This window comes from Lathyrus oleraceus, chromosome 5 (genome assembly GCF_024323335.1).
Source record: "Lathyrus oleraceus cultivar Zhongwan6 chromosome 5, CAAS_Psat_ZW6_1.0, whole genome shotgun sequence".
Taxonomy (NCBI): domain Eukaryota; kingdom Viridiplantae; phylum Streptophyta; class Magnoliopsida; order Fabales; family Fabaceae; genus Lathyrus; species Lathyrus oleraceus.
In genome coordinates this window covers 581,656,557-581,762,292 of record NC_066583.1, presented here as the reverse complement: position 1 = coordinate 581,762,292, position 105,736 = coordinate 581,656,557, and the positions used below count along the sequence as shown (strand labels likewise).

Here is a 105,736-nt window from a genome sequence, read left to right as displayed (position 1 = left end):
TGATATGCCTTTTGGGTCAAAATTTAGCACTATGTTAAGCAATCATAATTGGACTTATGTAGAAGTCACAACTATCTGAGGCCAGGCAATATAAATTTTAGTGTTAATGCATGTTAGAGATATGGTATAATGAACCACACTCCTAAAACATACCACACTTAAAAAGAAAATGGCAAAAGGGTGGACCTAATCTCATCCATACTTGTATTGGTTTATGAACCAATTAGCCTTAGGATATAGCGATATCATTGGTCAATGGAATGGATGGGATAAAATGGGATTGAAGATGAAGAGGGAGGGGAAATGAGACAAACACAAATTGGTCATGGGAGGAATTTCATCAAATTAAAATCATTCATTCGTTTTGGGAGACGAAATGTACATTTCATCAATCCCCTAAATCCAATGATTTTAATCAAACAAAGTCAAATCAACCTTGACAAAGGCCCAAACATGATAGTCAAACTTCAAAAGTCAATAAAAATAGCTCAACACAATTTATTCAGAATTAAACAATTAAAAATCAATTAAAAATGCATTAAATTAAATTATGTTTGATCAAAAACCTAAAACCTCTTCAAAACACAAAATAAATGGCCAAGAGATTAATCATAGGTCAAACAAGGTCAAAGGACCTTGGAGAAAAAAATTCACTATTTTTGAAAAGTCAGAAGTATTTTTAAACAATTAAAAATATGCACAAAAACAATTAAATCATGAAAAATATTAATATTGATCCAAAAAATAATTTTAATTCAGAAAATGAAAGAGAAAAATATTTGATTTTTTTTTGTGAAAGTCCCATATTTTTTGGATCAATAATGAAATTAATATGAATTAATGAAAATAAAGCAATTAAAATGAAAAATCAGAAATTCAAAAATACGTGGACCATCTGATCTCCCTGATTAATTGAGGTGGCAAATCAAATGGTCCAAAACGCGCGTTTCATGTGGTCTTCAGTCAAATGTTCCACACACGTGGTAATCACAATGGACACATGAGATTAGATCCTGGGACTCAGATCAGATGGCTCTGGACAAGCCAACACACCACCGGAGCCCTAGCTCCGGCCATCTTCTCCGGTGAGGGTCACCGGACTCGTCCAACCAAAACTCAAAGAAAAATGGAAAATAAGTACACTATTTTGAAGGAAAAATGCTCAGGAGCTCGAATTTGGACTCAATTTTGTCCAATTCCAAGTATATAAAAAGATATAGGGATTTGAATTTTGAGGATCATGAACTGAGTTGCTTCGATTTAACCTCAAAGCAACTCAATCTTGTTTCCTACATTGGTAGGACTTCAGACAACCAAAAATTAACAAGAATAATGGAGAATTGAATGAGAATCGAAGAGATGAAAATTCTAAAAATTCACCTTCAATGGAGCTTCAGATTGGCACAATCTTGCTTTCAATTATGCTTGGCCTTGCTTCAGATGCTTGATGGAATGGAAATGGATCAAGGAAAGGGATGGACTCTTGGAGTTTCAATCTCAAAATAGTTGGAGATTTGAAACTCGATTTTCAAAGAAAATCTTCAAGTTTATCCTTTAATGGTGAGGGTTAGAGGTTGTTGAATCAAAGCTTGGGCATGAGGTCCTTATTTCAGAGCAAGAGAGGTCTTATTTATAGGCCATGATATTGATAATTGCACACTTCCATTTTTGGTAAAAGTTTGAAAATCTCTCTTGCATGCTTGCATGGGCATGTGATAGGCCCATCAAGTGATGCACTTAGGTCCAAAATTGAGTGTAAGCCATGCTGAAATCATGTTGTCAAGCCATGCATTCGTGTATGAACAGTGGAACTTGAAATTATCCAAATGGTCCTTCAACTTTAACCCATGCTTAAGTGCCTCATACTTTGTCCAAATGAGATGATTTTGGATTTTTTTGGAAAGGTTAGATCAAGAGTAACAACTTTCATGTTGAATATTTTTTCATTTGAAGCTTGGATCATGATGAATTTTGAGGTGGAAATTTGGAAAATCAAACATATCAAAAACATTTCTAAGTACCAAGCCATATGTTCACTTCTTCCACCTTGCATAACTTTTTCTATGGACTTAAAATGAGAAACGTTCCTTCATAAAAGTTGTAGCCATTCCAAATGCCTTCAATTTGGTCACAAATTTGACCTTATTTGGATTTAGCATGAAGGAGTTATGCATTTTAGAAGTTGAGGAAAATCACTTGTTCAATGGTATTGGCCCAAAATGACCTATAATGTTTCCTCTGCAAACATGCATTTTCAAGTTGAATTTGAACTTCCTCCAAACATCAAAGTTGAAGTAGACATCTTGAATTAGATCATGAAACTTGAATGGCTTTCATCTAATAAACATTGAGTAAGTTATGGTCTTGGGAAGTTGACCTCCAAACTAGGGTTTAGACAAAATGACCTATAATCTTTCACCATAGAAAATGAATTTCCAAGCATAAATAGCTCTTGACCTCAACATGAAAGTTGTTTGGAATGTACTTTAAAGTAACCTTTATCTTGGAATCATTTTCATATGACAAAAATGGTAGGAGAAATGGTCTAGGGAACCCCAGTTTTAACTAGTTGACTTTCTCTGATCAACCACCATGAACCATCTTGCTAGCTTGATATTATCTTGACTTTGGGACTCATAGAGGATAATATATGCATAATATGATGAAATTTGAAATATCCCTTGAAATATTTGATCAATTGTTGAAGAAACTTGCTAAAGAAGTCACACAAGATACCCAGATGAATTAGGGTTTCCAAGACAAACCAACTCCCAACTCTTGATGATTTCTTGATCAAAATAACATGTGAAGATCATGGGAATCCATATATGATGCTTAGAGCCAATGTGGACCAATTCTTGATTGAGATCCTTGCATTGAGGGTCTTGAACCCTAGATATGAGCTTGATAGAGCATAGGTGAACACACACACTACCTACAAAAGCAACAAACTATACATTGACATATTTTTGGTATTTTGGTTAGTAGAATGATAAAAACAATGTATGATACAATCAAATTGTGCTTGGTGATCTCTCCCAATGCAAACCCAGTGAATGAGGGGTAAGGAAGATGCCAAGGTGTGATCCCAATGTCAATGCATATGATGAGATGACATGAGGGATCTTAGGGTCAAAATTGGGGTCTTACATCATCCTGATCTATCACTCCTCATCGGTCAAAATTGAGAGAGACGACCCCTAATTCCAAGCCGATAATTACTTCCGAGCAAAAAATCGGAAGGATCCTCGTTCCCGCATTACGAAAGACGATCTAGCAATAATCCTAAGAAAACATGAGAGGCAATGACTTACCAATGAATACAAGAGGATCCTGTTAGCGCCGATGATGAGGATATAGGAATCCCAACAAAACCTTCATCTTCTCATTATGGTGTTCTTCTGAGCTCTTGCCTTCCCCGACGACTCTCGGTGCGACGAAAAGGTTAGTGATGACCGAAACAGAAATCAGGTTACCGACTTAAAATTTTCGCTCCTCTTTGCGATAATCTTCTTCTTCTTGCTCAAGTTCGTGTGTTGAATTTGTCGATGTTTTCTTTGGTGAATTTGTTAACGAATGTGCGGTTGTTGCTATCTCTTCGTACGTGTTGCTTTGAGCTACCACAGTAATTCGGGATTTGTGTTTCCTTTTCCGTGGGAAGGATGAACGAACCAATAAAATTTTTGAAATCTCCAAATTGAAAATGGAAGAACGTCGAAGCTGCTAGAGATGAGTCTACAGGATGTTTGGTTTGGGCGGGTGAGATTGACTCAGTTTGCAGATTGATGGGGGAGTTATGGAAGACTGAAGAAGTGGTTTGTTATCGGTGGTGGTTATGGAGGAGGAGAAGAAGTTTGTTACGGTTGGGGAGAAGGTGGTGGAAGATTCGGTTAGAGGAGTTTTTTTTCGGTGAAAAGAAAAAATGGAAGAGAGCCAGAAAAAGCCATCGTAATCTCCTATTTATACTCCTTGAAGAAATGAATTTTGAGGTGAGTTTCTATTATGGGTTTTGGTCTTTCTGTTTCCGTTTCTATTGCCGCTTCACAGCTTGCTGCATTTTGAATGTCATTTAGCTGGTTAAAGCTCGTACACCCGCGTTTTGTTCTGTAGTTGGCATGTCATTTGCAGTTCATGCGGTTACCGTCGTTTATTCACCTACGTTTTCATCTTCCCATGCGTCGCTTTGGTGTAGTTGGTGTTGATGGCTAATGCAGCTTGCTGCACCTACGTTTTTGCTGAGTTATTTAATTTTCTGCTATGCTGATGTACTTTGATTGCAGCTTTTTATGGTTCATGCTTGTGGCTTGGGTCGCAGCCCCATGGCTTTCGCGTTTCTCCTTGAGCTGTTGTACTGTGTTTGGGATGGCTTCAACTTGCGTTTTGACGCTAGCTTGGATTGTTGCAGCTTTTACGCTTTCATTTGGCCGTTTGTCTGTATGACTTTGCAGCTTGTAGTACTGCTTGTTATGTTTTGTTGTAGCAGTGTTTTGCTATTGTGTACTGCATTTCAGCTTGCTTTCGTCTTTTCCAATTGCCCTTTTTAATGGATATGTAAATGGATTATGTGGATTAAACTTGGAAAATGTGGATTAAATGGATTTTTATTTTTAGAACTTGGATATTGGAAATGAATAATGAAATTGGTTAATTGGATATTATGGATTAATAGGGATTTGGATATTTAATTAAACTAAATGGATTATGAAATTGGATTGGATAAAATGGATAAAAGGGCTTAACAAAAAAAGAAGAACGGGCTTATTTAAAAACCAAGAAAATGTCCCAATGGCGAAAAAAGAAGAAAGAAAATTTCACAAATTAAATTGAATTCTAAAACCGATTTGAAATTGAAAAAAGATTAATGATTCTTGAAGTTAATCAAAAACTCAAAAACTCAATTCTAACTTCAAGAATCAATTTTGAATTAAAATCAATTTGGAAAAGGGTTACGCCAATATGATAAAATGATGAATGTATATGCAACTGATAGATGAATCCCAATAGATTGAACCACAATCAAATGAATGAATGAGTATCGACCCAATTATGCACCAGAAACACCTGACAAAGAACCAAATGGACAATCAATAATGGTCATGGATCAGGACTCAGATGAGATATAAAACCAAATGGCCACCTGATTAACAAAACATGTGGCAAGTCCTGATGATCAGGGCATGATCATGCTGATCAAATGCCTCAGAACCAAGCAGTTTACCAAACAAATGAGGTTATCCACCAATGCTATTCACCAAGGGATTAGGGTTAGATTGCCTGATCCTCCTCAAATTATGGATGAACCAAAATATCCACCAGGTGCAAGCATCAAGCCACGAATTCAAATCACTTGTATCCTTGTGTTGAACCATGCTTATGCAAATGAGATGAATGCTTATGATGATATGAAAATGGTTGGGGTTAGTGACCTATATGATTATGTGAAAGGTAGGGCGAATTTTGGGGTATGACAACTGCCCATATTTAATCTGCTCAAACCTGAATGTACGGATAGCAATGGTGTCCGGACAATCAAGGTGGGAGGAGATTAAATACTAGAATACTGGAAAATTTGCCCACCATGAACAAATGGGATGTAAGGTGGAGATATGTCGCAAGAAGGTCTTTACTGGGATGTGGGATGAGCAATATGGTCTTTGTGCAGGGCAGCTGTTGAGAATTGGAATGTTATTTAGTAGATGGGTATTTGAGAGGTTAGATATGCATGATGTATGCAATATGCCAATGCAAAAAAAAAATCGTCTTTCTCTTAGCTTTTTCTTCTTTCTTTCTTCATTTTCTGTTTTCATCTCTTTTTCATTCTTTTCTTCTTTCTTATCTCTTCTAGCCTCCCCCATCACATTCTGGCATGCAATCAGTGATCGAGGTATTCCCGCAGGATTCCACGAAGGTAATGAGGTTCTCGTACAAAAGGTAACGGGAACTCTTAGACACAAGGTCTATCAGGGATTCTCACACAAAAGGTAGTGAGAACTTCTTAACGAAAGGTTTAAGAAGAAAGCTGAGGTGGACTTCTCAAACAAAGAGGGTTAAGAAGAAGGGTGGGGGATTTCTCATACAAAAGGTAATGAGAAACTTCTTAACATAGGTTTAAGAAGGCGCATGAAGATGGATATGATTTCTCATACGAAAGGTAATGAGAAACTTCTCAATAGAGGGTTAAGAAGAAAACTAGAAGGGATTTCTCATACGAAAGGTAATGAGAAACTTCTTAACAGAGGGTTAAGAAGGCGTATGAAGTTGGATATGATTTCTCATACGAAAGGTAATGAGAAACTTCTCAACAGAGGGTTAAGAAGAAAATTAGAAGGGATTTCTCATACAAAAGGTAATGAGAAACTTCTTAATAGAGGGTTAAGAAGAAAGATAGAAAGGATAATCTTCTCATACAAAAGATAGTAACGATTTCTTTGCAGGAGAAGATTTCCAGGAAAAAGGCAAGGGTCGCTTACAAAAGGTAAGTAGGTTCAAGAATAGAAATGCTCGAGCAAAAGGCTGAGGAGACCTACAAAAGGTAAGCAGCTGGGGATAACAATCTTTATGCGAAAGGCACAAAGGGGACTCACAAAAGGTAAGCTAGAAGCGAAAGACCTTCATGCAAAAGGCAGAGGATACTTACGAAAGGTAAGTAATGTACAAAAGGTCACAAATATTTGCACAAAGCAAAACAAAGAGTGAGACAGGGCCTGCTAGGTAAAACCTAGACTCAAGGGGATCTGCCAGACGAGTCTGGGCTTTGGCACAGTTTGACAGGTGGGGAACTTTGCAAATAGGTACGAAAACCTCATATCGTCCATCAGGCACAATGGCGGGGATGAAGTTCTCGAACGATGGCTACCCAAACCCCAGGACTCACCAAACCTATATCAAGTGTTTAGACAAACGGGAAGAAAAGATCTGATAGAGGTACCCTACTTGTGCGAAAGGCAACGAGGGGGAGACGTGATTTCATGCACAAAGCAACGAAATAAACTCACAAAAGGTAAGTTATCTCAATTAAACTTCTCTAATGAAAGGCAGGGAGAGCTGGCACAGGGCCGAAGGGAACTTACGAAAGGTAAGTGACTGGTGAAAGATTCAAAAGGGTACTTGCAAAAGGAAACACAAAGGAGAAATATTTCGGGAAAACCTGCGGGGGAATACCAATCCAATGTTTTATGATAATGTTCTCGACTGGGGAGGAAGAATTTCTAAATGGAGGATTCTTTTATGCTTTCTAGAAAGACTTTTATCCAGTTATGCATGTTTATTTTGCATGGCGTAATGCTCCATCTTGATGGAATAGGCTACGTGCTTTATGATGCAATGATATGTAATGAATGATTACTTATGCAGAAATGCAATGGTCTGGATACGCTTGGGTTGAGAGTGATTGGGTTTTGTGTGGGGGTCTGACTTCCCAACATCATGGTCTCATAGATAGCATGAATATGATCGAGCAATCCTTGGACCTTCCGGAACATCCAAGCTGGATTTGAGCCACCAGGATAACTACCATTCTCTGTGAGGAATCATTCGAGTTAGGGAAAGACCCGCGGGTCAACGGAGATTCTCTGTGTACCAAGACATCGCGTCCTGGACACAATGATTATACTTCAGACACCTTTCACAGAAAATCAACTTCATGTTCACTTTGAATACGTTATTGTTATTTCCCCACAATTTTCAAAGCATTGTTTATTAACAGATTTTATTCATCTTTGCAAACAAAAAAATATAAAAGACTGAGCGTATCTGAATGACAACACTTTTTATTAATGATGAACCCGTGAAATGGGTGATTTACAACAGGAAGCAATTCCTTAAAAAGGTAATTGCGAAAAAATGGAAAAGACAATGGCAATGACTTGAGCATCCATTGGGTTCTCATCCTGTTATAGTCCATATGTCCTCGGTGATTGGATCGATCCTTCCTTTCCAGAATTCTCACACTTGTGACGACGGGGTACAAAGGTCCTCCCCAGACTGCAGTCACTTGTCTTTAAACAATCCTAATTTGCCTAGGTCGCCCTTCCGGGTTTTCAGCCTACCGAGATGCCTTTTTTTTGCCTAAGTTGCCCCTAGGGGTCAACTTAGCGGGTTTATTCTTCTTCTTCTTCTTTCTTTTTTTGATTTTATCCCTAATTTTTTCCTGGACCTTTTCTTTTTGTGGTCCACCGGGATACCCTTTTATGCGTAAGTTGCCCCTAGGGGTCAATCTAGCGGGTTCATTAAGCGAAGTACTTTTTTACTGCGTCTGCATTTACGGGGGATGGGAGATCGTCACCATCCATAGTAGATAAGATTAAGGCTCCTCCGGAGAAGACCTTTCTCACGACATATGGACCTTCGTAGTTAGGTGTCCACTTTCCACGCAAATCTGGATTAATTGGTAGAATCTTCCTTATTACCAAGTCTCCAACCTCAAGATTTCAAGGACAAACTTTTCTGTCAAAAGCAATCTTCAATCGCCTCTGATATAGCTGACAGTGGCATATGGATGTCAGGCGTTTCTCATCGATGAGATTAAGTTGATCAAATATTGATTATACCCATTCGGCTTCGTCCAACTTGACATTCGTTAGTATCCTTAAAGAAGGAATCTCTACTTTGATAGGCAGCACTGCATCCATTCCATACACTAGAGAGAAAAGTGTTTCCCCAATGGAAGTACGTACTGATGTACGGTATCCATGTAAAGCGAATGGAAGCATTTCATGCCAATCCTTGTACGTTTGCACCATCTTCTGAACAATCTTTTTGATGTTCTTAATGGCTGCCTCAACTGCCCCATTCATCTTCGGACGATACGGCGACGAATTGTGATGCTTGATCTTGAAATATTTACACAATTCTTTCATCATCTTGTTGTTGAGGTTAGACTCGTTGTCTATGATGATCTTATTTGGGATTCCATACTGACATATGATTTCCTTCTTCAAGAAGCGGGCCACCACTTGCTTTGTGACATTTGCATACGAGACTGCCTCTACCCATTTAGTGAAGTAGTCGATGGTCGCAAGGATGAAACGATGCCCGTTTGAGGCAGTTGGCTTAATGCGCCTGATTACGTCGATGCCCCACATGGCGAACGGCCATGGAGATGTCAGGACATTGAGCGGAATCGGTGGCACGTGGATCTTGTCTGCGTAAATCGGGAATTTATGGCATGTCTGGACGTGACGATGGAAGTCAATCTCCATAGTCATCCAATAATAACCTGCTCTCAAGATCTTTTTAACCATGGTGTGCCCACTGGCGTGCGTCCCGAAGGATCATTCGTGTATTTCCATTATGATACGGTTTGCTTCATGTCTATCCATGCATTTGAGCAGGACCGAGTTGTAATTTCTCTTGTACAACACATCTCCGCTTAAGAAGAACTTAGTTGAGAGCTTTCGAAGGTACTTCTTATCCGTAATGGATGCATCCTCTGGATACTCTTGCTTTTCCAGATACTTTTTGATAACGTGGAACTAGGGGTGGCCGTCTGATTCTTCTTCAGCCCTTAAACAGTATGCTGGCTCATCCAAGTAGTCAATGTGGAAATAAGGTGCTTCATTCTTCCATTTGACCTTAAACATAGAATCCAAGGTAGCCAAAGCATCTGCCAATTGATTTTTCGCTCGGGGAATATGATGGAATGTAACTGCATCAAAATATGGGATTAGCTTCGAGACATGTTCTTTGTAGGGGATCAACTTGGGATCGCGAACTTCCCAATCTCCTCTGTTTTGGCTGATTACCAACACAGAATCTACGTAGACTTCTAAGATTTTGATCTTTAAGTCAATAGCCGCTTCCAAACCAAAGATCCATGCTTCATACTCCGCCATATTGTTGGTGCAATCGAAACATAATATTATAGTGAAAGGGAGATGAAATCCAGTTGGGGAGGAGATGATTGCCCCTATTCCATTTCCTTGAGCATTAGAGGCACCATCAAACACGACCGTCCATCGCGATCCTGGTTCGGGTCCCCTATCTGGTTCTAGAACACCCCAATCTCTGACAAACATGATGTCTTTGTCCAGAAAGTCAAAGCGCATGGGCTAATAGTCTTCCACGGGTTGATGGCCCAGGTAGTCAGACAACACACTACCTTTGATGGCTTTTGTGTGACGTATTGGATGTCATACTCTGTTAACGCCATCTGCCACCGAGCAACTCTTCCTGTGAGAGCAGGCTTATCGAATATGTACTTGATACTGTCCATTTTGGAAATCAAGAAAGTTGTATGCGTCATCATATATTGTCTCAAGTGTTTGGTGGCCCAGGCCAATGCATAACACATTTTCTCGAGTAATGAGTACCTGCTTTCGCAGTCTGTGAACTTTTTACTCAGGTAGTAGATCGCGTGCTCTTTTCTACCTGTCTCATCATGTTATCCGAGAACACACCCCATAGATCCCTCAAGAATTGCGAGGTACATGATAAGAGGTCTGCCTGGCTCAGGTGGCATCAAGATCGATGGCTCTTGCAAGTATTCTTTTAGCTTTTCAAGTGCATTCTGGCTTTTATCATTCTACAAGATTGCTTGATCTTTGCGGAGTAATTTGAATATCGGCTCACATGTGGGCGTGAGGTGAGATATGAATCTAGCTATGTAGTTCAATCTCCCTAGAAATCCACGAACCTCTTTCTCATTTCTTGGTGCTGGCATATTCTGTATTGCTTTGACTTTGTCAGGATTGACTTTAATGCCTCGTTGGCTCACGATAAAACCTAGCAACTTGCCAGATCTTACCCCAAATGTGCATTTATTGGGATTTATCCTCAGCCTGAACTTCCTTAACCGTGCAAACAACTTCTCGAGATGAACCAGATGCTCTTCCTCAGTTTGGGATTTCGTGATCATATCGTCAACATATACTTCAATCTCTTTATGAATCATATCATGAAAGAGAGTGACCATCGCGCGTTGATATGTCGCACCAGTGTTCTTTAAGCTGAACCACATCACCTTGTAGCAGAAAGTGCCCTAAGGGGTGATGAACGTGGTTTTCTCCATGTCTTCGGGCCCCATTTTTATTTGATTGTATCCGGAGAACCCATCCATGAAGGAAAATACCGAGAATTGGGCCGTATTGTCTACCAACACATCGATGTGAGGTATAGGGAAATCATCTTTAAGGCTTGCCCTATTCAGGTCTCGGTAATCAACACACATACGTACTTTACCATCTTTCTTTGGCACAGGTACGATGTTTGCTACCCATTGAGGATAATTTGCCACTGCAATAAAACCTGTATCCAATTGCTTATGGACTTCTTCTTTAATCTTGATGGCTATGTCGGGACGGGTCCTTCTCAATGTCTTCTTCACCGGAAAGCATTCTTCTTTGAGAGGTAATCGGTGCACCACTATATCCGTATCCGATCCTGGCATATCTTGATATGACCAGGCAAACACATCCATATACTCTTGCAAGAGTTCGATCAACTTTCTTTTCACCTTGTCATTCAGGGCTACGCTTATCTTGACTTCTTTCTTTTCCTCCTCTGATCCGAGGTTCACAATCTCCACTGCCTCTTGGTGTCGGTGGATGACACTCGATTCCTGCTGTAAGAGCCTGGACAACTCTTCAGGGAGTTCACAATCTTCCTCGCCGTCTTCATCAGCTTGGTAAATTGGATTATCAAAGTCATGTTGGGCTATAGCACTTTGATTATCAATGGAACTTGACGCAGATCTGCATGATTAATGCTTTATTTTAGGACGGTGAGATGGAAAAGATGATAAATGAAAAACATTGCCATACTTTTTTTTGACAAATAAAATAAATGAACGACAGGGAGCACAAATTGAATGCAAAGATGTTTATTTTATTCATTGATAAACTTTGTTTGAAAATATGAGGGGCCCTACAAGTTTACTCTACGCCTTGGGCAGGGCGGAGAGCTTTCAAAGCAAAACAAGGAAAATTACTCTTCAATGAAGGTGACATCTGATATATCCATGAAAGTCCAGTTGTTGAGTGTTTGTCCTCTGGCCTTCTGGTACACGAAGCACGTTTCCTCTGGCAGACTGCTTTCATCTTCTGTCACATAGATTGAGTTGTCTCCGAGATGTCCTACACTGGTAAAAGTATCCGGTATCGCAGGAATTGGCCCTTTATTCGTACTAGCAGCACTCAACTTTTGAGTCGTTTGGTGAGAGCAGAACCCAACCCAGATCTGTCTTTGTTCACTGGCAAATCAAGTATTTTGCCCAAGCCTGTGAGGTGTCTAGCCTGTATTATGGTTTTCGCGTCCTTCCATGAAGCCATAGACAATTCTGTGCCTGGAGCAACCTGTACTGGTGGTGTCATTTCCATGTTCACTACTTCGAAGGCTTGGAAAGGAGTCTCGTGGATCTCTCCTCCAACCTCGACATACCTGAACGATGCCAAATGGCTCACCACTATATCTTCTTCTCCTTCCACCACTACTAGTTTGCTTCCAATCATGAACTTCAGTCTCTAGTGGAGGGTTGAAGTCACGGCGCCAGCCGAGTGTATCCATGGGCGTCCTAGGAGACAACTGTAAGCGGGGTATATATCCATCACGTAGAATGTGATGAAGAAGATGTGAGGCCCTATCTTCATGGGGAGATCAACCTCTCCTATCACTGTTCTCCTTGACCCATCAAATGCTCTCACGATGAGCGAACTGGGTTTCATTACCAATCCTTCAATGGTCATCTTGGAAAGCGAGTTCTTAGGTAGAAAATTTAATGAAGACCCGGTATCCACCAATACCTTAGATAAGGTTGTGTCCACACATTCAATCGAAATATGGAGTGCTTTGTTATGGTTTCTACCTTCAGGAGTCAATTCATCATCGTTGAAACCCAGGCAACTGCTCGCAGATATATTGGCCACCACAACTTTAAACTGATTCACCGATATTTCTTGAGGGACATGTGCGGCCCTTAAGAACTTCATCAGGGCTTCTCGGTGCACTTTTGAACTCATCAAAAGTGCCAGCATAGATATCTTCGACGGTGTTTGATTGCGTTAATCAACCACTTTGTAGTCACTTTTCTTGATAAGGTGGAGAAATTCTTCCACTTCATCAGTAGGAGTTACTTTTTAAGTCGTATTCTGCTCTTGGCCATCATCATTCACCACTTGTTTACCAGGGTTTCTGCTTGAAGCTCCTTGATTACCATTGCTTGAGGGAGGTACTGGTGAGAATACTCTACCACTGCGGGTTATGCCCCCGGCTCCAATAATATTCACACTAGCTTCTTCAAGCCTGATAGGCTATTCCTTCACCTCTTGCCCATACAGATAGACCTTCGAGTCATAGTTCCACGACATTACCTTTGTGTTATCAAACGCAAACGGAGTAGGGACCGCAATCACAAGTGGTGTGATCGGGTATGCTGCAGTAGGCACTGGAATTGGATCATAAGGGATCTCGATAGGTACTCGTACAGGATCATATGGAATTTCGAGCGTGGCCACCTCATTAGCAGTAGACATTTGTTCCACTATCATCACTCCCTGGCCGATCAACTTTTGAACATCCGCTTTCAACTTTTCACAATCTTGGGAATTCATCAAACAGTCTTCGCATTCTACATCACACCCAGGATGTACTTCATTCATCAATAATTTCTCCTCGACAACAGCTAATGGAGTTCTTATCTCCTCTACACAGTGCTTCACCTTCTTTTCCTCTTCTATCACACTCACGGAGGGATCGGCATGTGGCGGCATAGGATTGTTATTGGTGTTGGGACCATTTGGCGCGAATGTAATGGCTTTAGCATCAATTAAATCTTGTACCTTATGCTTGAGAGCCTTGCAATTCTCAATTGTATGGCTGGGTGCTCCCAAATGGAATTCGCAATGAGCATTGACATCATACATAGGAGGAATTATAGTTGGAGGTTTCAACTCTTTTAACTGTATCAACGACCCTTTGAGCAAGTATGGGAGCAAGTGAGCATACGTGGTTGGGATGGGACCAAACTTCCTCTCTAGCCTTCTTTGCTTTTATTGTCCGGGTTGATAATATTGTTCTTGTGGATGAGCATATGGTTATCGGTACTGAACTGACTGTTGACCAACATTATGCTTGGTTAGTATGGCATAAGGTTGCTGTTGATAAGGACCAGGTGCCACAGTAGCCACTTGCTGATAAGGCGCCCGATATGTTCTACCTCTTCCCCTAGCCACGAATGTGTTGTTAGTTTCTCCCTCTTTCTTCTTGGTGAAACTGACATAAGGTTTCTTTGCCCCACTAGACGGGCCAGCAACACTTTGAATATTTCCGCTCTTCAGACCAATCTCGATTCTTTCACCAGCGATTACCAAATCAGAGAATCCAACGGACATACTTCCTACCAACTTCTCATAATAGGGACCTTGAAGTGTTCCCATGAACATATCAATCAATTCCTTCTCTAGGAGTGGGGGTTGAACCCTAGCTGCCAGCTCCCGCCAACACTGGGCATATTCCTTGAAAGATTCATCTGACTTCTGTGTTAAACTCTGGAGCTGGGTCCGATTCGAAGCCATATCTGTATTATACCGGTAATGTTTTAGGAATGCCTCAGCCACGTCCTTCTAAGTCCGGATGGTCGTACTCTCCAGTTGCATGTACCACTCCAAAGAAGCCCTACTTAGGTTGTCTTGGAAGAAGTGCATGAGTAGTTTCTCATCACTAGAGTATGCAGCCATCTTCCTGCAGTATGCTCGGACGTGTGTTCTAGGACAGCTGACCCCCTTGTATTTTTCAAAGCTAGGCACTTTGAACTTGGCGGGTATCTGAACGCCTGGCACTAGGCACATCTCAGCAGCGTCTAGTCCAAAAGTATTGGGTCCCTCCATAACTTTCATTTTCTCCTCTATGACGCGGAACTTCCTATCAATTTCATCACTGGTCGGTCTGAAAGCATCATAGACCGAATCTTCCCTGGGATTGTAGAAGGCGTCATTATGATTGTCCACTTCAAAGCCGGGAGGAACGATAGGGTTCTGATTGACCGGACCTCCTCCTCCAAGTGGCGGTGTACCTTCTAGCGAACCCACATGGATCTGGACAAGAGGGTTGCCAAGTGGTAGCACATGGTTGGTAGCAGCGGTAGCCCTCTGATTGGCCAGACGGAGTTCCTCATGACTCCTAGCAATAGCTTCTTGGCCCCTGGCCATAGCCTGAATGGTCTCCATTAGTTTCCCCATTTGGGCACGCATACCAAACATCTCTTCCCTTAGCGCACTCTGGTTTTGTTCGAGCTGGTCCATGAGCGATTTCTGCTTGCTTCGGGTGTTGTACTGGTGTTGAGAAGTCAACTTGCTGTTTCTAGACGGAAAAAGTTCAAGTGGTAAGTTTCTTGTTTTGCTTTTGCGTCATGCATAATGATGCATGCTTTGGTTTTATTATTGTTTTTATCTTTTGGCAAAGCTCTTAGTTGTCGTGTTCTTTATTGCGATAAACAATTCAGACAATTAGCATTGCAATTAAAAGTAATAACACACACAGGGTGGAATCATAAAACCTCATTCATTCATTCATTCATATTTTTTTCCATTACAGGTAGAAGAAATTCAAAGAGACAACCCTCTTAGTATTAAATCATAAACATGCTACAAATTAACTTGAAAGGTAACCCCTTGAGCATTACGGAGAGCTTCGACATCTGTGATCAGCTCGGCCATAGTCTTCTTGCAGAACTTCACAAAGTTGTAAACTTGGTGAGGAGTGTTATCAGGACACATGATCTGGTTGGCCTCCTTCATCCTATCAGGGAAGTCTTAGAGGGCGTAGTTGGTCAGAATTGCCATGTTAGCATACTTGTATCTCCATTCGATGTATAGTCCTTGCAGGTTTCCGATGATGGCATCCCTTTCGGCTATAGCTCCTTCGGTCTTTCGATAAACATCCTCCCAGTATAGGAAATTGTTTCTCATTTCTTGATACTCCTCATCAATTATTCCATCTTTCATGCTTAGGATCTTCTCATGAGCCCTTTCCAACTGGAACTTCTCGTGAAGGTAGGCTTGGTGTATTCTTTCCTTTTCCAACGTCTCGCGGGAAGTGTGGTCTTGGTATTCTTTGATGGTCTTTCTCATTTCACTGATTTGAGCTTCATAGTCTTCCTTGGCACTCTTCTTGTCCATATTGGTCAACTCTAAAGTTCTTTCCAAGTCTCGAACAACACGCCAAGCTCGGTCCAATTCGTTGTTTCGTCCATCAAGCTCTGAATTTGCTCCCAGGAGAGCATAACCGACCCACTCTTTCTTACCTTTTTCCTCCCTCGCCGTCTTCTTGTTGCTTTCGTACAATATTTTTACCTCCTTGCCTTCGTCTTCTAGATCATCACCCCTTTGCTTCTCCCTAATGAGTTGGAGTCGGAAGCGGGTGTTTTCCAGTTCAAGTTCATTTATCTTACTAGTGAGTTTGTCAACATCCTCTTGTAAGATTGGCTCGGGTTTAGGTGCTTGAGGGAGAGATAAGGACTCGAAGTAGAAAGGCATCTTGACTACCTGGGCTCTTTCCTTTGCCCATTGTACATACGACTCTCTAGCGATGACATTCTTCTTTCCAAGTTCTGGACCACTTCTGACAATCTTGGTCCAGGCTTGCCTTACTTTCCTCACAGTAGGGTTAAGTGGATCAACGTTGTTGATGACAAAAGGGACCAAGTCTTCATCTCTAGGAGGCCCATTCATTGTATGTCTAAATTGCCTCATGCATAACACATGATTGTAGTTGATACACTCATGTGTGCCTACCAAGGGCACCAAGGGAGATCTTTAGATACAAAAGGACCGACTAGCGGCATATGAGTCTTCATCCATATGTGCAACAGTGGAGCACAACACAGGAAAGTTCCACCTTTCTTCTCATGGTGAGTGTGGAAAGTGTGATAGAAGTCTGCCAAGAGGAATGGCACTGGGTTTCCAGATAAGAAAATTCCCATTGCAGCACGATCTATGAAGTTGTCAATGTTTGAGAATTGGACGATACCATGGATCAGCAATGGCAAGACTACTATGCAAGGTTCCCACTTCTTCTCTTTAGCAAATTTCCATGCATGACCTTCCAAGAATTTTCTGGTGAATCCCTTGTCAGCCCCTTTTGGAGCCCAACTGGCTTCCAGCTCACCTACGTCAATCCCAAACACGGATTCTAGCTTGGGCATGATGAAGTCTTCTTCGATCTTGGGGAACAAATTATGGTCCTTGATGGAGCGGTTCAGAATCCTTTCAAACTCTTCCAAAGTGGGAGCCATCTTGAAGTCCGGGAAGATGAAGCAGCGTATCAGAATGTTATAGTACTAAGCCAAGGTAGTGAGGGCCACATAGTCCACACTCTCATTCACCAGGTCCAGAATGTTTCCATAGGCTGCATAGAATTTGTATTTGACAGGGGCTATCTTGGAACCCAGGGCTTTCAAGCTATCCAATCAGGGTTCCTTGTACCTGAAGGAGAATGTGCTTTTTCTGAGAAGAGGATTCATGTTTGCTTTGCAAAAGTCTTCGTAGTTTCCTGCAATAAACACCAGATACTAAGAGTTTTGTTCTTATTGTTTATGCGCATGATGCATGAATGTATGAATGCATGGGTGATTTAGTTCATAAGCATGACTTTCTCAAGTCGAACAAGCAAGCAGGCGTAGTATTACAGGCTCAAGATACGGATGGAGGATAACACTGATTGCTTTCCATAATAGGGATCTCACTGGTTGTAGTCTAGGGTTACAAATAGGGACCACAGAGTCATCGATTCATTAGGCTCTTTGGCGCTTACGGCAAAAGCTTGTTGGTCTTCAACTCCCTCAAATGAGCCTCTTCTGGGTTAGATTTTCATACCGACCCACACGAGAAAAGCTTCTGGGGGACCCGCACTACGCGACCATCGACATCGGGTTCTAGACAAGGGTCTCAAAGTCACGGACCTCCTTGACTGTTTGTCGCTTACGGCAAAAGCTTTCTGGTCGACAACTCCATCAAGAAAATCTACTTTGAATGAGATCTTTGTACCGACCCACGCGAGAAAAGCTTCTCGGGGACCCGTACTACGCGACCATCAATCTTAATAGGCCAAAGGTTCGATGTTCTACAAAGGTCCTTAGAGTCATTGATCTTAATGAAGACATTGATCGCTTATGCCAAAAGCTTGATGGTCGTTAACGTCTCCAAAAGAATCAACTCTAAGCGAGGTTCTCGTATCGACCCTTACGAGAAAATCTTCTCGGTGGCCCATACTACTCAACCTCTCCTATCTCAAGTTTCCACTCTAGACTCGGGTAGAGAGTCTTTCCCATAAGGCTTCTAGCAATCAAAGTGTCGTCCATTCGGTATCATAGAATCATGGAACCACATGTTAGATTACAAAACTTAAAGCGAAAGGCAATAAATAAAATAAGCAATCAAAAGGATAAACATCCACACATGTGAGTAAGCAACCTAGATTAGGCTTTACTTGCTTAGGGAGGTATCCCAGCAGAGTCGCCAGCTGTCACTACGTGAAAAATACAGAGCCACCATCGGTTTTTATTTATTCCAAAGGAAAGGGAAAATATCGAGAAAATCCCAAAGAATGGTCATCGCAACCATGAACAGGTTCAGAAGTCGGTTATGCAAGGGGAAGTTATTAGCACCCCTCACATCCATGGTACTCCATGGGAACCATCTAGGATGTTTGCGCTCAAATGGATGTTGTTTATTGAATGTTTGCTTGCCAAAGATTTGCAAAGTGGAGGTGGATTTTAAATTAGTGTGCTCGCCAAGGATTGGGTCCTCGTGCCTACGTATGCCCACTTGTTGAAGTGGGAAATCAAAGCCTCGTAGTTCGTGGGTTTAAAATGTTTGTTTGTTTTGTTGATTTTATTACGTTGAAAAAGCGTGTTCGATTGCGATGCCCTAAGGCTCAAACAAAAAGTGTGAATGCGTTGAATTGTTTTTAGGTTTTGAGAAAGCGTTATTGATTTCGGATTGCACTAAAGACTATGGATAAAGGTGAATACTTCAAACTACCAAGCCAAACGTCTTATGTTCGAAGCATTCAGAACGAGTGTAGGAAAGCTCCATTCTCATCCCTTCTTTACCACTTAAGGCTCGTGGCATACAGTCCTAATCGTATTTATTGTGTTTTTTTGAATTTGATTTGGAAAAGACCGCTTGACGTTGGATCAAGGGTTTGATTATTGAGTTTGATTTGAAAAAATACCGTTTGACGTTGGATCAAGGGTTTGCTTATGGATTGCGAAATAGTGACCGTTCCTAATGCCTAAGGGATAACTATCAAGCAATAATAAAGAAAGCGAGTAAAAACATACATCCGAAAGGGGATGGGGGTGCATGTAAAGTACAAGGGAGTGCATGAAATAAAAGGTCTCATTGTCAGGTAGCCCAAGAGAAAGCCTTGTGTGTGCAATTGTGTCCTAAACTAGAAAGCACATAAAAGATTACAATTCGCCTTGAGTCTTGAATGCTCCTTCCATGTTCGAGTTGAATATTTGTCTAAGATCTTTTGCGAGGGTCCTAATGAGAAGTCCCTAAGTCCATTCCAATGTCCATTCCATGCTTGGGTTATTTTATTTTTGTATTTTTTAAGTCTAATCCATTTTTAGTCCATTTTAGAATGAGATGAAGAATGATGATACAATATGATAAAAAGGCAGAATAAAAGTAAATAAGGTAAATGAGAAAAATTAAATGTTAGGAGAGAAAATTAAAAGTTAGAAGTTAATTTTAGATGTTAGATCAAAGTAGAAGAGCATTCAAAAAACAATTATCAAAATTCAACTCTAAAACAATTATCAAATCAATTCTAAAATAATTATTAAATCAATTCTAAGACAATTAACAATCAACTCTAAAACAATTAACAAAAATTATCCAAATTCAACAATTAGCACAATTATCCAAATTCTAAACAATTATCAAAATTCAACTCTAAAACCATTAGCAATCTATTCTAAAACAATTAACAAAAATTATCCAAATTCAACAATTAGCACAATTATCCAAATTCTAAACAATTATCAATCAATTAATCCTAAACAATTATCAATCAATTAATCCTAAATAATTATCCTAATTACCTAATTATTTCTAATATTCCTATTCTAATTTTAATCTACCGATATCCTAATTATCTAAGTTGCCACAAAAAAAAAGGAAACTTGTAACAACCCGTATAATATATATCTAGAATTATATCATACAAGTGTTAAATTTTGGTACTGTCACAACATAAGTGCCTAGTGGCATCAATATATATACATGTCCAACTAAAAACATCAATGGAGCATGTAATACAATAATGTCTAAACAATAAAAATCTAAGAACTATGTGCAATATCTTCATTGCACACAACTCCACAGCGGAAGATCATGCTAAACAACATCCCTTGAAACATCCATAAACAGCTTCTCATAGGTTCAACCTGAAAAATAACAACAATGATGGGATGAGATAATAATCTCAGTGAGTTCTCTTATCCTATGGATCCACTCGGCTCTACAGGGTTTCTAATCAATATTCAACTCATATCAAACTCAAGTCAACAAGGGAACGAAGACTTGAGCGATGGGGAAACTATCTTGCAATTGTATGACAACATGCATCTGAGTTCTCATAACTCAACCACGATTATTATTCAGATCACGACGCATCAATTCCCGAACGGACTTACGTCTAAGCCAAGCCCGGTTCATGCATGCTCGTATGATTCGACTTTCACGGTGGAAATCGGGTCCTCTATGAGGCTTAATCCCCAGTTCAAGCGACCGTCACCCGTATGGGACTCTAACCCACCTAGGGTATCTCTCACCGTATGAGACTTCAATCCACCTAGGTGTCCACCTTTCCCCCATGTCCGCCATGGTTGGGGCTCAAACCCAATTGAGGCTCGAATCATTGGTCCCACATCCCAATGCTTACTCATCTAAGCATACCAATAGAGATGTGTACCACCACAGAAAACACATATTCTAAATACATGATCGGTTCCATAATCATTGGTTCCAGGAACCATAACAAATTCATCAATCATAGGTGACTTCATTCACCATGATACACAAATAATAACATGGCATGTTCCATAATCATAGGTGACTTCATTCACCATGATACACAAATAATAACCTGGCATGTTCCATACAATGCGTCTCATTCTCAATCATGGCAACAATTCGTCCGCGACCTCACATAAGCGTCGTACGAATGAATACCGTATTCTCATACATGTATCTCACATGTTCCATAACCTAGATTATCTTTCTAAGTTATTTATCATGTTATCCTCCTAGGTTTCCTCACTCACCTTTGGTAAGGTTTTTAATCATGTTACTTCACCTTCCACATAACAACAATATTTAATTTTTCATCATAATATAATTCATAGCATTTTATAAATCACATAGTATTTTATAATCCTAAGCCAACAATTACTTTCGAGCCAAAAGTCGGAAGGATCCTCGTTACCGCATTACGAAAGACGATCTAGAAATTATTAGAAGTAATTCATATTTAGTTGTACTATTTTCTTAGCCCCTAAGTTTGTTAGAGGGTATTTTAGTATTTTATCCTATTCTAGTAACCCTAGTTTTAGCTTATAAATAGGGTGACAATCATTGTAACTTTTATCATGTTTTTTAGCCATCATTCTCTTAATAGAATATTTTCGTTCATCATTTATTCTACCTTTGCATCAACAATTGGTATCTAGAGCTCCGGTTCAGATTCATTAGGGAAACACGGGAAACACGAGTGAACGTGAGGTCTTGTGTGTTTGATTTTGATTCTTAGATTCATGTTGAATCTTGAACAAAATCTGATCAGAATTTTAATTCTGTGGGTTGGGAAACACTGTGAGAAATCTGAGTGTACTGTGCAAGGTAGAAAGATGAACGGAAACGACAACATGAACACCAAACTTCCAGTATTTGACGGTAAAAACTGGAATCGTTGGATGATCCAAATGCGTGTACTGTTCGGTGCTCAAGATGTTCTAGATCTTGTCACTGATGGTTATGTTCCGGTAGCAGCAGATGCGACGGATGAACAGAAAAACGCGCAGAAGGAAGTAAGGAAGAAGGATCAGAAAGCATTGTTCTTCATTCATCAATGTGTTGATGTAAATGTGTTTGAGAAGATTGCATATTCAACAACAACAAAGGCTGCGTGGGACACACTGGTTAGATGTTATGGTGGTGACGCATTAGTGAAGAAGGTGAAGCTTCAGTCCTTGAGAAAGCAATATGAGAATCTCAACATGAAGAATAATGAGAAAGTTTCTGAATACATCTCCAGAGTGATTCTGATCACTAATGAGATGAAAGCGTGTGGAGAAACTCTTTCTGAAGAAACAATCATGGAGAAGGTATTGAGATCCCTTACCTCTCAATTTGATTACATTGTAGTAGCAATAGAACATTGCAAAGATCTGAGCACCATGAGAATTGAAGAGCTGCAGAGCAGTCTAGAAGCGCAAGAGTTGCGTTTGACTGAAAGAACTTCTGAAAGGGAAGTAGAGCAGCAGGCTCTGAAAGCAACTTTTGATAGGAGGCATCAGAAGCAGTCAGAAGCCAGGAGAAGATCTGATGGTGGTCAGAAGTCAGAAAGCTCAACCTCTGATAGACAAAAGAATGCTCATAAGGGAAAAGAGAAGTATGACAAGAAGAAGATCCAATGTTACTGCTGTAAGAAGTTTGGTCACTTTGCTAGAGACTGTTGGTCAAACAAGGAGAGAAAATCAGAAGAAGCAAATATAGTCAGAAGTTCTGATGACGAATCTGTGCTATTGATGACCTCTGAATCTGATGATATGGATCTGATAGACTGGTGGTATATGGACACTGGCTGTTCAAATCATCTTACTCGAAACAAGAAATGGCTGGTTGACTTTGACTCTGAAAAGAGGACAAAGATCAGATGTGCTGATGACAAATATCTTAATGCAGAAGGTATGGGAAATGTCAGAGTGATTCTGAACAATGGGAAAACAGCATTGATTCAGAACGTGTGGTATGTACCTGGCATCAGAAGCAATCTGATGAGTGTGGGACAATTAATTGAGAAAGGTTTTTCAGTTACCATGAAGGACAATCTTCTGAAGCTGTATGACTGCAATCAGAAGTTGATTATGGAGTCAGAATAGGGAAGGAATAGAACATTCAAGGTGAATGTCAGAACTGCAGACTCAGAATGTCTTAGTGCAACAAGTGCTGAGAAGGAGAGTGAGTTGTGGCACAGAAGATTTGGTCATTTGAATTTTAGAAGCCTAAAACATCTGAATTCAAAGAAGTTGGTACATGGAATTCCTGCAATTAAGAAGCCTGAAAAGTCATGCAAAGTTTGCATGGAAGGAAAACAACCACGATTGCCATTTGCGTCAGAAACTGCTCCAAGAGCAAAACATGCCTTGGGAGTTGTACATTCTGATGTGTGTGGTCCATTTCCAGTAGCATCGATTGGAGGGAATAAATACTTTGTGTTATTTGTTGATGAATTCACAAGAATGACATGGGTATCCCTTATTAAGTTTAAACACGAGGTGTTTGATGAATTCAAGAAGTTCAGAATGAAGGCTGAGAATCAAAGTGGTCAGAAGTTGAAGATTCTTAGAACTGACGGTGGAGGTGAGTATAACTCCAAAGAGTTCCAGAAGTTCTGTGAGGAGAATGGAATTGAGCATGAGGTTACTGCTCCTTATACCCCTCAACACAATGGTCTTGCTGAAAGAAGAAACCGCACTTTGCTTGATATGGTGAGAAACATGCTAAAGGAGAAGAAGCTTCCTCAGAAGCTCTGGGGAGAAGCTGTTGCCACTGCAACGTATGTACTCAACCGATGTCCTACGAAGAAGTTGAAGGAAATAGTTCCAATACAGAAGTGGACTGGAGATAAGCAAAGTGTTAGTCATCTGAAGGTGTTTGGTTCTGTTTGCTATAAACATGTCCCAGAAGCCAGAAGACAGAAGCTGAATGATAGAAGCAAAGTGATGATTCTGTAGGGTACCACAGTACAGGTGCATACAAGCTCTATTGTCCAGAAACCAATAAAATTGAATTCATCAGAGATGTGATTGTGAAGGAATCAGAATTTTGGAATTGGGATAAGTCTCAATCTGATTCTGATGTTAGAACTTCTGAAGAAAGGTCAGAGTTAAGAATTTCTGAAGTTGGAGTAAACTCTGACGTTGATTCTGATTCTGATAGTGATTCTGACTCTGGAGAAGACTCAGAAGATGAAGGTGACTCTGATGATCCAGACTCTGATGACCCAGACTCTGATGGTAATCCAGATTCTGGTGGCAATTCAGACTCTGGAAATATGCCAGCCCTTGAAGATGGTCAAAGCTCTGGAGGAAGTCAACCATCTGAAGCTAGAAACTCTGAAGCTCAAGACTCTGAACAAGTTCAGAGACCACAAAGAATCAGAAACATCCCCAGAAGATATGCAGAATTTGACATGCTGCGAGACACTGAAGTAGACTCTGAAGGAGAAGTTATTCAGTGTGCCATGTTAGTAGACTCTGAACCCATAAGTACAGAAGAGGCTCTTAAGCAGAAGCTCTGGCTGAAGGCCATGAAAGAAGAACTTGATGCTATAGAGAGAAACAAGACTTGGAAGCTGACAGAACTTCCAAAAGAAAAGAAAGCCATCAGCGTCAGATGAGTTTTCAAGCAGAAGTTAAAGCCAGATGGTTCAATTGGCAAACATAAAGCAAGGTTGGTAGCCAGAGGATTTCTACAGAAACCTGGGCTGGATTACTCTGAAGTGTTTGCACCTGTAGCAAGACATGAAACAATCAGAATGGTGATTGCAATAGCTGCTAACAGGAATTGGCCTCTGATGCATTTAGATGTAAAATCTGCATTTCTGAACGGTCCATTAGAAGAAGAAGTTTACGTGTCACAACCTCCTGGATTTGTGAAAAAGAATCAGGAAGGGATGGTGTACATATTATACAAAGCTCTATATGGATTGAAACAAGCACCCAGAGCTTGGAATCAGAAGATTGATTCTTTTTCAAGAAGCAAGGCTTTCAGAAATGTGAGATGGAGTACGGTGTCTATGTTCAGCATACTTCTGAAGGAAATATGACTCTGGTATGTTTATATGTTGATGATATACTGCTGACTGGAAGTTCTGAACAAGAGATAGCCAAGTTCAAGAAAGTTCTGATGAATGAATTCGAAATGACTGATCTAGGCAAAATGACATACTTTCTAGGGATGAAGTTCAGATACTCTGAGAAAGGTATTATTTTGCATCAGCTCAAGTATGAATTAGAACTTCTGAAGAGATTTGATCTGAAGGATTGTAAGATTGCTGTCACACCTTCTGATACAAATCAGAAACTGGATTCTGACTCTGATGGAAAGGATGTGGACGCTACAACCTTCAAACAGTTGGTTGGTTCTCTGAGGTATTTGTGCAATACCAGACCTGATATTTGCTATTCAGTTGGGATGGTTAGTAGGTTCATGAGTAAACCTAAGTGGTCCCATTACCAAGCTGCTGTCAGAATTCTGAGGTATATCAAGGGAACTCTGAAGTATGGAGTATTATTTTCTTCTGGAAGAAAGGATGAGTCAGAACTTCTGAGTTATTCAGATTCTGATTGGTGTGGAGACAGAGTTGACAGAAGAAGTACGTCTGGGTACTTATTCAAATTTCTGGGAGGTCCCATTTCTTGGTGTTCCAAGAAGCAACCTGTTGTGGCGTTGTCAACTTGTGAAGCTGAATACATTGCAGGTGCTGTTACTGCATGCCAAGCTGTGTGGATTCTGTATCTATTACAGGATCTGAAGATTAAAGTAAACAAACCTCTGAAGCTGATGATTGACAACAAGTCTGCAATCAATCTTGCCAGAAACCCAGTGTTGCATGGGAGAAGCAAGCACATTGAGACCAAGTATCATTTTCTGAGACATCAAGTTCAGAGGGGAGTGTTAGAAGTTGTACACTGCAGCACTCAGAAACAGTTGGCAGATGTTCTGACGAAAGCTATCAAGACTGATCAATTTCTCAGATTAAGGGATGAAATTGGTGTTACAAGTTTTGATAGAATATGAATTAAGGGATGGTATTAGAAGTAATTCACATTTAGTTGTACTATTTTCTTAGCCCCTAAGTTTGTTAGAGGGTATTTTAGTATTTTATCCTATTCTAGTAACCCTAGTTTTAGCTTATAAATAGGGTGACAATCATTGTAACTTTTATCATATTTTTTAGCCGTCATTCTCTTAATAGAATATTTCCGTTCATCATTTATTCTACCTTTGCACCAACAGAAATAATCCTAAGAAAACATAAGAGGAAATGACTTACCAATGAATACGAGAGGATCCTGTTAGCGCCGATGATGAGGATATAGGAATCCCAACGAAACCTTCATCTTCTCGTTATGGTGTTCTTCTGAGCTCTTGCCTTCCCCGATGACTCTCGGCGCAGCGAAAAGGTTAGTGATGACCGAAACAGAAATCAGGTTACCGACTCGAACTTTTTGCTCCTCTTCGCAATAATCTTCTACTTCTTTCTCAAGTTCGTGTGTTGAATCTGTCGCTGTTTTCTTTGGTGAATTTGTTAACAAATGTGCGTTTGTTGCTATCTCTTCGTACGTGTTGTGTTTAGCTACCACAGTAATTCGGGATTTGTGTTGCCTTTTCCGTGGGAAGGACGAACAAACCAAAAAAAAATCTGAAATCTCCAAACTGAAAATGGAAGAACATCGAAGCTGCTAAAGATGAGTCTACAGGACGTTTGGTTTGGGCGGGTGAGATTGGCTCAGTTTGCAGATTGAGGGGGGAGTTATGGAAGATTGAAGAAGTGGTTTGTTATTGGTGGTGGTTATGAAGGAGGAGAAGAAGTTTGTTACGGTTGAGGAGAAGGTGGTGGAAGATTCGGTTAGAGGAGTTTTTTTTCGGTGAAAAGAAAAAATGGAAGAGAGCTATAAAAAGCCATCGTAATCTCCTATTTATACTCCTTGAAGAAATGAAGTTTGGGGTGAGTTTTTGTTATGCGTTTTGGTCTTTCTGTTGCCGCTTCGCAGCTTGCTGCGTTTTGAATGTCCTTTAGCTGGTTGAAGCTCGTACACCTGCGTTTTGTTATGTAGCTGGCTTGTCGTTTGCAGTTCCTGTAGTTACTGTCGTTTATTCACCCGCGGTTTCATCTTCCCATGTGTTGTTTTAGTGTAGCTGGTGTTGATGGCTTATGCAGCTTGCCGCACCTGTGTTTTTGCTGAATTATTTAATTTTCTGCTATGCTGATGTACTTTGATTGCAGCTTTTTGTGGTTCATGCTTGTGGCTTGAGTCGCAGCTCCATGGCTTGCGCGTTTCGCCTTGAGCTACTGTACTGCGTTTGGCTTGGCTTCAACTTGCGTTTTGACACTAGCTTGGATTGTTGCAGCTTTTGCGCTTTCATTTAGCCGTTTGTGCGCATGACTTTGCAGCTTATAGTACTGCTTGTTGTTGCGTTTTGTTGTAGCAGTGTTTTGCTATTGTGTATTGCATTTCAGCTTGCTTTCGTCTTTTCCAATTTCCCTTTTTAATGGATATGTAAATGGATTATATGGATTAAACTTGGAAAATATGGATTAAATGGATTTTGATTTTTAGAACCTGGATATTGGAAATGAATAATGAAATTGGTTAATTGGATATTATGGATTAATTGGGATTTGGATATTTAATTAGATTGGATAAAATGGATAAATGGGCTTAACAAAAAAAAGAAGAATGGGCTTATTTAAAAAACAAGAAAATGTCCCAAAGGCGAAAAAAGAAGAAAGAAAATTTCACAAATTAAATTGAATTCTAAAATCGATTTGAAATTGAAAAAAGACTAATGATTCTTGAAGTTAATCAAAAACTCAAAAAATCAATTCTAACCTCAAGAATCAATTTCGAAAGTTCGAGTCGGTAACCTGATTTCTGTTTCGGTCATCACTAACCTTTTCGCTGCGCCGAGAGTCGTCGGGGAAGGCAAGAGCTCAGAAGAACACCATAACGAGAAGATGAAGGTTTCGTTGGGATTCCTATATCCTCATCATCGGCGCTAACAGGATCCTCTCGTATTCATTGGTAAGTCATTTCCTCTCATGTTTTCTTAGGATTATTTCTAGATCGTCTTTCGTAATGCGGTAACGAGGATCCTTCCGACTTTTGGCTCGAAAGTAATTGTTGGCTTAAAATCAATTTGGAAAAGGGTTACGCCACTATGATAAAATGATGAATGTATATGCAACGGATAGATGAATCCCAATAGATTGAACCACAATCAAATGAATGAATGAGTATCGACCCAATTATGCACCAGAAACACCTGACAAAGAACCAAATGGACAATCAATAATGGTCATGGATCAGGACTCAGATGAGATATAAAACCAAATGGCCACCTGATTAACAAAACATGTGGCAAGTCCTGATGATCAGGGCATGATCATGCTGATCAAATGCCTCAGAACCAAGCAGTTTACCAAACAAATGAGGTTATCCACCAATGCTATTCACCAAGGGATTAGGGTTAGATTGCCTGATCCTCCTCAAATTATGGATGAACCAAAATATCCACCAGGTGCAAGCATCAAGCCACGAATTCAAATCACTTGTATCCTTGTGTTGAACCATGCTTATGCAAATGAGATGAATGCTTATGATGATATGAAAATGGTTGGGGTTAGTGACCTATATGATTATGTGAAAGGTAGGGCGAATTTTGGGGTATGATATTAGCATCCCATGAAAATGAGATGACTTTCAAGTACAAGATTCCGAAAAGAAAAAGATAAAATAGATTAAGCCATATCTCGTCCATGAGATAGAACCCAAAGCGATTGATAGATCACTTGAATCTGTAGCTAAACTAATGTAACCTTGAGCCGCACAATAAAATTGGAAGTGGTGTTGTAACTTGTTGCTACATGGAATTCATTGTTGTAAATAAAAAACATTTGCTTTACATTAATCCCACATAGAAGAATAGTAAATTATAGTGTTATTAATCAATGATTCTTCAGGAAGAAATGAGATATGACGAGTGGTCTAGTCTCGCATTAAATCTGCGAGTTAGGTGTCTGCCCCAAGCCTGGTTACGACAATTGGGCACTCTTCTTTGACCAATCTGATCTCTATAGTCCAAACCTAAAGGAGGTAATTCTAGTTATAAAATGTTTTGTTACTTTTGAATTTAATTTTATGTAGTTTATTCCATGTGTTTATTTTCTTTTTAAATATTTTTAAAATTTATTGTAAATGTTAAAAAAATGTCAAACTTTTTGCATGACAAATTTACTATTTAATATATATAAAAAATAAATAAGCACCAAAATTTGGATATTTAGAAAACTAATTGTTTTCTTATTATTTTAAACCTTGATCTACTCGAATGATTTTAATATTCATGTCCAATTGATTTTGTTCTTAATTTTAAATTTCTTGAACTTTTAAAAGGATTTAGATTTATGTATCATTAAATACACATACCCATATCTACTATAATCATCAATAAATATGATGAAGTAACAAATACCTCTAATGCCTAATGTATTTCAATGATTCACATACATCAATATATACAAACATGTTGGTCCACCCATATGTAAAACACCCTTATGTTTATCTTAAAAATGAGGAGCCATTAATTTAAAGATATTTGAAGATTAAATTTAATACATAACATAAGATTAAATGATATTTGAGTTTCTATAAAATTTACATTTACTTACGTTTATTATCCATAAGTTTTATTTCTTATAACATCCCAAGAAAATGAGACGACATTCGAGTACAAGATTCAGAAAAGAAAAAGATAAAATACATTAACCTAAATCTCGTTGATTAGATAGAACCAAAAGCGATTCATAGATCCCTTGAATCTGCAGCTAAACTAATACAACATTGAGCTGCACGACAAAATTGGAAGTGGTGTTGTAACTTGTTGCTACATGGAATTGAGTGTTGTAAACAAAAAACATGTGCTTTATATTAGTTTCGCATCGAAGATCGAGAGATATAGAAATACATGACCCCTATAAGAATAGTATATTATAGTGTTATTAATCAATGATTCTTCAGGCAGTAATGAGATATGATGAGTGGTCTAGTCTCGCTTTACATATGCGACTTGGGTGTCTGGCCCAAGTCTGGTTACGACAATTGGGCACTCTCCTTTGACCAATTGATCTCTAAAGCCCAAACCTAAAAGGGGTAAATCTAGTTATAAAATATTTTGTTACTTTTGAATTTAATTTTATGTAATTAATTCCATGTGTTTATTTTCTTATTAAATTATTTTTAAATTTATTGTAAATGTTAAAAAATGCCAAATTTTTACATGACAAATTTACTTGTTTCATATAAAAAAAATTAATCAACACCAAAAATTGGATATTTAGAGAGTTAAACTATTTTTTAAATATTCACCACCTTGATCAGCTCGAATGATTTGAATATTTATGTCCAATTGATTTTTTTCTTCATTTTAAATTTCTTGAACTTTTCAAAGGATTTAGATTTGTGTATCATTAAATACGCATGACTATATCTACTATAAACATCGATAAATATGATGAATTACTAAATACCTCTTATGCCTAATGTATTCAATGATTCACATACAACAGTATATATGGACATGTCGGTCTATCCATATGTAAAACACCCTTATCTCTATCTTCAAAATAGGAGACATTAATATAAAGATATTTGAAGAATAAATTTAATACATAACATAAGATTAAATGATATTTTAGTTTCTTTAAAACTTACATCTATTTAATCTTGTTCTCCATAAGTTTTATTTCTTATAACATCCCATGAAAGTGAGATGACTTTCGAGTACAAGATTCAGAAAAGAAAAAGATAAAAAATAGATAAAGCCAACTCTCGTCCATGAGATAGAACCCAAAGCGGTTGATAGATCACTTGAATCTGCAGCTAAACTAATGCATTATTGAACCGCACAATAAAATTGGAAGTGGTGTTGTCACTTGTTGCTACATGGAATTCAGTGTTGTAAACAAAAAAAAATTGCTTTATATTAGTCCCACATCGAAGAATAGTATATTATAGTGTTATTAATCTATGATTCTTCAGACAATAATGAGATATGATGAGTGGTCTAGTCTCGCATAAAATATGCAAGTTGGGTGTCTGCCCCAAGCCTGATACGACAATTGGGCACTCTCCGTTGACCAATTTGATCTCTATAGTCCAAATCTAAAGGGGGTAAATCTAGTTGTCAAATGTTGTCTTACTTTTGAATTTAATTTTATGTAATTTATTCCATGTGTTTATTTTCTTTTTAAATATGTTTAAAATTTATTGTAAATGTTAAAAAAATGCCAAACTTTTTACATGACAAATTTACTATTTAAGATTTAAAAAAAAATTAATAAGCACCAAAAATTGGATATTAAGAAAACTATTTTTTTTTAATATTCACCACCTTGATCTGCTCGAATGATTTTAATATTCATGTCCAATTGATTTTGTTCTTAATTTTAAATTTCTTGAACTTTTAAAAGGATTTAGATTTGTGTATCATTAAATACACATAACGATATCTACTATAATCATCAATAAATATGATGAAGTAATAAATACCTCTAATGCCTAATGTATTTCAATGATTCACATACATCAGGTCCACCCATATGTAAAACACCCTTTTGTCTATCTTAAAAATGAGGAGCCATTAATTTAAAGATATTTGAAGATTAAATTTAACATATAACATAAGATTAAATGATATTTGGGTTTCTATAAATTTACATTTACTTAAGTTTATTATCCATAAGTTTTATTTCTTATAACCTCCCAAGAAAATGAGAGACATTTGAGTACAAGATTCAGAAAAGAAAAGATAAAATACATTAACCTAAATATCGTTGATTAGATAGAACCAAAAGCGATTGATAGATCCCTTGAATCTGCAGCTAAACTAATACAACATTGAGCTGCACGACAAAATTGGAAGTGGTGTTGTAACTTGTTGCTACATGGAATTGAGTGTTGTAAACAAAAAACATGTGCTTTATATTAGTCTCGCATCGAAGATCGGGAGATATAGAAATACATGACCCCTATAAGAATAGTATATTATAGTGTTATTAATCAATGATTCTTCAGGCATTATGAGATATGATGAGTGGTCTAGTCTCGCTTTACATATGCGACTCGGGTGTCTGGCCCAAGCCTGGTTACGACAATTAGGCACTCTCCTTTGACCAATTGATCTCTATAGCCCAAACCTAAAAGGGGTAAATCTAGTTATAAAATATTTTGTTACTTTTGAATTTAGTTTTATGTAATTAATTCCATGTGTTTATTTTCTTATTAAATTATTTTAAATTTATTGTAAATGTTAGAAAATGCCAAATTTTTACATGACAAATTTACTTGTTTAATATAAAAAAAATTAATCAACACCAAAAATTGGATATTTAGAGAGCTAAACTATTTTTTAAATATTCACCACCTTGATCAGCTCGAATGATTTGAATATTTATGTCCAATTGATTTTTTTCTTCATTTTAAATTTCTTGAACTTTTCAAAGGATTTAGATTTGTGTATCATTAAATACGCATGACTATATCTACTATAATCATCAATAAATATGATGAAGTACTAAATACCTCTTATGCCTAATGTATTCAATGATTCACATGCATCAGTATATCTGGACATGTCGGTCCATCCATATGTAAAACACCCTTATCTCTATCTTCAAAACAGGAGACATTAATTTAAAATATTTGAAGAATAAATTTAATACATAACATAAGATTAAATGATATTTTTGTTTCTCTAAAATTTACATCTATTTAAGCTTATTCTCCATAAGTTTTATTTCTTATAACATCCCATGAAAATGAGATGGCTTTCGAGTACAAGATTCAGAAAAGAAAAAGATAAAATACATTAAGGCAAATCTCGTCCATGAGATAGAACCCAAAGCGGTTGGTAGATCACTTGAATCTGCAGCTAAACTAATGCAACATTGAACCGCACATTAAAATTGGAAGTGGTGTTGTCACTTGCTGCTACATGGAATTCAGTGTTGTAAACAAAAAAAAATTGCTTTATATTAGTCCCACAACGAAGCATAGTAGATTATAGTGTTACTATTCAATGATTCTTCAGGCAGTAATGAGATATGATGAGTGGTCTAGTCTCACATTAAATATGTGAGTTGGGTGTCTGCCCCAAGCCTGATACGACAATTGGGCACTCTCCGTTGACCAATCTGATCTCTATAGTCCAAACCTAAAGGGTGTAATTCTAGTTATCAAATGTTTTGTTACTTTTGAATTTAATTTTATGTAATTTATTCCATGTTCTTATTTTCTTTTTAAATATGTTTAAATTTATTGTAAATGTTAAAAAAAATACCAAACTTTTTGCATGACAAATTTACTATTCAATATATATAAAAAATTAATAAGCACCAAAAATTGGATATTTAGAAAACTAAATTTTTTTATTATTATTTTAAACCTTGATCTGCTCGAATGATTTTAATATTCATGTCCAATTGATTTTCTTCTTAATTTTAAATTTCTTGAACTTTTAAAAGGATTTAGATTTGTGTATCATTAAATACACATAACCGTATCTACTATAATCATCAATAAATATGATGAAGTAATAAATACCTCTAATGCGTAATGTATTTCAATGATTCACATACATCAATATATACAGACATGTTGGTCCACCCATTTGTAAAACACCCCTATGTCTATCTTAAAAATGAGGAGCCATTAATTTAAAGATATTTGAAGATTAAATTTAATACATAACATAAGATTAAATGATATTTTAGTTTCTATAAAATCTACATTTACATAAGTTTATTACCCAAAAGTTTTATTTCTGATAACATCCCATGAAAATGAGACGGCATTCGAGTACAAGATTTAGAAAAGAAAAAGATAAAATACATTAAGCCAAATCTCGTCCATGAGATAAAACCCAAAGCGATTGATAGATCCCTTGAATTTGCAGCTAAACTAATACAACATTGAGCTGCACAACAAAATTGGAAGTGGTGATGTAACTTGTTGTTACATGGAATTCAGTGTTGTAAACAAAAAACATTTGTTTTATATAAGTCCCACATCGAAGATCTGTAGATATAGAAATACATGACCACTATAAGAAGAGTAGATTATAGTGTTATTAATCAATGATTCTTCAGGCAGTAATGAGATATGATGAGTGGTCTAGTCTCGCTTTACATATGCGACTTGGGTGTCTGCCCCTAGCCTGGTTACGAAAATTGGGCACTCTACTTTGACCAATTTGATCTCTATAGCCCAAACCTAAAGGGGGTAGATCTAGTTATAAAACATTTTCTTACTTTTGAATTTAGTTTTATGTAATTTACTCCACGTGTTTATTTTCTTATTAAATAATATTTAAATTTATCGTAAATGTTAAAAAAATGCAAAATTTTTACATGTTAAATATACTTGTTTAATATAAAAAAATTAATCAACACCAAAAATGGGATATTTAGAGAGCCAATTTATTTTTTAAATATTCACCACCTTGATCAGCTCGAATGATTTGAATATTTATGTCTAATTGATTTTTTTCTTCATTTTAAATTTCTTGAACTTTTCAAAGGATTTAGATTTGTGTATCATTAAATACGCATGAGTATGTCTACTATAATCATCAATAAATATGATGAAGTACTAAATACCTCTTATGCCTAATGTATTCAATGATTCACATACATCAGTATATATAGACATGTCGGTCCATCCATATGTAAAACACCCTTATCTCTATCTTCAAAACAAGAGACATTAATTTAAAGATATTTGAAGAATAAATTTAATACATAACATAAGATTAAATGATATTTTTGTTTCTCTAAAATTTACATCTATTTAAGCTTATTCTCCATAAGTTTTATTTCTTATAACATCCCATGAAAATGAGATGGCTTTCGAGTACAAGATTCAGAAAAGAAAAAGATAAAATACATTCAGGCAAATCTCGTCCATGAGATAGAACCCAAAGCGGTTGGTAGATCACTTGAATCTGCAGCTAAACTAATGCAACATTGAACCACACAGTAAAATTGGAGGTGGTGTTGTCACTTGCTGCTACATGGAATTCAGTGTTGTAAACAAACAAAAATTGCTTTATATTAGTCCCACAACGAAGCATAGTAGATTATAGTGTTATTATTCAATGATTCTTCAGGCAGTAATGAGATATGATGAGTGGTCTAGTCTCACATTAAATATGTGAGTTGGGTGTCTGCCCCAAGCCTGATACGACAATTGGGCACTCTCCGTTGACCAATCTGATCTCTATAGTCCAAACCTAAAGGGGGTAATTCTAGTTATCAAATGTTTTGTTACTTTTGAATTTAATTTTATGTAATTTATTCCATGTGCTTATTTTCTTTTTAAATATGTTTAAAATTTATTGTAAATGTTAAAAAAAATACCAAACTTTTTGCATGACAAATTTACTATTTAATATATATAAAAAATTAATAAGCACCAAAAATTGGATATTTAGAAAACTAAATTTTTTTATTATTATTTTAAACCTTGATCTGCTCGAATGATTTTCATATTCATGTCCAATTGATTTTCTTCTTAATTTTAAATTTCTTGAACTTTTAAAAGGATTTAGATTTGTGTATCATTAAATACACATAACCGTATCTACTATAATCATCAATAAATATGATGAAGTAATAAATACCTCTAATGCGTAATGTATTTCAATGATTCACATACATCAATATATACAGACATGTTGGTCCACCCATTTGTAAAACACCCCTATGTCTATCTTAAAAATGAGGAGCCATTAATTTAAAGATATTTGAAGATTAAATTTAATACATAACATAAGATTAAATGATATTTTAGTTTCTATAAAATCTACATTTACTTAAGTTTATTATCCAAAAGTTTTATTTCTGATAACATCCCATGAAAATGAGACGGCATTCGAGAACAAGATTCAGAAAAGAAAAAGATAAAATACATTAAGCCAAATCTCGTCCATGAGATAAAACCCAAAGCGATTGATAGATCCCTTGAATCTGCAGCTAAACTAATACAACATTGAGCTGCACAACAAAATTGGAAGTGGTGTTGTAACTTGTTGTTACATGGAATTCAGTGTTGTAAACAAAAAACATTTGCTTTATATTAGTCCCACATCGAAGATCTGTAGATATAGAAATACATGACCGCTATAAGAAGAGTAGATTATAGTGTTATTAATCAATGATTCTTCAGGCAGTAATGAGATATGATGAGTGGTCTAGTCTCGCTTTACATATGCGACTTGGGTGTCTTCCCCAAGCCTGGTTACGAAAATTGGGCACTCTACTTTGACCAATTTGATCTCTATAGCCCAAACCTAAAAGGGGGAAGATCTAGTTATAAAACATTTTCTTACTTTTGAATTTAGTTTTATGTAATTTATTCCACGTGTTTATTTTCTTATTAAATAATTTTTAAATTTATCGTAAATGTTAAAAAAATGCCAAATTTTTACACGTTAAATATACTTGTTTAATATAAAAAAATTAATCAACACCAAAAATGGGATATTTAGAGAGCCAAACTATTTTTTAAATATTCACCACCTTGATCAGCTCGAATGATTTGAATATTTATGTCTAATTGATTTTTTTCTTTATTTTAAATTTCTTGAACTTTTCAAAGGATTTAGATTTGTGTATCATTAAATACGCATGACTATGTCTACTATAATCATCAATAAATATGATGAAGTACTAAATACCTCTTATGCCTAATGTATTCAATGATTCACATACATCAGTATATATAGACATGTCGGTCCATCCATATGTAAAACACCCTTATCTCTATCTTCAAAACAAGAGACATTAATTTAAAGATATTTGAAGAATAAATTTAATACATAACATAAGATTAAATGATATTTTTGTTTCTCTAAAATTTACATCTATTTAAGCTTATTCTCCATAAGTTTTATTTCTTATAACATACCATGAAAATGAGATGGCTTTCGAGTACAAGATTCAGAAAAGAAAAAGATAAAATACATTAAGGCAAATCTCGTCCATGAGATAGAACCCAAAGCGGTTGGTAGATCATTTGAATCTGCAGCTAAACTAATGCAACATTGAACAGCACAGTAAAATCGGAAGTGGTGTTGTCACTTGCTGCTACATGGAATTCAGTGTTGTAAACAAAAAAAAATTGCTTTATATTAGTCCCACAACGAAGCATAGTAGATTATAGTGTTATTATTCAATGATTCTTCAGGCAGTAATAAGATATGATGAGTGGTCTAGTCTCACATTAAATATGTGAGTTGGGTGTCTGCCCCAAGCCTGATACGACAATTGGGCACTCTCCGTTGACCAATCTGATCTCTATAGTCCAAACCTAAAGGGGGTAATTCTAGTTATCAAATGTTTTGTTACTTTTGAATTTAATTTTATGTAATTTATTCCATGTGCTTATTTTCTTTTTAAATATGTTTAAAATTTATTATAAATGTTAAAAAAAATACCAAACTTTTTGCATGACAAATTTACTATTTAATATATAAAAAAAATTAATAAGCACCAAAAATTGGATATTTAGAAAACTAAATTTTTTTATTATTATTTTAAACCTTGATCTGCTCGAATGATTTTCATATTCATGTCCAATTGATTTTCTTCTTAATTTTAAATTTCTTGAACTTTTAAAAGGATTTAGATTTGTGTATCATTAAATACACATAACCGTATCTACTATAATCATCAATAAATATGATGAAGTAATAAATACCTCTAATGCGTAATGTATTTCAATGATTCACATACATCAATATATACAGACATGTTGGTCCACCCATTTGTAAAACACCCCTATGTCTATCTTAAAAATGAGGAGCCATTAATTTAAAGATATTTGAAGATTAAATTTAATACATAACATAAGATTAAATGATATTTTAGTTTCTATAAAATCTACATTTACTTAACTTTATTATCCAAAAGTTTTATTTCTGATAACATCCCATGAAAATGAGACGGCATTCGAGTACAAGATTCAGAAAAGAAAAAGATAAAATACATTAAGCCAAATCTCGTCCATGAGATAAAACCCAAAGCGATTGATAGATCCCTTGAATCTGCAGCTAAACTAATACAACATTGAGCTGCACAACAAAATTGGAAGTGGTGTTGTAACTTGTTGTTACATGGAATTCAGTGTTGTAAACAAAAAACATTTGCTTTATATTAGTCCCACATCGAAGATCTGTAGATATAGAAATACATGACCGCTATAAGAAGAGTAGATTATAGTGTTATTACTCAATGATTCTTCAGGCAGTAATGAGATATGATGAGTGGTCTAGTCTCGCTTTACATATGCGACTTGGGTGTCTTCCCCAAGCCTGGTTACGAAAATTGGGCACTCTACTTTGACCAATTTGATCTCTATAGCCCAAACCTAAAGGGGGTAGATCTAGTTATAAAACATTTTCTTACTTTTGAATTTAGTTTTATGTAATTTATTCCACGTGTTTATTTTCTTATTAAATAATTTTTAAATTTATCGTAAATGTTAAAAAAATGCCAAATTTTTACACGTTAAATATACTTGTTTAATATAAAAAAATTAATCAACACCAAAAATGGGATATTTAGAGAGCCAAACTATTTTTTAAATATTCACCACCTTGATCAGCTCGAATGATTTGAATATTTATGTCTAATTGATTTTTTTCTTTATTTTAAATTTCTTGAACTTTTCAAAGGATTTAGATTTGTGTATCATTAAATACGCATGACTATGTCTACTATAATCATCAATAAATATGATGAAGTACTAAATACCTCTTATGCCTAATGTATTCAATGATTCACATACATCAGTATATATAGACATGTCGGTCCATCCATATGTAAAACACCCTTATCTCTATCTTCAAAACAAGAGACATTAATTTAAAGATATTTGAAGAATAAATTTAATACATAACATAAGATTAAATGATATTTTTGTTTCTCTAAAATTTACATCTATTTAAGCTTATTCTCCATAAGTTTTATTTCTTATAACATACCATGAAAATGAGATGGCTTTCGAGTACAAGATTCAGAAAAGAAAAAGATAAAATACATTAAGGCAAATCTCGTCCATGAGATAGAACCCAAAGCGGTTGGTAGATCATTTGAATCTGCAGCTAAACTAATGCAACATTGAACAGCACAGTAAAATCGGAAGTGGTGTTGTCACTTGCTGCTACATGGAATTCAGTGTTGTAAACAAAAAAAAATTGCTTTATATTAGTCCCACAACGAAGCATAGTAGATTATAGTGTTATTATTCAATGATTCTTCAGGCAGTAATAAGATATGATGAGTGGTCTAGTCTCACATTAAATATGTGAGTTGGGTGTCTGCCCCAAGCCTGATACGACAATTGGGCACTCTCCGTTGACCAATCTGATCTCTATAGTCCAAACCTAAAGGGGGTAATTCTAGTTATCAAATGTTTTGTTACTTTTGAATTTAATTTTATGTAATTTATTCCATGTGCTTATTTTCTTTTTAAATATGTTTAAAATTTATTATAAATGTTAAAAAAAATACCAAACTTTTTGCATGACAAATTTACTATTTAATATATAAAAAAAATTAATAAGCACCAAAAATTGGATATTTAGAAAACTAAATTTTTTTATTATTATTTTAAACCTTGATCTGCTCGAATGATTTTCATATTCATGTCCAATTGATTTTCTTCTTAATTTTAAATTTCTTGAACTTTTAAAAGGATTTAGATTTGTGTATCATTAAATACACATAACCGTATCTACTATAATCATCAATAAATATGATGAAGTAATAAATACCTCTAATGCGTAATGTATTTCAATGATTCACATACATCAATATATACAGACATGTTGGTCCACCCATTTGTAAAACACCCCTATGTCTATCTTAAAAATGAGGAGCCATTAATTTAAAGATATTTGAAGATTAAATTTAATACATAACATAAGATTAAATGATATTTTAGTTTCTATAAAATCTACATTTACTTAAGTTTATTATCCAAAAGTTTTATTTCTGATAACATCCCATGAAAATGAGACGGCATTCGAGTACAAGATTCAGAAAAGAAAAAGATAAAATACATTAAGCCAAATCTCGTCCATGAGATAAAACCCAAAGCGATTGATAGATCCCTTGAATCTGCAGCTAAACTAATACAACATTGAGCTGCACAACAAAATTGGAAGTGGTGTTGTAACTTGTTGTTACATGGAATTCAGTGTTGTAAACAAAAAACATTTGCTTTATATTAGTCCCACATCGAAGATCTGTAGATATAGAAATACATGACCGCTATAAGAAGAGTAGATTATAGTGTTATTACTCAATGATTCTTCAGGCAGTAATGAGATATGATGAGTGGTCTAGTCTCGCTTTACATATGCGACTTGGGTGTCTTCCCCAAGCCTGGTTACGAAAATTGGGCACTCTACTTTGACCAATTTGATCTCTATAGCCCAAACCTAAAGGGGGTAGATCTAGTTATAAAACATTTTCTTACTTTTGAATTTAGTTTTATGTAATTTATTCCACGTGTTTATTTTCTTATTAAATAATTTTTAAATTTATCGTAAATGTTAAAAAAATGCCAAATTTTTACACGTTAAATATACTTGTTTAATATAAAAAAATTAATCAACACCAAAAATGGGATATTTAGAGAGCCAAACTATTTTTTAAATATTCACCACCTTGATCAGCTCGAATGATTTGAATATTTATGTCTAATTGATTTTTTTCTTTATTTTAAATTTCTTGAACTTTTCAAAGGATTTAGATTTGTGTATCATTAAATACGCATGACTATGTCTACTATAATCATCAATAAATATGATGAAGTACTAAATACCTCTTATGCCTAATGTATTCAATGATTCACATACATCAGTATATATAGACATGTCGGTCCATCCATATGTAAAACACCCTTATCTCTATCTTCAAAACAAGAGACATTAATTTAAAGATATTTGAAGAATAAATTTAATACATAACATAAGATTAAATGATATTTTTGTTTCTCTAAAATTTACATCTATTTAAGCTTATTCTCCATAAGTTTTATTTCTTATAACATACCATGAAAATGAGATGGCTTTCGAGTACAAGATTCAGAAAAGAAAAAGATAAAATACATTAAGGCAAATCTCGTCCATGAGATAGAACCCAAAGCGGTTGGTAGATCATTTGAATCTGCAGCTAAACTAATGCAACATTGAACAGCACAGTAAAATCGGAAGTGGTGTTGTCACTTGCTGCTACATGGAATTCAGTGTTGTAAACAAAAAAAAATTGCTTTATATTAGTCCCACAACGAAGCATAGTAGATTATAGTGTTATTATTCAATGATTCTTCAGGCAGTAATAAGATATGATGAGTGGTCTAGTCTCACATTAAATATGTGAGTTGGGTGTCTGCCCCAAGCCTGATACGACAATTGGGCACTCTCCGTTGACCAATCTGATCTCTATAGTCCAAACCTAAAGGGGGTAATTCTAGTTATCAAATGTTTTGTTACTTTTGAATTTAATTTTATGTAATTTATTCCATGTGCTTATTTTCTTTTTAAATATGTTTAAAATTTATTATAAATGTTAAAAAAAATACCAAACTTTTTGCATGACAAATTTACTATTTAATATATAAAAAAATTAATAAGCACCAAAAATTGGATATTTAGAAAACTAAATTTTTTTATTATTATTTTAAACCTTGATCTGCTCGAATGATTTTCATATTCATGTCCAATTGATTTTCTTCTTAATTTTAAATTTCTTGAACTTTTAAAAGGATTTAGATTTGTGTATCATTAAATACACATAACCGTATCTACTATAATCATCAATAAATATGATGAAGTAATAAATACCTCTAATGCGTAATGTATTTCAATGATTCACATACATCAATATATACAGACATGTTGGTCCACCCATTTGTAAAACACCCCTATGTCTATCTTAAAAATGAGGAGCCATTAATTTAAAGATATTTGAAGATTAAATTTAATACATAACATAAGATTAAATGATATTTTAGTTTCTATAAAATCTACATTTACTTAAGTTTATTATCCAAAAGTTTTATTTCTGATAACATCCCATGAAAATGAGACGGCATTCGAGTACAAGATTCAGAAAAGAAAAAGATAAAATACATTAAGCCAAATCTCGTCCATGAGATAAAACCCAAAGCGATTGATAGATCCCTTGAATCTGCAGCTAAACTAATACAACATTGAGCTGCACAACAAAATTGGAAGTGGTGTTGTAACTTGTTGTTACATGGAATTCAGTGTTGTAAACAAAAAACATTTGCTTTATATTAGTCCCACATCGAAGATCTGTAGATATAGAAATACATGACCGCTATAAGAAGAGTAGATTATAGTGTTATTACTCAATGATTCTTCAGGCAGTAATGAGATATGATGAGTGGTCTAGTCTCGCTTTACATATGCGACTTGGGTGTCTTCCCCAAGCCTGGTTACGAAAATTGGGCACTCTACTTTGACCAATTTGATCTCTATAGCCCAAACCTAAAGGGGGTAGATCTAGTTATAAAACATTTTCTTACTTTTGAATTTAGTTTTATGTAATTTATTCCACGTGTTTATTTTCTTATTAAATAATTTTTAAATTTATCGTAAATGTTAAAAAAATGCCAAATTTTTACACGTTAAATATACTTGTTTAATATAAAAAAATTAATCAACACCAAAAATGGGATATTTAGAGAGCCATTAAATATTCACCACCTTGATCAGCTCGAATGATTTGAATATTTATATCTAATTGATTTTTTTCTTTATTTTAAATTTCTTGAACTTTTCAAAGGATTTAGATTTGTGTATCATTAAATACGCATGACTATGTCTACTATAATCATCAATAAATATGATGAAGTACTAAATACCTCTTATGCCTAATGTATTCAATGATTCACATACATCAGTATATATAGACATGTCGGTCCATCCATATGTAAAACACCCTTATCTCTATCTTCAAAACAAGAGACATTAATTTAAAGATATTTGAAGAATAAATTTAATACATAACATAAGATTAAATGATATTTTTGTTTCTCTAAAATTTACATCTATTTAAGCTTATTCTCCATAAGTTTTATTTCTTATAACATACCATGAAAATGAGATGGCTTTCGAGTACAAGATTCAGAAAAGAAAAAGATAAAATACATTAAGGCAAATCTCGTCCATGAGATAGAACCCAAAGCGGTTGGTAGATCACTTGAATCTGCAGCTAAACTAATGCAACATTGAACAGCACAGTAAAATCGGAAGTGGTGTTGTCACTTGCTGCTACATGGAATTCAGTGTTGTAAACAAAAAAAATTGCTTTATATTAGTCCCACAACGAAGCATAGTAGATTATAGTGTTATTATTCAATGATTCTTCAGGCAGTAATGAGATATGATGAGTGGTCTAGTCTCACATTAAATATGTGAGTTGGGTGTCTGCCCCAAGCCTGATACGACAATTGGGCACTCTCCGTTGACCAATCTGATCTCTATAGTCCAAACCTAAAGGGGGTAATTCTAGTTATCAAATGTTTTGTTACTTTTGAATTTAATTTTATGTAATTTATTCCATGTGCTTATTTTCTTTTTAAATATGTTTAAAATTTATTATAAATGTTAAAAAAAATACCAAACTTTTTGCATGACAAATTTACTATTTAATATATAAAAAATTAATAAGCACCAAAAATTGGATATTTAGAAAACTAAATTTTTTTATTATTATTTTAAACCTTGATCTGCTCGAATGATTTTCATATTCATGTCCAATTGATTTTCTTCTTAATTTTAAATTTCTTGAACTTTTAAAAGGATTTAGATTTGTGTATCATTAAATACACATAACCGTATCTACTATAATCATCAATAAATATGATGAAGTAATAAATACCTCTAATGCGTAATGTATTTCAATGATTCACATACATCAATATATACAGACATGTTGGTCCACCCATTTGTAAAACACCCCTATGTCTATCTTAAAAATGAGGAGCCATTAATTTAAAGATATTTGAAGATTAAATTTAATACATAACATAAGATTAAATGATATTTTAGTTTCTATAAAATCTACATTTACTTAAGTTTATTATCCAAAAGTTTTATTTCTGATAACATCCCATGAAAATGAGACGGCATTCGAGTACAAGATTCAGAAAAGAAAAAGATAAAATACATTAAGCCAAATCTCGTCCATGAGATAAAACCCAAAGCGATTGATAGATCCCTTGAATCTGCAGCTAAACTAATACAACATTGAGCTGCACAACAAAATTGGAAGTGGTGTTGTAACTTGTTGTTACATGGAATTCAGTGTTGTAAACAAAAAACATTTGCTTTATATTAGTCCCACATCGAAGATCTGTAGATATAGAAATACATGACCGCTATAAGAAGAGTAGATTATAGTGTTATTAATCAATGATTCTTCAGGCAGTAATGAGATATGATGAGTGGTCTAGTCTCGCTTTACATATGCGACTTGGGTGTCTTCCCCAAGCCTGGTTACGAAAATTGGGCACTCTACTTTGACCAATTTGATCTCTATAGCCCAAACCTAAAGGGGGTAGATCTAGTTATAAAACATTTTCTTACTTTTGAATTTAGTTTTATGTAATTTATTCCACGTGTTTATTTTCTTATTAAATAATTTTTAAATTTATCGTAAATGTTAAAAAAATGCCAAATTTTTACACGTTAAATATACTTGTTTAATATAAAAAAATTAATCAACACCAAAAATGGGATATTTAGAGAGCCAAACTATTTTTTAAATATTCACCACCTTGATCAGCTCGAATGATTTGAATATTTATGTCTAATTGATTTTTTTCTTTATTTTAAATTTCTTGAACTTTTCAAAGGATTTAGATTTGTGTATCATTAAATACGCATGACTATGTCTACTATAATCATCAATAAATATGATGAAGTACTAAATACCTCTTATGCCTAATGTATTCAATGATTCACATACATCAGTATATATAGACATGTCGGTCCATCCATATGTAAAACACCCTTATCTCTATCTTCAAAACAAGAGACATTAATTTAAAGATATTTGAAGAATAAATTTAATACATAACATAAGATTAAATGATATTTTTGTTTCTCTAAAATTTACATCTATTTAAGCTTATTCTCCATAAGTTTTATTTCTTATAACATACCATGAAAATGAGATGGCTTTCGAGTACAAGATTCAGAAAAGAAAAAGATAAAATACATTAAGGCAAATCTCGTCCATGAGATAGAACCCAAAGCGGTTGGTAGATCATTTGAATCTGCAGCTAAACTAATGCAACATTGAACAGCACAGTAAAATCGGAAGTGGTGTTGTCACTTGCTGCTACATGGAATTCAGTGTTGTAAACAAAAAAAAATTGCTTTATATTAGTCCCACAACGAAGCATAGTAGATTATAGTGTTATTATTCAATGATTCTTCAGGCAGTAATAAGATATGATGAGTGGTCTAGTCTCACATTAAATATGTGAGTTGGGTGTCTGCCCCAAGCCTGATACGACAATTGGGCACTCTCCGTTGACCAATCTGATCTCTATAGTCCAAACCTAAAGGGGGTAATTCTAGTTATCAAATGTTTTGTTACTTTTGAATTTAATTTTATGTAATTTATTCCATGTGCTTATTTTCTTTTTAAATATGTTTAAAATTTATTATAAATGTTAAAAAAAATACCAAACTTTTTGCATGACAAATTTACTATTTAATATATAAAAAAAATTAATAAGCACCAAAAATTGGATATTTAGAAAACTAAATTTTTTTATTATTATTTTAAACCTTGATCTGCTCGAATGATTTTCATATTCATGTCCAATTGATTTTCTTCTTAATTTTAAATTTCTTGAACTTTTAAAAGGATTTAGATTTGTGTATCATTAAATACACATAACCGTATCTACTATAATCATCAATAAATATGATGAAGTAATAAATACCTCTAATGCGTAATGTATTTCAATGATTCACATACATCAATATATACAGACATGTTGGTCCACCCATTTGTAAAACACCCCTATGTCTATCTTAAAAATGAGGAGCCATTAATTTAAAGATATTTGAAGATTAAATTTAATACATAACATAAGATTAAATGATATTTTAGTTTCTATAAAATCTACATTTACTTAAGTTTATTATCCAAAAGTTTTATTTCTGATAACATCCCATGAAAATGAGACGGCATTCGAGTACAAGATTCAGAAAAGAAAAAGATAAAATACATTAAGCCAAATCTCGTCCATGAGATAAAACCCAAAGCGATTGATAGATCCCTTGAATCTGCAGCTAAACTAATACAACATTGAGCTGCACAACAAAATTGGAAGTGGTGTTGTAACTTGTTGTTACATGGAATTCAGTGTTGTAAACAAAAAACATTTGCTTTATATTAGTCCCACATCGAAGATCTGTAGATATAGAAATACATGACCGCTATAAGAAGAGTAGATTATAGTGTTATTACTCAATGATTCTTCAGGCAGTAATGAGATATGATGAGTGGTCTAGTCTCGCTTTACATATGCGACTTGGGTGTCTTCCCCAAGCCTGGTTACGAAAATTGGGCACTCTACTTTGACCAATTTGATCTCTATAGCCCAAACCTAAAGGGGGTAGATCTAGTTATAAAACATTTTCTTACTTTTGAATTTAGTTTTATGTAATTTATTCCACGTGTTTATTTTCTTATTAAATAATTTTTAAATTTATCGTAAATGTTAAAAAAATGCCAAATTTTTACACGTTAAATATACTTGTTTAATATAAAAAAATTAATCAACACCAAAAATGGGATATTTAGAGAGCCAAACTATTTTTTAAATATTCACCACCTTGATCAGCTCGAATGATTTGAATATTTATATCTAATTGATTTTTTTCTTTATTTTAAATTTCTTGAACTTTTCAAAGGATTTAGATTTGTGTATCATTAAATACGCATGACTATGTCTACTATAATCATCAATAAATATGATGAAGTACTAAATACCTCTTATGCCTAATGTATTCAATGATTCACATACATCAGTATATATAGACATGTCGGTCCATCCATATGTAAAACACCCTTATCTCTATCTTCAAAACAAGAGACATTAATTTAAAGATATTTGAAGAATAAATTTAATACATAACATAAGATTAAATGATATTTTTGTTTCTCTAAAATTTACATCTATTTAAGCTTATTCTCCATAAGTTTTATTTCTTATAACATACCATGAAAATGAGATGGCTTTCGAGTACAAGATTCAGAAAAGAAAAAGATAAAATACATTAAGGCAAATCTCGTCCATGAGATAGAACCCAAAGCGGTTGGTAGATCATTTGAATCTGCAGCTAAACTAATGCAACATTGAACAGCACAGTAAAATCGGAAGTGGTGTTGTCACTTGCTGCTACATGGAATTCAGTGTTGTAAACAAAAAAAAATTGCTTTATATTAGTCCCACAACGAAGCATAGTAGATTATAGTGTTATTATTCAATGATTCTTCAGGCAGTAATGAGATATGATGAGTGGTCTAGTCTCACATTAAATATGTGAGTTGGGTGTCTGCCCCAAGCCTGATACGACAATTGGGCACTCTCCGTTGACCAATCTGATCTCTATAGTCCAAACCTAAAGGGGGTAATTCTAGTTATCAAATGTTTTGTTACTTTTGAATTTAATTTTATGTAATTTATTCCATGTGCTTATTTTCTTTTTAAATATGTTTAAAATTTATTATAAATGTTAAAAAAAATACCAAACTTTTTGCATGACAAATTTACTATTTAATATATAAAAAAAATTAATAAGCACCAAAAATTGGATATTTAGAAAACTAAATTTTTTTATTATTATTTTAAACCTTGATCTGCTCGAATGATTTTCATATTCATGTCCAATTGATTTTCTTCTTAATTTTAAATTTCTTGAACTTTTAAAAGGATTTAGATTTGTGTATCATTAAATACACATAACCGTATCTACTATAATCATCAATAAATATGATGAAGTAATAAATACCTCTAATGCGTAATGTATTTCAATGATTCACATACATCAATATATACAGACATGTTGGTCCACCCATTTGTAAAACACCCCTATGTCTATCTTAAAAATGAGGAGCCATTAATTTAAAGATATTTGAAGATTAAATTTAATACATAACATAAGATTAAATGATATTTTAGTTTCTATAAAATCTACATTTACTTAAGTTTATTATCCAAAAGTTTTATTTCTGATAACATCCCATGAAAATGAGACGGCATTCGAGTACAAGATTCAGAAAAGAAAAAGATAAAATACATTAAGCCAAATCTCATCCATGAGATAAAACCCAAAGCGATTGATAGATCCCTTGAATCTGCAGCTAAACTAATACAACATTGAGCTGCACAACAAAATTGGAAGTGGTGTTGTAACTTGTTGTTACATGGAATTCAGTGTTGTAAACAAAAAACATTTGCTTTATATTAGTCCCACATCGAAGATCTGTAGATATAGAAATACATGACCGCTATAAGAAGAGTAGATTATAGTGTTATTACTCAATGATTCTTCAGGCAGTAATGAGATATGATGAGTGGTCTAGTCTCGCTTTACATATGCGACTTGGGTGTCTTCCCCAAGCCTGGTTACGAAAATTGGGCACTCTACTTTGACCAATTTGATCTCTATAGCCCAAACCTAAAGGGGGTAGATCTAGTTATAAAACATTTTCTTACTTTTGAATTTAGTTTTATGTAATTTATTCCACGTGTTTATTTTCTTATTAAATAATTTTTAAATTTATCGTAAATGTTAAAAAAATGCCAAATTTTTACACGTTAAATATACTTGTTTAATATAAAAAAATTAATCAACACCAAAAATGGGATATTTAGAGAGCCAAACTATTTTTTAAATATTCACCACCTTGATCAGCTCGAATGATTTGAATATTTATATCTAATTGATTTTTTTCTTTATTTTAAATTTCTTGAACTTTTCAAAGGATTTAGATTTGTGTATCATTAAATACGCATGACTATGTCTACTATAATCATCAATAAATATGATGAAGTACTAAATACCTCTTATGCCTAATGTATTCAATGATTCACATACATCAGTATATATAGACATGTCGGTCCATCCATATGTAAAACACCCTTATCTCTATCTTCAAAACAAGAGACATTAATTTAAAGATATTTGAAGAATAAATTTAATACATAACATAAGATTAAATGATATTTTTGTTTCTCTAAAATTTACATCTATTTAAGCTTATTCTCCATAAGTTTTATTTCTTATAACATACCATGAAAATGAGATGGCTTTCGAGTACAAGATTCAGAAAAGAAAAAGATAAAATACATTAAGGCAAATCTCGTCCATGAGATAGAACCCAAAGCGGTTGGTAGATCATTTGAATCTGCAGCTAAACTAATGCAACATTGAACAGCACAGTAAAATCGGAAGTGGTGTTGTCACTTGCTGCTACATGGAATTCAGTGTTGTAAACAAAAAAAAATTGCTTTATATTAGTCCCACAACGAAGCATAGTAGATTATAGTGTTATTATTCAATGATTCTTCAGGCAGTAATGAGATATGATGAGTGGTCTAGTCTCACATTAAATATGTGAGTTGGGTGTCTGCCCCAAGCCTGATACGACAATTGGGCACTCTCCGTTGACCAATCTGATCTCTATAGTCCAAACCTAAAGGGGGTAATTCTAGTTATCAAATGTTTTGTTACTTTTGAATTTAATTTTATGTAATTTATTCCATGTGCTTATTTTCTTTTTAAATATGTTTAAAATTTATTATAAATGTTAAAAAAAATACCAAACTTTTTGCATGACAAATTTACTATTTAATATATAAAAAAAATTAATAAGCACCAAAAATTGGATATTTAGAAAACTAAATTTTTTTATTATTATTTTAAACCTTGATCTGCTCGAATGATTTTCATATTCATGTCCAATTGATTTTCTTCTTAATTTTAAATTTCTTGAACTTTTAAAAGGATTTAGATTTGTGTATCATTAAATACACATAACCGTATCTACTATAATCATCAATAAATATGATGAAGTAATAAATACCTCTAATGCGTAATGTATTTCAATGATTCACATACATCAATATATACAGACATGTTGGTCCACCCATTTGTAAAACACCCCTATGTCTATCTTAAAAATGAGGAGCCATTAATTTAAAGATATTTGAAGATTAAATTTAATACATAACATAAGATTAAATGATATTTTAGTTTCTATAAAATCTACATTTACTTAAGTTTATTATCCAAAAGTTTTATTTCTGATAACATCCCATGAAAATGAGACGGCATTCGAGTACAAGATTCAGAAAAGAAAAAGATAAAATACATTAAGCCAAATCTCATCCATGAGATAAAACCCAAAGCGATTGATAGATCCCTTGAATCTGCAGCTAAACTAATACAACATTGAGCTGCACAACAAAATTGGAAGTGGTGTTGTAACTTGTTGTTACATGGAATTCAGTGTTGTAAACAAAAAACATTTGCTTTATATTAGTCCCACATCGAAGATCTGTAGATATAGAAATACATGACCGCTATAAGAAGAGTAGATTATAGTGTTATTACTCAATGATTCTTCAGGCAGTAATGAGATATGATGAGTGGTCTAGTCTCGCTTTACATATGCGACTTGGGTGTCTTCCCCAAGCCTGGTTACGAAAATTGGGCACTCTACTTTGACCAATTTGATCTCTATAGCCCAAACCTAAAGTGGGTAGATCTAGTTATAAAACATTTTCTTACTTTTGAATTTAGTTTTATGTAATTTATTCCACGTGTTTATTTTCTTATTAAATAATTTTTAAATTTATCGTAAATGTTAAAAAAATGCCAAATTTTTACACGTTAAATATAGTTGTTTAATATAAAAAAATTAATCAACACCAAAAATGGGATATTTAGAGAGCCAAACTATTTTTTAAATATTCACCACCTTGATCAGCTCGAATGATTTGAATATTTATATATAATTGATTTTTTTCTTTATTTTAAATTTCTTGAACTTTTCAAAGGATTTAGATTTGTGTATCATTAAATACGCATGACTATGTCTACTATAATCATCAATAAATATGATGAAGTACTAAATACCTCTTATGCCTAATGTATTCAATGATTCACATACATCAGTATATATAGACATGTCGGTCCATCCATATGTAAAACACCCTTATCTCTATCTTCAAAACAAGAGACATTAATTTAAAGATATTTGAAGAATAAATTTAATACATAACATAAGATTAAATGATATTTTTGTTTCTCTAAAATTTACATCTATTTAAGCTTATTCTCCATAAGTTTTATTTCTTATAACATACCATGAAAATGAGATGGCTTTCGAGTACAAGATTCAGAAAAGAAAAAGATAAAATACATTAAGGCAAATCTCGTCCATGAGATAGAACCCAAAGCGGTTGGTAGATCACTTGAATCTGCAGCTAAACTAATGCAACATTGAACAGCACAGTAAAATCGGAAGTGGTGTTGTCACTTGCTGCTACATGGAATTCAGTGTTGTAAACAAAAAAAATTGCTTTATATTAGTCCCACAACGAAGCATAGTAGATTATAGTGTTATTATTCAATGATTCTTCAGGCAGTAATGAGATATGATGAGTGGTCTAGTCTCACATTAAATATGTGAGTTGGGTGTCTGCCCCAAGCCTGATACGACAATTGGGCACTCTCCGTTGACCAATCTGATCTCTATAGTCCAAACCTAAAGGGGGTAATTCTAGTTATCAAATGTTTTGTTACTTTTGAATTTAATTTTATGTAATTTATTCCATGTGCTTATTTTCTTTTTAAATATGTTTAAAATTTATTATAAATGTTAAAAAAATACCAAACTTTTTGCATGACAAATTTACTATTTAATATATAAAAAAATTAATAAGCACCAAAAATTGGATATTTAGAAAACTAAATTTTTTTATTATTATTTTAAACCTTGATCTGCTCGAATGATTTTCATATTCATGTCCAATTGATTTTCTTCTTAATTTTAAATTTCTTGAACTTTTAAAAGGATTTAGATTTGTGTATCATTAAATACACATAACCGTATCTACTATAATCATCAATAAATATGATGAAGTAATAAATACCTCTAATGCGTAATGTATTTCAATGATTCACATACATCAATATATACAGACATGTTGGTCCACCCATTTGTAAAACACCCCTATGTCTATCTTAAAAATGAGGAGCCATTAATTTAAAGATATTTGAAGATTAAATTTAATACATAACATAAGATTAAATGATATTTTAGTTTCTATAAAATCTACATTTACTTAAGTTTATTATCCAAAAGTTTTATTTCTGATAACATCCCATGAAAATGAGACGGCATTCGAGTACAAGATTCAGAAAAGAAAAAGATAAAATACATTAAGCCAAATCTCATCCATGAGATAAAACCCAAAGCGATTGATAGATCCCTTGAATCTGCAGCTAAACTAATACAACATTGAGCTGCACAACAAAATTGGAAGTGGTGTTGTAACTTGTTGTTACATGGAATTCAGTGTTGTAAACAAAAAACATTTGCTTTATATTAGTCCCACATCGAAGATCTGTAGATATAGAAATACATGACCGCTATAAGAAGAGTAGATTATAGTGTTATTACTCAATGATTCTTCAGGCAGTAATGAGATATGATGAGTGGTCTAGTCTCGCTTTACATATGCGACTTGGGTGTCTTCCCCAAGCCTGGTTACGAAAATTGGGCACTCTACTTTGACCAATTTGATCTCTATAGCCCAAACCTAAAGGGGGTAGATCTAGTTATAAAACATTTTCTTACTTTTGAATTTAGTTTTATGTAATTTATTCCACGTGTTTATTTTCTTATTAAATAATTTTTAAATATATCGTAAATGTTAAAAAAATGCCAAATTTTTACACGTTAAATATAAAAAAATTAATCAACACCAAAAATGGGATATTTAGAGAGCCAAACTATTTTTTAAATATTCACCACCTTGATCAGCTCGAATGATTTGAATATTTATGTCTAATTGATTTTTTTCTTTATTTTAAATTTCTTGAACTTTTCAAAGGATTTAGATTTGTGTATCATTAAATACGCATGACTATGTCTACTATAATCATCAATAAATATGATGAAGTACTAAATACCTCTTATGCCTAATGTATTCAATGATTCACATACATCAGTATATATAGACATGTCGGTCCATCCATATGTAAAACACCCTTATCTCTATCTTCAAAACAAGAGACATTAATTTAAAGATATTTGAAGAATAAATTTAATACATAACATAAGATTAAATGATATTTTTGTTTCTCTAAAATTTACATCTATTTAAGCTTATTCTCCATAAGTTTTATTTCTTATAACATACCATGAAAATGAGATGGCTTTCGAGTACAAGATTCAGAAAAGAAAAAGATAAAATACATTAAGGCAAATCTCGTCCATGAGATAGAACCCAAAGCGGTTGGTAGATCACTTGAATCTGCAGCTAAACTAATGCAACATTGAACAGCACAGTAAAATCGGAAGTGGTGTTGTCACTTGCTGCTACATGGAATTCAGTGTTGTAAACAAAAAAAAATTGCTTTATATTAGTCCCACAACGAAGCATAGTAGATTATAGTGTTATTATTCAATGATTCTTCAGGCAGTAATGATATATGATGAGTGGTCTAGTCTCACATTAAATATGTGAGTTGGGTGTCTGCCCCAAGCCTGATACGACAATTGGGCACTCTCCGTTGACCAATCTGATCTCTATAGTCCAAACCTAAAGGGGGTAATTCTAGTTATCAAATGTTTTGTTACTTTTGAATTTAATTTTATGTAATTTATTCCATGTGCTTATTTTCTTTTTAAATATGTTTAAAATTTATTATAAATGTTAAAAAAAATACCAAACTTTTTGCATGACAAATTTACTATTTAATATATAAAAAAAATTAATAAGCACCAAAAATTGGATATTTAGAAAACTAAATTTTTTTATTATTATTTTAAACCTTGATCTGCTCGAATGATTTTCATATTCATGTCCAATTGATTTTCTTCTTAATTTTAAATTTCTTGAACTTTTAAAAGGATTTAGATTTGTGTATCATTCAATACACATAACCGTATCTACTATAATCATCAATAAATATGATGAAGTAATAAATACCTCTAATGCGTAATGTATTTCAATGATTCACATACATCAATATATACAGACATGTTGGTCCACCCAATTGTAAAACACCCCTATGTCTATCTTAAAAATGAGGAGCCATTAATTTAAAGATATTTGAAGATTAAATTTAATACATAACATAAGATTAAATGATATTTTAGTTTCTATAAAATCTACATTTACTTAAGTTTATTATCCAAAAGTTTTATTTCTGATAACATCCCATGAAAATGAGACGGCATTCGAGTACAAGATTCAGAAAAGAAAAAGATAAAATACATTAAGCCAAATCTCGTCCATGAGATAAAACCCAAAGCGATTGATAGATCCCTTGAATCTGCAGCTAAACTAATACAAAATTGAGTTGCACAACGAAATTGGAAGTGGTGTTGTAACTTGTTGTTACATGGAATTCAGTGTTGTAAACAAAAAACATTTGCTTTATATTAGTCCCACATCGAAGATCTGTAGATATAGAAATACATGATCGCTATAAGAAGAGTAGATTATAGTGTTATTAATCAATGATTCTTCAGGCAGTAATGAGATATGATGAGTGGTCTAGTCTCGCTTTACATATGCGACTTGGGTGTCTGCCCCAAGCCTGGTTACGAAAATTGGGCACTCTACTTTGACCAATATGATCTCTATAGCCCAAACCTAAAGGGGGTAGATCTAGTTATAAAACATTTTCTTACTTTTGAATTTAGTTTTATGTAATTTATTCCACGTGTTTATTTTCTTATTAAATAATTTTTAAATTTATCGTAAATGTTAAAAAAATGCCAAATTTTTACATGTTAAATATACTTGTTTAATATAAAAAAATTAATCAACACCAAAAATGGGATATTTAGAGAGCCAAACTATTTTTTAAGTATTCACCACCCTTATCAGCTCGAATGATTTGAATATTTATGTCTAATTGATTTTTCTCTTCATTTTAAATTTCTTGAACTTTTCAAAGGATTTAGATTTGTGTATCATTAAATACGCATGACTATGTCTACTATAATCATCAATAAATATGATGAAGTACTAAATACCTCTTATGCCTAATGTATTCAATGATTCACATACATCAGTATATATAGACATGTCGGTCCATCCATATGTAAAACACCCTTACGTCTATCTTAAAAACAAGAGACATTAATTTAAAGATATTTGAAGAATAAATTTAATACATAACATAAGATTAAATGATATTTTAGTTTCTTTAGAATTTACATCTATTTAAGCTTATTCTCCATAAGTTTTATTTCTTATAACATCCCATGAAAATGAGGTGGCTTTCGAGTACAAGATTCAGAAAAGAAAAAGATAAAATACATTAAGCCAAATCTCGTCCATGAGATAGAACCCAAAGCGGTTGGTAGATCACTTGAATCTGCAGCTAAACTAATGCAACATTGAACCGCACAGTAAAATTGGATGTGGTGTTGTCACTTGCTGCTACATGGAATTCAGTGTTGTAAACAAAAAAAAAATTGCTTTATATTAGTCCCACATCGAAGCATAGTAGATTATAGTGTTATTATTCAATGATTTTTCAGGCAGTAATGAGATATGATGAGTGGTCTAGTCTCACATTAAATATGTGAGTTGGGTGTCTGCCCCAAGCCTGATACGACAATTGGGCACTCTCCGTTGACCAATCTGATCTCTATAGTCCAAACCTAAAGGGGGTAATTCTAGTTGTCAAATGTTTTGTTACTTTTGAATTTAATTTTATGTAATTTAATCCATGTGCTTATTTTCTTTTTAAATATGTTTAAAATTTATTGTAAATGTTAAAAAAATGCCAAACTTTTTGCATGACAAATTTACTATTTAATATATATAAAAAAAAATAAGCACCAAAAATTGGATATTTAGAAAACTAAATTTTTTTATTATTATTTTAAACCTTGATCTGCTCGAATGATTTTAATATTCATGTCTAATTGATTTTCTTCTTAATTTTAAATTTCTTGAACTTTTAAAAGGATTTAGATTTGTGTATCATTAAATACACATAACCGTATCTACTATAATCATCAATAAATATGATGAAGTAATAAATACCTCTAATGCGTAATGTATTTCAATGATTCACATACATCAATATATACAGACATGTTGGTCCACCCATTTGTAAAACACCCCTATGTCTATCTTAAAAATGAGGAGCCATTAATTTAAAGATATTTGAAGATTAAATTTAATACATAACATAAGATTAAATGATATTTTAGTTTCTATAAAATCTACATTTACTTAAGTTTATTATCCAAAAGTTTTATTTCTGATAACATCCCATGAAAATGAGACGGCATTCGAGTACAAGATTCAGAAACGAAAAAGATAAAATACATTAAGCCAAATCTCGTCCATGAGATAAAACCCAAAGCGATTGATAGATCCCTTGAATCTGCAGCTAAACTAATACAACATTGAGTTGCACAACAAAATTGGAAGTGGTGTTGTAACTTGTTGTTACATGGAATTCAGTGTTGTAAACAAAAAACATTTGCTTTATATTAGTCCCATATCGAAGATCTGTAGATATAGAAATACATGATCGCTATAAGAAGAGTAGATTATAGTGTTATTAATCAATGATTCTTCAGGCAGTAATGAGATATGATGAGTGGTCTAGTCTCGCTTTACATATGCGACTTGGGTGTCTGCCCCAAGCCTGGTTACGAAAATTGGGCACTCTACTTTGACCAATATGATCTCTATAGCCCAAACCTAAAGGGGGTAGATCTAGTTATAAAACATTTTCTTACTTTTGAATTTAGTTTTATGTAATTTATTCCACGTGTTTATTTTCTTATTAAATAATTTTTAAATTTATCGTAAATGTTAAAAAAATGCCAAATTTTTACATGTTAAATATACTTGTTTAATATAAAAAAATTAATCAACACCAAAAATGGGATATTTAGAGAGCCAAACTATTTTTTAAATATTCACCACCCTGATCAGCTCGAATGATTTGAATATTTATGTCTAATTGATTTTTCTCTTCATTTTAAATTTCTTGAACTTTTCAAAGGATTTAGATTTGTGTATCATTAAATACGCATGACTATGTCTACTATAATCATCAATAAATATGATGAAGTACTAAATACCTCTTATGCCTAATGTATTCAATGATTCACATACATCAGTATATATAGACATGTCGGTCCATCCATATGTAAAACACCCTTACCTCTATCTTAAAAACAAGAGACATTAATTTAAAGATATTTGAAGAATAAATTTAATACATAACATAAGATTAAATGATATTTTAGTTTCTTTAGAATTTACATCTATTTAAGCTTATTCTCCATAAGTTTTATTTCTTATAACATCCCATGAAAATGAGGTGGCTTTCGAGTACAAGATTCAGAAAAGAAAAAGATAAAATACATTAAGCCAAATCTCGTCCATGAGATAGAACCCAATGCGGTTGGTAGATCACTTGAATCTGCAGCTAAACTAATGCAACATTGAACCGCACAGTAAAATTGGAAGTGGTGTTGTCACTTGCTGCTACATGGAATTCAGTGTTGTAAACAAAAAAAAAATTTGCTTTATATTAGTCCCACATCGAAGCATAGTAGATTATAGTGTTATTATTCAATGATTTTTCAAGCAGTAATGAGATATGATGAGTGGTCTAGTCTCACATTAAATATGTGAGTTGGGTGTCTGCCCCAAGCCTGATACGACAATTGGGCACTCTCCGTTGACCAATCTGATCTCTATAGTCCAAACCTAAAGGGGGTAATTCTAGTTGTCAAATGTTTTGTTACTTTTGAATTTAATTTTATGTAATTTAATCCATGTGCTTATTTTCTTTTTAAATATGTTTAAAATTTATTGTAAATGTTAAAAATATGCCAAACTTTTTGCATGACAAATTTACTATTTAATATATATAAAAAAAAAATAAGCACCAAAAATTGGATATTTAGAAAACTAAATTTTTTTATTATTATTTTAAACCTTGATCTGCTCGAATGATTTTAATATTCATGTCCAATTGATTTTCTTCTTAATTTTAAATTTCTTGAACTTTTAAAAGGATTTAGATTTGTGTATCATTAAATACACATAACCGTATCTACTATAATCATCAATAAATATGATGAAGTAATAAATACCTCTAATGCGTAATGTATTTCAATGATTCACATACATCAATATATACAGACATGTTGGTCCACCCATATGTAAAACACCCTTATGTCTATCTTAAAAATAAGGAGCCAATAATTTAAAGATATTTGAAGATTAAATTTAATACATAACATAAGATTAAATGATATTTTAGTTTCTATAAAATTGGCACTCTCCGTTGACCAATTTGATCTCTATAGTCCAAACCTAAAGATGGTAAATCTAGTTATCAAATGTTTTCTTACTTTTGAATTTAATTTTATGTTATTTATTCCATGTGTTTATTTTCTTTTTAAATATGTTTAAAATTTATTGTAAATGTTAAAAAAAATGCCAAACTTTTTACATGACAAATTTCCTATTTAAGATATAAAAAAAATTAATAAGCACCAAAAATTGGATATTTAGAAAACTATTTTTTTTTAATATTCACCACCTTGATCTGCTCGAATGATTTTGATATTCATGTCCAATTGATTTTGTTCTTAATTTTAAATTTCTTGAACTTTTAAAAGGATTTAGATTTGTGTATCATTAAATACACATAAGGATATCTACTATAATCATCAATAAATATGATGAAGTAATAAATACCTCTAATGACTAATGTATTTCAATGATTCACATACATCAATAGATACAGACATGTTGGTCCACCCATTTGTAAAACACCCCTATGTATATCTTAAAAATGAGGAGCCATTAATTTAAAGATATTTGAAGATTAAATTTAATACATATATAAAATTAAATGATATTTTAGTTTCTATAAAATTTACATTAACTTAAGTTTATTATCCAAAAGTTTTATTTATGATAACATCCCATGAAAATGAGACGGCATTCGAGTACAAGATTCAGAAAAGTAAAAGATAAAATACATTAAGCCAAATCTCGTCCATGAGATAAAACCCAAAGCGATTGATAGATCCCTTGAATCTGCAGATAAACTAATACAACATTGAGCTGCACAACAAAATTGGAAGTGGTGTTGTAACTTGTTGTTACATGGAATTCAGTGTTGTAAACAAAAAACATTTGCTTTATATTAGTCCCACATCGAAGATCTGTAGATATAGAAATACATGACCGCTATAAGAAGAGTAGATTATAGTGTTATTAATCAATGATTCTTCAGGCAGTAATGAGATATGATGAGTGGTCTAGTCTCGCTTTACATATGCGACTTGGGTGTCTGCCCCAAGCCTGGTTACGAAAATTGGGCACTCTACTTTGACCAATTTGATCTCTATAGCCCAAACCTAAAGGGGGTAGGTCTAGTTATAAAATATTTTGTTACTTTTGAATTTAGTTTTATGTAATTTATGCCACGTGTTTATTTTCTTATTAAATAATTTTTAAATTTATCGTAAATGTTAAAAAAATGCCAAATTTTTACATGTTAAATATACTTGTTTAATATAAAAAAATTAATCAACACCAAAAATGGGATATTTAGAGAGCCAAACTATTTTTTAAATATTCACCACCTTGATCAGCTCGAATGATTTGAATATTTATGTCTAATTGATTTTTTTCTTCATTTTAAATTTCCTTAACTTTTCAAAGGATTTAGATTTGTGTATCATTAAATACGCATGACTATGTCTACTATAATCATCAATAAATATGATGAAGTACTAAATACCTCTTATGCCTAATGTATTCAATGATTCACATACATCAGTATATATAGACATGTCGGTCCATCCATATGTAAAACACCCTTATCACTATCTTCAAAACAAGAGACATTAATTTAAAGATATTTGATGAATAAATTTAATACATAACATAAGATTAAATGATATTTTAGTTTCTTTAAAATTTACATCTATTTAAGCTTATTCTCCATAAGTTTTATTTCTTATAACATCCCATCAAAATGAGATGGCTTTCGAGTACAAGATTCAGAAAAGAAAAAGATAAAATACATTAAGCCAAATCTCGTCCATGAGATAGAACCCAAAGCGGTTGATAGATCACTTGAATCTGCAGCTAAACTAATCCAATTTTGAACCGCACAATAAAATTGGAAGTGGTGTTGTCACTTGTTGCTACATGGAATTCAGTTTTGTAAACAAAAAAAAAAATTGCTTTATATCAGTCCCACATCGAAGAATAGTAGATTATAGTGTTATTAATCAATGATTCTTCAGGCAATAATGAGATATGATGAGTGGTCTAGTCTCGCATAAAATATGCAAGTTGGGTGTCTACCCCAAGCCTGATACGACAATTGGGCACTCTCCGTTGACCAATTTGATCTCTATAGTCCAAACCTAAAGGGGATAAATCTAGTTATCAAATGTTTTGTTACTTTTGTATTTAATTTTATGTAATTTATTCCATGTGTGTATTTTCTTTTTAAATATGTTTAAAATTTATTGTAAATGTTATTAAAATGCCAAACTTTTTACATGACAAATTTACTATTTAAGATATAAAAAAAGATTAATAAGCACCAAAAATTGGATATGTAGAAAACTATTTTTTTTTAATATTCACCACCTTGATCTGCTCGAATGATTTTAATATTCATGTTCAATTGATTTTGTTCTTAATTTTAAATTTCTTGAACTTTTAAAAGGATTTAGATTTATGTATCATTAAATACACATAACGATATCTACTATAATCATCAATAAATATGATGAAGTGATAAATACCTCTAATGCCTAATGTATTTCAATGATTCACATACATCAATATATACATACATGTTGGTCCACCCATATGTAAAACACCCTTATGTCTATCTTAAAAATGAGGAGCCATTAATTTAAAGATATTTGAAGATTAAATTTAATACATATATAAGATTAAATGATATTTTAGTTTCTATATAATTTACATTGTAATACCCCGTATTTCCATAAATGCCTAAATTCGTATTAATTGAGATCAACTGAGTTCCTATGTGCCCTAAAAGTTGTCAATAGGGATAAATAGAGCAAATAGTGAGTTCAGGTTGACTTAATTAATATTATTTGGAACTGACCTTTTATTAATTGGGACATTTTGGTAACACTAATAATGGGTCAATAGCTCTGGTAGAACAAAAATTACAAGTTAGTGCCACTTGAGATATTTGTTACTACCACTTCACCACTTTCTAACCACACAAATCTTAATGGCCGCTTGTTTATGACCTTTGACCCACTCACCACCACATGTTTGTGTCTTATACCACCTACCACTTGCCATTTGTTTTCTATGTATCAGAAAGGATAAGTAGAGAGAAAGGAAAGCATAGAAAGAAAGAGGAAGCTTAAGAGAAGAAGGAAAAGCAAGGCTAGTGGAGAAGAAGAAGAAGGAAAAACTTGGAACCAACACCATCATCTTCATCCTCATTTCATCTTCCACAATTTCTACTCTTCAATTTCTTGAGGAAGGTTCTAGTTAGAAACTTTAGGTTTCTAGAAAAGTTAGGATTGTAGAATGTTAGACAAATCATGAATATCCATGCTATAAGATGAATATGTTCTTGCTCTTGTTGATTTCCATGAACATGTGTCTTGATGTGTTTTATGATTGGAATGATAATATGATTTGTTATGGTTATGTTATGATGTTGAAATCCTTGAAGTTATTAATTTGGGATGCTTGTTGTACATGTGTATATGAGCATGTAGTGAGATGGATGTGTTGGAAGAATGAGTGTGGGTTTGATTGGAAATGGAGTTACAGAGGAAAATGGTGTTCTGAGTAGTGGAAAAATGAAAACATGAGTGAACCAATCGATTGGCCCCTGTTATCAATCGATTGACAGCGTTTAGTTTAGCAGAAAAATGAAATTTTTGTAGGACCAATCGATTGACACTGCATGTCAATCGATTGCACAAACTTGTTGTTTATGAACAGTGGAAATTTTCAGCAGGATTAATCGATTGACACTCAGGATCAATCGATTGACACTCAGCAAATTTTGAAAAATAGAAATGTGAGTGGAACCAATCGATTGGGCTTCCCCAACCAATCGATTGACTCAAGTTAAAAACCTCAAAATCCATTTCCTAAGTGTTTCTAAATGCATTCTTCCATCCATTAATCAACTGTGATGCTATGTTTATGTTGAATACATGTTAATGGTGAAAATTACATGATGAATCTAGTGACTTAACCTAGGATTGAAATTAGGTCATGAGTGAGGTTTATAATCTAGATAATGCGAGAATACGGTAATCATTCCTACGACGCTTATGTGGAGGTCGTGGACGAATTGTTGCCATGATTGAGAACGAGAGACATTGTATGGAACATGCCATGTTATTGTTGTGTATTGTGGTGAATGAAGTCACCTATGATTGATGAATTTTGTTATGGTTCATGGAACCGATGATTGTAGAACCGATCATGTATTCAGAATGTGTGTTTTCTGTGATGGTACACATCTCTATTCGTATGCTTAAACGTGTAAGCATTGGGATGTGGGACCAATAATTCGAGCCTCAATTGGGTTTGAGCCCCAACCATGGCGGACATGGGGGAAAGGTGGACACCTATGTGGGTTAGAGTCCCATACGGTGAAAGATACCCTAGGTGGGTTAGAGTCCCATACGGGTGACGGTCGCTTGAACTGGGGATTAAGCCTCATAGAGGACCCGATATCCACCGCGAAAGTCGAATCATACGAGCATGCATGAACCAGGCCTGACTTAGACGTAAGTATGTTCGGGAATTGATGCGTCGTGATCTGAATAATGATCGTGGTTGAGTTATGAGAACTCAGATGCATGTTGCCATACAATTGCGAGTTAGTTCCACATCGCTCAAGTCTTCATTCCCTTGTTGACTTGAGTTGGATATGAGCTGAACATCGATTAGAAAACCCTGTAGAGCCGAGTGGACCCATAAGTTAGGGAACCCACTGAGATTATTATCTCACCCCATGTTGTTGATTATTTTTCAGGTGGTTCTGAGCAAGATAAGGGTAAGGGCAAGATAGAGTGATGTCTTGCTTACTTGAGGACTGGTGGCTTTTTTTCCGCTGTGTAGATATTTTTGAGATCATTGTCTAATGATCTAGATCAGTAGTTTTATTTTTAGGCACTCTTATGTACATTTATGCCATATTGTGTTATTTTGGGCATGTATTTGTATATGTACACATTGCTGCTAGGCACTTATGTATTTCAGTACCAGTTTTATACTATGTATAATATGTATTCTAGACATATATTATATGTGGGTGTTACAGTTGGTATCAGAGCAGGTCGTATCCTTGACCTAGCCATGAAATATTATAAGTATTCCTTTCTGCCTCACATGTGGGTTGTCATCATTGTCCTTGGTGTTATATTCATAGTAAGCATGATCAACTTAATCCTATTTGTATGACATTCAGGATCATGGCTGACAGACGCAGAGGTTGTGGTAGACCCAGAACCCATAATTCGGACTCTGAACCGCCAAGTGGTAGTGAAGGTTTCCAATGGCCTCAGTTTATGCAACAGATGCAACAACAACATAATCAATTCATGCAATAGATGATGCAGCAGATGAATGGTGGTTTGCATCCTCAAGGAGTTCCACAGGTAGCTGCAGGTGGTAGTTTCCGAGATTTCTTCCGCATGAATCCTCCGAAATTCCATGGTGGGCTGAATCCTGTGAAGGCTCAGGAGTGGATAACCGACATGGAAAGGATTTTACGGATAGTGCATTGTAGTGAAGAAAATAAGGTTGTGTTTGCTTCTCACGTGATGAAGGGTTCAACTGTGAGATGGTGGGAGAGTGCTTCGACTCTTGTGACCAATCAAGGAATACCTAGAGATTGGGAGCATTTTAAGACTATTTTCTTGGATAAGTATTTTCCTAGTTCTTTGAGGACCCAGAAAGAGTTTGAATTTCAACAGCTCAGGCAGGGAACTATGTCAGTAGTTGTGTATGCTAAGAAGTTCGAAGATATGGCTGCGTATTCTAGACAAGCCACGTACGCACCGGATGAGAGGTGGAAGATTGATCAGTTTCTTTTTGGTCTGAGGGGTGAAATTTCTCATAGTGTTTATCAAAGGGAATTCACTTCTTATGTTGAACTATTAACATAATGTTATGTGGCTGAGAACAGTTTGAAGAAAGTTCAAGAAGAAAGGGATCAGTACAGGAGTGGGCAGAGAGACCAAGGAAGGCCAGGAAGTTAGTTCAGGCCTAGATCACAAGTTTTTAAGGGAAAATAGGAGCAACATGCAAGACCTAACCAACCTCCTCAATGTCAAGCATGTAGAAGTATCATTTTGGAAGATGTGGTGTAAGTGGAATTAGGTGTTTTACTTGTCAGAGGGAGGGACACTTGTCTAGGGAATGCCCTCAGAATAAGAATCAAATGCAGGGGAGGAGTACCGGCCGAGTTTATACCTTGGATGCAAGGAAGGCTAAGAGCAATAATGCCTTAATTGCTGGTACGTGTCTTGTCAATAATCATTCTTGTTTTGTATTATTTGATTGTGGGGCGACACACTCTTTTATATCAATTCGGTGCATGAAGCGTCTTGGCTTGCAAGCAATTCCCTTGTCTTCTCCTATGGTGGTTACTACCGCCATGGATGATGTGGTTGAGACACCGTTGATTTGTGAAAATTGTTCACTCTCGGTGTCGCATTACGCGAAAAACCGGCGGGAAAACAAGAACAACAGAGCCGCCACCGTGCGTTATTTATCCCAAAAGAGGGAAAGGAAACGCTCAGAGTAAACCTGGAAAAAGCATGGTCTCGCGACCAAAGAGAATGGGATCGGGAGTCGGTTATGCGAAGGGAAGGTATTAGCACCCCTACGCATCCGTCGTACTCGACGGGATCCACGCACAATAGGAAGGAAAATGGTTGCTAAACACTGCTCAAACACACACACACTGGCTGAAAGAGACAAAAGAAACTGACTGAAACTGACTCGGCAGGATATCGCATCCTGGGCCTACTTAGTCTATCAAGCATAGACATCAGAGTCAAAGTAGTTCGGACTGGGGAAACGACACATGCTCGCTAGGATATCGCATCCTATGCATACGTATCTCCTTTGGACGAAGGAGAATCAGAGCATCCGTAGCTCGGCTAACACGCACACAAACAAACACAGGCAAAGGCAAACGTGGAGCCTGAATGCCAATCACTGGACTTACATCAGCATCCGAACCAAAACACACACTAGAACCCGAACGCCACTCGATGGACTTACATCAGCTTCCAAGCACACAACAACACAAAACGAAGACACAGGCAGAAGAAAGGTCTCGATTGCAACTAGGGCAAGAGAAGGGGAAGGTCTCAATCGCAACGAGGGCGAGAGAAAAGAATTAGTGTTAGTCGTTAGTCAAACTCGACAAGACATCGCATCTCGTGCCTACGTATCTCACCTGAACATGAGAATCAGAGTTGCCGTAGTTCGGCTAAACTATTCCTGTTGGTTTATGTTTTTTAAGTGGACAACGTCACTACGCAATCTACCGGATGCTCGACCTTTGGAGACTTACTCACCTGTAGTAGAAGGAGTTGACGTATCCTTAAGAGGGGATAATGTTTGTTTGTGTTTTAGGAAAGCTCAAGCAAGAAAGGAAGTCCTATACGAAGGAACCGTGCTACCTTAATTGCCATGCAAACGAGACTACGCGGAGTCTAGCAAACCTAGGGGATACAATCACACCACACAAACATATACAGCATGAAATAAACACACCAACAAGGGGCTCAAACATCAGGGCTAGGCTTTAGTCGAGGGGTCATATCAACCTCAACAAACAAGCCTCTGTATCGGGGTAAGGTTAGCTCTTAACCTTGCCATTGAGGGGCTAAGGTGAAGCAGATGAAAGGATGAAGTGAGGATAAGACCTCACAGCTCTTATCCCTGACCAGGGAGAGCTTCTGACAAATGAGCATGGGTCCAGAATGGGGGAACCCTTCTATACTCAGAGACTCTGACACAATGTGCACTGCACAGGATCTTGGGCTAGGATCTCAATGCTACAACCATGTAATGGGAGCAAGGAGAAGACTCACAGAATAGTGGGGGATAGATTGCTTATCCCTACCTTCCACCAATTGCCTTGATTAAGGACTTTACCTGCTTAGGCACAAAATTAAACAATCACAATCATCGCCTCTTAAGGAGGACTTCAGACATTTATTTGCCCGGCCCGGTAACAGCCGGGTCTCCAGACTACATGAAGTTAGGAAGTTATACCTCAATGCAAGTTGCTTAAGCAAAGCAAAGCAAAAGTTCACAAGGAACTGAGCAACTAAAAGTACCTGGAAACAGTCAAACACAGTTAGTACTCAGACAGACAAAACTAAACAGCAAAAGTTCAATCAGTCAGACTATACAGATCAATGCACAACAAAGCAAGCTCAAAGTTCAAGTCCAAACTTCACAACCTACAAAACAATGTTATGTTAGTGTACAAACATCAAACAACATCATTTCAATTAACTTGATTCATCATCCATGTGCATTATGCTTTTGATCCTGAAAAATCAAGCAAATATTAGCAACAAGACCACTAGGCTAAGCCTAGGGTCCAAAGGCAAGAAAAATTCCTAAACAGCAAGGTATTCACCAACCAAAGTCAAATTAATGTCAAACAAGAGCCAACACAATTAGTCCCATGTCCATATCATTCATTATACTCATTTCATGCACAAAACAAGGCAAACTAGTTCAAATGAAGCACCAAACATGCAAACAGAACTATTGCATTCAATCCCACACCAAAACAATTTCAAAAAATCTCAAATAAATTACACCTAAACAGGACCTAATCCAGGTATGGCACACCAAATTTCAGCTTAATTGGGCAAAGGTAACTATGTCAATGAAAATCAACAAAAACAGACACAATTATATGCTCCAAATCACAACATCAACACATGCTTCCACTTCAAAAATTCATAACTCAATGAAAACAATAAAGAAATGGATGGGACCAAAGCAGGGATGTCACATCATGTGCCTATGACTATCATACAAAATTTCATGATCATTCAATACCATATGAGCATTTCACATTGATTCTACCAACCTATGTCACATGAACTTGTAAATTCAACCACCAGAGATGAAAAATCACAATCAATTTGAAAATGCAATGTAAAATTCCACAAAAATTCATATAGCATCTCAACATGTTAATCAACCATCATACAAAATTTCATATTATTCTAACAAGTATAGGTCACTCAAAAAAATCCAGCAAGTTGACATCAAGAGGTGTGACACAAATTGTCACACCTAAGTTCCAAAATTCATATCTCAATGGCCAGGTATCAAAAATTCATGAAATTTACATATAAATGATCATCAGCCAGTCAAGAATCATCACAAAAATTTTCAAGAATTTATTTGCAAGCATGTGCATTTCACAATTAAAATGGTAAAGTGTATCAAAATGTCATACATGTGAAAGAAGCCTAGGTCAAACAATATTTTTATCATGCACAACTTTGACCAATAGGTCAAAAATATTCTACACTTAACAACAAAGTCAACACAACAATTTCCATATTTTTCTGATTTTTCTACAATTTTTTATGAATTATTTAAGGTGATATGAATTTTTGATGAATTAAATAAATTAATTGGAATTACACAATGGCAGTTTTGTAAATAAGCATGGCGGGAGCGGGAAACATGATATTTAAAATTTCAAATGGAAAACAAGATCTAGCATGCGTTTATCATCGTCTTCGCTTCAAACTTTTCCAGAATTTCATAAACATGATGAACCATGAATCCTAACCAAAATGAGCAAATGAGGATCCGTTGGACTCGTCTAAGCATGAGGATCTCGAATACCAACCTAACTTGACCTAATTGTTCCTAAATCATACGAATCGCGCGAGTTAGGGTTTTGGTTCATAATTTCAAATCCAGATCTCTTAGCCTACAGTCATCCATTTACAAAACCACAAGCATCACTATAATCTACGTAGCATGCTCTTTCAAACGCATATGAACATTAAGCATTTCGTGAGTTTCGAATTTCACCAACCTGGAATTGGCAGCGATGAAACTGATGGAATTCGAGCTTTTTGACTTCAAACAGTTCGACTAGAAGCTCCAGGAAGATGAAGGATGTGCTCAAGTTCAATGGATGTTGCTCCTATTGCACGCGATTGTGATTCACCATGGATGAGGCTATGTTGGACAGTCACGATTCCAAGCTTTTTCCACCCTGAACTCCACAAACAGATGATCACGATGATGAAAGGAATTCAGATCAAAAAGAAATTCGAGAATTGAGCCAAAACTGAGGAAGATTTGATGAATTTTGTTCAATGTGTTCTTGAGAAAAACTTGAGAGAATGAAGAGTTTCTGATCCAATCTTGGTAAATGTGATTTTCTGTTATGCTTAGAGAGTGATTAAGAATATGTACCAATGCTTAATTACCACTTAAACTTGTCATTAACCAAATGGAGTGTATTAGTGAAAATGGTTAATTTTCAAAGTGAGGGCAAAAGTGGAATTTCACATGCCAGCTCATTGCCACCTATTTGACAGCTCACACACTCTCTAAATGACATGTGTGAGCTATTGCAACTTGGTGCACTCTCATTGGATGAGTATTTTTGAAATTCACCATGTGGTAGCTTAATGTCCAATTTTGCACTTTCATTTTTCAAGCCAAATTCCAAACCATAAGCCTTAGGCATGAAATGATGATTCCAACAAATTTCAAATACCATTTGTGAGGTGTTGCAAAAATCCCCACTCAAAAATTCCAATTATTTTGAAAGTTGGACAATTTTGCCCTTGGTCCATTTTAATTGTCCAGTTGAAAATTGACTTTTTGCCTTGGCCATTTTTGAGAAAATCCAATTATGCACCATGAAATTACATGTCAAATGGAGTTTGTGCATATAAAGAACTTGCAATTTGGACAATCCATGTGGAAGTTATGGCCTCCTGATTATGGGTCATTTCTGAAATTCACTGAGCCCTAATTTTCCAACCATGCATTGGATTTTCAAGTTCTTGGACTTTTTGGAAAGATGAGGTCAAGCTCTTCAACTTTCATGTTGGACAAAATTCCATTTGAAGCTTGTAGGATGAAGTTATTTTGAGGGGAAAAAGTTTCCATTTTGGGCAGCTGAAATTACAGGTCACCTGCTATTTTTGGAAACTTTCTGTCTGACCTCCAAATCTTCAACCTTGGTCTTTGGTATGTCAAATTAGACTCATATGGACATGAATGAGGCCTTTCAAACCATTTCCCACCTTCCAATCCATAAAATCGGGCACAGTTGACCACAGTTGACTTTCTAGGGTTTCTGGTTGACTGAACAATGACTGGTGACTTCTGAGCATCCAACCCTTGGCCAAACCACCTCAAAATGATCCTTGGACCACATGAGCTTGATAAATCAACCCTAGGGCCTTGTCCCAATGAAAATGGCACTCACTTGCTTGATTGACTGATGCTCCTGATCATTCTGACCCAATCCATCAATTGAGCTTGCACTTGGACAAATGGACAATGCAATGTTATGCAGTGGCCTATGTTATGTTATGACCTAATATGAAATGAATGTGCAAAAAGGTAGGGTGCAAATTCGAGGTGCTACAGCTGCCCCTATTCAATCAACTGGGAACCCGAATGGATGAGAGCAACGGCTGTCAGACTTTCAGGGTAAACAGGGATTGAATACCAAGTACCGTAGAAATTTGCACACTGCTGGGAAATTTTTCTATTGTCTTTTCCTTTTCTACCTTCTCTTCAAAAGCACAACCACATCCAGACATCGACACACGATGAATGGGGAACAGAAATCTCAACTAGATGCCAGCGGACAACTAGGAAAAACTCAACGTTTACCAAGACCAACGGAGAGGTAAATCAACTCTACTGGGGATAACCAGGAAAGGATACAACCATACGTCAGCGGACGCAATGGGGAAAAACTCAACGTTTACCGAGACCAACGGAGAGGTAACCAATCATCATCGGATGAATGGAAAGAGATATACAACCATACGTCAGCGGACGCAATGGGGAAAAACTCAACGTTTACCAAGACCAACGGAGAGGTAACCAATCATCATCGGATGAATGGAAAGAGAGATACAACCATACGTCAGCGGACGTAATGGGGAAAAACTCAACGTTTACCGAGACCAACGGAGAGGTAACCAGACATCATCGGATGAATGGGAAGACTCGACCAGACGTCATAGGACGAAAGGGAGAAGCTCGACGTTTATCGACACCAACGGAGAAGGAGAAAACTCAGCCAGACGTCATAGGACGAAAGGGAGACTCAACGTTTATCGACACCAACGGAGAAGGAGAAAACTCAGCCAGACGTCATAGGACGAAAGGGAGACTCAACGTTTATCGACACCAACGGAGAAGGAGAAAACTCAGCCAGACGTCATAGGACGAAAGGGAGACTCGACCAGACGTCATCGGACGAAAGGGAGAAGGAGAAAGCCACTTCACGAGGGAAAGGCACCACAACCGGAAACCGAATAGGACGTCTACTAGGAATTCTGGTTGGGAATCAACCAGACATTAATGAATGAATGGGAATGAGGTATACAATCAGACGTTCATGGACGAATGAAAAAAACACAACGTTTATCGAAACCAACGGGGAGGTAAATCCACTTGGGGAAAGGTACAACTAGACGTCATAGGACGCCTAGGAAAAACTCGACGTTTATCGACACCAACAGAGAGGAGTAAACTCTGAGGGGAATCATATGGTATTACCAAATGATCTGTAGGGAATAAGCAACTAGACATCATCGGACGACTAGGAAAAACTCGACGTTTATCGACACCAACGGAGAGGAGGTAACTTCTGGGGACGACCCTGTGGGGAAAGATATCAACTATACGCCAACGGACGCATAGGAAAAACTCGACGTTTATCGACACCAACGGAGAGGAGGAAACTTCACTAGGGAAGGAAGACGATGTTACGAACATCGAAAGATGATGTTTACCGACATCAAAGAAGACCAGACACTTACGCATGACTGGGAAAGCACCGAAAGATGGTGTTTACCGACATCAAAGAAACAACACACGCGGGTGCTGACAGGACGACATCTACACATGTCAAGGCAAGGCTACACACTTGCAGGAGATCTCACCGGGGAACAAGGTCACGACAGCGAGCAAACAGGAAGGAACACCAAGGATACCGGGTTGTAGGCATGAAACGGGTGACCGACCAAAGCGTGAATTGGTTTGTGTTCCAAAACACTCATCATCCTGAAGAGGGCTAGAAAAGCGATCTTGTTAAAGGATGGACATTCGATTCCACAAGGAATACGAATCTTACTCAGCTGGGGAGGACGACTTCGACCCAAGAGCGCGTGAGACATATTATCTATTACCATCAAAACGTAGATAATAGACTCGCATGGAAGATTATCCATAACCGGATTAGAGGTTGTTAAATGGATAAATCAACCGACATCATCCTGAAGAGAGCAAAGGCAAACTTGTTAAAGGATGGACATTCGATTCCGAACAAAGGAATACGAACCTTACTCTGCTGGAGAAAACAATCAAAGGACTGACCAGAGAGTGCATGAGACATATTATCTATAGCCGTCAGAACGTAGATAATATACTCGCATGGAAGATTATCCATAACCGGGTTGTAGGTTGTTAAATGGATAAGCGACCGAAAAGAAAGGCATCGGGGTACCAGGAATAGGTATGCAAAGATGACCAATCAAAAGAGGATGAAGTTGCTTACTCGGAGCAAATATCCGAAAGGAAGGAGAAGACCCAACGGGGACAATACTGCTTGATCAAGGCAAGTATCCAGAGGGGAAAAGAATATCAATACCGCAAACCGGATACTAATAACTGCAAAGAGGAGATTACATCTACCGGTTAGTAGGCAGAAAACCACGGAAAAGGTAACCGTCCTCAATCAGGATGAGCACAAGGGGTCAACTCCACCAAGGGGAGAACGTGGGACTTTACAACTACCAGCTCGTAGGTAGAAAACCACCAAGATAGGACTTACAACTACCGGTTTGCAGGTAGAGGCCAACAAGCAGAATGAACCACAAAGGTTACCTCTGCTAGGGGATGAAAGTGGGATTTTACAACTACCGGCTAGTGGGTAGAAAACCACAAAGATAGGACTTACAACTACCAGTTTGTAGGTAGAGGCCCACAAACAGAATGAACCACAAAGGTTACCTCTGCTAGGGGATGAAAGTGGGATTTTACAACTACCGGTTCGTAGGTAGAAAACCACAAAGATAGGACTTACAACTACCGGTTTGTAGGTAGAGGCCCACAAACAGAATGAACCACAAAGGTTACCTCTGCTAGGGGATGAAAGTGGGATTTTACAACTACCGGTTCGTAGGTAGAAAACCACGACGATAGGACTTACAACTACCGGTTTGTAGGTAGAGGCCCGAAATTCCGCTGAGTATAAGATGAAAGAGTGCCGGTTAGTGAGCAACTATTCATTTATGCCCCAGGGAAGTACAAGAAACAGTCAACGGGGAGCCAATTTAGGATCGATCCAAAAAGGCAAACTGAACCAAGACATCCTAATGAGGAAAGAACTCACTAGGGAAAACCCATCCCAAGGGGAGGGAACGGAAACAACCGTCATCCACGAGGATATAACTCAGTGGGGAGCGCAGAAGGAAATGGTAGACACTTTCTGCTTAAGGGGTAGACTCTACATGGAGAGATCAGACACACCCACATCTGCTAGGGGAATTGTACTGCCGGGGATACTCGCTCGACTAAGGAGTCGCTTGCTGAGAAAACACCAACCTCTCAACCATGCTGGGGAACCCAACTCTGAAGCCGATCCACTGGCGCGATGCTAAACTCTTTCCAACAACCCAATCTCGGCTGGTCACCACTGCCTAGGGCTAATGGACATGTTTGCAATGTTGATGCATGAGTTTTTTTTTTGTTTTACACAATGCCCCATGATCATGGAAATGCTATGCACTAATGATGCAATATGCTATGCTTGTCTAAATGATGGATGCATAAACACACGTCTCCTCTAGAGACAACACCGGGGAACTCCAGGAACTGCGCTGAAGCTTTCATTACCACGTCCATTTCCAACCTGCTGGGGGAAGACAAACCTCGCTGGGGATGAACTCCATCGAACCCGAACTGCATGGAGATTACTCTGCTAGAAGAGGCAACCAACCCTTACCTCTACTGGGGATGATTTCATCGGACTCGATCCGCTTGGGGACCTTGCTGGGGAAAACCATCAACACAACCTCTGCTGGGAAGACAGCTTCAGACTTGGAAAACAATCACAACTCCGCTGGGGCTTTGGTAACCTTCAGGCTTGCTGAGGAGGCACCGATCTCGAATCTGCTAGAGAGATGACACTCTCAAACCCATTGGGGAAATACGGCCTATCGGACACGGGCCGCCCTTCGATTCGTCGAACACTGGTGTTCACCATCCTACCACAGTGTTGACTTTCCACTTTTGAGAACTCCCAGGCTCATCTTGGACTGTTCTGATTCATCCCCTTGTATTCCCGAATCCTCCGTACTTCACGGGGATCGAACTCCTGGGATTCATACAAACTTTCCAGTCCTTAGACTTTGAAGAGTCTTCTTGATTAGCTTTCCAGGATCGTCGCCACAACTCTGTCACGGGCTTTTCACCGTTCGTCTATCCCTTGCCCCTGGTTAGACTCTGTGGGGATCTATTTTGTCAAAAGGCTCCATATCACCACCTGTCAGCGAATGAAGATATCTAACAGCACCTGCACAAGAGATTGTTAGATAAAAGCGTGCCCCAGGCGTGCCAACACTTCAACATTTTAGTCGCTCAAACTTCCGAATAAGATTTCTAGATTTCAATCTTATAAGCATGCCTCGGAAGGGACCTCTATGTTTCAGAATGCAAATATTCTTTATCAAAATAAACGGATATTTTCGTAATCAAAGCGGTAATGAAAACAAAAACAAAACTATTTGACTGAATACGCATTTTATTGACTGAAAAAGATAGCTCAAAACCGAGCAACACACAGGAAGCAAACCCTGGAAAGAGGTGATTGCGCACAAAAGGAAAAATCTATCCTAATGGCAATGTGAAACCATGATCTCATCGGGTTCCAACTCGGTTACGCCCCATATGTCCTCAAGACTTTCCGCACTTTCGGCCTTCTGAACAAGACGCTTCCAATCGACCTCTGTCAGAGACTAGTTGCGACGTCAAAAGCTCACACGGTCATGCTAGACGCAGTTGTTCGTTTCATTCCCTCTTTTTCCTGGACCGCCCTTTCAGGTTTCAGTCCACCGGGATACCCTTTTTTGCCCAAGTCGCCCTTGTGGGGTTTTCGACTTGCCGGGTGTACAGTTCTTTTCTTTTATTATCCCTAACTTTTGCTCGAACCTTTTCTCTTTTTCTTGGTTCGCCGGGATGCGCCTTTTTTGCCTGGACTCTTTTATTCTTTTTGTCCAGCGGGTCTCTCTTTTTTTTCACGAAGTATCTTCTAACTGCGTCCGCATTCACAGGGAATGGAAAATCTTCATCATTCGTGGTCATCAATCACAAGGCTCTGTCAGAGGAGACCTTTTCGACCCCGAATGGACATTCATAACTATTTATCCACTTGCCCCTCGATCGTCTTGAGGAGGAAGGATCCTTTTCAAAACCAACTCTCTCACGTGGCATGCACAAGGTCGCACTTCTCGGTTAACAACACGCTTCATCTATTGGGTACAACTGCCCCATGACAAGTAACTGTCGAACTCTTTTCTCAATCAGGCTCAACGCGTCATACTGAGTCCTCATCCACTCGCCCTTTTCTAACTTCTCATCCATCTGGACTCTCCACAATGAGATCTAGCCTCCAGCAGGCAATGTCACTTCCATCTCATACTGAATGAGGAAGGCGCTGCCCCAGTAGATGCACGTATCGAAGTACGACACTCAGGATATCAACTTCGTACTCAGCCACCATCGTTGGTGCATTCAAATGTTGTCGGGGAAGCACCAGCTCATTCACTTTAAACTCTCCCCATCAGACATCAAAATCCGTTCGGATTCAGGGTCAGGCCCCTCCTCCGGGATCGGTCACTCTCAATCTTTCGATTTGAGTACCTCGAGATGTCCTCATCAGGGACTTCAGACTTCCTTGGTTGAGAATCATCAATGGGTTGTTGGGCGAGATAACCACAATACCCTCCTCTTGATTGCTTTCTGGGAGGTATACCGAATATCGTATTCAGTCGACACCATTTGCCCTCTCGCAACCCGTCCGTTCCACGTTATCTCCTCAAACACATACTTGATCAGATCCATTTTGGACATCCACAAAGTGGTATGAGCCAGCATACTGTCTCAGTCGGCGAACAGCCTATGCCAAAGTACATCAAGTTTTCTCGAGCAGTGAGTGTATTGTCTCACGGTCGATAAACTTTTTGCTTAGGTAAATTGCATGCTCTTTTCGACAAGACTCGTCATGCTGACACGTACACACCTCGTAGACCCCTTGAGGGCTGTCAAGTACCAAATCAACATTTATTCCTTCCACGGGAGGCATTAGAATCGGAGGTTCCTGCAACTTATTCTTTTTTTCATTTTTCCATGCCCCTTGGCAGTCATCATTCCACCTGACCATTTGATTTCCTTTTTTTTTTTTTTGGTTCAGGCGTTTCTAGTATTGTCTTTTCTTTTTCTTTTTTTTTTTTTTTTTTTTTTTTTTTTTTTTTTTTAGCAGGATCGACCTCGACTCCTCTTTCGTTCACGATAAGCCTCGGCAACTTACCGGACAGCACTCCACAAGTGCACTGGTTCGGACTCAACCTCAGTCTGAGTAGTTTCGATCCGGTCAAACAATTTGCCCCAGATCCACCGGATGCCCCTCTTCCGCTTGGGACTTTGTCATCATGTCATTAACATGGCATTCGCTTTCACGATGAGTCATATCATGAAACAAAGTCACCGTAGCCCTTTGATCCGTGGCACCGACCTTCTTCTTCACTAGAGGATAGTCTTCTCTCGATGGTAGCTCGTGCCCCACAACATGGGTATTCCACCCTGGTGTACCTTGATGCAACCAGGTGAAGATATCCCTTTCAACAGGGCTACCATTCAGTTCTCGACTTGCCTCTGAAGCGGCTTCAACTTTCATTTCCTTTCTGACCTCGGCGGTACTTGGGATTACCATCTTGACTCGATCCTCGTGCGGTTGAATCACCTTCTCCTCTTGTTTCAACAACCTAGCTAATTCCAGTAGATCACAATCTTCTTCGCCTTCTTCTTCGGCATGATAGCTTGGATTGTCGAAGTCATATAGAGGTGTAACCAAATTGTTATCGATGAGATCAGGAGAGTAATCACTTTTGAGGTTGGAACAAGACAAGTTCAAAAGAAAAACGAAAAACATTGCCGTTTTTATTTTTTAAAACTGCAAAAAATGAAAAACAGGGAACACCGCTTTTAATCACAAAAACATCCATTTATTACTGATGCAAAATGTTGCAAAATGAAACACATGAGGTGGCCCTTACAATGGACCAGTACGTTTCGGGCAAAACGTATGGCTTTCATGCAAACAAAATCAAAACACAGAAATACTACACTTCCGGATGAGCGACAGTGATGCTTTTGGAGGCCTTCCAATCGCCTGGTACGCACGACTTTATCCACAGCTCTAGCTCGCGGTCGCGGTCGATCTCTTCACTCACTGAACAAGCATGATCAGAATTCAGCATTCCTGCACTGACAAAGATGTACGGTGGACGACGTCCTCTGTTTGGTCTAGACGACTCTTGATCTGGCCGATAACCGATCCCAAACATGTCTGCCTTTACCGGTGTTGAGTGGATCCATCAGTTTGGATTTGTTGCCCCTAGCAGGAAATTTGGACAGACGAGCTATGCGCACCGGTTGACACCTACAAAACAGCAAATGGGTTAGTATGACTCACACATGCAGCGTCTACCCGTACCAGGAATATTTGTCCTTTGATTTTGGTTTCATAGAGACAGAGAATTTTTCATTAATAACAATCCGACATCTGGATGTCTCTCAACCAGAATCTTAATCAAAAATAATGGACCCTGAGTACGGATGGACATGAGTTGAATGCAGATGAATGCGAAATGAGACCGATGCAAATGCATGAATGCAGGTCGCTGTGCCATCTAGTCATCTGAAGACCCATTCTCTGAACCAGTCACAGTCAACTGAGTCGCCATAAATCCGACTTGGGGAGTTCCGAAATAAACGGAACTGGAGATTACATCACTATCATCACAGGAACATCCACTGAACGAATGACAATCAGATCCTCTGAACAAGCACTCTCAACTCAACCCGGGGATCCGAAATAAACGGAACCCGCTGATAAACCACGGACAGAACTCCGGCGTCCCAGAAATAAATGTCCATAATTCACAGTCATCATCAGTACCAAGAGTCACCAACAAGTCAGCAACTGTACCTGCAATAATCATTCCCTCCCACTCACGGGTGTCATCTAGGCCAGGGTTAGGTCGAGAGAAACGCAGGATAAACAACCCTTTCAAGAATATCATCCTGTGCACACCAGATGTATGCACCGATAATACCCCATCAGAGTCTGAACTGCTCGTGATATCAATGTTCCGCTAAGTGGCGCATACCACCCGCTTCCCATGAATCACTCTATTCCTAGGTTTCCTAGATTGCACTCATAGCCTGGGTATTGGGCCTTTTACCTCGAGTATCACCCACCCCCAATCAGAGAACACACAGCCAGCACAGCAGATGAATATGAATGAATGCAAACATTGATGCAAACAATACATGCAAACAATAAACAATGAATGCAATAAATAACACAACAAAAAGCAACCAAAGCCCTAACCTAGAGAGCGCTAGGAGAGACTCGCTTAGGGAAGATGGACCAGCACAGGTCAACTTCTCTTTATCCCCAGCAGAGTTGCCAGCTGTCGCATTACGCGAAAAACCGGCGGGAAAACAAGAACAACAGAGCCGCCACCGTGCGTTATTTATCCCAAAAGAGGGAAAGGAAACGCTCAGAGTAAACCTGGAAAAAGCATGGTCTCGCGACCAAAGAGAATGGGATCGGGAGTCGGTTATGCGAAGGGAAGGTATTAGCACCCCTACGCATCCGTCGTACTCGACGGGATCCACGCACAATAGGAAGGAAAATGGTTGCTAAACACTGCTCAAACACACACACACTGGCTGAAAGAGACAAAAGAAACTGACTGAAACTGACTCGGCAGGATATCGCATCCTGGGCCTACTTAGTCTATCAAGCATAGACATCAGAGTCAAAGTAGTTCGGACTGGGGAAACGACACATGCTCGCTAGGATATCGCATCCTATGCATACGTATCTCCTTTGGACGAAGGAGAATCAGAGCATCCGTAGCTCGGCTAACACGCACACAAACAAACACAGGCAAAGGCAAACGTGGAGCCTGAATGCCAATCACTGGACTTACATCAGCATCCGAACCAAAACACACACTGGAACCCGAACGCCACTCGATGGACTTACATCAGCTTCCAAGCACACAACAACACAAAACGAAGACACAGGCAGAAGAAAGGTCTCGATTGCAACTAGGGCAAGAGAAGGGGAAGGTCTCAATCGCAACGAGGGCGAGAGAAAAGAATTAGTGTTAGTCGTTAGTCAAACTCGACAAGACATCGCATCTCGTGCCTACGTATCTCACCTGAACATGAGAATCAGAGTTGCCGTAGTTCGGCTAAACTATTCCTGTTGGTTTATGTTTTTTAAGTGGACAACGTCACTACGCAATCTACCGGATGCTCGACCTTTGGAGACTTACTCACCTGTAGTAGAAGGAGTTGACGTATCCTTAAGAGGGGATAATGTTTGTTTGTGTTTTAGGAAAGCTCAAGCAAGAAAGGAAGTCCTATACGAAGGAACCGTGCTACCTTAATTGCCATGCAAACGAGACTACGCGGAGTCTAGCAAACCTAGGGGATACAATCACACCACACAAACATATACAGCATGAAATAAACACACCAACAAGGGGCTCAAACATCAGGGCTAGGCTTTAGTCGAGGGGTCATATCAACCTCAACAAACAAGCCTCTGTATCGGGGTAAGGTTAGCTCTTAACCTTGCCATTGAGGGGCTAAGGTGAAGCAGATGAAAGGATGAAGTGAGGATAAGACCTCACAGCTCTTATCCCTGACCAGGGAGAGCTTCTGACAAATGAGCATGGGTCCAGAATGGGGGAACCCTTCTATACTCAGAGACTCTGACACAATGTGCACTGCATAGGATCTTGGGCTAGGATCTCAATGCTACAACCATGTAATGGGAGCAAGGAGAAGACTCACAGAATAGTGGGGGATAGATTGCTTATCCCTACCTTCCACCAATTGCCTTGATTAAGGACTTTACCTGCTTAGGCACAAAATTAAACAATCACAATCATCGCCTCTTAAGGAGGACTTCAGACATTTATTTGCCCGGCCCGGTAACAGCCGGGTCTCCAGACTACATGAAGTTAGGAAGTTATACCTCAATGCAAGTTGCTTAAGCAAAGCAAAGCAAAAGTTCACAAGGAACTGAGCAACTAAAAGTACCTGGAAACAGTCAAACACAGTTAGTACTCAGACAGACAAAACTAAACAGCAAAAGTTCAATCAGTCAGACTATACAGATCAATGCACAACAAAGCAAGCTCAAAGTTCAAGTCCAAACTTCACAACCTACAAAACAATGTTATGTTAGTGTACAAACATCAAACAACATCATTTCAATTAACTTGATTCATCATCCATGTGCATTATGCTTTTGATCCTGAAAAATCAAGCAAATATTAGCAACAAGACCACTAGGCTAAGCCTAGGGTCCAAAGGCAAGAAAAATTCCTAAACAGCAAGGTATTCACCAACCAAAGTCAAATTAATGTCAAACAAGAGCCAACACAATTAGTCCCATGTCCATATCATTCATTATACTCATTTCATGCACAAAACAAGGCAAACTAGTTCAAATGAAGCACCAAACATGCAAACAGAACTATTGCATTCAATCCCACACCAAAACAATTTCAAAAAATCTCAAATAAATTACACCTAAACAGGACCTAATCCAGGTATGGCACACCAAATTTCAGCTTAATTGGGCAAAGGTAACTATGTCAATGAAAATCAACAAAAACAGACACAATTATATGCTCCAAATCACAACATCAACACATGCTTCCACTTCAAAAATTCATAACTCAATGAAAACAGTAAAGAAATGGATGGGACCAAAGCAGGGATGTCACATCATGTGCCTATGACTATCATACAAAATTTCATGATCATTCAATACCATATGAGCATTTCACATTGATTCTACCAACCTATGTCACATGAACTTGTAAATTCAACCACCAGAGATGAAAAATCACAATCAATTTGAAAATGCAATGTAAAATTCCACAAAAATTCATATAGCATCTCAACATGTTAATCAACCATCATACAAAATTTCATATTATTCTAACAAGTATAGGTCACTCAAAAAATCCAGCAAGTTGACATCAAGAGGTGTGACACAAATTGTCACACCTAAGTTCCAAAATTCATATCTCAATGGCCAGGTATCAAAAATTCATGAAATTTACATATAAATGATCATCAGCCAGTCAAGAATCATCACAAAAATTTTCAAGAATTTATTTGCAAGCATGTGCATTTCACAATTAAAATGGTAAAGTGTATCAAAATGTCATACATGTGAAAGAAGCCTAGGTCAAACAATATTTTTATCATGCACAACTTTGACCAATAGGTCAAAAATATTCTACACTTAACAACAAAGTCAACACAACAATTTCCATATTTTTCTGATTTTTCTACAATTTTTTATGAATTATTTAAGGTGATATGAATTTTTGATGAATTAAATAAATTAATTGGAATTACACAATGGCAGTTTTGTAAATAAGCATGGCGGGAGCGGGAAACATGATATTTAAAATTTCAAATGGAAAACAAGATCTAGCATGCGTTTATCATCGTCTTCGCTTCAAACTTTTCCAGAATTTCATAAACATGATGAACCATGAATCCTAACCAAAATGAGCAAATGAGGATCCGTTGGACTCGTCTAAGCATGAGGATCTCGAATACCAACCTAACTTGACCTAATTGTTCCTAAATCATACGAATCGCGCGAGTTAGGGTTTTGGTTCATAATTTCAAATCCAGATCTCTTAGCCTACAGTCATCCATTTACAAAACCACAAGCATCACTATAATCTACGTAGCATGCTCTTTCAAACGCATATGAACATTAAGCATTTCGTGAGTTTCGAATTTCACCAACCTGGAATTGGCAGCGATGAAACTGATGGAATTCGAGCTTTTTGACTTCAAACAGTTCGACTAGAAGCTCCAGGAAGATGAAGGATGTGCTCAAGTTCAATGGATGTTGCTCCTATTGCACGCGATTGTGATTCACCATGGATGAGGCTATGTTGGACAGTCACGATTCCAAGCTTTTTCCACCCTGAACTCCACAAACAGATGATCACGATGATGAAAGGAATTCAGATCAAAAAGAAATTCGAGAATTGAGCCAAAACTGAGGAAGATTTGATGAATTTTGTTCAATGTGTTCTTGAGAAAAACTTGAGAGAATGAAGAGTTTCTGATCCAATCTTGGTAAATGTGATTTTCTGTTATGCTTAGAGAGTGATTAAGAATATGTACCAATGCTTAATTACCACTTAAACTTGTCATTAACCAAATGGAGTGTATTAGTGAAAATGGTTAATTTTCAAAGTGAGGGCAAAAGTGGAATTTCACATGCCAGCTCATTGCCACCTATTTGACAGCTCACACACTCTCTAAATGACATGTGTGAGCTGTTGCAACTTGGTGCACTCTCATTGGATGAGTATTTTTGAAATTCACCATGTGGTAGCTTAATGTCCAATTTTGCACTTTCATTTTTCAAGCCAAATTCCAAACCATAAGCCTTAGGCATGAAATGATGATTCCAACAAATTTCAAATACCATTTGTGAGGTGTTGCAAAAATCCCCACTCAAAAATTCCAATTATTTTGAAAGTTGGACAATTTTGCCCTTGGTCCATTTTAACTGTCCAGTTGAAAATTGACTTTTTGCCTTGGCCATTTTTGAGAAAATCCAATTATGCACCATGAAAGTACATGTCAAATGGAGTTTGTGCATATAAAGAACTTGCAATTTGGACAATCCATGTGGAAGTTATGGCGTCCTGATTATGGGTCATTTCTGAAATTCACTGAGCCCTAATTTTCCAACCATGCATTGGATTTTCAAGTTCTTGGACTTTTTGGAAAGATGAGGTCAAGCTCTTCAACTTTCATGTTGGACAAAATTCCATTTGAAGCTTGTAGGATGAAGTTATTTTGAGGGGAAAAAGTTTCCATTTTGGGCAGCTGAAATTACAGGTCACCTGCTATTTTTGGAAACTTTCTGTCTGACCTCCAAATCTTCAACCTTGGTCTTTGGTATGTCAAATGAGACTCATATGGACATGAATGAGGCCTTTCAAACCATTTCCCACCTTCCAATCCATAAAATCGGGCACAGTTGACCACAGTTGACTTTCTAGGGTTTCTGGTTGACTGAACAATGACTGGTGACTTCTGAGCATCCAACCCTTGGCCAAACCACCTCAAAATGATCCTTGGACCATATGAGCTTGATAAATCAACCCTAGGGCCTTGTCCCAATGAAAATGGCACTCACTTGCTTGATTGACTGATGCTCCTGATCATTCTGACCCAATCCATCAATTGAGCTTGCACTTGGACAAATGGACAATGCAATGTTATGCAGTGGCCTATGTTATGTTATGACCTAATATGAAATGAATTTGCAAAAAGGTAGGGTTCAAATTCGAGGTGCTACACTCGGTGAATGGTAGAGTTTTTCAGATTGATCTTATTTGTTTACCACTTAAGAAGGTTGATGTGGTTTTGGGGATGGATTGGCTTTACGCCGACTCGGTGTTTATTGGTTGTGAAGAGAAGTTGATTATCATTCCATCTAGTGAAGCTACTCCAAAGGATGTGTTAACTACAATCTTGGAAGGTACGGTTGGCATGGTTAATTTCTTATTTGAGAATGAAAAGTCAGTTCTCTTGGTTCTTACCAAGGAATCTAACGATAATCTGGGTGCTACACAAATTCCCGTTGTTTGTGAATTTCCGGAAGTTTTTCCTGAGGATGTCTCCTCTCTTCCTTCTGAAAGGGAAGTGGAATTCTCTATTGATCTGATACCTGGGACGACTCCAATCTCCGTCTCTCCGTATCGCATGGCGCCACTAGAGTTGAGAGAGTTAAAGAATCAATTGGAAGAGTTGCTAACCAAGCATTTTATCCGACCTAGTGTCTCACCATGGGGAGCTCCAGTGTTACTAGTAATGAAAAAGGATGGTAGTATGCGGTTGTGTATTGATTATCGCCAGTTGAATAAAGTTACCATCAAGAACAAATACCCTCTGCCTCGGATAAACGATTTGTTAGATCAGTTGAAAGGAGCCTGCGTGTTCTCGAAGGTTGATCTATGATCGGGCTATCATCAAATAATAGTTAAGAGTTCGGATGTACCAAAGACCGTGTTTAGAACCCGATATGGCCATTATGAGTTCCTTGTAATGTCGTTTGGTGTAACGAATGCCCCAGTTGTTTTCATGGACTATATGAATCGGATATTCCAACTCTACTTGGCCCAGTTCGTGGTGATCTTTATTGATGACATTCTTATTTATTCTCGTACTCCTCAGGAGCACAAAGAACACCTAAGGATTGTTCTATCAGTACTGCAAGAGAAACAACTTTTTGTCAAGTTAACTAAGTGTGAATTTTGGATGAACGAAGTGAGGTTTCTTGGTCATGTAATATCACAAGGAGGAGTATCGGTGGATCCATCTAAAGTTGAAGCAGTTATTAATTGGGAAAGACCGAAGAATGCTTCCGAAGTCAGAAGTTTCTTAGGTTTGGCAGGTTACTATCGAAGGTTTATAAAGGGATTTTCACAAATAGCGTTACCAATGACTAGACTTACCCGAAAGGAAATTTCTTTCAAATGGGATTCGAAGTGTGAGAAGAGTTTTATGAGTTTGAAGGAGAAGCTAACGACTGCTCCTGTTTTAGTCATCCCTGATCCTAGTAAGTCCTATGAAGTATTTTGTGATGCCTCTAAGAAAGGATTGGGAGGGGTGTTAATGCAGAGTGGTCAAGTTGTAGCCTATGCCTCTCGTCAGTTGAAGCCTCATGAAGAGAACTACCCAACTCATGATCTTGAACTGGCTGCTGTTGTCTTTGCATTGAAAGTTTGGAGACATTACTTGTAATGGGTGCATTTTGAGATGTTTAGTGATCACAAGAGTTTGAAATACTTATTTGACCAGAAGGAGTTAAACATGAGACAAAGGAGATGGATGGAATACTTGAAGGACTTTGATTTTGAGCTTAAGTATCACCTAGGGAAGGCGAATAAGGTTGCGGATGCCTTAACTCGGAAATAGATACATAAAGCTGAGTTGATGATGTTGGAATACGCATTGTTGGAAAAGTTACGAGATCTTAATTTTCAGTTTAGTTGGACGCATGATGGCGTGATAATGGGAAATTTGAATATTACTTCTAACCTAAGGGAAGAGATCCGACAAAGACCAGTGATAGATGAGAAATTGCAAGAGATGTCAACTCAACCAGGTTTCACTCAGTCACCAGATATAGTTATTCTGTTTAATCAAAGGATTTGTGTTCCGGATGATGTCGAGATGAAAAGGAAAGTTTTGGAGGAAGCTCACAAAGGGGCGTTTACTATACATCTAGGTTCATCGAAGATGTATCAAGACTTGAAGAAGGACTATTGGTGGCCTGGAATGAAAAGGGATATCGCAGAGTATGTGTCAAAATGCATTGTATGCCAACAGGTAAAGATTGAACATCAGAAGCCAGGTGGTTTATTGTGGCCTTTAGAGATTCCGGTTTGGAAATGGGATAGTATTTCAATGGACTTTGCGGTAGGGTTACCTCGGACCCAAGGTGGTTATGATTCAATTTGGGTGATTATGGATCGGTTGACTAAGTCCGCGCACTTCTTGGCCGTGAAGACTACTTACAAAGCAAGTCATCTTGCACGGTTGTTCATTTCAGAAATAGTTAGGTTGCACGGTGTTCCTACTAGCATTGTGTCTGATAGAGACCCAAAGTTTACTTCAAGGTTTTGGAGAGCATTCCAACAAGCTATGGGGTCGAGATTGTGTTTGAGTACCTCTAATCATCCTTAGACGGATGGTCATACTGAACGGACAATACAGACACTGGAAGATATGTTAAGAGCTTGTGTACTTGAAAGTGGAGGGAATTGGAAGGAGCTCTTACCATTGATTGAATTCGCATATAACAATAGTTATCATGCAAGTATTGGGATGGCTCCTTATGAAGATTTGTATGGACGGAAATGTAGAACACCTTTATGTTGGACAAAAGTTGGCGAAGAAAGGATCTTAGGACCGGAGATTATTCAAGAGACAACTGAAAAGATAAGGATGGTCCGTGATAAGATAAAGAAAGCATAGGATCGCCAAAAGAGCTATGCGGATCACAAGAGAAGACCATTGGAATTTGATGAAAGTGACCATGTATTTTTGAAGGTGACCCCGAGGTTGACACTGAAAGGACCGTTTAAGTCACGGAAGCTAAGTACGAGATACATAGGGCCATACCAGATTATAGAGAGAATTGGAGAAGTAGCCTGCAGATTAGCCTTACCACCTTCTCTATCAGAAATGCATGATGTTTCTCACGTATCTCAACTCCGGAAGTTCATTCCAGATTCTCTTCAGCCTATTCTTCAAGATTCAGTAGAAGTAGAAGCAGATCTAACTTTCGAACCTCTACCAAGTCGCATTACAAGACGAGAAGTTAAGGTGTTAAGGAATAAGGAGATTCCTCTTGTTAAGGTTCAGTGGGATGAAACACACCCAGGCGACGCCACCTGGGAACTAGAGTCAGAAATGCGAGAAGCTTACCCTCATCTCTTCCAGGTAATATTTAAATTCTAGGACGAATTTTATTTAAGGGGGGAGGATGTAATACCCCGTATTTCCGTAAATGCCTAAATTCCTATTAATTGAGATCAACCGAGTTCCTTTGTGCTCTAAAAGTTGCCAATAGGGATAAATAGAGCAAATAGTGAGTTCAGGTTGACTTAATTAATATTATTTGGAACTGGTCTTTTATTAATTGGGACATTTTGGTAACACTAATAATGGGTCAATAGCTCTGGTAGAACAAAAATTACAAGTTAGTGCCACTTGAGATATTTGTTACTACCACTTCACCACTTTCTAACCACACAAATCTTAATGGCCACTTGTTTATGACCTTTGACCCACTCACCACCACATGTTTGTGTCTTATACCACATACCACTTGCCATTTGTTTTATATGTATCAGAAAGGATAAGTAGAGAGAAAGGATGGCATAGAAAGAAAAAGGAAGCTTAAGAGAAGAAGGAAAAGCAAGGCTAGTGGAGAAGAAGAAGAAGGAAAAACTTGGAACCAACACCATCATCTTCATCCTCATTTCATCTTCCACAATTTCTCCTCTTCAATTTCGTGAGGTGGGTTCTAGTTAGAAACTTTAGGTTTCTTGAAAAGTTAGGATTGTAGAATGTTAGACAAATCATGAATATCCATGCTATAAGATGAATATGTTCTTGCTCTTGTTGATTTCCATGAACATGTGTCTTGATGTGTTTTATGATTGGTATGATAATATGATTTGTTACGGTTATGTTATGATGTTGAAATCCTTGTAGTTATGAATTTGGGATGCTTGTTGTACATGTGTATATGAGCATGTAGTGAGATGGATGTGTTGGAAGAATGCGTGTGGGTTTGATTGGAAATGGAGTTATAGAGGAAAATGGTGTTCTGAGAAGTGGAAAAATGAAAATATGAGTGTACCAATCGACTGGCCCCTGTTATCAATCGACTGACAGCCTTTAGTTTAGCATAAAAATGAAATTTTTACAGGACCAATCGATTGACATTGCATGTCAATCGATTGCACAAACTTGATGTTTATGAACAGTGGAAATTTTCAGCAGGATCAATCTATTGACACTCAGGATCAATCGGTTGACACTCAGCAAATTTTGAAAAACAGAAATGTGAGTGGAACCAATCGATTGGGCTTCCCCAACCAATCGATTGACTCAAGTTAATAACCTCAAAATCCATTTCCTAAGTGTTTCTAAATGCATTCTTCCATCCATTAATCAACTGTGATGCTATGTTTATGTTGAATACATGTTAATGGTGAAAATTACATGATGAATCTAGTGAGTTAACTTAGGATTGAAATTAGGTAATGAGTGAGGTTTATAATCTAGATAATGCGAGAATACGGTAATCATTCGTACGACGCTTATGTGGAGGTCGTGGACGTATTGTTGCCATGATTGAGAACGAGACGCATTGTATGGAACATGCCATGTTATTGTTGTGTATTATGGTGAATGAAGTCACCTATGATTGATGAATTTTGTTATGGTTCGTGGAACCAATGATTGTAGAACCGATCATGTATTCAGAATGTGTGTTTTCTGTGATGGTACACATCTCTATTGGTATGCTTAAACGTGTAAGCATTGGGATGTGGGACCAATGATTCGAGCCTCAATTGGGTTTGAGCCCCAACCATGGCGGACATGGGGGAAAGGTGGACACCTATGTGGGTTAGATTCACATACGGTGAAAGATACCCTAGGTGGGTTAGAGTCCCATACGGGTGACGGTCACTTGAACTAGGGATTAAGCCTCATAGAGGACCCGATATCCACCGCGAAAGCCAAATCATACGAGCATGCATGAACTGGGCTGGCTTAGACGTAAGTCCATTCGGGAATTGATGCGTCGTGATCTGAATAATGATCGTGGTTGAGTTATGAGAACTCAGATGCATGTTGCCATACAATTGCGAGTTAGTTCCCCATCGCTCAAGTCTTTGTTCCCTTGTTGGCTTGAGTTGGATATGAGCTGAACATCGATTAGAAAACCCTGTAGAGCCGAGTGGACCCATAAGATAGGGAACACACTAAGATTATCATCTCACCCCATGTTGTTGATTATTTTTCAGGTGGTTCTGAGCAGGATAAGGCTAAGGGCAAGATAGAGTGATGTCTTGCTTACCTGAGGACTGATGGCTTTTTTCCACTGTGTAGATATTTTTGAGATCATTGTCTCATGATCTAGATAAGTAGTTTTATTTTTGGGCACTCTTATGTACATTTATGCCATATTGTGTTATTTTGGGCATGTATTTGTATATGTACACAGTGCTGCTAGGCACTTATGTATTTCAGTACCAGTTTTACACTATGTATAATATGTATTCTAGACATATATTATATGTGGGTGTTACATACATTTACTTAAGTTTATTAGCCATAAGTTTTATTTCTTATAACATCCCATGAAAATGAGATGGCATTCGAGTACAAGATTCAGAAAAGAAAAAGATAAAATACATTAAGCCAAATCTCGTCCATGAGATAGAACCCAAAGCGATTGATAGATCCCTTGAATCTGCAGCTAAACTAATACGACATTGAGCTGCATAACAAAATTGGAAGTGGTGTTGTAACTTGTTGTTACATGGAATTCAGTGTTGTAAACATAAAACGTTTGCGTTATATTAGTCCCACATCGAAGATCTGGAGATATAGAAATAATGACCGCTATAAGAATAGTAGATTATAGTGTTATTAATCAATGATTCTTTAGGCAATAATGAGATATGATGAGTGGTCTAGTCTCGCTTTACATATGCGACTTGGGTGTCTGCCCTAAGCCTGGTTACGACAATTTGGCACTCTACTTTGACCAATTTGATCTCTATAGCCCAAACCTAAAGGGGGTAGATCTAGTTATAAAATATTTTGTTATTTTGAATTTAGTTTTATGTAATTTATTCCATGTGTTTATTTTCTTATTAAATAATTTTTAAATTTATTGTAAATGTTTAATATAAAAAAGTTAATCAACACCAAAAATTGGATATTTAGAGAGCCAAACTATTTTTTAAATATTTACCACCTTGATCAGCTCGAATGATTTGAATATTTATGTCCAATTGATTTTTTTCTTCATTTTAAATTTCTTGAACTTTTCAAAGGTTTTACATTTGTGTATCATTAAATACGAATGACTATATCTACTATAATCATCAATAAATATGAAGAAGTACTAAATACCTCTTATGCCTAATGTATTCAATGATTCACATACATCAGTATATATAGACATGTCGGTCCATCCATATGTAAAACACCCTTATCTCTATCTTCAAAACAGGAGACATTAATTTAAAGAGATTTTAAGAATAAATTTAATACATAACATAAGATTAAATGATATTTTAGTTTCTCTAAAATTTACATCTATTTAAGCTTATTCACTACGCCAAAAATGACTTTTAACAGCGCATCTTAGACAGCGCTTTTAGAAGAAAGCGCTGTCTAAGGTTAAAATTAAAATAAAACACGGAAAATGTTCCAAAAAAATAATGAAAGCGCTGTCTAAGGGGGGGTCTTAGACAGCGCTTTCTAAAAGCGCTGTCTAAGACCCCCCCTTAGACAGCGCTTTTAGAAAGCGCTTTTAAATATAGACCTTAGTCAGCGCTTTTGATAAAGCGCTGTCTAAAGTCTTTAAATTAAAAAAAAAATTAAAACCAAAAGCGCTATTTTCTTTGATAAAGCGCAGGTTGCAGCTATTTTTTTAGTATTAAACAGCTTTTTCTTTAATTCCTTTTTCCATTTCATTATTTGTCTTATTATCTTCTCAAAGATCACACTATTTTCACTCTTTCTCTTTAATTTCTCTTCCCACACACAACACAAGCAAACCCACTAAGCTTCAAAACCGTTTATCTTCCACTCTTCAAAACCCTTTCAGAACCCTCTCATTTTCTTCCATACCTCTAACCGCAGAAGCGCTTTTAATTTCTGTTTTCGTATTTGTATAAATTTTTTTTACTTTTTTTGTTTGTTTATTTGTTTTGTTTGAACTTTGAAATAGAAATAGTATTGAAGTTGTGTTGTTGTTGTTTCTGTTTTTACAGAGTGGAGGCATGGAAAGGGCATTGGTTGTTGCCAACCCTAAAAAGAGGAAACTCATGATTAGTGATGACAATGACGATGATTTTGGAATACGAAGAAGAGAGTTCAGGTTCAAAGTTTTGTTGCCGAATGGAACTAGTGTGGAATTGACAGTGTGGAGTGTAGAAACTGAGATGCATTTTGAGGATTTTGTTGGATTAGTTCGAGAAAAGTATTTGGAACTTCGGAAAAAATGTGAATGGATGAAGAAGAAAAGGGATATAAATTGGAAGGGAAGTGGTTTGTATCTTGAGGATGTTGGTGATAATAAGATAAGAAATGTTATCGAGTTAAAAAATTTCATGCCTCGGAAGTGCCATATTTTGCGCCTTAATGTAAGTATATCACACTATTATGCCTCCTTCTGTTTGTCTTATTGTGTGTTGGTGTTTCTTTTCTCTGGTTTTGAGTTTGGTATTATTATTCCTTTGCTTTGTTGCTGCAACTTTGGTATTTGTTTTCATTGTCTGTGTTTCTTTTCAATCAGGATGGGAGTAGCGATGTTGCTCAGACCTTTGAGGTTGGAATCTCTCTTGTTTCTCTGCCCCTGTCAGCTATATTGTTAAACAATAGGATACTGTTGTAGTATTTCTTATTATTTTGCCATCTGTCTGAAATGCAGAATATGTGGGACTTAACACCGGATACAGATTTGCTACTGGAGCTTCCTGAAGAATATAATTTCGAAGCTGCTATTGCTGACTTGATTGTGAGCTCATTAACAAAACAGACTATAAACTCAATTTTTTTATGATGGTTTTGCACATATCAACACTAACACTGTTATTCATATATTATCAGGATAATGCTTTGCAAGCTGTGTGGTTCAACGGGAAAAATAGTCGGAAGCTAGTCAGGTATAGTTGCATATGATATGAATGTGATAAAATGATATTTCTTTTATGTCTGAGCTACTGGAGGAGTGTCCGATACTAAATATGAATATTTCTATTAATCTTACTTTACATTTTAGTTTGTCATATTATAAAACTCTAGCCCTTTCAATTAGACTCAACCTGTTTGTTTTTCTTGTCCTTTATTTGACAAAAGAGTTTAGGATAAAAAGAATCAGCTATTTGACATCATTCTTATGTCAGTAGAAAGAGTTAGGAGTTTAGGGATAGTGAAGTAATTTTCTTTCTAAAATCATGTACACATTTTTGTAATCATTGTTATATAGCGTTGTCAAAGTAGCCCTGTAGAAATTGATTTTATCTGCTCTAAAGCACTGGTTATAACAAAATCTTCAAGAAGTCCATAGCTTCTTGGGAACACAATGGCTGTTTTGCATAAAAGTAATGGTTCGGTGGTAAGTTAGTTTTTATAGTAGTTTATATAGCTTATTCAACACATGGTTAGTTTTTATTTGCATTGCGTAGTAGTTTATATAACACCATGGTTAGTTTTTATTTGCATTTCTTAGTAGTTTATTCAACATATCTTTTTTAAACATAAGAATTTATAGACTATAAAGCATAAAAATAAGCTTAAAATATAGCATCGCATGTGTCCCATTTCTATGGAAGTTAAGTTGTTGAGTTTCTAATGATTAATAGGTGCCACCATTTTTGACATAAACTATCTTCCACTATTTCTGATCGTAATAAATGTATTGGAATACATAGTTGATTTTTATAATCTCTAGTGTTTGTTTGTTGGTTTCTTAGACTGGTGCAATCAATTATCACTTGTTCATGTGACTTTTTATGTTTTGCAGAGTAAATGTTACTGACGATAAGATTTCAATTTTTGACAATGGTTCTGGAATGGATGACTCCGATGAGAATTCACTAGTAAAATGGTAGCTATCTGTTTTTAGATTATTTCATGAACTTTTCGAAGTTGCAAAGTACATTGTGATATTCTGTTATTTGAGTTAAAATACACTTACCTGTTCCACCGTTTCTCTTGATTATGGACTTCTTATCTCTTGCACAGGGGAAAGATGGGTGCTTCGGTTCACAGATTATCAAAATCAATGGCTATTGGGGGAAAGCCCCCATACTTAAGGGTAATCTTCATTTTTGTCCTCTTTCACCCTTTAATCTTTGTTGTAACATGCTCTAATAGGACAACATTTGGACGAAAAATTATCGTTATGCTAGGATCACATACCTTCATTGAACACTATTTCTTATTTTTTGCTGACAATGTTCAGATAGGACAAACATTTTAAAGCTAGAAGAGCATACCTGCATAAATAATATATGGGTGACCAGAAGAATTTCCTTTATCTACACTTCTGGTCAAATATGTTGTCTGTGATGCTTATGCACAAAGAAACATCCAAATGTTAATCATCGGGATTGAGATTGATTACTCTTTTGCACATTTCAAATTATTGTTTGGTTTGTTGTATTGATTGTGCTGTGCAACCTTACTTTGGGATGTTTGGATATGGAGGGCCTGTAGCATCCATGCACTTGGGGAGGTATGATTGTTTCTAAGATAAATATCTTTCTGTCTTTCTTCTGTTCAAGTACATCTCAAAATCATCTCTTTATCATTCCCTCTCTTATTCTTTCTATTCTCACATTACAGGCGTACTCGTGTTTCGTCCAAAACAAAACACGTAAAAGGTGTTGATATTAACAAACTCCAGTGCCGCCTCAAGGACATATATTTCCCCTACATTCAGGTTAAAACATGCCTATGAATTGAATCAATTTAAAAGATGAGATTACTCCATATATTCATTTTCCTTTTAATATTGTCAATATAAAAATTAACATTTATCATTATTATGATTTACATTGGCAGTGTATACCCATTAAATTCATATCTTATCTACTGCTGTTTATTGTTGTCGTATTGCTGCTTATTGTAATTAATAGTTTGTTGTCTTTTTATGTTTTTCTTCCCTTTGACCATTTTCTTTTTCCCAACTATATTTGAGTTTGTTTCTTGTGCTCAAAACTATTAGGCTGAAATTGTCTGGAAGAACGATATTTCATACAAATCTATATTTGGATGTTGGAGGTTAGCAATGCCTCCGCACAACAAAAAAAGGAGGTTAGCAACGCCTCCGGTATATTTTTAATTACCACATTTTTTATTATATTAGTGATGACACTTGATAAAACTTAGGATTTATAATCCATATTTTTTTTCATATGTAGTGTCCTCAACAACGTAATCAAATAGATTGCGGGTATTTCATGTTGAGGTTTATGCGAGATACTCTTGCTTTGGGCCGATTAAAGATTCCCACCGATGTATGTATTTCTAACTTATGAGTTATTTTTATATTTACACATATCTCATATAATTAAATAGTTGGAATTAATTCAAAATATGTTATATTATTATGTAGTACTTTGAGGAATTCAAGTGTGCATTTTATACAAAGGATCAAGTGGACGAAATCAAAGAGGAGTGGTGTCAATTCATGATAGAGCTCAATGTTTGTTCATAAATTTGTGTAATTAATGTGTACATTTGTAGTATATGTAATGACTTGAAAATGTGTACATAAATTTGTATATATTTTGATACATTTAAGGCAAAATTGGTTTGAATTGGTATATATATATATTTGTTAGCCAAAAATTGGTAGAAAAAAGGCCAAAATGGCATATATAAAATGTGATAATTGTCTGTCAAAATCTGGTTGAAAACAGGTAGAAATTCTGGTTCATAAACCTGGAAAAAATGTGGTTTAAAACAAAAGCTTCAAATATTTTCGTATACCTTAGACAACGCTTTTGTAAAAAGCGCTGTCTAAGGGGGGGATTAGAAAGCGCTTTAGGCAAAAGCGCTGTCTAAGGGGGGGGCTTAGACAGCGCTTTTTGAAAAGCGCTGTCTAAGGTATACCTAAAAAAATTAAAATAGGAGGGTCTTAGAAAGCACTGTCTAAGGGGGTGGGGCTTAGACAACGCTTTTCAAAAGCGCTGTCTAAGGTATACCTAAAAAATTTAAAATAAGAGGGTCTTATAAAGCGCTTTTGGCCAAAGCGCTGTCTAAGGGGGGGGGGGCTTAGACAGCGCTTTTAAGATTTAAAAAAGCGCTGTCTAAACCTTTAGCAGCGGAGGTTTAGACAACGCTTTAAAGCGCTGTCTAAGGCTAAAAAAAGCGCTGTCTAAGGTCTTGTTTGTTGTAGTGATTCTCCGTAAGTTTTATTTCTTATAACATCCCATGAAAATGAGATGGCTTTCGAGTACAAGATTCAGAAAAGAAAAAGATAAAATACATTAAGCCAAATCTCGTCCATGAGATAGAACCCAAAGCGGTTGATAGATCACTCGAATCTGCAGCTAAACTAATGCAACATTGAACCGCCCAATAAAATTGGAAGTGGTGTTGTCACTTGTTGATACATGGAATTCATTGTTGTAAACAAACAAATTTGCTTTATATTAGTCTCACATCGAAGAATAGTAGATTATAGTGTTATTATTCAATGATTCTTCAGGCAGTAATGAGATATGATGAGTGGTCTACTCTCGCATTATATATGTGAGTTGTGTGTCTGCCCCAAGCCTGATACGATAATTGGGCACTCTCCGTTGACCAATCTGATCTCTATAGTCCAAACCTAAAAGGGGTAATTCTAGTTATCAAATATTTTGTTACTTTTGAATTTAATTTTATGGAATTTATTCCATGTGTTTATTTTCTTTTTATATATGTTTAAAATTTATTCCAAATGTTAAAAAAATGCCAAACTTTTTGCATGACAAATTTACTATTTAATATATAAAAAAAATTAATAAGCACCAAAAATTGGATATTTAGAAAACTAAATTTTTTTATTATTATTTTAAACCTTGATCTGTTCGAATGATTTTAATATTCATGTCCAATTGATTTTGTTCTTAATTTTAAATTTCTTAAACTTTTAAAAGGATTTAGATTTGTGTATCATTAAATACACATAACCATATCTACTATAATCATCAATAAATATGATGAAGTAATAAATACCTCTAATGCCTAATGTATTTAAATGATTCACATACATCAATATATACAGACATGTTGGTCCACCCATATGTAAAACACCCTTATGTCTATCTTAAAAATGACGAGCCATTAATTTAAAGATATTTCAAGATTTAATTTAATACATAACATAAGATTAAATGATATTTTAGTTTCTATAAAATTTACATTTACTTAAGTTTATTATCCATAAGTTTTATTTATTATAACATCCCAAGAAAATGAGACGACATTCGAGAATAAGATTCAGAAAAGAAAAAGATAAAATACATTAACCCAAATCTCGTCGATTAGATAGAACCCAAAACGATTGATAGATCCCTTGAATCTGCAGCTAAACTAATACAATATTGAGCTGCACAACAAAATTGGAAGTGGTGTTGTAACTTGTTGCTACATGGAATTGAGTGTTGTAAACAAAAAACATGTGCTTTATATTAGTCCCGCATCGAAGATCGGGAGATATAGAAATACATGACCCCTATAAGAATAGTATATTATAGTGTTATTAATCAATGATTCTTCAGGCAGTAATGAGATATGATGAGTGGTCTAGTCTCGCTTTACATATACTACTTGGGTGTCTGCCCCAAGCCTAGTTACGACAATTGGGCACTCTCCTTTGACCAATTGATCTCTATAGCCCAATCCTAAAAAAGGTAAATCTAGTTATAAAATATTTTGTTACTTTTGAATTTAGTTTTATGTAATTAATTCCATGTGTTTATTTTCTAATTTAATATTTTTTAAATTTATTGTAAATGTTAAAAAATGCCAAATTTTTACATGACAAATTTACTTGTTTAATATAAAAAAAATTAATCAACACCAAAAATTGGATATTTAGAGGGCTAAACTATTTTTTAAATATTCACCACCTTGATCAGCTCGAATGATTTGAATATTTATGTCCAATTAATTTTTTTTCTTCATTTTAAATTTCTTGAACTTTTCAAAGGATTTAGATTTGTGTATCATTAAATACGCATGACTGTATCTACTATAATCATCAATAAATATGATGAAGTACTAAATACCTCTTATGCCTAATGTATTCAATGATTCACATACATCAGTATATATAGACATGTCGGTCCATCCATATGTAAAACACCCTTATCTCTATCTTCAAAACAGGAGACATTAATATAAAGATATTTGAAGAATAAATTTAATACATAACATAAGATTAAATGATATTTTAGGTTCTTTAAAACTTACATCTACTTAAGCTTATTCTCCATAAGTTTTATTTCTTATAACATCCCATCTATAACAACCCGTATAATATATATATATATATATATATATATATATATATATATATATATATATATATATATATATATATATATATATATATATATATATATATATATATATATATATATATATATATATATATATAGAATAATATCATACAAGTGTTAATAATTGGTACTGATCCAACATAAGTGCCTAATGGCATCAATATATATACATGTCCAAACTAAAAACATCAATGGAACATGTTATACAATAATGCCTAAATAATAAAAATCTAAGAACTATGTGCAATATCTTCATTGCACATAACTCCACAGCGGAAGATCATGCTAAACAACATCCCTTGAAACATCCATAAACAGCTTCTCATAGGTTCAACCTGAAAAATAACAACAATGATGGGATGAGATAATAATCTCAGTGAGTTCTCCTATCCTATGGATCTACTCGGCTCTACAGGGTTTCTAATCAATATTCAACTCATATCCAACTCAAGTCAACAAGGGAACGAAGACTTGAGCGATGGTGAAACTATCTCGCAATTGTGTGGCAACATGCATCTGAGTTCTCACAACTCAACCACGATCATTATTCAGATCACGATGCATCAATTCCCGAACGGACTTACGTCTAAGCCAGGCCCCGTTCATGCATGCTCGTGTGATTCGAAGTTCGCGGTGGATATACGGTTCCCCTATGGGACTCAAACCCACTTTTAAGAACCATCACTCGTATGGGACTTTACCCACTTTGAGTCTCTTTCACCGTATGGGCCTTATCCCACTTTGGTGTCCACCTTTCCCCCATGTCCACCATGGTTGGAGCTCAAACCCAATTGAGGCTCGAATCATTGGTCCCACATCCCAATGCTTACTCATCTAAGCATATGATCGCGACTTTATGAGTCGAATTTGGGGTACAAACTGCAAGTGCACAGTTCTATCGTGTAGTTTTAAAAGATATCGATCCCACAGGGACTTATGAATCGATATACCGTTTTCTAAGGTTACTTCGTAAAGCTAAGGCGGATAATACTTTGATTGTTCGGGGGAAAAGTTAAAACTAAAATAAGATCTAAATTAAATATCAATTAAACGGATATCGGTATGCAGTTCGTCGTAATTAGGGAATCAATTCTTCGTTGGTTTCTTGGTTTTAAAATAAATCTTTTCAATTAACACTATTGATTAAAAGTCTTATCTCAAACTCTCGCTCTGTTGAATAAACTATGATTTTATATTAACGTAGCTGTCACTTATTAGTTAAGTCAAAAGCCACTTTTTGAAAACAATAGAATCCGTAGAAACTCTTTTTAAGAAAACACTAATCGTTTAAACACCCTCGTCTCAAACTCTCGCTCTGTTGACTTAGATTATATGATTACACTTAAATGCTTAACTCTCGTCCTCACATTTAACCTTTAAAAATACTTTTTGAAAAAGATTAGAATTTAATTAACTCTAAAAATTGCTTTCGCCCTGATTTAGAATTAATGCTCAATTTACTATGTCCAGTTAAAAACTCAAACTCTCGTTCTATTGAATTTAACTTCTTTATGTCTTTTACTCTCGTACAAAAACTTTGTTATTAAACCTGTAAATTGAGACCATAAAAAGAGTGACTTTATTTTTAAACGTAATTTAACCAACTTAGTTTCGATTCCTTCATTCCGCTTACTCTACATACCGACACCTAAATGAATTAGCCAGACATACTAAACAGATCTAAACAATCAGCATGCATAAATAATTTCATCTCAGGAAGATAACATAAATAAACAGTAAAACAAAGCATATATAAATTCAAACTATAATTAAAGAACCTGAGTAATTAAATAGCAGTCTTGAACACTCCACCACAGACCGGTTGGATTTGTTCTTGGATTCTTCAATCGGACAGGAAAATAAAATTGAAGGAATAAAAATCTAGGGTCTAACGTAAGGTTAGATCTAGTGAAAGGTACACAATAGTTTCCAGTGTAGAAACTACTGTGCGAAAAATTAAGTAATTGCTGGAAAAGAAAATAGAAATTGCAAAGGAAACAATATAAAAGTTGTAAAAATCATGCTGTAAAATACTTATGCTGCTGGAAGAGAAAAAGTGTAAAAAGAGAAAACGGCGAAGAAGCAGAACGTGGAACCTCTAGGGTTTTCCGTAAGGTTACTATTTATATTCGTCACTTGTTGTAACTGTTTCCAAAGGTATTCCGCGTCAAAGGTCTTCACGTGGCAAATGGTCAGGCGTGCAAATAGGCCTCAATGTTTCTGAAGCCAAAAATATAGGAGAATGGTGTGACGTCCGTCACACCATGTGTTACGCTCGTAACACAAGTGGGCAAAGCGTGACGCTCGTCACAGCCTTTGTGACGCTCGTCACAGGTGCATCGCCTGTGCTTTTTGGGCTGGGCTTTGGCTTTTGATATTTTCTTCTTTTCATTCCTTTTTTCACCTCCTTTTCTTCCTTTTTCACTTGTGCTTCAAATAAACTACCTGGGATAAATAGAAAGAAAATACCGAGTAATATCGAATAAAATGAAATAAATTGAAGTAAATAATAATATAATTTAATTAAATTGAGTCCTAGAATGTAATATCATTTCATGTTATCAAACTCCCCCATACTTAGATCTTTGCTTGTCCTCAAGCAAAATACAGTATAGAACTCGTTTTAAGAATTTAGCCAGATGAAATTCCAAAACACACATCAATTCGTACTAGGTTGCAAGTAGATTTCGTTTTGAAGTATCTTGAGTCTAATCTCGACAGCAAGGACTACCGCTACCACATCAGATAATCTCACCTCATGCAAGCCAGTTCGAGTCATGCTATTATAGCTAGCCTGGTTCTTTTACTCTTATTTCACCCGTTTTCATTCTAGCGAAATCACATTAAGCCCTTTATCGTTTCGCGCACATAGTGGAGTGACCGGTTAGTGATTCTGATCCCCTTTTAGCTAGAAGTTCTGGTACATAAGTCGAATAACTTCGTTATTCAGTCCATTGCAAATTGCGGGGGATCGGACCATAGTCCGCCCTACCAAGTTCAGTACCAGATACCTGCTGAACCAACTTATAATGGGTATTTCGTATTACGTTTTTGCATGATTTGCAACATTTGGATTAAATGATCTGGTGAGGATCACCTAACTTAGTTAGTGCATTTCCTGCTATATTTTTTTTTATTTTACTTTAGGAATCATTCACTTATATTCATCGGCCCTCCACGTAGTTTGCTATTAAGATGGTGCTGACTTCTTGTATAAACTACTCGGGGTTATTATAAGGTTAAAAATCCAGGGACTTGTATAACAGCTGCTTTTCTGATCTAACATGTTGAGGTTTGTTTAGAGTATCGGGGCGGTAATAGTTTTAGTCTTAATTTGTCTCAAGTTTGATAAAATAAGCAACCTTTATACTTACTGAGTGTGTTGAATATTTGTTATGGCTCATGAAATTTTTTGAGGGAATAGATAATAGAAATTTTTCACACTAGGGACTTAACTTAAAATAAATCTATATTATAAGAAATATATTTTTTTTTTATAAGGGAAATAACAATGAAAAGAAAGGTACATACTTGAAGAAGGGAGGATAGAAAGAACACGGTTTTCCCCCCCATACTTAAATGAAACATTGTCCCCAATGTTTTAAGGAAAAAAAAAGAATTACAAAAAGAAAAAGAAATGAAATCAATGCTGCCTTCCGCCTCTTGTTCTTGGGCCTGGTGATCGCTGATGTACTTCTAAGTTGTCAAACCTGCTAAGCAAATCAGTGAACCGCTGGTCGGTTATGGCATTCCTCGCTTCTTGTTGTTGTTGCATTTGGCGCATCATTTGCATCATTTCGAGATTCTGTGCTTGCATACCATCAATAGCATCCATGATGTCGTCATTGGTTGCAGGCCTTCTTCGTCGACGACGTCGTGAGGATGGGCCAGCTGCATTATCGGAAGGGTTGAGCGGGACTGACTGTTGTGCAGGAATCTGATCACCGTGCTCCATTTCTTCAAACTCATCGGTGGACGGGTTTGCTTGTGAAGGCTCGGTAGCTTCGGGAGCATTAAGATCATAGATATGGCGGTTGGGATTGGTGACATCGGTTAAGGCAATGTTGGGTAGAACAACGCTTGGGACCTCTTGGTTGTTCACCATAAGATAATACCCTCCGCCTATCCTGTTCTTGATTAGGCGGCTGGACCGACAGTAGCCTATGTCCATAAATAGGGGAGGTAAAGATTCTAAAGTTTGGAGTCGGTCCCCTAGGTTTAAGCCAAGTGCTATGGTGGTGATTAATCCACCAATTACAAAAGGTTGCCGGCCTCTAGCACATAAGGTGCGGATATGATGAAATAGGAAGGAGGCGGCGTTTCCCTTAGTATCCGGTTCGAAGACGCATTCGAGGAAGAATAACTCCTTAGCGTTGACTTTTCTGTTGTTCGGTCTTCCAAAAACTGTGTTTTGCAGGATGCGGATGAAGTACCGGATGGTTGGGTTATGTATATGGGAAGCAAGGAGCACATCCCAGTTGTTGGTATCTACGCCGAATATTTTCTTAAATAGGTCGAAGGCATGTATGTTCCACTGGGAATTCGGAGGGATTCTCGGGTGGACTTGACCTTCTACAGGGAACTGTAGCATGGTGCTCAATTGGTTTTGGGATAGGGAGTATTCGGTGTTTAACATACGGAAGGTTGCGGTACCGGTTAAGTACTCGTCTTCACCGGTGGGAGTGTTGTACGCATATGAACTTAAAATTCTAAGGTTAGGGAGGGGTAGGTAGGTTGATTATGAGTGCATAGAAAGGTTAGATCGGCAAGGCGGAGCATCCACTCGATACCTTGAAGTAATCCTAATTGTTGTAAACAAGTTAAATCAGGATACCTGGTAGAGGTGACACCTCGTTGTTGGAAACGCTCGAATTGCTCTCTTTGATAGTTATCATCTTCAGATCGGAAGATGATGTTTCCAAAATTTTGATTTCCCGCCATACTGATGAATGAGTTGGAAGAAGTAATAGGAAAGAAAAAAATGTATTTGATTGTATGGAATGGTTGTGATGTAGGAAGAAAGGTATGGTGGGTATTTATAGGAAAAAAATTTGAAGTTGGAAAGGAAGTGGTTGAAAAGTAAATAAATGTGGGTTAATGTGAATAAATGGGGAAGGTAAAAAGGTGAAGTGGTGTAACGGTCGCCACCCAACGGCTAGTAACGTTAACATGGCCTGACGGTGTCACGCTCGTGACAGGGGCGTGACGGGCGTCACAAGCACTTGGTGTGACGTCCGTGATAGATTGTGTGACGCTCGTCTCACAGTCATTCTGGCATGGTTACTGCTTGCGTTCTTCATAATAATTATAGTAATTTATTTTTATTATTTTGTTTGTTTTGCTTTGCTTCAGATTATTTTACTCTGCTATTTAAATTTCCCTTGCATGCTATTCTACTTTGCATAATAGTGCATAAATATATTTTTCTTTAATAAGATATGTAGGCAGCAACAATAGAGAGCATTATTGATAGATATTGCATAATTCATAATAAAGTAAAATAAATCAATAGCTTCATAAAATAATCATAATGTAACATTGGAAGAAAAAAAATGCGAAAAAGAAACAAATACGAACATAATTTGAAATAACATTAATGAATAATCTAACTTAAAACTAAATAACTAAGAAAAACAACTTCTATCCATCTGCGTGATCTCTGGCCGGAGGAGCAAAGGAGTTAACACGGTTTAGCAACTCGTGAAACTGATTTGTCATACCGTTCATGTATCCCAGAAATTCTTGTCTCATGTTAGCGAACTCTTCTCTAAGGGTGTCTTGTTCTGACATCAAAGCTTCAATGGCAGTGTTATAATCAGTTCCGGGCATATGATGTCTAAGGTCGGGTATTGCCAATTCTTCGGTCTAAACAGGTTGAGGAGGAGGATCAATATCATAATAACCAGATGGTGTCTGAGGGTCAGATTCAGCATAAGGAATCTGGTCATCACAAATCTCATAGTCCTGGATGGATTCAGTCGATCTAGCAGGAGAGGGGGTTTCGTTCAGATTATAGAGCCAGTTATTGCGGTTATGAACACTAGTCCTAGGATCGGGCATGGTGAATAGGCAAAGAATTTGGTTATTAATTATAAGCTCAAACTCGTCAGACCCTAGGTTTGCTATAAACATAGTGTTGAAGAGGAAGGGTATACTCATAATAGTAATGCCACAAAAAGGGCTTAAGTCAAGCATAGGCTGACGTAATCCGATAGCATTACCAATCATGGTTATCAAACCGCCTATTCGAATTGGTGCTCGTTCATCTTATATAAGGTGGTCTAAATTTGCTAGCATAAAAGTTGCACCGTTTACTGGACGGTTCTGGGAAGCACAAAATATGATGAAGAGTTCATCACGTGAAACTGTGGTACTGTTTGGCTTCTTCCCAAATAAGGTGTGGGTCAGGATCTTATGCGAAAGGTCGGGTTATGTATGTTTCCGGAGAGAAACTCATGTTCCTCGGGATCGTCATTTCCAGTCAAGCTTCCCCAAAAGTGTTCAAGTTCTCTATATTCAAAAAGTTCTTCTTGGCTCACTGTAAATGTATCAAAGGAGGTAGGGAAACCTAAAAGGTTGGTAAAGTCTTGAATATTAAATTGGTTCTCCATGTTAAACATTTTGAACTGGATGAAACCTCTGCTTATTCCTTTTCCATGGCTGGGTAGGTAGATCAGGGAACTAAGGAATTCTAGTGTTAGTCTCCGGTAAGTGACGAAATGTCTATGGATATGAGAGGTTTCCCTCTGAATTTGATACCCATACGATCAATTTGTCCCATCAGGTTAGTGTTAGCTAGAGAAAAGAAAAACAAGAGTTTTAGTCAGGATTTGGCCAAATGCCGAAAGAAGAAGGAAAAGGGTTTTTAATAAATTAAAATAAATTAAGAAAGAATACTAAATAAAATTTAAAAGAATAATTAAGGAAGAAATGAACATATAAATATTGGTGGGTTGTCTCCCACTAAGCGCTTTGTTTAATGTCGCAAGCTCGACATAAAAACTATCAATTATAATCTATAAGTTCTGGAGGCATTTCGTCTAAGTGTAAGACTTGCGAATCTTCATTGTTTTCTGCATAGTGATAATGTTTTAGACGTTGCCCATTTACGGTAAATGGTTCCATAGATTTGCCTTTAATTTCTACTGCTCCACTGGGAAAAACATTGGTGATTTGAAAAGGACCTGACCATCTAGATCGTAGTTTTCCCGGGAATAACTTTAGCCTAGCTAGAGTTAAATAAAAGGACTGTATCACCTTGTTTGAAGATTTTCCTTGATATGCGCTTGTCGTGCCATTGTTTTGTTCTTTCTTTGTAGATTCTGGCATTTTCGTAAGCGTCTCTTCTGAGTTCCTCTAATTCGTTTATATCAAGGATTCTCTTTTCGCCGGCGGCCTTATAGTTTAAATTTAGATTTTTAATAGCCCAATAGGCTTTATGTTCTAATTCTACCGGGAGGTGGCAGGATTTTCCATAAATGAGCTTAAATGGAGTTGTCCCTATGGGAGTTTTGTAGGCAGTTCGGTAAGCCCATAAAGCTTCTGGTAATTTCAATGACCAGTCTTTCCTTGAAGTGGCGACTGTTTTCTCTAGTATCTGTTTAATCTCTCTGTTAGACACTTCCACTTACCCACTGGTTTGAGGGTGGTAAGGTGTCGCTACTCTATGTCTTACGCCATACTTAAGCAGTAGTTTTTCGAGTACCTTGGATATGAAATGCGATCCAACATCACTGACTACTATTCTTGGGACACCAAACCTTGGAAATATTATATTCTTAAAGAGTCTAGTTACTACTCGTGTGTCGTTAGTTGGAGAAGCTATAGCTTCAATCCATTTCGATACGTAGTCAACTGCCACGAGTATGTATTTGTTACCGAAAGAGGATGGAAAAGGTCCCATGAAGTCTATTCCCCACACGTCGAAAATCTCTACTTCAAAAACGCCCTTTTGTGGCATCTCGTCATGTCTAGATATGTTTCCTGTGCGTTGACATCTGTCACATTTCTTAATAGCTACATGTACATCCTTCCATATATTTGGCCAATAAAAACCGGCTTGTAGGATTTTAGAGCAGGTCTTGGATGTACTTGCATGTCCACCATAAGGAGCAGAGTGACAGTGTTGGATTATATTTTCTACCTCTTCCTCGGGTATACACCGACGGAAAATACCATCGGGGCCTCTTTTGAAAAGTAAGGGGTCATCCCAGTAATAGTGTTTTATGTCATAGAAGAATCGTTTCTTCTGCTGGTAGGATAAGGTAGGTGGAACTATTCCGGCAGCTAAATAATTGACGAGGTCAGCGTACCACGGTGTAACAGATATAGCTAAGGTGGTTTCTACCTGTTTATCAGCGTTATTTTCTTCCAAAGTAGCTATAAGCTTATCGTACGAGAAATCATCGTTAATTGATGTTCTTTCCGGTTCAAGGTTCTCAAGTCTAGAGAGGTGATCTGCTACTACGTTTTCAGTTCCTTTCTTGTCTTTGATTTCCAAATCGAACTCTTGTAGCAACAGGATCCACCTTAGGAGTCTAGGTTTAACATCCTTTTTTGTTAAGAGGTATTTGATAGCAGTGTGGTCAGTGTAGATGATTATTTTGGCTCCGACCAAGTAAGAACGAAATTTATCTAGCGCAAACACTACTGCTAGAAGTTCTTTCTCGGTTGTGGCGTAATTCATTTGTGCTTCATCCAGAGTTCTACTTGCGTAATATATAACGTGAAGCTTTTTATCCTTTCGTTGTCCTAAAACAGCACCTACAGCGTAATCACTGGCATCACACATTATTTCGAATGGTTCGTTCCAATCTGGTGTCTGCATTATGGG

At 36.1% G+C, this 105,736-nt stretch overlaps 5 protein-coding genes and 34 non-coding genes across 39 annotated transcripts; 37 read left to right on the top strand and 2 right to left on the bottom strand.

The window, feature by feature from the left end:
• Positions 1-9,473: 9,473 nt before the first annotated feature.
• On the bottom strand, positions 9,474-10,046 carry LOC127082216 (uncharacterized). Its single transcript, XM_051022461.1, has one exon. It carries the CDS (start codon positions 10,044-10,046, stop codon positions 9,474-9,476), a length of 573 nt encoding a protein of 190 aa, XP_050878418.1.
• Positions 10,047-14,555: 4,509 nt separating this feature from the next.
• Positions 14,556-15,233, bottom strand: LOC127082215 (uncharacterized). The gene has a single exon (XM_051022459.1). The coding sequence runs from the start codon at positions 15,231-15,233 to the stop codon at positions 14,556-14,558; it is 678 nt and encodes a 225-aa protein (XP_050878416.1).
• Positions 15,234-28,979: 13,746 nt separating this feature from the next.
• On the top strand, positions 28,980-29,083 carry LOC127089775 (small nucleolar RNA Z279/snoR105/snoR108). The gene has a single exon (XR_007791329.1). It is a non-coding gene; the product is annotated as a small nucleolar RNA Z279/snoR105/snoR108 (small nucleolar RNA).
• Positions 29,084-30,036: 953 nt separating this feature from the next.
• LOC127089803 (small nucleolar RNA Z279/snoR105/snoR108) lies at positions 30,037-30,139 on the top strand. The gene has a single exon (XR_007791357.1). It is a non-coding gene; the product is annotated as a small nucleolar RNA Z279/snoR105/snoR108 (small nucleolar RNA).
• A 917-nt stretch (positions 30,140-31,056) lies between these two features.
• Positions 31,057-31,159, top strand: LOC127089873 (small nucleolar RNA Z279/snoR105/snoR108). The gene has a single exon (XR_007791424.1). It is a non-coding gene; the product is annotated as a small nucleolar RNA Z279/snoR105/snoR108 (small nucleolar RNA).
• Positions 31,160-32,090: 931 nt separating this feature from the next.
• LOC127089805 (small nucleolar RNA Z279/snoR105/snoR108) lies at positions 32,091-32,193 on the top strand. The gene has a single exon (XR_007791359.1). It is a non-coding gene; the product is annotated as a small nucleolar RNA Z279/snoR105/snoR108 (small nucleolar RNA).
• Positions 32,194-33,106: 913 nt separating this feature from the next.
• Positions 33,107-33,209, top strand: LOC127089820 (small nucleolar RNA Z279/snoR105/snoR108). The gene has a single exon (XR_007791373.1). It is a non-coding gene; the product is annotated as a small nucleolar RNA Z279/snoR105/snoR108 (small nucleolar RNA).
• A 954-nt stretch (positions 33,210-34,163) lies between these two features.
• On the top strand, positions 34,164-34,267 carry LOC127089842 (small nucleolar RNA Z279/snoR105/snoR108). The gene has a single exon (XR_007791394.1). It is a non-coding gene; the product is annotated as a small nucleolar RNA Z279/snoR105/snoR108 (small nucleolar RNA).
• A 915-nt stretch (positions 34,268-35,182) lies between these two features.
• On the top strand, positions 35,183-35,285 carry LOC127089819 (small nucleolar RNA Z279/snoR105/snoR108). The gene has a single exon (XR_007791372.1). It is a non-coding gene; the product is annotated as a small nucleolar RNA Z279/snoR105/snoR108 (small nucleolar RNA).
• A 955-nt stretch (positions 35,286-36,240) lies between these two features.
• LOC127089836 (small nucleolar RNA Z279/snoR105/snoR108) lies at positions 36,241-36,344 on the top strand. The gene has a single exon (XR_007791388.1). It is a non-coding gene; the product is annotated as a small nucleolar RNA Z279/snoR105/snoR108 (small nucleolar RNA).
• A 916-nt stretch (positions 36,345-37,260) lies between these two features.
• Positions 37,261-37,363, top strand: LOC127089872 (small nucleolar RNA Z279/snoR105/snoR108). Its single transcript, XR_007791423.1, has one exon. It is a non-coding gene; the product is annotated as a small nucleolar RNA Z279/snoR105/snoR108 (small nucleolar RNA).
• A 955-nt stretch (positions 37,364-38,318) lies between these two features.
• LOC127089835 (small nucleolar RNA Z279/snoR105/snoR108) lies at positions 38,319-38,422 on the top strand. The gene has a single exon (XR_007791387.1). It is a non-coding gene; the product is annotated as a small nucleolar RNA Z279/snoR105/snoR108 (small nucleolar RNA).
• A 915-nt stretch (positions 38,423-39,337) lies between these two features.
• On the top strand, positions 39,338-39,440 carry LOC127089871 (small nucleolar RNA Z279/snoR105/snoR108). The gene has a single exon (XR_007791422.1). It is a non-coding gene; the product is annotated as a small nucleolar RNA Z279/snoR105/snoR108 (small nucleolar RNA).
• A 955-nt stretch (positions 39,441-40,395) lies between these two features.
• LOC127089833 (small nucleolar RNA Z279/snoR105/snoR108) lies at positions 40,396-40,499 on the top strand. The gene has a single exon (XR_007791385.1). It is a non-coding gene; the product is annotated as a small nucleolar RNA Z279/snoR105/snoR108 (small nucleolar RNA).
• A 915-nt stretch (positions 40,500-41,414) lies between these two features.
• LOC127089870 (small nucleolar RNA Z279/snoR105/snoR108) lies at positions 41,415-41,517 on the top strand. Its single transcript, XR_007791421.1, has one exon. It is a non-coding gene; the product is annotated as a small nucleolar RNA Z279/snoR105/snoR108 (small nucleolar RNA).
• A 954-nt stretch (positions 41,518-42,471) lies between these two features.
• LOC127089832 (small nucleolar RNA Z279/snoR105/snoR108) lies at positions 42,472-42,575 on the top strand. Its single transcript, XR_007791384.1, has one exon. It is a non-coding gene; the product is annotated as a small nucleolar RNA Z279/snoR105/snoR108 (small nucleolar RNA).
• Positions 42,576-43,480: 905 nt separating this feature from the next.
• On the top strand, positions 43,481-43,583 carry LOC127089818 (small nucleolar RNA Z279/snoR105/snoR108). Its single transcript, XR_007791371.1, has one exon. It is a non-coding gene; the product is annotated as a small nucleolar RNA Z279/snoR105/snoR108 (small nucleolar RNA).
• Positions 43,584-44,536: 953 nt separating this feature from the next.
• On the top strand, positions 44,537-44,640 carry LOC127089831 (small nucleolar RNA Z279/snoR105/snoR108). Its single transcript, XR_007791383.1, has one exon. It is a non-coding gene; the product is annotated as a small nucleolar RNA Z279/snoR105/snoR108 (small nucleolar RNA).
• A 915-nt stretch (positions 44,641-45,555) lies between these two features.
• Positions 45,556-45,658, top strand: LOC127089869 (small nucleolar RNA Z279/snoR105/snoR108). The gene has a single exon (XR_007791420.1). It is a non-coding gene; the product is annotated as a small nucleolar RNA Z279/snoR105/snoR108 (small nucleolar RNA).
• Positions 45,659-46,613: 955 nt separating this feature from the next.
• On the top strand, positions 46,614-46,717 carry LOC127089830 (small nucleolar RNA Z279/snoR105/snoR108). Its single transcript, XR_007791382.1, has one exon. It is a non-coding gene; the product is annotated as a small nucleolar RNA Z279/snoR105/snoR108 (small nucleolar RNA).
• Positions 46,718-47,632: 915 nt separating this feature from the next.
• On the top strand, positions 47,633-47,735 carry LOC127089817 (small nucleolar RNA Z279/snoR105/snoR108). Its single transcript, XR_007791370.1, has one exon. It is a non-coding gene; the product is annotated as a small nucleolar RNA Z279/snoR105/snoR108 (small nucleolar RNA).
• Positions 47,736-48,690: 955 nt separating this feature from the next.
• Positions 48,691-48,794, top strand: LOC127089829 (small nucleolar RNA Z279/snoR105/snoR108). Its single transcript, XR_007791381.1, has one exon. It is a non-coding gene; the product is annotated as a small nucleolar RNA Z279/snoR105/snoR108 (small nucleolar RNA).
• Positions 48,795-49,709: 915 nt separating this feature from the next.
• On the top strand, positions 49,710-49,812 carry LOC127089816 (small nucleolar RNA Z279/snoR105/snoR108). The gene has a single exon (XR_007791369.1). It is a non-coding gene; the product is annotated as a small nucleolar RNA Z279/snoR105/snoR108 (small nucleolar RNA).
• A 955-nt stretch (positions 49,813-50,767) lies between these two features.
• Positions 50,768-50,871, top strand: LOC127089828 (small nucleolar RNA Z279/snoR105/snoR108). Its single transcript, XR_007791380.1, has one exon. It is a non-coding gene; the product is annotated as a small nucleolar RNA Z279/snoR105/snoR108 (small nucleolar RNA).
• Positions 50,872-51,785: 914 nt separating this feature from the next.
• Positions 51,786-51,888, top strand: LOC127089815 (small nucleolar RNA Z279/snoR105/snoR108). Its single transcript, XR_007791368.1, has one exon. It is a non-coding gene; the product is annotated as a small nucleolar RNA Z279/snoR105/snoR108 (small nucleolar RNA).
• A 953-nt stretch (positions 51,889-52,841) lies between these two features.
• Positions 52,842-52,945, top strand: LOC127089827 (small nucleolar RNA Z279/snoR105/snoR108). The gene has a single exon (XR_007791379.1). It is a non-coding gene; the product is annotated as a small nucleolar RNA Z279/snoR105/snoR108 (small nucleolar RNA).
• A 902-nt stretch (positions 52,946-53,847) lies between these two features.
• LOC127089877 (small nucleolar RNA Z279/snoR105/snoR108) lies at positions 53,848-53,950 on the top strand. The gene has a single exon (XR_007791428.1). It is a non-coding gene; the product is annotated as a small nucleolar RNA Z279/snoR105/snoR108 (small nucleolar RNA).
• A 955-nt stretch (positions 53,951-54,905) lies between these two features.
• LOC127089839 (small nucleolar RNA Z279/snoR105/snoR108) lies at positions 54,906-55,009 on the top strand. The gene has a single exon (XR_007791391.1). It is a non-coding gene; the product is annotated as a small nucleolar RNA Z279/snoR105/snoR108 (small nucleolar RNA).
• Positions 55,010-55,925: 916 nt separating this feature from the next.
• On the top strand, positions 55,926-56,028 carry LOC127089814 (small nucleolar RNA Z279/snoR105/snoR108). Its single transcript, XR_007791367.1, has one exon. It is a non-coding gene; the product is annotated as a small nucleolar RNA Z279/snoR105/snoR108 (small nucleolar RNA).
• A 953-nt stretch (positions 56,029-56,981) lies between these two features.
• Positions 56,982-57,085, top strand: LOC127089838 (small nucleolar RNA Z279/snoR105/snoR108). Its single transcript, XR_007791390.1, has one exon. It is a non-coding gene; the product is annotated as a small nucleolar RNA Z279/snoR105/snoR108 (small nucleolar RNA).
• A 917-nt stretch (positions 57,086-58,002) lies between these two features.
• LOC127089813 (small nucleolar RNA Z279/snoR105/snoR108) lies at positions 58,003-58,105 on the top strand. The gene has a single exon (XR_007791366.1). It is a non-coding gene; the product is annotated as a small nucleolar RNA Z279/snoR105/snoR108 (small nucleolar RNA).
• Positions 58,106-59,668: 1,563 nt separating this feature from the next.
• On the top strand, positions 59,669-59,772 carry LOC127089824 (small nucleolar RNA Z279/snoR105/snoR108). Its single transcript, XR_007791376.1, has one exon. It is a non-coding gene; the product is annotated as a small nucleolar RNA Z279/snoR105/snoR108 (small nucleolar RNA).
• Positions 59,773-60,689: 917 nt separating this feature from the next.
• Positions 60,690-60,792, top strand: LOC127089874 (small nucleolar RNA Z279/snoR105/snoR108). Its single transcript, XR_007791425.1, has one exon. It is a non-coding gene; the product is annotated as a small nucleolar RNA Z279/snoR105/snoR108 (small nucleolar RNA).
• A 3,222-nt stretch (positions 60,793-64,014) lies between these two features.
• On the top strand, positions 64,015-64,569 carry LOC127082214 (uncharacterized). The gene has a single exon (XM_051022458.1). It carries the CDS (start codon positions 64,015-64,017, stop codon positions 64,567-64,569), a length of 555 nt encoding a protein of 184 aa, XP_050878415.1.
• A 21,247-nt stretch (positions 64,570-85,816) lies between these two features.
• LOC127082213 (uncharacterized) lies at positions 85,817-88,756 on the top strand. The gene is made up of 3 exons (XM_051022457.1): positions 85,817-86,038; positions 86,141-86,533; positions 88,718-88,756. Exons 1-3 carry the CDS (start codon positions 85,817-85,819, stop codon positions 88,754-88,756), a joined length of 654 nt encoding a protein of 217 aa, XP_050878414.1.
• Positions 88,757-89,287: 531 nt separating this feature from the next.
• LOC127089837 (small nucleolar RNA Z279/snoR105/snoR108) lies at positions 89,288-89,391 on the top strand. The gene has a single exon (XR_007791389.1). It is a non-coding gene; the product is annotated as a small nucleolar RNA Z279/snoR105/snoR108 (small nucleolar RNA).
• Positions 89,392-90,693: 1,302 nt separating this feature from the next.
• Positions 90,694-92,828, top strand: LOC127082212 (structural maintenance of chromosomes flexible hinge domain-containing protein GMI1). Its single transcript, XM_051022456.1, has 7 exons — positions 90,694-90,987; positions 91,140-91,172; positions 91,275-91,361; positions 91,454-91,509; positions 92,370-92,453; positions 92,591-92,705; positions 92,811-92,828. Exons 1-7 carry the CDS (start codon positions 90,787-90,789, stop codon positions 92,826-92,828), a joined length of 594 nt encoding a protein of 197 aa, XP_050878413.1. The 5' UTR covers positions 90,694-90,786.
• A 2,243-nt stretch (positions 92,829-95,071) lies between these two features.
• On the top strand, positions 95,072-95,174 carry LOC127089875 (small nucleolar RNA Z279/snoR105/snoR108). Its single transcript, XR_007791426.1, has one exon. It is a non-coding gene; the product is annotated as a small nucleolar RNA Z279/snoR105/snoR108 (small nucleolar RNA).
• A 954-nt stretch (positions 95,175-96,128) lies between these two features.
• LOC127089886 (small nucleolar RNA Z279/snoR105/snoR108) lies at positions 96,129-96,231 on the top strand. Its single transcript, XR_007791436.1, has one exon. It is a non-coding gene; the product is annotated as a small nucleolar RNA Z279/snoR105/snoR108 (small nucleolar RNA).
• Positions 96,232-105,736: the final 9,505 nt, after the last annotated feature.

Coding starts and splice junctions, on each gene's coding strand:
- LOC127082215 (XM_051022459.1), bottom strand. CDS start 15,233: ATGGACCAGCTCGAACAAAACCAGAGTGCGCTAAGGGAAGAGATGTTT.
- LOC127082213 (XM_051022457.1), top strand. CDS start 85,817: ATGTTAAGAGCTTGTGTACTTGAAAGTGGAGGGAATTGGAAGGAGCTC. Junction 86,039..86,140: donor CAACTGAAAAGATAAGGATG/GTCCGTGATAAG, acceptor GTATTTTTGAAG/GTGACCCCGAGGTTGACACT. Junction 86,534..88,717: donor CTTACCCTCATCTCTTCCAG/GTAATATTTAAA, acceptor TCCACTGTGTAG/ATATTTTTGAGATCATTGTC.
- LOC127082214 (XM_051022458.1), top strand. CDS start 64,015: ATGCAGCAGATGAATGGTGGTTTGCATCCTCAAGGAGTTCCACAGGTA.
- LOC127082212 (XM_051022456.1), top strand. CDS start 90,787: ATGCATTTTGAGGATTTTGTTGGATTAGTTCGAGAAAAGTATTTGGAA. Junction 90,988..91,139: donor GCCATATTTTGCGCCTTAAT/GTAAGTATATCA, acceptor CTTTTCAATCAG/GATGGGAGTAGCGATGTTGC. Junction 91,173..91,274: donor ATGTTGCTCAGACCTTTGAG/GTTGGAATCTCT, acceptor TCTGAAATGCAG/AATATGTGGGACTTAACACC.
- LOC127082216 (XM_051022461.1), bottom strand. CDS start 10,046: ATGCGCTTTGACTTTCTGGACAAAGACATCATGTTTGTCAGAGATTGG.